The 116066-nt window shown below is 55.4% G+C and overlaps 10 protein-coding genes across 13 annotated transcripts; 4 read left to right on the top strand and 6 right to left on the bottom strand.

Moving 5' to 3' along the window:
* Positions 1 to 1525: 1525 nt before the first annotated feature.
* On the bottom strand, positions 1526 to 11310 carry FBL (fibrillarin). Its single transcript, XM_083815273.1, has 9 exons — positions 11286 to 11310; positions 10181 to 10273; positions 9379 to 9531; positions 7817 to 7911; positions 6380 to 6550; positions 5447 to 5579; positions 4114 to 4226; positions 2635 to 2780; positions 1526 to 1642 (listed from the first exon to the last, which is right to left on the bottom strand). The coding sequence occupies exons 1-9, from the start codon at positions 11293 to 11295 to the stop codon at positions 1621 to 1623; spliced, it is 936 nt and encodes a 311-aa protein (XP_083671399.1). The 5' UTR covers positions 11296 to 11310; the 3' UTR covers positions 1526 to 1620.
* Positions 11311 to 13322: 2012 nt separating this feature from the next.
* On the top strand, positions 13323 to 17226 carry COX6B1 (cytochrome c oxidase subunit 6B1). The gene is made up of 4 exons (XM_083815253.1): positions 13323 to 13479; positions 14570 to 14677; positions 14779 to 14879; positions 17003 to 17226. Exons 2-4 carry the CDS (start codon positions 14572 to 14574, stop codon positions 17054 to 17056), a joined length of 261 nt encoding a protein of 86 aa, XP_083671379.1. The 5' UTR covers positions 13323 to 13479; positions 14570 to 14571; the 3' UTR covers positions 17057 to 17226.
* A 221-nt stretch (positions 17227 to 17447) lies between these two features.
* LOC310888526 (IgGFc-binding protein-like) lies at positions 17448 to 25270 on the bottom strand. The gene is made up of 6 exons (XM_083815271.1): positions 24873 to 25270; positions 23981 to 24327; positions 22478 to 22988; positions 21430 to 21821; positions 19125 to 20618; positions 17448 to 17599 (listed from the first exon to the last, which is right to left on the bottom strand). Exons 2-5 carry the CDS (start codon positions 24281 to 24283, stop codon positions 19998 to 20000), a joined length of 1827 nt encoding a protein of 608 aa, XP_083671397.1. The 5' UTR covers positions 24284 to 24327; positions 24873 to 25270; the 3' UTR covers positions 17448 to 17599; positions 19125 to 19997.
* Positions 24293 to 38260, bottom strand: LOC310888525 (uncharacterized protein). Its single transcript, XM_083815270.1, has 3 exons — positions 37624 to 38260; positions 25557 to 37048; positions 24293 to 25098 (listed from the first exon to the last, which is right to left on the bottom strand). Exons 1-3 carry the CDS (start codon positions 37751 to 37753, stop codon positions 24763 to 24765), a joined length of 11958 nt encoding a protein of 3985 aa, XP_083671396.1. The 5' UTR covers positions 37754 to 38260; the 3' UTR covers positions 24293 to 24762.
* Positions 38261 to 48313: 10053 nt separating this feature from the next.
* Positions 48314 to 63395, bottom strand: LOC310888523 (IgGFc-binding protein-like). Of its 2 annotated transcripts, XM_083815267.1 has the most exons (14): positions 63257 to 63395; positions 62349 to 62425; positions 60316 to 61563; positions 59466 to 59782; positions 58540 to 58870; positions 57547 to 58142; positions 55793 to 56357; positions 54647 to 55239; positions 53108 to 53681; positions 52341 to 52540; positions 51376 to 51756; positions 50567 to 50853; positions 50378 to 50410; positions 48314 to 48881 (listed from the first exon to the last, which is right to left on the bottom strand). In XM_083815267.1, exons 2-13 carry the CDS (start codon positions 62413 to 62415, stop codon positions 50404 to 50406), a joined length of 5166 nt encoding a protein of 1721 aa, XP_083671393.1. In that variant the 5' UTR covers positions 62416 to 62425; positions 63257 to 63395; the 3' UTR covers positions 48314 to 48881; positions 50378 to 50403. The 2 variants fall into 2 exon arrangements, with proteins under 2 accessions (XP_083671393.1, XP_083671392.1); XM_083815266.1 differs by lacking the exon at positions 50378 to 50410.
* A 1482-nt stretch (positions 63396 to 64877) lies between these two features.
* LOC310888524 (sushi, nidogen and EGF-like domain-containing protein 1) lies at positions 64878 to 69168 on the bottom strand. Of its 2 annotated transcripts, none has more exons than XM_083815268.1 (8): positions 69130 to 69168; positions 68881 to 69024; positions 68210 to 68254; positions 68086 to 68118; positions 67694 to 67824; positions 66947 to 67228; positions 65721 to 65858; positions 64878 to 65312 (listed from the first exon to the last, which is right to left on the bottom strand). In XM_083815268.1, the coding sequence occupies exons 3-8, from the start codon at positions 68244 to 68246 to the stop codon at positions 65118 to 65120; spliced, it is 816 nt and encodes a 271-aa protein (XP_083671394.1). In that variant the 5' UTR covers positions 68247 to 68254; positions 68881 to 69024; positions 69130 to 69168; the 3' UTR covers positions 64878 to 65117. The 2 variants fall into 2 exon arrangements, with proteins under 2 accessions (XP_083671394.1, XP_083671395.1); XM_083815269.1 differs by having other exon boundaries at positions 68086 to 68115; positions 69130 to 69167.
* Positions 69169 to 69891: 723 nt separating this feature from the next.
* Positions 69892 to 93893, top strand: FCGBP (Fc gamma binding protein). The gene is made up of 21 exons (XM_083815265.1): positions 69892 to 69995; positions 71089 to 71142; positions 73247 to 74467; positions 74982 to 75325; positions 75720 to 76290; positions 76801 to 77402; positions 77871 to 78435; positions 79075 to 79664; positions 80126 to 80693; positions 81174 to 81373; positions 82158 to 82299; positions 82850 to 83181; positions 83621 to 84194; positions 84764 to 85362; positions 85815 to 86379; positions 87682 to 88283; positions 88839 to 89352; positions 90267 to 90469; positions 91089 to 91463; positions 92479 to 92760; positions 93707 to 93893. The coding sequence occupies exons 2-21, from the start codon at positions 71091 to 71093 to the stop codon at positions 93707 to 93709; spliced, it is 8904 nt and encodes a 2967-aa protein (XP_083671391.1). The 5' UTR covers positions 69892 to 69995; positions 71089 to 71090; the 3' UTR covers positions 93710 to 93893.
* A 1383-nt stretch (positions 93894 to 95276) lies between these two features.
* LOC310888521 (sushi, nidogen and EGF-like domain-containing protein 1) lies at positions 95277 to 103725 on the top strand. Of its 2 annotated transcripts, XM_083815264.1 has the most exons (7): positions 95277 to 95352; positions 97218 to 97276; positions 98046 to 98191; positions 99378 to 99665; positions 100430 to 100567; positions 102002 to 102282; positions 103673 to 103725. In XM_083815264.1, exons 1-6 carry the CDS (start codon positions 95342 to 95344, stop codon positions 102278 to 102280), a joined length of 921 nt encoding a protein of 306 aa, XP_083671390.1. In that variant the 5' UTR covers positions 95277 to 95341; the 3' UTR covers positions 102281 to 102282; positions 103673 to 103725. The 2 variants fall into 2 exon arrangements, with proteins under 2 accessions (XP_083671390.1, XP_083671389.1); XM_083815263.1 differs by lacking the exon at positions 95277 to 95352 and having other exon boundaries at positions 97120 to 97276.
* Positions 103726 to 106167: 2442 nt separating this feature from the next.
* On the top strand, positions 106168 to 111118 carry FXYD3 (FXYD domain containing ion transport regulator 3). Its single transcript, XM_083815274.1, has 8 exons — positions 106168 to 106269; positions 107358 to 107415; positions 108132 to 108167; positions 109236 to 109259; positions 109496 to 109570; positions 110285 to 110315; positions 110805 to 110848; positions 110966 to 111118. The coding sequence occupies exons 2-8, from the start codon at positions 107373 to 107375 to the stop codon at positions 110983 to 110985; spliced, it is 273 nt and encodes a 90-aa protein (XP_083671400.1). The 5' UTR covers positions 106168 to 106269; positions 107358 to 107372; the 3' UTR covers positions 110986 to 111118.
* Positions 111027 to 116011, bottom strand: LOC310888512 (leucine-rich repeat LGI family member 4-like; the record flags this gene model as incomplete). Its single annotated transcript, XM_083815252.1, has 4 exons — positions 111027 to 112688; positions 113420 to 113928; positions 114941 to 115105; positions 115825 to 116011. Coding segments are annotated over 4 exons (1164 nt in total), but the record flags the coding sequence as incomplete, so codon positions are not given.
* Between the last annotated feature and the right edge of the window lie 55 nt (positions 116012 to 116066).

The following is a 116066-nucleotide window of genomic DNA, read 5'->3' as shown; positions in this document are numbered from 1 at the left end:
GCCAGGCCACACAAAATGGCGGCCACAACAAACCGCCGCCGCCGCCACCGCCGCGCACGCGCGGCCACGCCCCCCGGCCGGGCCCCTTAGCCAATCGGCGGGGAGGACGCCCGCAAGCCACGCCCAGCCGGGGGAAGGACCCGCCCCCCCGCGCGCAGGGCGCGTGCGCGGCACCGCCTCTCACCCGCCCGACGGGGGTAACCGCCTCCTGTTCGATGTGCGCATGCGCGTCACCGCCCCCTCCCCCTGAGGTAACCGCCCCCTTGTTCAATCTGCGCATGCGCCTCGTCCCCCCTACTCCCCCCTCCCACCAGAGATAGCCGCCCCGTTTTCGATCTGCGCATGCGCACCGCTCCTCCCTCCCTCTCCTCCCCCCTCCCACCGGGGGTAACCGCCCCCCTTTTCAATCTGCGCATGCGCACCACTTTCCCCCTCCAGCTCCTCCCCCTCCCTCCCCTAAACTCCCGCCCTTTCTACTCTGCGCATGCGCACCCCTTTCCCCCTCTCTCCCCCCTCCCACCCCGAAACTCCCGCCCCTTTCCCAGGCCCCGCCCCTTTCCCACCCCCCCGCTAACTGCGCATGCGCCATGCGCTGGTGGAGGAAGCCACGCCCTACTCGAGGAAGGGGGCGTGGTTACGGTAGACCACGCCCCCTTCTGGCTGCAATTGCCCCCCCCATAGGGTTAATTACCCCCCCCAGCTAATTAATCTGCCCCCCCCGGGGTTAATTACCCCCCCCAGCTAATTAATTCCCCCCCCCATGGGCTAATTACCCCCCCATTGGGGTTAATTAACCCCCAACTAATTAATCTCTCCCCCATAGGGTTAATTACCCCCCAGCTAATTAATCTGCCCCCCCCAATAGATTAATTACGCCCCCCAGCTAATTAATCTCCCACCCCATAGTATTAATTATCCCCCCAGCTAATTAATCTACCCCTCCCAGGGTTAATTACCCCCCCAAGTAATTAATTAGCCCCTCCCTGTTAATTAATCTGCCCCCCATAGTGTTAATTACCCCCCAGCTAATTAATTTGTCCCCCATAAGGTTAATTACTCCCCTAAGTAATTAATTACCCCCCCAGCTAATTAACTTGCCCCCCCAGGGGTTAATTACCCCCTCCCCAGCTAATTAATCTACCCCTCCCAGGGGTTAATTCCCTCCCCCATAGGGTTAATTACCCCCCAGCTAATTAATCTGCCCCTCATGGGGTTAATTACCCCAAGTAATTAATTAGCCTCTCCAGTTAATTAGTCTGCCCCCCATAGGGTTAATTACCCCCCAGCTAATTAATTCGCTCCTCCCCCGGGTTAATTACCCCCCAGCTAATTAATTTGCCCCCCCATAAGGTTAATTACCCCCCAAGTAATTAATTACCCCCCCAGCTAATTAATTTGCCCCCCTAAGGTTAATTACCCCCCCAAGTAATTAATTACCCCCCCAGCTAATTAACTTGCCCCCCTAAGGTTAATTACCCCCCCAACTAATTAATCCCCCCCCCGGGGGTTAATTAACGAGCCCGCCTCCTTTTTGCCTCTCTTTTAATAAAAACCCATCCCCGAAAACCCAAAACCGCGAGAATTTGCCCCGAAACGCGGGGCGGGGGCGACGTCCCGGGGTCACTTCTGCTTGGGGGGGGGCCTGGGGACAGAGGGGACAGGGTCAGCCCCCCTCACCTCCCAGTCTCCCAGTCCTCCCAGTCCCTCCCAGTCCTCCCAGTCTCCTCCCAGTAACTCCCAGTCCCCTCCCAGTAACTCCCAGTACCCTCCCAGTGGCTCCCAGTCCCCTCCCAGTAATTCCCAGTCGACACCAGTCCCCTCCCAGTAACTCCCAGTCCCCTCTCAATCCTTCCCAGTTGCTCCCAGTCCCCTCCCAGTAACACCCAGTCCCTCCCCGTTGCTCCCAGTCTCCTCCCAGTAACACCCAGTCCCTCCCCGTTGCTCCCAGTCTCCTCCCAGTAACACCCAGTCCCTCCCCGTTGCTCCCAGTCTCCTCCCAGTAACACCCAGTCCCTCCCCGTTGCTCCCAGTCTCCTCCCAGTAACACCCAGTCCCTCCCCGTTGCTCCCAGTCTCCTCCCAGTAACACCCAGTCCCTCCCAGTTGCTCCCAGTCTCCTCCCAGTTGCTCCCAGTCGACTCCAGTCCCCTCCAGTTGCTCCCAGCCCCCTCTCAATCCTTCCCAGTTGCTCCTAGCCACTCCCAGTTGCTCCCAAGTCCCCTCTCAATCCTTCCCAGTTGCTCCCAGTCTCCTCCCAATCCTTCCCAGTCCCCTCCCAGCCTGCTCTCAATCTCTCCCAGTTGCTCCCAGTCCCCCCCAATCCCCTCCCAGCCCCCTCTCAATCCTTCCTAGTTGCTCCTAGCCACTCCCAGTTGCTCCCAGTCCCCTCTCAATCCTTCCCAGTTGCTCCCAGTCCACTCCCAGTTGCTCCAAGTCCCCCCAATCCCCTCCCAGTCCCCTCTCAATCCTTCCCAGTCACTCCCAGTCCCCTCTTAATCCTTCCCAGTCACTCCCAGTCCACTCCCAGTTGCTCCCAGTCCCCCCCAATCCCCTCTGAATCCTTCCCAGTTGCTCCTAGTCCCCTTCCATCCCTCCCCAGTCCCTCCCAGTGCCTCCCAGTGCCTCCCAGTCCCACCTGTAGACGCCCACCACCACGGCGTGGTCGCGCTCGTAGGGCTCGAGCGTGAGCTGCTCCTGGGGCCGCAGCTTCTCCTGCTGCAGCTTCTTCACCTCCGAGGCGAACACGGCCTCGGGCGCCGCCGTCGAGTCGATGCAGTTGGCCTGGGGGGGGCCAAAAATTTGGGGGGGGGGCCCAAAAATATTGGGGGGGGGCCAAGACCCCCCCCGACCCCCCTAAGGGGGGAATAATGGGGTGGAAGGGGGGGATTTGGGGAAAAAGGGGGGGGAAAGGGGGTGGGAGGGGGGAGAATGGGGGGAGAAAAGACATGGGGGGGGGGCAAAAATTGGGGGGGGGGGGCAAAAATATTGGGGGGTCCCCAAAAATATTGGGGGGGGCAAAGACACGCCCCTGACCCCCCTAAGGGGGGAATAATGGGGTGGAAGGGGGGGATTTAGGGAAAAAGGGGGGGGGGAATGGGGAAGGGGGGGTAAAAAAAATGGGGGGAGGGGCCCAAAAATATGGGGGGAGGGGCAAAATTTTGGGGGGGGTCCCAAAAATTTGGGGGGGGGGGCAAAGACCCCCCCGGGGGAATAAGGGGGTGGAGAGGGGGTGATTTGGGGAAAAATGGGGGGGATTTGGGGCTAAAGGGGGGGGAAAAAGGGGTGGGAGGGGGGATTTGCCCCAGGAGGGCTCCCAGTAGCTCCCAGTAACCCATCCCGGGCTCCCAGTAACCCGTCCCGGGCTCCCAGTAACCCGTCCCGGGCTCCCAGCGGCCCTCAGTAGCTCCCAGCGGCCCCCAGTAACCAGTCCCAGGCTCCCAGTGGCTCCCAGTAACCTGTTCCGGGCTCCCAGTGGCTCCCAATAGCCCATCCCAGGCTCCCAGTAACCCATCCTGGGCTCCCATTGTCCCCCAGCAACCCTTCCTGGGCTCCCAGTAGCCCATCCTGGGCTCCCAGTAGCCCCCAGTAACCCGTCCTGGGCTCCCAGTAACCCGTCCTGGGCTCCCAGTGGCTCCCAGTAACCCATCCCAGGCTCCCAGTGGCTCCCAATAGTCCATCCCAGGCTCCCAGTAACCCATGCCTGGCTCCCAGTAGCTCCCAGTAACCCATCCTGGGCTCCCAGTAACCCATCCTGGGCTCCCAGTGGCCCCCAGTAACCCATCCCGGGCTCCCAGTGGCTCCCAATAGTCCATCCCGGGCTCCCAGTAACCCATCCCAGGCTCCCAGTAGCTCAACCCGGGCTCCCAGTAGCTCCCAGTAGCCCATTACTGGCTTCCAGTGGCCCCTAGTAACCCGTCCTGGGCTCCCAGTGGCCCCCAGTAACCCGTCCCGGGCTCCCAGTAACCCGTCCCAGGCTCCCAGTAACCCCCAGTGGCCCATTACTGGCCCCCAGTGGCCCGTTCCTGGCTCCCAGTGGCCACCAGTGGCCCGTTCGAGGTGACCCCAAGCTCCCAGCAACCCCTTACTGGTGCGTACTGGTGCGGGGGCTCGTTACCTTGATGGAGATCACGAAGTGGCCGCCGTTGCGCAGGAAGTTGTGGGCGTTGAGCGCGACGATGCGCGACTGGTCGGGCTGCGCCACGTCGGCGAAGATGACGTCCACCATCCCTGGGGACACCCCAAAAATGACCCCCAAAGCCCACCCCAAAAGGTCCCCGAGCTCCTCGGGACCCTAAAACGTCCCCAAAATCTCCAGGAACCCAAAAAAAATGACTCCAAATTCCCCAGAACCCCCCAAAAAATGACCCCAAATGGTCCCAATCCTTGGCCAAGGCCTACAAAGACCACCCCAAAAGAGCCAAGAACTCCTTGCGGGTGACCCCAAATCCCATCCAACCCCACCAAGGCACCCCAAAAACCATCCTGTGTGTCCTAGGACCCCAAAACACCTCTCCAGGACCCCCCAGAAATACCCCAAGAACCCCAAAACGCTCCTAGAACCAGCTCCTAAACACCTTGAAGGACCTCCAGACCTTCTCCCATACCTCCAAAACACCCCAAAATCCTACAAAATCCACCCAAATCTTCTTCCAAACCCCCTTGAGACCCCAAAACTTCCTCTAGGACCCCAAAACCTTTCCTAGAACCCCCTAAAGACTTCCCTAGGACCCCCCAAAACTCCCCAGGACCCACCTCACACCTTCTCGACACCCAAAACACCCCCACGAACCTCTCCCAGATGCCCCCAGATGTCCCCAAAACCCATCCCACCGCATCAAGTCATCCCAAAACCCATCCTCCATCTCCTAGGACCCCAATAAATACCCCAAAATACCCCAAGACCCCCAAAACACCCCCACAACCAGCTCCCAAACACCTTGAGGAACCTCCAGACCTTCTCCCATACCTCCAAAACACCCCAAAACCCCACGAAATCCCCCCAAATCTTCTCCCAACCCCTCCCGAGACCCCAAAGCTTCCTCTAGGATCCCAAAACCTTCCCTAGGACCCCCTAAAGACTTCCCAAAGACCCCCCAAAACTCCCCAGGACCCACCTCACACCTTCTCGACACCCAAAACACCCCAGAAAACCTCTCCCAGATGCCCTCAGATGTCCCCAAAACCCATCCCACCGCATCAAGTCATCCCAAAACCCATCCTCCATCTCCTAGGACCCCAATAAATACCCCAAAACACCCCAAGACCCCCAAAACACCCCCACAACCAGCTCCCAAACACCTTGAGGAACCTCCAGACCTTCTCCCACACCTCCCAAACACCCCAAAACCCTACGAAACCCCCCAAATCTTCTCCCAACCCCCCCTTGAGACCCCAAAACTTCCTCTGGGATCCCCCCAGATCGCCCCGGCACCCCAAAAGGGGCTCACCTATCAGCATCCGGTACTTATGGGGGTGCCGGGCGTCCTCGATGACGGGGATGACGTTGGTGCGCTTCTTGGCCACGTTGATGAGGTCGCGTCCCGAACGATGCGAGAACTCCACGGCGTAGACCAGGCCCTCCTGGGGACGGGGACACGGGGGTCACCCACCCTCCCCGGGGACATTTTTGGGGTCCCCACGGGTGGGGATGTCCCCGGGGTCCCCCAAAGTTGGGGGAAGATCTCGGGATGGGGATCTGCCAAGCTTGGGGTGTCCAAGGTTGGGGATGGCGCTGGGGACATAAGTTGGTCAACGTCCCCAAGGAACCCGGTGTCACCTCCATGTCCCCTTGACCCAAAACCCTAAAGATACATCCCCAAAAGTGCCACCTCCGTGTCCCTTGACCCAAAACCAACATCCCCAAAGGTGCCACCTCCACAATATCCCCAACCCATGTCCCCTGGACCCAAAACCCTATAAAAATGTCCCCAGAAGTGCCACCTCCATGTCCCATTGACCCTAAATCCTATAACAACATCCCCAAAAGTGTCACCTCCATGTCCCCTTGACCCAAAACCAACGTCCCCAAAAGGTGCCACCTCCACAATATCCCCAACCCATGTCCCCTGGACCCAAAACCCTATAAAAATGTCCCCAAAAATGCCACCTCCGTGCCCCTTGACCCAAAACCAACATCCCCAAAGGTGCCACCTCCACAATATCCCCAACCCATGTCCCCTGGACCCAAAACCCTATAAAAATGTCCCCAGAAGTGTCACCTCCATGTCCCCTTGACCCAAAACCAATGTCCCCAAAAGGTGCCACCTCCACAATATCCCCAACCCATGTCCCCTGGACCCAAAACCCTACAAAAACATCCCCAAAAGCGCCCCCCTCCGCGACATCCCCGCGTCCCCCACAATGTCCCCGCGTCCCCTCACCGGTCCCACGATGTCGGAGACATGGGACACCGTTGTCCCCGAGGCGGCGCCCAGGTAGAGGACCTTGGTCCCCGGGCGGATGTGGATCTGGTCGATGCCCCCGAGGATGGCGGCGGCCAGCTTGGAGCGGAACGGGTTCCAGGCGCGGTACTCCACCTTGGTGTCACCGTCCTGGGGACGCGCGCGGGTCAGCGGCGCCCAACGGGCCTCCCAGTTGACCAACGGGGCCTCCCAGTTGACTCCAGTTGACCAACGGGACCTCCCAGTTGACCAACGGGGCCTCCCAGTTGAACCCAGGAGCTTTCCAGTTAACCCCAGCTGATCCAAAGAGCCTCCCAGTTGACCAACGGGGCCTCCCAGTTGATCCCAATTGACCCAAGGGGCCTCCCAGTTGACCGCAGGACCTTCCCAGTTAACCCCAGCTGATCCAAGGAGCCTCCCAGTTGACCGATGGGGCCTCCCAGTTGACCAATGGGGCCTCCCCCAGTAAATCCTAGTTGCCCAAAGGGGCCACCCAGTTGACCCAAAGGGTCTCCCAGTTGACCAAAGCGACCGCCCAGCTGACCACATGGCTCTCCCAGTAAATCCCAGTTCCCCAACGGGGCCTCCCAGTTGACCCCAGTTGATCAAAGGGGGCTCCCAGTTGACCACAGTTGCCCAAAAGGGCCTCCCAGTTGACCATTGGGGCCTCCCAGTAAATCCCAGTTGCCCAAAGGGGCCACCCAGTTGACTAAAGTAGCCTCCCAGTTGACCCCGGTTGCCCAACAGGGCCTCCCAGTTGACCAAAGCGGCCTCCCAGTTGACCCCAGTTGATCAAAGGGGGCTCCCAGTTGACCCCAGTTGACCAAAAGGCCCCCCCAGTTGACCAAAGCGGCCTCCCAGTTCATTCTAGTTGATCGACGGGGCCTCCCGGTTGACCAACGGGCTCTCCCATTAAATCCCAGTTGCCCAAAGGGGCCACCCAGTTGACCCCAGTAGCCAAAAAGGGCCTCCCAGTTGACCAACAGGGCTTCCCACTTGACACAAAGGGCCTCCCAGTTGACCCCAGTTGCCCAAAAGGGCCTCCCAGTTGACCCCAGGGCTTTCCCAGTTGACCCCAGCTGCTCAGAGGGGCTGCCCAGTTAATCCCAGTTGCCCAAAGGGGCCTCCCAGTTGAACCCAGGGCTCTCCCAATTAATCCCAGTTGACCCAAGGGGCTCCCGGTTGCCCCTAACATCCTCCAGTTGCCCTCAGGGCCCTCCCAGTCAACCCCCAGCCCCCCTCCCAGTTTCCTCCCAGTCCCCTCCCAACTCCCCCTAGCTCCCTCCCAGTTCCCCTCAGCCCCCTCCCAGTGCCTCCTACCCCCTCCCAGCACCCCCCAGCCCCAATTCCCCCCAGCCCCCTCCCAGCACCCCCCAGCCCCCTCCCAGTATCTCCCAGTGCCTCCCAGTTCCCTACCTCGACCGAGATCCTCTTCTCGCCGTACACCGACTCCCCCGGCACCATGTTGCGGGTGACCAGCGCGTCCTCCTTCCCCCGGCAGATGAACACCCCTGGGGGGGGGGCAAAATTTGGGGGGGGCCACCCCATGGGACCCCCAACTGCCCCCCCAGACCCCCATCTGCCCCCCCAGACCCCCAAATTGCCCCCCAAAACCCCCAAACTGCCCCATATGCTCCCTGTAGCCCCGTATATCGCCCCCCTGCCCCTATATATCGCCCCCCAAATCCCATATATCGCCCCCTGGCCCATATATTGCCCCCCCACCCTATATATCGCCCCCCCACCCTATATATCGCCCCCAAAACCCCATATATCTCCCCCGAAATCCCATATATCGGCCCCCAACCCCCACATATCATCCTCAAAACCCCTTATATCGCCCCCCATACCCCACATATCGCCCCCCAGCCCCTATATAGCGCCCCCAAGACCCCACATATCGCCCCAAAACCCCCATATATCGCTCCCCAAATCTCATATACAGCCCCCCAGACCCCACATATCACCCCCAAAACCCCTATATTGCCCCCCAAAGCCCCACATATCACCCCCCCACACTATATATCACCCCCGTGGCCCCATATATCGCCCCCCAAGAGCCCACATATCGCCCCCCCAAATCTCATATACAGCCCCCCACCCCTATATATCGCCCCCCAACTCCATATATCACCCCAAAAACCCCTATATTGCCTCCCGAAGCCCCACATTTCATGCCCCCCACACTATATATCACCCCCTTGGCCCCATATATCAACCCCCAGCCCTGATATATCGCTCCCCAAGAACCCATATATCACCCCCCCAGCCCCTATATATCGCCCCTCCACCTCATATATCGCCCCCCAAGACCCCACATATCACCCTCAAAACCCCCTATATTGCCCCCCCACCCTATATATCATGCCCCAAACCCCACATATCACCCCCCTCCACCACATATCGCCCCCCAACTCCATATATCGCCCCGAAAACCCCACATATTGCCCCCCCAGCCCCTATATATCGCCCCCCAAAACCTCACATATTGCCCCACGACTCCATATATCACCCCCAAAACCCCCATATATTGCCCCCCAAATCTCACATACAGCCCCCCTACCCCTATATATCGCCCCCCCTATATATCGCCCCCCGCCCCTACATATCGCCCCACAACTCTATATATCCTCCCAAAACCCCTGTATCGCCCCCAGAACCCCACAAATTGCCCCCCCAAATCTCATATACAGCCCCCCAGCCCCTATATATCGCCCCACACGTCCCATATATCGCCCCCAATACCCCACATGTCGCCCCACAACTCCATATATCACCCCAAAACCCCACATATCACCCCCCAAATCTCATATACGGCCCCCCACGCCCCAAATATCGCCCCCAATACCCCACATATCGCCCCCCTGCCCCTACATATCGCCCCACAACTCCATATATCCCCCCAAAACCCCCATATATCGCCCCCCAAATCTCACATACGGCCCCCCAGCCCCTATATATCGCCCCCCTCCCCTTACCTTCATGCCGATGGGGCTCCACCGTCACCTTCTTGCCCCCCTTGAAGCCCCCCCGGCCTCCGCGTCCCCCCCGGCCCCCCCGGCCGGGGCCTCCTCGTCCTCGGCCCCCAAAACTGCCGCCGCGGCCCCCCCCGGGGGACTTGAAACCGCCGCCTGCGGGAAGAGGAGGGGGTGGGCGCTGGGGGGAACTGGGAGCACTGGGAGGGATCTGGGGGGGCCGGGAAGGGAACTGGGAGCACTGGGAGAGGGTATGGGAGGGGCTGGGAGGGAACTGGAAGCACTGGGAGGGGAGATGGGGGGGCTGGGAGGGAACAGGGCTTACTGGGAGCACTGGGAGGGGAAATGGGCGGCACTGGGAAGGCAACTGGGTTTACTGGGGGCACTAGGGAGGGAACTGGGCTTACTGGGAGGGGAGATGGGGGCACTGGGAGGGAAACTGGGCTTACTGGGGTCAGTGAAAAGGGAAACGTGGCTTACTGGGAGTACTGGGGACACTGGGAAGGAAACTGGGCTTACTGGGGGCACTAAGAAGGGAACTGGGCCTACTGGGGGTACTGGGAAGGGAAACGAGGGTACTGGGAGCACTGGAAGGGGAGATGGGGGGACTAGGAAGAGAACTGGGAGCACTGGGGTAGGAGATGGTGGTGCTGGGAAGGGAACTGGGCTTACTGGGAGCACTGGGAGGAGAATTGGGGGGGCTGGGAAGGGAACTGGGCTTACTGGGAGGGGATATGGGGGTACTGGGAAGGGAACTGGGCTTACTGGGAGCACTGGGAGGGGAACTGGGACGGGGGGCACTCACCTCGCCCCCCCCGGAAGCCCCCGCGGCCCCCCCGGTCGCCCCCGCGGCCCCCCCGGTCGCCGAAGCCTCCGCGCCCCCCCCGGGGGCTGAAACCTGCGGGACAGAGAAGTGTTACTGGGCAAACTGGGAGCACTGGGACAGCTGCGGGGGGCTCCCGGTTCCCAGTTCCCCCCAGTCCCTTCCAGTTCCCCCCAGTGCTCCTCCAGTTACATCCCAGTTCCCCTCAGCGCCGCTCCAAACCCTCCCAGTGCCCCCCAGTCCCTCACAGTCACATCCCAGTTCCCCTCCCAGTGCCCCTCAGCCTCTCCCAGTGCCTCCCAATCCTTTCCCAGTGCCCCCCAGCTACATCCTAGTTCTCCACAGTCCCTCCCAGCACCTCCCAGTTCCCCCCAGTCCATTCCAGTTAACCCCAGTGCCCCTCCAGTCCCTCCCAGTCCCCCCCAGTTATTCCCCAGTCCCTCCCAGTTACATCCTAGTTCCCTCCCAGTTACCCTCCCAGTCCCATCCCAGTGCCCCTCATCCCCTCCCAGTCCTTCCCAATCCCCCCCCAGTGCCTCCCAGTCACTCCCAGCACCTCCCAGTCCCTTCCCAGTGCCTCCCAGTTACCTCCCAGTTCCCCCCAGTCCCTTCCAGTTACCCCCAGTGCCCCTCCAGTCCCCCTCAGTCACCCCCAGTTACATCCCAGTTCCCCCCAGTGTCTCCCAGTTACCTTCCCACTGCCTCCCAACCCCTTCCCAGCGACTCCCAGCCCCCCCAGTCCCTTCCCAGTGCCTCCCAGTTACCTCCCAGTTCCCCCCAGTCCCTTCCAGTTACCCCCAGTGCCCCTCCAGTCCCCCTCAGTCACCCCCAGTTACATCCCAGTTCCCCCCAGTGTCTCCCAGTTACCTTCCCACTGCCTCCCAACCCCTTCCCAGTGACTCCCAGCCCCCCCAGTCCCTTCCCAGTGCCTCCCAGTTACCCCCAGTTACCCTCCCAGTCCCATCCCAGTGCCCTTCAGCCCCTCCCAGTCCCCTCCCAATGGTCCTCAGCCTCTCCCAGTCCCTTCCCAGACCTTCCCAGTCCCTCCCAGTTCCCCCCAGTCCCTCCCAGTGCTCCCAGTGCCCACCGGGCCTCATCCCGCCGCTGCTCCACGCGGGGCCTCACGCGCCGCGCGCTCTCTCCCACTGCCGGAAGTTGCCGTGCGTCACCCGCTAGGCCCCGCCCCGTTCCGGGCAGCGCGCATGCGCCACAGCCTTCCCGACGCCAAGCCGGGCGGAAGTAACCGAGCAGGGCCGGGCTCTCGCTGGGTCCTAGCGCCCGGCCGTGCCCTAATAGTGTCCCCCCCCCCCCGCCCACGGGGAGACCTCTGGAATAGGGCGGGGGGGGGGGGTTGAGGGCAGAAATGGGGGATTTGGGGGGGCTTTGGGAGGATTCCGGGGCAGGAATGGGGGATTTGGGGTCGTGGAGGGGATTTGGGGAAAGGGATGGAGAATATGGGGGTGTTTGGGGGGGATTTGGGGACAGGAATGGGGAATTTGGGGGTCCTGGAGGGGATTTGGGGGCAGAAATGGAGGATATGGGGGCAGAAATGGGGGAATTTGGGGTCCTGGGGGGTATTTAAGGAAAGGGATAGAGGATATCGGGGTGTTTTGCAGGGGATTTGGGGGTAAGAATGGGGGATTTGGGGGTCCTGGAGAGTATCTGGGGAAAGGGATGGGGCATTTGAGGGGGATTTGTGGACATGAATGGGGGATTTGGGGTCCTGGAGGGTGTCTGGGGAAAGGAATGGAGAGTATGGGGGTGTTTGGGGGAGATTTTGGGTGGTCTGGGGGGGGGGGATTTGGGGTCCGGAATGGGGGATTTGGGGTCCTGGAGGATATTTAGGGAAAGGGATGGAGAATATGGGGGTGTGTCGGAGGGATTTGGGGGTAAGAATGGGGGATCTGGGGGTCCTGGAGGGGATTTGGGGAAAGAGATGGAGAATATGGGGGATTTGGGGTGGGATTTGGGGGTCCTGGAGGGTAAATGGGGAAAGGGGTGGGGAATATGGGGGTGTTTGGGGGAGGATTTGGGGACAGGAAAGGGGCATTTGGGGGGTCCTGAGTGTGACTGAAAACATTTGAAGGGGGGGGGTCCTGAGAGTATTTAGGGGATCCTGAGAATATTTAGGGACAGGTTTTGGGGCATTTAGGGGTCCTGGGGATATTTTGGAGATAGATATTAATATTTGGAGAATTCGAGAGGTTACTTTGAGGTAAAAATGGGGCATTTGAGGGCGAGCTGAGTGGATTTATATATAGGAATGGGGCTTTGGGGGTCTTGAAATGTATTTGAGGACAAAAATTAGATATTTAGGGGATCCTGGGGGCACCTTGGAAATAGGTAGCTCGCACTGGAAGGATTTGTGGGGTTATTTAGAGGTAAAAAGTGTATTTGAGGGGGGAGCTGTGTGGATTTATGTATGGGAATTGGGCTTTTGGGGTCTTGAAGAGTATTTGAGGACAAAAACGAGATATTTGGGGGATTCTGGGGGTGACTGGGACATCAAGGGGGGATTTAGGGACCGAAAGAGGGCATTAGGAACTTCTGGGGGGATTTAGAGACACGGATGTGGCATTTCGGGGGTTTTTGGGTGTATTTGGGGTCAGGGATGTGGCATTTGGTGGCCTGAGGGGAAATATGGGGACAGAAACAAACATTTTGGGGGTGATATTTAGGGGCAAGTGGGGGGGGATTTGGAGTGAGGGATGAAGGGATGGGGCATTTAGGGGTCGCAGAGAGAGTATGGGGACGTTCATGGGGCATTTAGGGGGGTCTGGGGATATTTGGGGACAAAAATGGGGATTTGGGGGGCTTTATTTAGGGACCTGTGTGGGAGAAAAGCACAAATTCGGGCCAATTTGAGGCATTTGAGGAAAATTTGGGGGCTCTATGAGGGATTTGGGGGACATTCGGGCTATTTGGGGGCGCTACGAGGGGTTCTGAGCGCGTTTTGGAACGTTTCGAAGCCGTTTTGGGGCGTTTTCAGGCGAATCGGGGAGCGCCCGGGCCTCCCCGCCGCCATTTTCCCTCCCACCCGTCCGTGGGGACGCTCTGTCCTCCCGCCTCCTCTCTATGGTCTCCGCAGTCCTCCCCGCTCCCGCCCCGCCCTCGGCGGAGGCCGCTCTACCCGCCGCGTCTCGACGGCTCCTCCCCTTCTGCGCGCTGAGCAGGGGCCGCTACTTCCGGCGGCGCTCTGCGCTTCCTGTCGCGTCTCGGTGGTTCCGGCGCGAGGGCAGCGGCGGCGGTGAAAGTCACTTTGACGGGAACGGAGGCGGCTGGTGCGGGGGGGGGAACTGGGGGCTACTGGGAGTTACTGAGAGGGCACTGGGGGGCTACTGGGAGCACTGGGAGGGCACTGGGGGGGCTCAGTTTTAGTGGAGGCACTGGGGGTGCCGCTGGGCCTTACTGGGAGAGGCTTGTGGGCTTTACTGGGAGCACTGGGTGGACTGGGGTGGTGACTGGAGCTTACTGGGAGCATTGGGAGGGATTGTTGGGCTTTACTGGGAGCACTGGGGCAACTGGGAGGGGTCGCTGGGCTTTACTGGGGGGGCTGGGAGGGGTCGCTGGGCTTTACTGGGAGCGCTGGGAGGGGTCGCTGGGCTTTATTGGGAGCACTGGGAAGGATAGCTGGGTTCTACTGGGAGAACTGGGAAGGGTCACATGGTTCTACTGGGAGCACTGGGAGGGATCAGTGGGCTTTACTGGGAGTATTGGGTGTATGGGGGTGGTGACTGGGCCTTACTGGGAGTCCTGGGAGGCATTGCAGGGACTTACTGGGAGCACTGGGAGGGATCATTGGGCCTCAGTGGGAGCACTGGGAGCATTGCTGAGCCTTACTGGGTATACTGGAGTGGTGACTTAGCTTTACTGGGAGCACTAGGCGCTCGCTGGGGCTTACTGGGAAGGCTCGCAGGGCCTTACTGGGAGCCCTGGGAAGGATAGCTGGGCTTTGCTGGGAGCACTGGGGCAACTGGGAGTGATCAATGGGCCTTACTGGGAGGGCTTGTAGGGCCTCGTAGGGCCTTACTGGGAGGGCTCCCAGGGCCTGACTGGGAGCGATCACTGGGCCTTACTGGGAGGGCTCCCAGGGCCTGACTGGGAGCGATCACTGGGCCTTACTGGGAGCACTAAGAGGGATCCCTGCAGCCTTACTGGGAGCACTGCGAGGGCTCCCAGCGCCTTACTGGGAGCAGCGTTCCATCACCGCTTCCTGGGGCCGCCGTCAACGTCCCCAAACCTCCCCAACCCCTTCCCCACCCCCCTCCTCCCCCCAGCCCGTTAACGAGCCGTTAACTAACGCCGCTAATTAAGCGACCAATTAGCTAATTAACTAATTAATTAACTAATTAATCCCCCCCCCCCGGGCAGCCATGGCGGAGGACATCCGGGCCAAGCTGGACCGCTACAAGACGGCGCCCTTCGACAGCCGCTTCCCCAACCAGAACCAGACCAGGAACTGCTGGCAGAACTACCTGGGTACGCCCCTCCCCCCCCCTCCCCGTGTCCCCGGGGACCCCCCGTGTCCCCTCCCCGGTGACACCCGTGTCCCCTTTTGTCCCCTCCCCTCCCCCCTCCAGATTTCCACCGCTGCGAGAAGGCGATGGCGGCCAAGGGGGCGGACGCCACCCCCTGCCAGTGGTACTACCGCGTCTACAAGTCCATCTGCCCAACCTCCTGGGTGAGTGGCCCCGGCGCGGTGACGTCCACCCCACCCCAGGGTGGCCCTTGGGTCCCCTGGGTGGCCTTGGGTCCTCCAGGTGGCCCCTGTGGCCTTTGTGGTGGCCTCGCGGCCCTTGGGTGCCCCGGGGTGTTTCCACATCGTTTCCATGTCACTTGGGTTCCTTGTTTCTTCCCCGTGGCCAGCATGGCCTTCATGGTGGCCCTCGTGGCTCTTGGGTGTCCCGTGGTGGCCTCATGGCCCCTTGGTGTCCCGGGGTGGCCTCGTGGCCCTTGGGTGCCCCGGGGTGTTTCCACGTCGTTTCAACGTCGTTTGGGTTCCTTGTTTCGCCCTCGTGGCCCTCAAGGTGGCCTTCGTGGCGGCCTCGTGGCCCCTGGGTGGCCCTCGGGTCCCCTGGGGTGGCCTCGTGGGCCTCGGGTCCTCCAGGTGGCCCCTGTGGCCTTCGTGGTGGCCTCGTGGCCCTTGGGTGCCCCGGGGTGTTTCCACGTCGTTTCGATGTCACTTGGGTTCCTTGTTTCTTCCCCGTGGTCCTCGTGGTGGCCATCGTGGCCTTCATGGTGGCCCTTGGGTGCCCCGGGGTGGCCTCGTGGCCCTTGGGTGCCCCGGGGTGGCCTCGTGGCCCTTGGGTGCCCCGGGGTCTTTCCACGTCACCTCGACGTCGCTTGGGTTCCTCATTTCTTCCCCGTGGTCCTCGTGGTGGCCACCGTGGCCTTCATGGTGGCCCTCGTGGCCCCTGGGTGTCCTGTGGTGGCCTCATGGCCCCTGGGTATCCCATGCTGGCCTCGTGGCCCTTGGGTGCCCCGGGGCGTTTCCACGTCGTTTCGATGTTGCTTGGGTTCCTCGTTTCGCCCTCGTGGCCCTCAAGGTGGCCTTCGTGGTGGCCTCATGGCCCTTGGGTGTCCCATGGTGGCCTCGTGGCCCTGAGGTGGCCCTTGGGTGCCCCGGGGTGGCCTCGTGACCCTTGGGTGCCCCGGGATGTTTCCACATCGTTTCGGTGTCACTCAAGTCCCTTTTTTCATCCCTGTGGCCTTCGTGGTGGCCCCATGTCCATCAGGTCCCCCGTGGTGGCCCCCGTGGTGGCCTCGTGGTCCTCATGTCCCACAGGTGGCCCTTGGGTCCCCCGGGGTGGCCTCGTGGCCCTTGGGTGCCCCGGGGTGCTTCCATGTCGTTTCGATGTCACTTGGGTCCCTGTTTTCTTCCCCGTGGCCCTCGTGGTGGCCACTGTGGCCTTCATGGTGGCCCTTGGGTGCCCTGTGGTGGCCTCGTGGCCCTTGGGTGCCCCGGGGTGGCCTCGTGGCCCTTGGGTGCCCCATGGTGTTTCCACGTCGTTTGTATGCCACTTAGGACCCTTGTTACATCCTGGTGGCCCTTGTGGTGGCCCTCATGGTGGCCTCATGGGCCTCGGGTCCCACAGGTGGCCCTTGGGTGACCCGGGGGGGGGGTCCTCAGGTCCCCCAGGTGGCCCTTGGGTGCCCCGTGGTGGTTCTACGTCACCTCGACGTCGCTTGGGTTCCTTGATTCTTCCTCGTGGTGGCCCTCGTGGCCTTCACGGTGACCCTCGTGGCCCTTGGGTCCCCCGTGGTGGCCTCGTGGCCCTTGGGTGCCGCGCTTCATCCCCGTGTCCCCCCGCGGTGTCCCTGTGGTGGTGTCCCCGCGTCCTTCAGGACCTCCGTGGTGTCCCCACGGCCCCCCCCCCCCCCCCTCGGTGTCCCTCTGGTGTCCCCACGTCCTTCAGGTCCCCCGCAACGTCACCGTGGGGTCCCCGGGCCCCCCGTGGTGTCCCCACCAGCACGAGGTCCTCGTGTCCCCCCCGTCCCCCCCCAACGTCCCCAGGGGGCCACCACGTCCCACGTGTCCCCTTTTTGGGGTCACCACGTCCCTTTTTGGGGTCACCACGTCCCTTTTTGGGGTCACCACGTCCCCTTGGTGGCATCATCACACTCCTGGCCCCCGTGGCGTCCCCAAGTCCACCCAGGCGTCCCCAAGTCCACCCAGGCGTCCTCCCCCCACCCCGTGGTGTCCTCCCCCCACCCCATGGTGTCCCCCCCCACCCCGTGGCGTCCCCACGTTCTCCCCAACAGCCACCGTGTCCCTCACGAGGCCACCGTGTCCCCCCCCCGCAGGTGACAACGTGGGACGAGTACCGCGAGGAGGGGACCTTCCCCGGCAAGATCTGAGCTTCTCCAACCCCGGGGGGTACGGGGAGGGGGGGGTTGGGTCCCAATTGTCACCGCTCGGGGGGGGCGGTGACAGGGCCACCACCGCCACCACCAGGAGGTGACGCGGATGCCACCAGGGAGGGGACGCCGCTGTCACGGAGGCGGTGGACAATAAAGGGTTGAACTGGCCCGTTTTGGGGTTTTTTTTTTTGGGGTGGGGGACGCACGCGGTGAGGGGGGGCGGGACAGGGGACACGGGGGACGGGTCCTGGCCCCCCAGGTTCTCGTGGTGGGGACGTGGGGATGGAGAAAACGGGGCGAGGAGCATCGGAGTGGAAGGCGGAATTTTATTAATTAACAAAATTTACGAGGTGGGGGGGGGGTGGTGGGGGAGGGGGACAACCCCAGCTCAGTCACCCTGGGGGGGTCCCCGAGGGCGCTACGGGACCAGGGGACCGAGCCGGGGGGGCTGGAGGTCCAGGGGCAGGTCCAGGGGCACGACCCCGGGGAGAAGCGGCGTCAAGCCCAGGCCACGCAGCGGCAGCGCTCCCAGGAGGGCGCCTGGGGGGAGATAGGGGGGGACGCGGGGTCAGGACACCTCCAGCGATGGTTTCTCCACCCTTCCACCCACCCATCATCGATGGTTTCTTCATCCATCCACCCTTCCATCCATCTGTCTTCAATGGTTCCTCCACCCACCCATCATCAATAGTTCCTCCACCCATCCATCATCCACGGTTCCTCCACCCACCCATCATCCATGCTTCCTCCACCCTTCCATCCATCATCAACGGTTTCTCCACCCCATCTCCCCATCCCTCATCAAAGGTTTCTCCATCCACTCATCGTCAACAGCTTCTCCATCTGTTCTTCCGTCCCTCATCAACAGTTTCTCCATCCAACCACCCTTCCATCCATCCATCTTCAGAGGTTTCTCCATCCGTCCGTCTTCAGAGGTTTCTCCATCCTTCCATCCATCATCAACGGTTTCTCCACCTCATCCACCCACCCATTATCAATGGTTTCTCCATCCATCCATCCATCCATCCATCCATCCATCCATCCATCCATCCATCCAACCATCTTCAGAGGTTTCTCCACCCACCCATCATCAACAGTTTCTCCATCCAACCACCCTTCCATCCATCCATCCATCTTCAGAGGTTTCTCCACCTCATCCATCCATCCGTCATCAACGGTTTCTCCATCCAACCACCCTTCCATCCATTTCTCCATCCAACCACCCTTCCATCCATCCATCCATCTTCAGAGGTTTCTCCACCCACCCATTGTCAAGGGTTTCTCCATCCAACCACCCTTCCATCCATCCATCCATCTTCAGAGGTTCCTCCACCCACCCATCATCAACGGTGTCTCCATCATCAACGGTTTCTCCACCTCATCCACCCATCCATCGTCAATGGTTTGTCCGTCCAACCACCCTTCCATCCATCCATCCATCCATCCATCCATCCATCCATCCATCCATCTTCAGAGGTTTCTCCACCCACCCATCGTCAAGGGTTTCTCCACCCACCCACCCACCCATCCATCCATCCATCCATCCATCCATCCATCCATCCATCTTCAGAGGTTTCTCCACCGGAGGTTTCTCCACCTCCACCTAGCTTTCCTGAACGGCTTTGTTCTCCGTCCGTTCCTTAATGCTTTCTTCCTCCATTTCTCCATCTTCAAGGGTTTCTCCACCCGTATTTCCAGGAACAGATAGACGGGGAAGCCATCAAAGAAGTTCAAGGGTTTCTTCATCCGTCCACTCATCCTTCTTCTGTGGTTTCTCCATCTGTTCACCCAACCACTCATCCTTCTTCCATGGTTCCTTCTTCCATGGTTCCTTCTTCCATGGTTCCTTCTTCCATGGTTCCTTCTTCCGTTTACGCAACCACCCACTCATCCTTTCGTGGTTTCTCCATCCACCCATCCGTCCACCCAACCATCCATCCTTCTTCCACGGTCTCTCCTTCCACCCATCTCCCATCCCCCTCCTCCTCCACTAATGGTTCCTCCGTCTGGTGGTCCCCCATCCCCTCTCCCCACCGCGTTCCCCCCCCCCCCTCGTCCCCCTCACCTGGAGACAGGTCCCGCCGCAGCAGCGCTCGGTGGGGAACACAGGTGACACCAGGGCGGCAGCCGGAGCCCTCGACGCACCACGGAGCTGTAGGAGATACGAGAATTAGGTGGGAACGTGGCCTGGAGGAGGGACACATCGGGGGTAGGACACGTGGAGGGACACGTGAGGAGGTCATGGATGGGCAGGGAGATGGAGGACATCACGGATGCATCGGGGACATCACGGACATGGGATGTCACAGGTGGGCAGAGAGGTGGAGAACGTCATGGAAGGACAGACGGGGGCGTCACAGTTGGACAAGCACGGGGGACGCCGCAGTTGAACGTCGTGAAGGGACGGAGGTGGTTGATGTCGTGGAGGGACAGACAGAAGATACGGTGAGCACGCTGAGGTCATTGTAGGCACATGGATGGAGGAACACCGAGAGATGGAGAACATCATGGTGGGACACCAGGAGACAGAGGACATCGTGGAGGAACACCGAGAGATGGAGAGAGGGACACCGAGAGGTGGAGAACGTCGTGGAGGAACACCGAGAGGTGGAGAACGTCGTGGAGGAACACCAAGAGGTGGAGAACGTCGATGGCGGATGTTTTGGAGGGACGTATAGAGGACAATGTGGTCACGTAGGCACGTCACGGTTGGTCAGACAGTTGTAGGACACCACGGATGGACAGACACAAAGGGGACATCACGAAGGGCCACAAAGGGGTGTCGTGGTTGGACAGAGAGCTGGAGAACATCACGGATGGACACACGTGGGGACGTCGAGGGTGGACAGACACGTAGGGGATACTGGGGTGGGGGGAAACGGGGACGTCGTGGATGGACCCAGACGTAGGTGACACCGTGGATGGCTCCATGTGGATGTCATGGCCACGGGGGAGTCCCACACAAGAACCTCCCCAAGGTGAGCACCCAAAATACCCGTGGCCACCTCCCACTCCGTGTCCCCGCGGTCCCCAACTCACGGCAGACGCTGGGGACACGCCAGGGTCCCACGCGGACCTTGGCCTGGCGGCAGGCGGCTTCGTAAGCGCCCAGGACCTCGCTGAGGACCTCCTTGTCCTCGGGGGCTTCGCAGAGCTCCCAGAGGCAGACGTCGAAGAAGACCCTGGGGTGGACCGCGGCGTGACAGCCCCCGAAGGGCCCCTGGGGGTCCCGCAGGACGCCGCAGAGCTCGGTGTGGACGAAGGCTTTCTTGGGGGGCTGCCGGCACGGGGGACATGCGGGGCCGGGGCAGGGACGATGACACGTGGCCGTGGTGGCCTGGTGGAGGTGGTCGTTGTAGGGGTGGCCGTCGAAGTTGCCGCAGAGGCCGCAGGTGACGTTGCGGAAGCTCGGGGACACGGTGACGGCCACTGCCGCCCCGGGGCCGGCGGTGACGCGGAGGCCGAAGTCGGCGACCAGGAGGGTGGTGGCACCCCGGGGTGCCAGGCACACGGCCTGGCCTTGCAGGCAGAAGGGCAGCGACGCCTTGGAGCCGTCCACCTGCGTGGGGTGGAGTGGGGTGGGTTGGAGGCACCCAGTAGGTGCCCACTCCTCCTCCCTGGTCCTCATAGCAGACATTTGTCGTTCTACCATCTGTCCAACCTCCTTCATCCACCCAACTTTGTTCCTCCAACCCTTTTCGTCTTTATCTGTCCATCCATCCATTCATCCATCCTCTTCTCTGTCCATCCCTCTACCTCTGCTCTTCACCCATCCCTTTTTCCAGGTTCTTCACCCATCCCTTTTTGCAGGTTCTTCACCCATCCATCCACCCATCCTATTCTTTATCTACCCCTTCTCCATCCCTGTTCCCATGTTCTTCATCTATCCACCCATCTTCTTCTCTGTCCATACACCTACCTCTGCCCTTCTCCATCCCTTTTTCCACGTTCTTCACCCATCCATCCATCTTCTTCCCTATCCATCCCTTCTCCATCCCTTTTTCCATGTTCTTCATCCATCCATCCATCCATCCATCCATCCATCCATCCTCTTTATCTATTCCTCCATCTCTGCTCTTCTCCAGCCCTTTTTCCATGTTCTTCATCCATCTACCCATCCTCTTCTGTGTCTATATCTCTACCTCATCCCTTCTCCATCCCTTTTTTCCACGTTCTTCATCATCCATCCATCCTCCACCCAACCATCCTCTTCTCTTTCCAGGTTCTTCATCCATCCATCCCTCCCCCCTCAGCCTTGTCCATCTCCTCTGTCCATCCCCCTACCCATTTTTCCTCCACCCCCACCTCGTTCTCCACCCCCTCCACCCTTGCCCATCCCCACCGCTCTCCCCTTTCCTCCTCCTCCTCACCTCCACCATGCTGGGGTGCCCACCCCGTAGCACAAAGCGGTGCTGGTGCACGGTGACGGTGACGCTGCGGGGGCCGGGGCCACCCCGGGGTGGGTCGGTGACGGTCACATCAAAGGCAGGGTGGGCGCCGGGGGGGCCGCAGCTCCGGGCCACCACGTAGGAGCAGTTGTCCGCCACGGCCATGGCCACCCCATCGAAGCTCAAGTAGTGCTGTGTCCCCACGGCCCGGCAGGTCCCCGGGGTGCCCACGGTAGCCGGTGCTGCCACTGGTTCTGCTGAGCACCTCTGGGTGCCCCCGTGGGAGTCGTCAGGGGACACGCAACCTTCACGGCACCCCGGGGTGCAGCCTGGGGCGCAGATGGCGTAGCGGGTGCCCGTGGGGCACTGGGGGGCTGTGGGGAGAGGGCGGTGTTGGGGGAAGGGCCTCGGTCCCCTCTGGGGGGCCAGGGTCCCACCCGGATGCTTGGCTTCTCCTGGGTGCTCTATGGGGTTGTGTCCCCATCCCACTAGTACTTTGAGGGTCCTGGGGTGCTCTATGGGGCCATGTCCCCTTCCCGTCAGGATTTATGGGGTACTGGGGTGCTCTATGGGGTTATGTCCCCATCCCACCAGATTTATGGGTTCCCGGGGTGCTCTGTGGGGCCATGTCCCCATCCCATCGTGATTTATGGGGTCCTGGGGTGCTCTATGGGGTTGCATTCCCTTCCCACCAAAACTTTTGGGGTCCTGGGGTGCTCTGTGGTGTTATATCCCCATCCCACCAAGACTTTTGGGGTCCTGGGGTGTTCTGTGGGGCCGTGTCCCCTTCCCATCAGGATTTATGGGGTACTGGGATGCTCTGTGGCGTTGTGTCCCCATCCCACCAAGATTTTTGGGGTCCTGGGGTGCTCTATGGGGCTGTGTCCCAATCCTACCAGGACTTCTGGATTTCCAGGGTGTTCTATGGGGCCATGTCACCATCCCACCAGGACTTGTAGTTTCCTGGGGTGCTCTATGGGGCCGTGTCCCCCTCCAACCCTTATCCCCGGGTCCCCCATGAGCCACTTACAGCAGAACCCCTTGGAACGCCACTCCAGAACCTTCCTCCCGGCCTCCTGGCAGGCAGCGACGTAGGCGGCGAGGACGCGGCAGACCCCCTCGCGGTGACACCGGTCGGCGACGCAGTCCCGGAAGTAGGTTTCGGGGTGAACAGCCTCGTGGCAGAGCCGGAAGGGCCCCTCCTTGTTCAGCAGCACCCCACACTCCCTCCCCACATCTTGTTGCCCCTTCCCCCCGACGTCCCCGCACCCCGCCGCGTCCCTGCAGCCCGATGTGTCCCCCACCCGCCAGCCCCCCGCCGGCGCCAGGTCGTTGCGGGGGTCCCCGTCGAAGTCCCCGCAGAGCCCGCAGAGGTGGCCGCTGTAGGCGCCCGGCACGCGGATGCTCACCCGCCCGTGGTGCCCTTCGAAGGCCACCCGCAGCCCCCGGGGGGTCCGCACCTCCACCTCCCAGCCCCGGGGCTCCAGGGTCACCGCCGAGGCCTTCGCCACGTGGGGCAGGAGGGTTGGTACGCCGTTCACCTGTTTGGGGGGAGCGCAGGGCACAAAGAGAACCCCCGGAGGGGTCAGAATCAGCGTTCAGCCCTTCTGGAGCCCATTTCATCACTACTCATAGTTTACTCAATCACTACTCTGGGTTTGCTCGGTCATTACTCGTGGTTTACTCACTGGGTCATTCACAAGCTACAGACTTGCTGCTCACCATCTGGCTACCAGTCCTCCAAGGCCACTACTAGCGGGAATCAGACAGGACTGAGCACTCTTACTGACTTCTCATGGTTTACTCCCTTGCTACTCACTCCCTGCTCGCCACTTTCCCTCTGGTCCTCCCAAGCAGCTTGTGGCAGGGTCTGGACTGGCCCAAACCCACCTAGTCTCTAGTTGTGCTTTACTCTTGCTACTCAGCACTTCCATCCAGCTAATAAATCTCCCTACTTACAACCTTCTCACCCATTATTTACACACTTGCTACTCATTCACTACTCACTCTTCACTATGTCACCCCCCAGCACCTCCCAGCCAGCTAATATGTCCCTGCTTTCTCTTTTACTGACTCACTGCTCATGCTTACTCTTTACTCGCTATGCATCCTGTGACAACACTGAGCCAGCTCCTACATACAGGCTTGCTCTTTTAGTAACTCACTACTCATTCAATGCTCATGCTTTACTTCCTACACATCCTTGGGCAACTCTGAGCTGGCTAACATCTTCTGCTTCCCAGATTTCTTGTCTACTCATGTGTTACTTATTACTCATTTGTTACTCCCCTTGCAAAATCTGGATTTACTTGGTCTTTACTCTTTATGCACCAATCGCCTGCTACTCCCTCTTTGCTCATCCCTTGGTCAGTCAACACATCCCTACTTAATCCCAGTTTGGGCAGAAAGTGCTACTCAGCATCCAGCCCTCTCCTCCCGGTTTACTCCATCCTCACAACTCCCTCCTTGCGGTCCTTACTCACTCCCCAGCTTCACACCGCCATTCCCGTGCTCCTACTCCTCCCTTACTCACCGTGACCCGCCCGGGCTCCAGCTCCACACGCGTGCGGCGCACGAGGACCTCGGCACCGGTGATGCCACCCAGGCCGCCCCGCACCAGGACGCGGAAGGGCTCTGGGCCCTGGGTGCCGGGGCAGAGTCCGGCCAGGAGGTAGACGCAGGAGCCGGAGAAGTCGTGGTGGAGCCGGTCGAAGGTGCGGACGTGGCCCATGCCCAGGGCTGAGCAGGTGGCGGGGTTGGGGACGGGGTTAGGGACCAGGTTGGAGACGGGTTTGGGGACGGGGACGGGGATGGGGTTGGGGATGGGGTTGGGCATGGTGGCACAGGGCTCCTGGGGGTGTTTGGATGAGCAGGAGGAGGCTGCGGGAAGAGGAGAAGCAGCGGTTAGTCGGGTTGTCCTTCAGAACGGTTCCTCAGTCCTCCTCCATCCCCTCTCCATCCAGTTATCCTTCTTTCTTCACCCTTTTTCCTGTCCCTTCAACCTCCTTAACCTATTTCTCCAGCCTTTCACCCATTTCCCCGTCCCTTCAACCTTCACCCACCCCTTCAACCTTCTTCACCCGTTTCCTCATCCCTCCAACCTCCTCCACCCGTTTCCTCATCCCTCCAACCTCCTCCACCCGTTTCCTCATCCCTCCAACCTCCTCCACCCATTTCCTCATCCCTCCAACCTCCTCCACCCATTTCCTCATCCCTTCATCCTTCTTCACCCATTTCCTCATCTCTTCAACCTCCTTCACCCATTTCTCCATCCCTTCAACCTCCTTCACGCATTTCTCCATCCCCATTCCCAACTCAAAGCCCATCCCCAACCCATTGGCTGTCCCCATCCCAGCCCCCCAACTCCCTCCAGACCCTATAACTGGGGTCCCTGTCCCTAATTAATATCCCCATGCCCCACTCACAGCACTGTGTCCCCTGTCCCTCGCCGACCCGATCCTCAGGATGGGCACAGAGCCCACAGAGCTGTCCCCGTAGCGTCGCTGGTGCCGTCACCGTCACGGCGCCGTCCCCACCAACGGCCACCCGCACGCCTATGGTTGTGACCACCCGCCGCTGTCCCCCTCTTCTCTCCAGGCGCACCCGGCCCCCTGCCAGCGAGAGGGGCAGGGGGACCCGGGTCCCGGCCACCTGTAAGGGAGGACATTGGATGGGCAACCGCAGTGTGGGCACCTGGGTCCCTTCCTCAGTCTTAGAAATGGGATTGAGTGAACCTAGACCCCAAGTTGTGGGGTCTGGGGGTTGGAAATAGGATGGGGAGAGGCTGGACACCTGGGTCCATCGCTTGGTTATGGGGTCTGGGGGTTAGAAATGGGATGGGGAGATCCTGGATGCCTGGGTCCACCACTTGGTTATGGGACCTTGGGGCTGGAAATGGGATGGGGAGGAGCTGGACACCTGGGTCCACCACCAAGCTATGGGGTCTTGGGGATGGAAATGGGATGGGGAGATCCTGGACATCTGGGCCCACCACCCATCTTGGAGTTCTGGGGGTTGGGAGACCCCAGACGCCTGGCTCCCTGCTCCCTCCCAGGGAATATGGGACACCCCCCTCACACCCCTTGTGCCACCCACTGTCGAATACTCACCCTCGCCATCGTCTCCTCGCCTCGGAGCAGGACAACCTCGAAGCCATCACCGTGGAGTGTGACATGACTGAAGGAGGCGCCCGGCCCCACGCCAAACTGGCCGCCCGCCGTGACATGGATGGTGGGCAGTTGGGTGCCGCAGGTGCTCACCAACGTCTGGGTGCAAGCCCCCGCCAAGCCGTAGCTCTTCCCATCAAAGGCCCGGTAACGCCAGCGCCCCAAAATGTGGCAAACGAGTGGGGGCTGCGAGACAGGGAGGCATCTGGGTGAGGTTTCCACCATCTTGCACGTTGTCCCCTTCGGGCAATGCACATCGTTGCAAGATGTCTTGTCGGGGACGCATTTGGGTGAGTTTTCCACCATCTGGCACGTCGTTCCGGATGGGCAATGCACGTCGTTGCAAGATGGCTCGCTGGGGACGCATTTGGGCCAGTCGTCCACCATCTTGCACGTGCTCCCAGATGGGCAACGCACTTCTTTGCAAGACATCTTGTTGGGCACACATTTGGGCCAGTCCTCCACCACCCTACACGTCGTTCCGGCTGGACAATGCATGTCGTTGCAGGATGGCTTGTTGGGCACACATTTGGGCCAATCCTCCACCACCCTACACGTCGTTCCGGCAGGACAATGCATGTCATTGCAAGTTGGCTTGTTGGGCACGCATTTGGGCCAATCCTCCACTATCTGGCACGTCGTCCCCACTGGGCAATGCACCTCTTTGCAGGTTGGTTTGTTGGGCACGCATTTGGGCCAATCTTCCACCATCTGGCACGTGGTCCCGGCCGGGCAGCGGACGGTGCTGCAGGAGGGCTTGTTGGGCACGCACGTTGGCCAACCACCCTCCATTTGGCACGTGGTGCCCTCGGGGCAGCGGACGGCGCTGCAGGTGGGTTGGTTGGGCATGCATTTGGGCCAGCCCTCCACCATGTGGCACGTGGTCCCCTCCAAGCAATGCACAGTGTCACACGTGGGCTTTGGGGGCACGCAGCGGGGGACGCCCTCCACCACTTGGCACGTGGTGCCGGACTTGCAGGAGATGCCGGTACAAGACGCCGCAGGCGCGCTCCTCACCATCCGCACGCACTTGGGCCAGCCTCGCACCACCCGGCACGCCATCTCGCTCGGGCACTGCAGGTCACCGCACGAGGGGATGCGGACACAGCGGGGCCACCCGTTGAGAAGCTTGCAGCCCATTCCTGCTTGGCAGTGGAGGTTCTTGCACGAAGGCCGGGAGACACAGGTGGGGTGGCCATGCACCACCATGCAAACGGTGCCGGGCTTGCAGGCAAAGTTCTGGCAGGACCCAGGGGTAGCAGCACAGTGAGCACCATTGCAGGATGAGGGGATGGAGGAGACCCCAGTGGAAATTTGGGGGACAGAAGCAGGGTGACCCCACGATGCAGATCGGAAGAGGGGATGGCTGGGAAGACACTGGGGCCAACCCTCTGTCATCGTGCAGGCCGTGCCCTTGGGACACTGGATGTCATTGCAGGAGGGTTGGTTGTAGACACACTGCGGCCACCCATCTGTCATCTTGCACGTGGTCCCCTTTGGACACTGGATGTCCCTGCAAGACGGTCTACGAATGGAGGTCTTGGGTTGCACACATTGGGGCCAACCATCAACCATCTGGCAAGCTGATCCCTTCTGACATTGGATGTCACTGCAGGAGGGACGGTTTTGCACACACTGGGGCCAACCGTTGACAATATTGCACGTGGTCCCCTTGGGACAGTGGACATCACTGCAGGAGGGTTGGCTGTGGACACACTGGGGCCACCCCTGCAGCATTTTGCATGAGGTCCCTTTGGGACACTGGACGTTGTTGCAGGATGGTAGCCTCACGGTGGTCTTTGTTTGCACACATCGGGGCCAACCATCAACCATCTGGCACACAGTTCCCTTCTGGCATTGGATGTCACTGCAGGAGGGACGATTTTGGATGCATTGTGGCCAACCATTGACAATGTTGCATGTGGTCCCCTTGGGACATTGGATGTCACTGCAGGAGGGACGATTCTGGACACATTGGGGCCAACCGTTGATAATATTGCATGTAGTCCCTTTAGGACATTGGATGTCACTGCAGGAAGGTTGGCTGTGGACACACTGTGGCCACCCATCTGTCATCTTGCACGTGGTCCCTTTGGGACACTGCACATTGTTGCAAGAAGGACGTCCTGGGGAGGTCTTGCTTTGGACACACTGGGGCCAACCATCAACCATCTGGCACGTGGTTCCCTTCTGGCATTGGATGTCGCTGCAGGAGGGTTGTCTATGGATACACTGAGGCCACCCGTGTAGCATCTTGCATGTGATCCCTTTGGGACACTGAATATCCCTGCAGGAAGGTCCCCTAATGGAGGTCTTGGTTTGGACACACTGGGGCCAACCATCAACCATCTGGCACGTGGTTCCCTTCTGGCACTGGATGTCACTGCAGGAGGGACGATTTTGGACGCACTGGGGCCATCCGTTGACCATATTACACGCGGTCCCTTTGGGACACTGGACATCGTGACAGGAGGGCTGTGAGTGGACACACTGCGGCCACCCATGTAGCATTTTGCACATGGATCCCTTGGAACACTGGACGTCCCTACAAGTCGGTCTCCTGATGGAAGTCTTGACTTGCACACACCGTGGCCAACCATCGACCATCTGGCACATAGTTCCCTTCTGACACTGAATGTTACTGCAGGAGGGTGGGTTCTGGACGCAGTGGGGCCACCCATTCGTCATCTTGCACGTGGTCCCTTTGGAACAGTGGAGGTCCGCGCAAGTAGGTCGCCTTGGTGAGACCTTGATTTGAACACATCGGGGCCAACCATCAACCATCTGACACATGGATCCCTTCTGACATTGGACGTCATTGCAAGAGGGTTGGGTGTAGACGCACTGCGGCCAGCTGTCTGTTATCTTGCAGATGCTCCCTTTGGGACATTGGAGGTCATTGCAAGTAGGTCTGCGAATGGAGGTCTTGATTTGCACACACCTGGGCCAACCGTCAACCATCTGGCATGTGGTTCCCTTCTGGCATTGGATGTTGCTGCAAGAAGGCTGGTTTGGGACGCATTGGGGCCAACCGTTGACAATATTGCACGTGGTCCCCTTGGGACAGTGGACATCACTGCAGGAGGGCTGGCTGTGGACGCACTGGGGCCACCCCTGCAGCATCTTGCATGAGGTCCCTTTGGGACACTGGACGTTGTTGCAGGATGGTAGCCTCACGGTGGTCTTTGTTTGCACACATTGGGGCCAACCATCAACCATCTGGCACGCAGTTCCCTTCTGGCACTGGATGTCACTGCAGGAGGGACGATTTTGGATGCACTGAGGCCAACCGTTGATAATATTGCACGTGGTTCCTTTGGGACACTGGACGTCACTGCATGAAGGTTGCCTTGAGGACATCTTGGTTTGGATACACCTGGGCCAACTGTCCACCATCTGGCACGTGGTTCCCTTCTGGCATTGGATGTCACTGCAGGAAGGTTGGTTGTGGACACACTGTGGCCATCCATTGAACATAGAGCACGTAGTCCCTTTAGGACACTGGATGTCCTTACAAGTAGGTTGTCTCTGAACACATCGTGGCCAACCATCTACAATCTGACATACGCTTCCCTTCTGGCACTGGATGTCGTTGCAGGACGGTTGTCTGTGGACACACTGAGGCCACCCAAGTAGCACCTTGCACGTGGTCCCTTTGGGGCACTGGATGTCCCTGCAAGAAGGTTGCCTTAGGGAGATCTTGGTTTGGACGCACCGGGGCCAACCATCGACCATCTGGCACGTGGTTCCCTTCTGGCACTGGATGTCCTGGCAGGAGGGCTGCCTGTGGACACATTGGGGCAACCCATGTAGCATCTTGCACACCGTCCCTTTGGGACACTGGAGATCCTTGCAAGAAGGTTTCCTAGGAGCCATCTTGACTTGGACACACCGGGGCCAACCATCGATCATCTGGCACCTGGTTCCCTTTTGACACTGGACGTCATGGCAGGAAGGCTGGTTCTGGACACACTGGGGCCAACCGTCTGCCATCTTGCATGAGGTCCCTGTAGGACACTGGAGGTCGTTGCAAGTTGGCTGATGCTGAACACACCTTGGCCAACCATCCATGATCTGACACACACTTCCTTTTTGACACTGGATGTCATTGCAAGATGGTTGGCTGTGGACACACTGAGGCCAACCATATAGTATCTTGCACGTGGTTCCTTTGGGACACTGCACATTGTTGCAAGAAGGCCGTCTTGGGGAGATCTTGCTTTGGACACACCGGGGCCAACCATCGACCATCTGGCACACAGTTCCTTTCTGGCATTGAATATCACTACAAGAAGGTCGGTTATGGATGCACTGCGGCCAACCATCCACCATCTTACACGTGGTCCCTTTGGGACACTGGGTGTCACTGCAGGAAGGTCTCCTTGGGGGAATTTTGGTTTGGACACACCGGGGCCAACCATCAACCATCTGGCACACAGTTCCCTTCTGGCATTGGATGTCACTGCAGGAGGGTGCGTTGTGGACACATTGTGGCTGGCCATTAATCATGTTACACGTGGTCTCTTTAGGACATTGGATGTCACTGCAGGAAGGTCGCCTTGGTGAGACCTTGGTCTGAACACACCGGGGCCAACCATCAACCATCTGGCAAGCTGATCCCTTCTGACATTGGATGTCACTGCAGGAGGGACGGTTTTGCACACACTGGGGCCAACCGTTGACAATATTGCACGTGGTCCCCTTGGGACAGTGGACATCACTGCAGGAGGGCTGGCTGTGGACGCACTGGGGCCACCCCTGCAGCATTTTGCATGAGGTCCCTTTGGGACACTGGACGTTGTTGCAGGATGGTTGTCTCAGCACGGTCTTTGTTTGCACACACCGGGGCCAACCATCAACCATCTGGCACGCGGATCCCTTCTGGCACTGGACATCGTGGCAGGAAGGCTGCGTGTGGACACACCTGGCCCACCCATCTGTGATCCTACACGTGGTCCCCTTTGGACATTGGATAGCCTTGCAGGAGGGTTTGTTGTGAACACATTGAGGCCACTCATCTCTCAACCTGCACGTGGTCTCTTTGGGGCACTGGACATCCCTGCAGGAAGGTTTCCTAATGGAGGTCTTGACTTGGACACACTGGGGCCAACCATCGACCATCTGGCACGTGGTTCCCTTCTGGCACTGGACATCATGGCAAGATGGTCGGTTTTGGATGCAGAGTGGCCAACCATCATCCATCTTACACGTGGTCCCTCTGGGACAGTGGATGTCACCACAAGTAGGTTGCACTGAGGGCATCTTGGTTTGGACGCACCGGGGCCAACCATCTACCATGTGGCACGTGGTTCCCTTCTGGCATTGGATCTCATTGCAAGAGGGCACGCTGTGGACACAGTGGGGTTGCCCATCTGCCATCTTACACGTGGTCCCTTTGGGACACTGGATGTCTCCGCAGGACGGCTGCCTCACGGAGGTCTTGGTTTGGATGCACCGGGGCCAACCATCAAGCATCTGGCACGCAGTTCCCTTTTGGCATTGGATGTCGCTACAGGTGGGTGCGTTGTGGATGCATCGTGGTTGACCATCAATCAAGTTGCACGTGGTCTCTTTAGGACATTGGATGTCACTGCAGGAAGGTCGCCTTGGTGAGACCTTGGTTTGAAGACACCGGGGCCAACCATCAACCATGTGGCACGTGGATCCCTTCTGGCATTGGATGTCACTGCAGGAGGGTCCATCGTGGACACAGTGGGGTTGCCCATCCGCCATCTTACACGTGGTCCCTTTGGGACACTGGATGTCCCTGCAAGATGGCTGCCTCACAGACGTCTTGGCTTGGATGCACCGAGGCCAACCATCCACCATCTGACATGTGGTTCCCTTCTGGCACTGGACATCACTGCAGGAGGGTGCGTTGTGGACACATCGTGGTTGGCCATCAATCATATTACATGCAGTCCCTTTGGGACAGTGGACATCATTGCAAGAAGGCCGTCTTGGGGAGATCTTGATTTGGACACACCGGGGCCAACCATCAACTATCTGGCAAGTGGTTCCTTTCTGGCATTGGATCTCACTGCAGGAAGGTGGGTTATGGACACATCGTGGTTGGCCATCAATCAAGTTGCAAGTGGTCTCTTTGGGACAGTGGACATCATTGCAAGAAGGTTGCCTGATGGCCATCTTGGTTTGGATGCACCGGGGCCAACCATCCACCATCTGACATGTGGTTCCCTTCTGGCACTGGACGTCACTGCAGGAGGGTGTGTTGTGGACACAGTGGGGTTGTCCATCTGCCATCTTACATGTGGTCCCTTTGGGACACTGGATGTCCTTGCAAAACGGCTGCCTCACAGAGGTTTTGACTTGGATACACCGTGGCCAACCATCAACCATCTGGCAAGTGGTTCCCTTCTGGCATTGGATCTCACTGCAGGAAGGTGGGTTATGGACACATCGTGGTTGACCATCAATCAAGTTGCAAGTGGTCCCTTTGGGACAGTGGACATCATTGCAAGACGGTCGCCTGACGGATATCTTGGTTTGGATGCACTGGGGCCAACCATCAACCATCTGGCACACGGTTCCCTTCTGGCATTGGATCTCACTGCAGGAGGGTGTGCTGTGGACACAGTGGGGTTGCCCATCTGCCATCCTACACGTGGTCCCTTTGGGACACTGGATGTCCCTGCAAGACGGCTGCCTCACGGGCGTCTTGGCTTGGATGCACCGAGGCCAACCGTCCACCATCTGACACGTGGTTCCCTTCTGGCACTGGACATCACTGCAGGAGGGCGCGTTGTGGACGCATCTTGGTTGGCCATCAATCATATTACATGCAGTCCCTTTGGGACAGTGGACATCATTGCAAGAAGGCCGTCTTGGGGAGATCTTGATTTGGACACACCGGGGCCAACCATCAACTATCTGGCAAGTGGATCCTTTCTGGCATTGGATCTCACTGCAGGAAGGTGGGTTATGGACACATCGTGGTTGGCCATCAATCAAGTTGCAAGTGGTCCCTTTGGGACAGTGGACATCATTGCAAGAAGGTCGCCTGATGGATATCTTGGTTTGGATGCACTGGGGCCAACCATCAACCATCTGGCATGCGGTTCCCTTCTGGCACTGGACATCACTGCAGGAGGGTGTGTTGTGGACACAGTGGGGTTGCCCATCTGCCATCTTACACGTGGTCCCTTTGGGACATTGGATGTCCCTGCAGGACGGCTGCCTCACGGAGGTTTTGGTTTGGATGCAACGGGGCCAACCATCCACCATCTGACACGTGGTTCCCTTCTGGCACTCGATGTCACTGCAAGAGGGATGATTTTGGACACATCGTGGTTGGCCATCAATCAAGTTGCACGTAGTCCCTTTGGGACAGTGGACGTCATTGCAAGAAGGCCGTCTTGGGGACATCTTGGTTTGGATGCACCGAGGCCAACCATCTACCATCTGGCAAGTGGTTCCCTTCTGGCATTGGATGTCACTGCATGAGGGTGCATTGTGGACACAGTGGGGTTGCCCATCTGCCATCCTACACGTGGTCCCTTTGGGACACTGGATGTCTCTGCAGGACGGCTGCCTCACGGAGGTCTTGGTTTGCACACATCGGGGCCAACCATCAACCATCTGGCACGTGGTTCCCTTCTGGCATTGGATCTCACTGCAGGAGGGTGGATTATGGACACATCGTGGTTGACCATCAATCAAGTTGCAAGTGGTCTCTTTGGGACAGTGGACATCATTGCAAGAAGGTTGCCTGATGGGCATCTTGGTTTGGATGCACCGGGGCCAACCATCAACCATCTGGCACGTGGTTCCCTTCTGGCACTGGACATCACTGCAGGAGGGTGTGTTGTGGACGCATCGTGGTTGGCCATCTATCATATTACATGCAGTCCCTTTGGGACAGTGGACATCATTGCAAGAAGGCTGTCTTGGGGAGATCTTGATTTGGATGCACCGGGGCCAACCATCAACTATCTGGCACATGGTTCCCTTCTGGCACTGGATATCACTGCAGGAGGGCACGTTGTGGACACATTGGGGTTGTCCATCCGCCATCTTACACGTGGTCCCTTTGGGACACTGGATATCACTGCAGGAACGATGTTGGGCAACGCATTTGGGTCCACCTTCCACTATGTTGCAGACGGTTCCTTTTGCACACTGCATGTCCTCACACGTCCTTTTTTTCTGGGTTGGCTGTGTATGGGATATCTTGGTTTGAACACACCGGGGCCAACCATCAACCATCTGGCACGTGGCTCCCTTCTGGCACTGGACATCGCTGCATGAAGGTGGGTTGTGGATGCATCGTGGTTGGCCATTAATCATGTTGCATGTGGTCTCTTTAGGACACTGTATGTCACTGCAGGAAGGTTGCCTTGGTGAGACTTTGGTTTGAACACACCGGGGCCAACCATCAACCATCTGACACATGGTTCCCTTCTGGCACTGGACATCGCTGCAGGAAGGTGGGTTAGGGACACACCGAGGTTGGTTGTCCGTCATCTTACATGAGGTCCCTCGGTGACACCACACATTGGCACAAGATGGCTGCGCACTGGGTAGCTGTTTCGGGATGGGATGGGAGTAGAAATATCTCCTGGTGCCTGCCCAGTTGGGAGAAGCCAGTTGCTGGTGGAAGGGTCCACTCTGCACGCAGCGGGGCCAACCCTGTGCCATGAGGCACCTGGTCCCCTTCGGGCACTGGATGTTGCTGCAGGAGGGTGGGTTGTGGATACACTTGGGCCAACCTTTGATCATCTTGCACACGGTGCCTTGGGAACATCGGATGTCGTTGCATGATGGCAGGGGACCGACGCATTTGGGCCACCCGTCTACTATTTTGCACACCGTCCCCATTTGGCAACGGATGTCCTCGCACGATGGTGTTTTATGGATGGCTTGCGAGTAGGAGGTCTTGGTTGGCCCGCACCAAGGCCAGCCATCGACCATGTGGCACACGGTTCCCTTCTGGCATTGGATGTCATCACAGGAGGGCGGGTTGTGGACACACTGCGCTTGGCCGTCAGTCACCTTGCATGAGGTTCCTTTGGGACACTGGATGTCCCGACAAGGTTGTCTTGGGGACGTCTTGCTTTGGACACACCGTGGCCAACCATCGACGATCTGGCATGAGGTTCCCTTCTCGCATTTGATGTCACTGCAGGAGGGGCGGTTCTGGACGCAGTGGGGCCACCCATCCGTTATCTTGCACGTGGTCCTTTTGGGACAGTGGATGTCACTGCAGGAAGGTCGTCTTGGGGACGTCTTGGTGGGGACACACTGGGGCCAACCATCCACCACCTTGCACGTGGTCCCTTTCGTACAGGGAACGTTTTGGCACGAGGGGGGTGCCTGGAGGGCTGGCGGTGGTGGCACTTCCCTCTGGAAGACCTGCTTGCGCACGCATTTGGGCCACCCGTCCACCATTTTGCAGTGGGTCCCCTTCAAACACTGAATGTCCCGGCAGGACGGCAGGAGGTGGACACACCTGGGCCATCCGTCCACCATCTTGCACCGCATGCCCTCGCCGCACTTGGTGTTGTGGCACGAAGGCACGGGGACGCACTTGGGTCTCCCGGCCACCATCTGGCACCGCGTCCCACCCTTGCAGGGGAAGTTCCGACACGAGGGCACGGGGACACACTTGGGCCACCCATCCACCATCTTGCATCGCGTTCCTGCCCCACAACGGAAGTTGTTGCACGACGGCAACGGGACGCATTTGGGCAATCCGTCCACCATCTGGCACCGAGTTCCAGCTCCACATCGGGTGTTCTTGCATGATGGTAAGGGGACACACCTGGGCCACCCGTCCACCATCTTGCACTGAGTTCCTGCTCCACAATGGAAGTTCTTACATGAGGGCAATGGGACACATTTGGGCCATCCGTCCACCATCTGGCACCGAGTTCCGGCTCCACAGCGGGTGTTCTTGCACGATGGCAACGGGACACATTTTGGCCACCCGTCCACCATCTGGCACTGAGTTCCTGCTCCACACTGGAAGTTCTTGCACGATGGCAATGGGACACACTTGGGCCATCCATCAACCATCTTGCATTCTGTTCCAGCTCCACAACGGGTGTTCTTGCACGATGGTAATGGGATGCATTTTGGCCACCCGTCCACCATTTTGCATTCTGTTCCAGCTTCACAATGGAAGTTCTTACATGAGGGCAATGGGACACATTTGGGCAACCCATCCACCATCTTGCATTGCGTTCCTTCTTCACAACGGGTGTTCTTGCACGAAGGCAATGGGACACATTTGGGCCATCCATCCACCATTTTGCACTGCATTCCTGCTTCACAACGGGTGTTTTTACATGAGGGTAGTGGGATGCATTTTGGCCATCCATCAACCATCTTGCATTCTGTTCCAGCTCCACAACGGGTGTTCTTACATGAGGGCAAGGGGACGCATTTCGGCCATCCATCAACCATCTTGCATTCTGTTCCTGCTTGGCAGTGGAAGTTCTTACATGAGGGCAATGGAACACATTTGGGTAATCCATCAACCATCTTGCATTCTGTTCCAGCTCCACAACGGGTGTTCTTGCATGAAGGCAACGGGACACATTTTGGCCACCCATCCACCATCTTGCATTCTGTTCCTGCTTCACAACGAGTGTTTTTACACGAGGGTAATGGGATGCATTTTGGCCACCCGTCCACCATCTTGCATTCTGTTCCTGCTTGGCAGTGGAAGTTCTTGCACGAGGGCAATGGGATGCATTTGGGCAATCCATCAACCATCTTGCATTCTGTTCCAGCTCCACAACGGGTGTTCTTGCACGACGGCAATGGGATGCATTTGGGCAATCCATCAATCATCTTGCATTCTGTTCCAGCTTCACAACGGGTGTTCTTGCACGAGGGCAATGGGATGCATTTGGGCAATCCATCAATCATCTTGCATTCTGTTCCTGCTTCACAACGGGTGTTTTTACATGAGGGTAATGGGATGCATTTTGGCCATCCATCAACCATCTTGCATTCTGTTCCAGCTCCACAACGGGTGTTTTTACATGAGGGTAATGGGACACACTTGGGCCACCCATCAACCATCTTGCATTCTGTTCCTGCTTCACAACGGGTGTTCTTGCAGGAGGGCAACGGGACACATTTAGGCCACCCATCCACCATCTTGCATTCTGTTCCAGCTCCACAACGGGTGTTCTTGCATGATGGCAATGGGACACATTTTGGCCACCCATCCACCATCTTGCATTCTGTTCCTGCTTCACAGCGGGTGTTCTTGCACGATGGCAGTGGGACGCATTGGGGCCACCCGTCCACCATCTGGCACTGTGTCCCTTCTTTGCACGGGTAGTTTTTGCAGGAGGGCGAGGGGACACACTTGGGCCTGCCGTCCAACACTCTGCAAGTGGTCCCCAGCCCACATTGTACCCCAGAGCAGAGCTTGGCACTGCTGTGGGCTTGTGGATCAGCACCTGGGGAATAAAACCAGGAGACCGGTGAGCAACACCCCAACCCCTTATCAGACAGCAGAGAATCCACTGCTCAACAATCAGCTTACTTTTGTGACAAATAAGGCAGATTTTCCCACCTTTTCCTCTCCTCCTGCTAAAACCATCTCTTCCTTCCTTTTGGGTGCATATTCATGGGAGGATTTAAGGGTGAGTATTCTCTAAGGGCTTGTATATGGGTTGAGCGCTCACTGCTGCCCATTCCCAGGGAAGGGGATGGTGCAGTTATGGGGTTGCATGGATGTTGGGCTAGAAACACCAAATCTGGGCATTGGGGATGCAAAAGGAGAAGCGCAATGAAAGGGTGTATCGGTTTGGGGGCTAGAAATGCCAGATTTGGGGTGGGAGATGCAAAGCAAGAGGTGCAATGAAAGGATGCGTAGATTTGGGGACAGGAAGTGCAAAATTTGGCAGGTTGGAGATGCAAAGGGAAAGGAGGGATGAGGTGGAAAAGGAGGAGCCATTTCAGAGACTGGTGGGGAGAGGGGTAGGGTGGCATTTGGGTGCAGAAATGGGGGTTTTGGCCAAACTGGACTCACCACACTGGAGCACGAACCAGGCCCAGAGAAGCAACGTCTGACGAGGCCCCATCTGCACCACACGCCGCAGAGAGGACGGTAAGAAGTGGTGTGGGGGGACCCAGGCATCCAGGGACACACCCTGCCCCATAGACCCCACAATCCCCCATAATGGAAGGGGGACTCATATTTCCAGGACCCACCTTGACCCTGCTCTTCCCCATCGACCCCATTCCCACCTAAAATGGGGCAGGGGACCCAGGCATTTGGGAACTCACCCTGCCACACTGCACCCCATAAATCCCCACAGCTGGGCAATGGAACCAGCTATCCGAGATCCACCCCACCTCACTGCACCCCACAGAACCCATTCCCACCTAAAACGGGGCAGGGGACCCCAGACGTCAAGGACCCATCTTGCCCCACCATACCCCACAGCCCCATATCCCACTAAAATGGGGCAGGGGACCACGGTATCCAGGATCTGTCCTGCCCCACTCCACCCCATAGACCCCACGATGCCCCAGAAAAGGACAGGAGACCCAGGTGCCCATCTTGCCCCACTCCACCCCATAGACCCCATAACACCCCAGAATGAGGAAGGGGATGCAGGTGTCTGGGACCCACCCTGCCCCATTCTGCCCCATAGACCCCATAACCCTCCCCACCCTGCCCCATTCTGCCCCATAGACCCCATAACCCTCCCCACCCCCCTCAAATGGAAAGGGGACCCAAGTGTCCAGGACTCACCATGCCAGGGCCACGGGGCTGTGACTCCTCCAAGGGCTCTGGGTTTTTGTAGGGGCCAAAGGGGTGGCAGCAGCCAATGGCGTGCTGGCTCCACCCCCCTCAGTGCCACCCCCACTGGTCCCCGTGGAGGGGGTGGGGTCTGGGGGCACCCTGGCCCCGGGGGCAGAGATAAGATCTGGGGCTGGACGGATTCAGGCCGGTGCTGGCGCCAGCAGGGCGGCGGGGGGGGAGGCATGGTGGTGGCTCCTCTGCGGTCTTTCCATCCGTCTGCCCATCCAATGATGCGTCTGTCCATCTGTCCTTCCATCTCTCCTTCCATCTCGCCATCCACTCCTTCATTTATCCATACATTCATGCAATGATCCGTCTGTCCGTCCGTCCGTCCATCCACCCATCTGTCCATTCAATGCTTCTTCCAACCGTCCCTTCTTCCAGCCAATGATCCCTCCGTCCGTTCATCCATCCCTCTGTCCATCCCTCCGTCTGTCTGTCCATCTATTCGTCCATCCTATGATTCCTCCTTCTGTTGATCCCTCTGTCTGTCCATCTGTCCTTCCACCCATCCATCCATCCAAGGATCCCTCAATCCACTCTTTCATCCATCCCTCTATCCGTTCAACAATTCCTTCCTCGGTTGATCCCGCCGTCTATCTGTTCCTCCATCCATCCTTCCATCCAACGATCCCTCAATCCATTCTTCCATTAGTCCCTCCATCTGTCCATCCATCCCTCCATCCGTCTGCCCATCCCTCCAAGAATTCCTTTCTCAGTTGGTCCCTCCATCCATCCATTCCTCCATCCGTCCTTGAATGCAACGATCCCTCCATCCCTCTCTCTACCCATCCAATGATCCCTCCATGAATTATTCCATTAATCCATCCATCCACGCATCCCTCCAACAATTCCTTCCTCAGCTGATCTCTCCATCCATCCGTTCCTCCATCCATACAATGATCCCTCAGTCCATTCTTCCATTAGTCCATCCATCCATCCATCCACCCATCCCTCCAACAATTTCTTCCTCGGTTGATCCCTCCATCCATCTGTTCCTCCATCCATCTGCCCACCCAATGATCCCTCCATCCACCCAATTGTTCTTCTATCTCTCCATCCACCATCCCTCCATCCATCCTTCCGTCCCTCATCCTTCCATCCCTCCTTCCTTCCATCCCTTCATCCTTCCTCCATCCCCATAATCTCGTCATCCATCTCTCCACCCATCCATGCCTTCATCCATCCATCTGGGCACGGTCCCTCCTTCCCTTCCCCTTCCTCCTTCCCATCCTTCCCTCCCTTTCCCATGTCTTGTGCCCCCCAGCCCCCTTTTTGCCACCCCCCAACCCCCAGGACCCAGGCGGCCGGGTCCGACGTGGGGCAGGGCCGTGTTTGGGGACGCTCGGGTCCCTCTGCTCTCCTGCTCCGGATAATTGGGGCTGCGACGGGGCAGGAGCCTTTTGTTCTTGGGAACAATAGGCACGGCCGAGGCGGGGTGGCAGGGGGGGGAAACGGGGGTGGCACCCAGGGTCGCAGGTGGGTCTGGTGTTGGGGGGGTCCAAAGCTCCATGGAGCACCCATAGACCTACCAGAATAGGTGGGGGTGGCACCCAGATGCATGCAGGAGGGACCCCCCCTAAATACCGCCAAGGACCCCCTCATCACCCCCATAATGACCCAAGTGCCTGGACACCCCCTCTTGCCCCCCCTTCTTATCCTGAGGGTCCCTGAGCACCTTCCCCACCCTGCAAAGCACCCAATTCCCCCCCCCCCCCAATCAGCGTGCCCTGGGGGATCCCAAGCATCTGCGGACCCCCACCCCAAACCCCATCTAACTTGGGGGACCCAGGTTTGGGGACCTCCTCCCCACCCCCATAGGGACTTCAGGGGTTCATCCCCACCCCACAGAGGATCCCAGGCATTTGGGGGCCCCCTCCTCAGACCCCACCACCATCACCCTGTGGGACATAGGGGTGTGAGGGGACTGCCCCCAATTCCCCCCCCCCCCAAGGGACCCAGGCATCCGAGGCGGCTGTGGGTCAGCCCCACCTTCGTCGCCGCTAATTGTTGAGCAAATGAACAGGCGGCACCAGGGCATCACGGCCCGGAGAGCCACTAACGAGGGGCCCGGACGCTGTAGGGTCCCCCTCCCCACCAGCCATACGGGGGGCTTGGGTGTTCCCTGGGCAGGTTTGGGGGGTAGCTGGGGAAATTTGGGGGGCTTGGGCTGGTTTAGGGGGGCCCTGGGGTAGGTTGGAGGGTGCTTGGGGAGGGTTGGAGGGTCCATGGGGTGGTTTGGGGGGTCCATGGGGTGGTTTGGGGGGCCCATGGGGTGGTTTGAGGGGTCTACGGGGTGGTTTTGGGGGATATCTGAAGGGGTTTGGGGTCCCCATGTTGGATACAGGGGGCTTCCTGGTGTGATTTGGGTGGTGTCCCTGTGGTGGGGTTTGGAGGGGTTCTGGGGGGGGTTGAAGGGGTCTCTGGGGTGGTGTTGGGGGTCCATGGAAGGTTTGGGTACACCCTGGGGTGGTTTAGGATGGTTCTTGGAGGGGTTTGGGGATCCCAGGAGGGATTTAGTGTGTCCCTGAGGTGATTATGGGGATGTCCTTGGGGTGGTTTGAGAGGGTCCCTGGAAAGATTTGGGGCATCTCTGGGGTGGATTTGGGGATCCACAGAGGGTCTGGAGGGTCCTTGAGTGGTTTGGGGGGGACACTGGAGCAGTTTGGGGGTCCCAGGGGGGATTTAGGGGATTCCTACGCTGATTTGAGGAGACCCTGGAGGGATTTGGGTGTTCTGGGGGGCCTGAAGGGGTCCCTGAGGAGGTCTGGGGTTCTATGGAGGGTTTGGGAGCACTCTGGGATGGTTTATGGGGGTCCCTGCTGGGATTTGGGGTGGTCCTGGAGCAGCTTGGGCGTCCTAATGGGGTATTTAAGGGGTCCCTGGGGTGTTCTGAGGGGTCTCTGGAGCATTTTGGGGATCTCAGTGGGATTTAGGAGATCCCTAGGGTGATCTGAGTGGGTCTCTGGGGCCATTTTTGGGGTCTCTGGAGGAGTTTGGGGCTTGCAGGGGGGCTGAGGGGGGTCCCTGTGGAAGTCTGTGGTGTCTCTGGGGTGGTTTTGGGGGTCCATGGAGGGTTTTGGAGGACCCCAGATTGGGTTAGGTTAGGGGGGTCCCTGTAGAAATTTAGGGGTCTCAGGGTGGTTAGGGAGTCCCAGGGGGTACTTAGGGTGTCCATGGGGTAACAGGAGGGTGCTCGCAGTGGTTTTGTGGTCCCTGGAGCAGTCTCTGGAAGGTTTAGGGGGTCCCAGAGAGGTTGCCCAGAGTGTTTTGGGTGATTCCTCCACCATCCCCAAGGCCAAGGCCTACCCCAACACCCAGGTCAACCCCAACATAAAGGCCAACCCTCCAAGTCCTCCACCCCTCGCCCCCCACCCCTCAGCACCCCACCATGCTCCCATCACCCTTCAAAACCCCTGAAGGCCCCATGTTGGGGCCACAAGGCCTACCCCAACACCAAGGCCTACCCCAACACCAAGACCAACCCCAACACCAACACCAAGGCCAACCCCAACCCTCCAAGTCCCCAACTGCTCTCCTCCCACCCCTCAGCATCTCATCATGCTCCCATCACCACCCAAAACCCCTGAAGGTCCCATGTTGGGGCCACAAGGCCTACCCCAACACCAAGGCCTACCCCAACACCAAGGCCTATCCCAACCCTCCAAGTCCCCCACCTCTCTCCCCACACCCCTCAGCACCCCATAATGCTCTCATCACCCCCAAAACCCCTGAAGGCCCCATGTTAGGGCCACAAGGCCTACCCCTACACCAACCCCAATCCCAAGGCCTACCCCAACCCCCAGGCCAAGGCCAAGGCCTACCCCAAAGCCAAGGCCTACCCCAAACCCAACTCCAAGGCCAACCCCGACCTTTCAAGTCTCTCACCCCTTTCCTCCCACCCCTCAGCACCCCACCATGCTCCCAGCACCCCCCAAAACCCCTGAAGGCCCATGTTGGGGCCACAAGGCCTACCCCAATGCCAACCCCAAGGCCAAGGCCAAGACCAAGGCCTACCCCAACACCAAGGCCAGCCCCAACACCAAGGCCAAGGCCAACCTCAACCCTCCAAGTCCCCCACCCTGCTCCCCACACCCCTCAGCACTCCATAATGTTTTCATCACCCCCCCAAAACCTCCTGAAGGCCTTGTGTTGGGGCCGCCCTCTCCATGCCTTCCTTGGGAAGTCCTGGCTGAAGGTGAAGTTGTACCCATAGACGATGACCCACGCCAAGCATGTGAAGGAGACCAGCCCCCGAGCCTCATCCTGCACCAACACCTGGAAGCCCACCAGCTTCCTGCTCACCTCACACGTCCCAGTGAATTCGTAGAAGCAACCGCTCCCATAATCACAGCAGTTCCCATCGAAGGTGACATAATGTAGGTCCCCACCATGCAGGTGCCATTGCAGAGGACCAAGCCCTGGGTGTTCTGGCAGGGTGCTGAGCAGTTTTGTGGGGTGCACGGTGCAAGCAGGCAGAGCTGCAGGCATTGTAGTGGCTGCTTTCCAGGCATGGCAGTGCTGTGGGTAGGAAGGAGAGGTGAGTGCTGAGAGGGTGTGTTGTAAACCCCAAATCTCTGTGAAATGTGTGCGTTGCAAACCCCAAATCCCCGTGCAATGTGTGCATTGCAAACCTCAAATCCCAGTGCAGTGTGTGCATTGCAAACCCCAAATCCCTGTGCAACCTGTGCATTTCAAGCCCCAAATCCCAGTGCAACTTGTGCATGCAACACTAAATTTGCACCACAAGGAGCGTGCAACACTGAATTTGCACTCTGAGGAGCATGCAGCACTGAATTTACACCCCAAGGAGTGTGCAACACTGAATTTGCACCCTGAGGAGCATGCAACACTACCATTGCATCCTCAGCAGCATGCAACACCAAACTGATTCTGGGTGGGCAATAGGAGCTGTAATATTTCTTGATGGGTGCAACTGGCAGCAAGAAGAGCTTGGGGCTGGTGCAAAGGTAGGAGATGGCCACAGTGGCACTTGCAATGATGGTTTGCAGTGGTCGGACAGCGATGGGAAGCATGGAGACAGCTCACAGCATCGCCCCGGTGCTAAAAAAGGATGCAAGAGGTCGGTGCAAAAATGCAGTGCAACAGGAAATGCAAAAGGGAAGCAAGAGGAGGGGTGCAAGAGGAGATGCAAAAAGGAAGCAAGACGAGGTGCAAAAGGAGGCATGGAAGAAGTGAGTGCAAAAGGAGATGCAAAAAGGGCTGCAAAAATGCAATGCAAAAGGCGATGTAAAAATAAAATGCAAAAGGTGATGGAAAAAGGGAGTGCAAGAAAGGTATAAATGGGATTATTAAAGGCAGTGCAAAAGCGGGTACAAAAACGTGATGCAACAGGAGGGTGCAAGGAGGGGGAGCAAAAGCAAATGCAAAAAATGTGATGCAAGAGGAGGGTGCGAAAAAGGTGATGCAAACGGTGGTGCAAAAGGTGATGCAAGAAGTGGGTGCAAAAATGCAATGCAAAAGGCGGGGGGGGGGGGAGGGGGTGCGGCCAAGTGCAAGAGCACGCATTAGTGTTCCTTAGCATGGCCTCCCGCAGGCCCGAGGCCGGGCAGTAGATGGCAGCAGCGACACGGGAGTGTGAGCAAGGGGCCCGGGTGTCCCAGAGCCACCCCACGGGGACGCCAGCACCCGAGTCCCCGCCCCCAGCACTCACCTCCCAGTAAGACCAGTGCAACGCCCTCATGGGCGTCCCCACCATGGCTGGGAAATAAGGAAGGGGTCAAGGGGGGCCCAGACACTTGGGTCGCATTGCACGGAGAAGTGTCCGCAAATTCGTGGGTCCCTGGAGGGTCTGGGGTCCCCCAAAACCCTTGGGACCCCCTTGGTCACCTTCATGGAGAGGTGTCCCCAAATTCATGGGTCCCTGGAGGGTTTGGGGTCCCCCAAAACCTTTGGGACCCCCTTGGTCATCTTCGTAGAGGGGAGTCCCAAAATTTATGGGTCTTTTTTAGGGTTTGGGCCCAACCCCTCCAGCTTCAGCAGCCTGCAAACCTCCGTCATTTTTTTAAAAAAAGGCATTTTCTAGGGAAAAAAAAAAATTAAATCCCTAATGTTTATCCCTAAGGCAATGATTTCCCCTTCCCACCCCTATCCCCCAATAATTCTCCCCAAAACACCACAGCCCCTCGTGTTTTTATCACACCCCGCCATCCCATCATGCCCCACAGATTTGCAACACTGAGAGGTTTTTTTGCAAGATTTTCTCCCTCTTTTTTTTTTTAATCCGCATTGAGTTAAATTTATTTTTATTTTTTTTTTTTTTATGGGGGGCGGGGGGAGGGTTGCGTTTGCACCAGCTTTAATCCTTGCACTTTTTGCATTTCCTCCTGGCCCAAATAGTTTCTCCTCATTTTCTGCATTTGCACCACCTTAAATCCTTGCACTGTTCACATTTATGTCAAGACTAAATTACTTCTCCCTTTGCTAAATTAATGTACTTTTCGCATTTGCACCTGGGGCACACCATTTCTTTTTCTTTTTGCATTTGTATCGGGTTAAATCATTGCCCTTTCTGCATTCACACCCAGATTATTTCTCCCCATTTTTGTATTTACATTGGGTTAAATCATTACAGTCTGTGCGTTTGCACCTGAGCTGGACTATTTCTCGCCCTTTTATCACTTGGTACTGTTTGCATTTGCACCCAGGCTAAATTATCTCTCCACCTGTTTGCATTTGCATCAGGTTCTCTTGCTCTTTCTGCATTTGCACCAGGCTGAAGCATTGCACTGCTTGCATTCGCACCTGACCTGAATTATTTCTCCCTCTTTTTTGCATCTGCATCAGGTTAAATCTTTGCAATTTTTGCATTTGCACCTGACACAAATTATTTCTGCCCCTTTTTTAGTTTGCTTCAGGTTAGATTACTGCTCTTTTTGCATTTGCTCCCTGTATGGGATTATATCTCCTTTTTTATTTATTTATTTGTTTTTCCTCTGCTCTCTGACCTGCTGCATTACCTTCTCTCCCCACCTCTGCTTTTCTTCCACCTCCACAATCTCACAGAGACGAATTTTAAACAAAACGCTCTGAAACCTCTTGGATCCGGATTCCTTTTTGGGGTGAAAATAAATAAATAAATTTGCTTTTCACAGGCGGGATTGTGAAATCGCTGGTTTACACAGTGGTTATGAGGGGATTAACCCCCAGGGAAGCGTGTTGCTCCTTGCTAAAGATCCGTTTCGTTTTGCAGAGCAATAATCCGGGTGTTGCACAAGGGAAAGAAAAAAAGCCCCTTGGTGTTTGCATGCTTCCCTCCCCTTTGCCTGAAAACTGCAACCAAAATCTGGTTGGAGTTGGGAGTTTTGCGAAGGGGGTTGCAAAAACAAAACAAAACAAAACGCAAAGAAACAACAAAAAAATAACGTGTGCACTGGGTTCCTTGCTGCTCCTTGCTTGTGAGCACAGAGCGGACGGCTTGGACAAACACGGCTCAGGTTGCAAAAGCAGCTGGGCGTCCCGCCAGCTCCTCTCCGGTTTCTGGGAAATTTGGGTCTCCCGCTGCCAAAGCCGCCTTCGCCTCCCGCTTGCGTCTTTGCTTTTGCAATGGGATAGCTGAGACAGGGCCCCAGGGGAGGGGGGACACACCTGATATTTCTGCTCCCTGGAGGTAAATAAAGAGCAGTGACGGCCTTGCACAATGGGGGCTGGGAGGGTGCAAAGCATGGTGGCCTGGCAGGATTTTGATTTCAGTGTCTGTGGCTTTGGGGTTGCAAAGTGCATCATTTTGCATTGCAGTGTCCCTTGTTTTGCATTGCAGTGCCCCTTGTTTTGCATTGCAGTGCCCCTTCTTTTGCATTGCAGTGCACCTTGTTTTGGGTTGCAATGCCCCTTCTTGGGGGTTGAAATGCCCCTTGCTTTGGGTTGCAAAGTCTCTTGCTGGGGGTTGTAATGCCCCTTGCTTTAGGTTGCAATGCCCCTCGCTGAGGGTTGCAATGCCCCTTGCTTTGGATTTCAACGTGTCTTGCTCTGGTTTGCAATCGGCTTTGCTGTGGGGTTGCAATGCATTTTTTGTAGGGTCACTGTACGTTGTTTTGAACCACAGCGTGCTTTGCACTGATTGCCACGTGCCCCTTGTTCTGGGGGTTGCACCCTGTTTTGACATTGCATGACCCGGCTTGGAAAGGGTTGATCACATGTGGTCACCTCCATTTATTTATTTTTGTTTTGAGGGGAAAAAAATGCTTTTTTTTTTCACTGCTGGGTTTTAATTCCCAGATGAATGCCCTTCGCTAGAATTGACATCCTCCAGTTTATCAACGATACAAGAGAAAACATTTTTCCAGGGAAATTGTCGAGCTCCGACTCCACACAAATATTTGGGCTCAAAAGTAGTAGATTAAGTCCTGTGCCTGGGGAGGACATCCAAAACCAGGCAGTGATTAATCACCTTCAATTTATCACAGGTTTTGCATGATATCTGGTAAATTTGATGTTCTGGGGAAGATCATCACTTGCTAAATTTTTCAAGGGCAGGTTGTGAATGGCCAAAATTGGGTGATTTATGACGGTCTGAGGATGTTTTTAGAATCTCTTTGGGTTTGCTAGAATTCCTCCTTTTGTAATAAATTTTGAGATGTTGTTAGAATTGCTTTGGGATTTGATTTAATTGGTTGGGGATGCATTATAAATGCTTTGAACTAATTTAGGGATACTTGACTTTTTTTTTCTTTTTAATGACTTTAGGGTTTGTTACAAATAGTTTGGGGTTTGTTATCATGCTTTGGGATGGTTTTATAATTAATTGCTTGGGAATTTTTTGTCATTAACCACTTTAGGATAATTCCCCCTCTCTCCAGTTATGAGGGATTGCACAAAACTTGTTATTATTGTGGGATTCTTGCTTGAAGTGAAAAGCTCCAGAAGTCAAGCAGCTGCTGATGGCAATAATTTCCTGCTGAGCTGATGAAAATAAAGATTTTGGTGGACTTGAAGTGACCTTGCATGGATTTCATAGGAAACAATTTATTTCTCTTTTTTTATCTTTTCAAAATACTGATAGTCAAGTCAAGTATTACATAAAAAAGAACCTCCCAGGGAGAAGATTCATGTCTGTACATGTCTGCTGTCAATTTGAGAAGGCTGCACGCTACAACGAGCCCAATAATTCATTTATTTAGCAGCAAATTCTCTTTTTTTTAAAAAAAAAAACCTTTCTTTGCTTTAATTTAAATTTATCATTTATTTATCATTTCATTTTAATTTATTATTCCTTCTTTGATTTAATTTCTCAGTCTGTTGTGTCTCTAAACACAAGAGCTGAGCTTGTGTTTGTGTCGTTTCCACAATAATTTGGCTGTGCTCTCGAGTGGAAATGTGTCAGGTAGTTTCACGATGGGAAATGAGTTGGATTGATTTCACAGCAGGAAACATGATAGGTTATTTTATGGGGGGAAGCACGTTGTGTTCTTTCAAAATGGAAAATAAATCTGGTTGTTTCCCTTTGAGAGTTATGCCAGGTTATTTCCCTTTGAGAATTATGTTGGGTTGTTTCAACATAGAAAATAAACATGGTTGTTTCCCTTTGGGAAATATGTCGGGTTATTTCCCTTTGAGAAATATGTTGGGTTGTTTCTCTTTGAGAATTACGGCGGTTATTTTTCTTTGAGAATTATGTTGGTTTATTTTTCTTTGAGAATAACATTGGGTTATTTCCCTTTGAGAGTTATGCTGGGTTATTCCAACATGGAAAATAAATCTGGATATTTCCCTTTGAGAAATACGTTGGGTTGTTTCACTGTGAGCAAAACTTTGAGGTGTTTCCCCAAAAACAATGGAAGCAGAGAAGACAATTCCCATTTTTCCCCTCACCCCAGGAACTGCAGAGCAAAATAAATGAATAAATAAATAAATAAACTCCAAAAACCACCCCAAACAATGAGAAAAAAAAAACATTGTAAAAAAGGTTTATTTTTAACCCAACAGCAGGCAGCATTATACTGAAAACAGTCAACAGGAACAGTGCATTTCTAGGGAAAAATGGCAGGGATTTGGGTCTGCCACCCTCCATTTTGTGCTCGTTGTGGATTAGGGTATTTATTGTGCTTTCCTTCAGGCCGCTCCGGTGTGGATGGGTTATCTCGGCATTGGGCTCTACCTGAATATATCAGGTCATTAAAACACCTTTTTTTTTTTTTTTTTTTTTTTTCTCACCAATTTGAGGCCAGATCAAGCTTTTGCCCTTTTTTTTTGTGTGTGTATTTGAGGCCGAGTGACTTCCTACCGTAGACGTCCGTCATAGCTCAGTGCTGGTTTTCCCTCTGCACTTGCAGAAACTCAACCCGAGACGTCGCTTGGTGCCTCTATATGCATGAAAACCTCTGCAGGACTATTTACAAGAAGTGCATGAGCTGGTGTGCGTGAAAATTGTCCTCTTGCCTCTGCCCCCTCGTGGTTTCGTCTACTGCACGGGGTAGACGGGGGCTTCCACTTCCATCCGCACGATGTTGGAGGCGCGGCTGGAAGAGACGAAACACGGGCAGCCATCAGGGTCCCCCTTGGAAGAGGAACCACTAGACCTTCCTCTTCCTCATCGCATCCCCACCAGGAGGTAGAAACGTTGCATCTTCCCCTTCCCAAAAGGTGAGTTTTGCTCAATACAATCTTGTTTTTACTGGGCTAATCCCATCCCAATGCAACCATGTTTTTATGGGGCTAATCCCATCCCAAAGCAGGGGATTGGGGAAAAAGCTTCCAAGCCTGGCTACCACCTTCAAGTGTTGTTGCCTTCATCCTCCACATCATGGAAGTCGCCCCAAAAAATTGAAGTTCCCTCCCCGTCCACCACCCCCTTGATGCAACCTTGTCTGATGTCCTGCAGGAGCATCCTCGTAGCCCACAGCGGAAGGAGAGCAGGGGTTAAAACGTTGCGTGAGGACATGTTGGGGTGTCATGCGTTGGTGTGGAGGTGCTTTGCAGGACAAGCAGCGTGGTGGGAGGGCTGGGGAAGGCGGTGGAGTGAGGGCAAGCTAGTGGGCACACAAGGGCAAGGCGTGCGGGCAAGCAAGCGGGAGGTGGAGATGGAACAGCCCTTGGAGGCATCTTCATTGCCCTTCACCAATGATTTCAGGATTGCCCTGAAGTTGGCAAAATGTCTACAGTTGGCAAAAGGGCTCTATGTTGGGCAAGACTGCTCATTAACTGGAAAAATCACCCTATATTCAACAAGTTTCCTTTGTATTTTGCAAAATCAATCTGTATTTGTCAAGATCGTAGTATATTCAAGAAGATTGCTCTGTTTGCTAAGCGCGCTCTATATTGGGCAAGACTGCACTATACTTGAAAAAATTGCTCTACATTTAGTGAAAACACTTTATATTCAGCAAGATTGATTACCCTATTTTCCACTGAATTGCTGTACATTTGTCAAATGACAATACTCAGAAAGATTGATCTGTATTTGGCAAGATGGCCCTATATTCAAAAAATCACAGTGTATTCAGCAAGATCACTCTGTATTTGGCAGGATCGCTCTGGCTAAATCGTTCTGTGTTTAGCAAAATCACCCTATTTTTAGCAAGTTTGTTCTTTATTCACTGAAATCGCTATTCAGCCAAATTGCCCCGTATTTCTCTCTTTCCTCTTTGCTTCTCACGGGGAGAAAATGTTGGGCTGAGGAGCATAGTGGAGCAAAAGACATCCCATGAGATGCTGGAGTACCACTTTTCAGCTTCATCTTTGCAGTTTTTTCTTTTTACAAATAAATCTTTACTGATCATCATGATTATGGCCAAAAAAGCATTTCATCCAGGATGTCCTACATCAAACCTAGTGCACTGGAAGTTTACTCTTTGTACGCATGCCTCTAACACCAGTCCATGCCGAGGCACCAGAAAACCCCAATTATTCAAGGAATTCATTAGGGAGTGTCGATCACATTAAGCCTCATCCAACCATGGGGCCGAAGGGGTGTTTGTAGCGTGAGACGTGACAGCAAAGGAGCAGAGTCACTTACCAGAATAATTTCCTTGGGTTTGTGTGTCAGTCGCTGTGGATGAAACCAAAGAAGATGGAGAAGTCCTTTCCAGATGCCTCCTTGCCCAACCCTTTGATGCCCCACGGAGGTTGTTCCCTACCCTCTTGCTTGCCCAGGCTTAAAAAATACCAACCCACATTTTGGAAGGGGTCTTTGGGGGTTACTTACCATCCCGCAAAATCCTTGGCTTTCCAGGCATCAATGACATCCGCGATGTTCCTCACGGTGCGGCCGTCGGGCAGCTTCAGGTCATCGCTGGCGTCCCCGTTGAAGTTGCCGCAGGGGGCACAGAGACGGTTGACCAAGGCGGCCCTTGCGGTCAATGTCACCTCCCCGCTGGGGCTGAAGAGCACGTCCAACCCTGATGTGTGGGAGATGGTGACGTTCCCTGACGCTGTGCTCAAGGAAATGGCTTCAGACAACTCCGCCGGCAGGCGGGTGAAGAGACCGTTCACCTGCAGGGATGAAAAATGCCAGAAATGGGTTAGAAATGCCCAACAACCCCATAAAGTGATGCAGCACAAGTCAATGATCTTGGTGTTGAAGGCTCCGTGGACAATGGGACCACATATTGCACCAGAGCAATAATCCCTTTAAAACTTCATCAAGGAGATGAAGTCATTTAGTCATTTAGTCACTGAGTCATTGAGTCATTTAGTCATGCTTAAGACTCTTGGGCAATATTTTGTCTCTAAACTGCAGTTGGTAAATGTCTTTCTTTAGGCAAGACTACCCAGCTCAACATAAATGTCTCAGTGTCTATCCCAAAAGGAGACCTTCAACCTCATCCTGAAGTGGTAATTTAAAATGGGCCAAAAATCTCAGGTTTTGCACCCAGAAGATAAACTAACTTTAGTGATCATCTTGAATTTAGGACTGAAAGGAAGAGCAGGAAAACCCCACCCAAATTCTGCCTCTTAATTTAATTTCCCATCTTCTTTGGCTGCAAGGATCGTCCATGGCCCGCTCCAGCTTACCCACACCTCCATGTTGTTATTCACGGTGATGAAAGCGTCACGGAAGAACACGAAGATAGCCACGGCAGCCGGGATGCCATCATCCCGACACTCGCTGACCTCCACCACCACCTTGAACCAGTTGGGCGACCGCTCGTCGCAGAGGGCGGCGATTTTGTAGGTGCCGCTGAAGGGAAGCCTCCCTCCAGCACCGTCGAACGTGGTCAAGGAGGCCCCCGGGGAGATCCGGCACCAGCCTTCCTGCTTGATGCACCTCTGCACCCCTTCCCGCGTGGCACAGACCTTGTCTGGGGGACACCGGGTGGCCTCGCAGATGAGTCCCCGGGATGGGTGGCAGTTGCATTTCGTGGAGCAGTTGTTGGAGACGACGGTCTCGCCCGCCTCAAAAGGAAAGGCTCAGAGGTTAGTCCACATGGATGCCACCTCCAAACTACCCCCCAAACCTCTCCGCTTCAAAGAACGGAGATGTCCCACAAAGAGGTAGAAAAACCATGAGGTCCATTTGGTGAAATTTGTGCAACTCAACAAATTAATCACCCTCCAGTCCAGTGGAGCAAAATAGGCACTTTAAGATGCTATTAACTGCATGATTTTGGACATGTGTCCCTAAAATGAAGTGGCCACCCCCTACATTGAAGACTGAGTCCCAAAGCAAGTTGTGTTGACTAGATGGGACAACCAACTTCCTCAAAGATTGAGCCCCCACATCCTTTGCATCACCTAGATGGGACAACCCAGCTCATTAAAGACTGAGACCCCAAACCAGTTGCATCATCTAGTTGGGACAACCCATCTCATCAAAGATTGAGTCCCCAAACCTGCTGCATTGACACCATGGGACAATCTACCCCACCGATGATCAAACCCCCAAACCAGTCCCATCAAGTAGATGGGACAACCCACCCCACAATCCTTCCTCAACCTGATTTCCACTAAAAGCACCAAGCCTCGAGGGCCAACCTCACCTTAAAATACCGTCCCTGGTGCACGCAGCCACATTGCTCCAAGGACACGCAGGCTTCTCCGTCGAAGAGGTACCCATCGTCACACTGGCATCCCTCGAAGCACGTCCAGCTGCATGGTGCCGGCACGGAGAGGCTGGCGCAGGTGAAGTCGCAGGTACGGGTGCAGAGCTCATAGTGGCTGTGGGGTGGGCAGGAGAGGGCTGGGAAAAAAGGAAAAATACCATTATTGCCCCCAAAAAGTCACTGCTTTTGCTTGAGCCAATGGGGGGTGGAAGACCCATGCACAACTGATGGTCTTGGGCATCTCTGGCAGCTCCAAAACATGCTGAAGCCATCAGACCCTGCTTTTAGCATCCAAATTAAAGCATCTGCATGCCACTAATCACCTCTGAAGCAAATTAGAGGGACTCCTGTTTCAAAATCTTTTGACATAAATATCGGAGTTTTGGAGGTAGTGAGCAGAAATTTCTTTCTTTCAGGGTGTTTTGAGTGGGAAACAGGCAATTGAAGCCCTCAAATGAACTTTTTGGGTGAGGTTTGAAAGCATTTCTAGGCTGTCTCATGGATTTGGGGTGGCTTTAAGCAAAAAGCAGCATTGCATGATTTTATGCAGGTCATTCATACATAGTCTTGGTCCGGATGGCAAAGGTTTGCCTCAAAAGCAGGGACACAATAACAAAATTGGAGGGTTTTGATGCGGGGAAATGTGGCTCAGAGGGAAAAATAGGGCTCAAAGTGTTTCCATGCAGATAATTTGGAGTACTTACGGCAAAAAGTCACCGTTCTCCATCCTCCAATCTCAGCCCCGGCAGCTTGGCAAGCAGCAGCGTAGGCTTGGAGGCTGTGGCACAGGGCATCCTGGGCACCATCAGCAACACAGACATCATGGAGGCAGTGGTGGAAATACTCTACCGGGCTCACCCGGTGGTGGCACATCCCGAAAGGTCCCATCGGGTCCCGAATGAGCCCGCAGGAGTCACTGGCGCCGTAGGGAGCAGTGGCGGAGGCATCACATATGGGGCAAGCATTGCCGTTGCAACCGTCGGTGCACGCTCCGTCTTCTGCCGGCATCTTCCAGGAGGTGACAAATTCCTCGGTGCTCTTCGCCAAGGACCCCCCGGGCAGCTGGAAGTCATCACCGGGGTCCCCGTTGAAGTTGCCACCCAACCCGCAGACGCGGCCCCGGTAGGCGTCGGGGATGGTGATGAGGAGGTAGGTGGCCGCGTTGTAGAGGAGCCGGAGGCCGGCGGCAGTCTGGAGGACGATGTTGTTCCCTTCTTGGCCAATCCGTAGCTTCTTGTCCTCCGTCACCAGTGGCAGCGTGAAGTGCTCCCCGTCCACCTGAGGTATGAACAGAGCACGAGGGGCAGGTTTGCATTTGCACACCCAGCAGGTGATTTTGCACACATATGTGCACCAGAGGATTTTGTATGCATGCAAGCATGCACCTACAAGTTTCTTCCTGCACACGTGCACCATCTTTGGCATGATTTTACATGCACAAGGGGCTTTTGCATGCTCTTGTGCACCTTGTGCATGAAACAGACTTTGTGTGCACACATGCTCCACAGGGTTTTGGTGTGATTCTGAATGCACATGTGCAGCACTGGATTTTTCATGCATGCATTTAGCAGGGGATTTGGTGTGCATACATGCACCAGGGGATTTTTTGTTTCCATGTGCATGTGCACCAGGGGATATTGCACACACATGTGCACCAAGGGATGGGGACATCCCAGCTTCCTAAGGAGGGGTTTAGCATGCACATGTGCACCAGGGGGTTGGATAAACATGTGCACTGGCAGACAGGGACATCCCAACTTCACAGCCAGGGGATTTTGCCTTTACACGTGCACCAGGGCATTTTGCATGCACCAAGATTTTGCACAGACGTGTGCACCAAGAGCTGGGGGATGTCCTGACACCAGTGGGGAGATTTTGCATGCAGGAAGACTTTGAACGCATGAAGGGATTTTTGCACGCATGCACGGAGGGTTTTTTGCACGCGTGCATGCATGCACCAAGGGGTTTTTGCATGGATCCATGGATGCACTGAGTGGAAGGGTGCATTCATGCATGCAATGAGGTTTTTTTTTTGCATTCATGCATGTGCTGAGGTTTTTTTTGCATGCATACATGAATGCACTGAGGGTTTTTTGCATGCATGCATGCACCAAGGGGATTTTGGCGTGCATGCATGGATGCACCAAGGTTTTGTGTTTTTTTTTTCTTTTACATGCATGGATGCATCAAGGTGTGTTGTTGCATGCCTGCATGCACCGAGGCACATAGCCCTTCCAACTTACCGTCACCTCCCACTTCCGACCCCTCTCCATGCTGACCGTATACCCGTGGATGGAGACGGCCACCTTCTTCGTCAGGGCCACGTTGCCCCGTCCGCTGACATCGTGCTCCAGCAGCACCGAGAAGTTAGCCAGTCGCTGATCTGGCTTGCAGACCCGTGCCAGGACGTAGTTGCAGGACCCCTGGAGGTCAAAAGCTCTCCCGTCGAACGTCACGTAGTGCGGGTCGCCCGACACCACCAGCCGCCCGTAGCCGGCAGGGTGGCACCCCAGCACCCCATCCTCCACTCGGCACTCCTCGTGGGCACCGCAGGTGGCTTCCTTGCACTCCACCACCCCGTTGGCTTTGCAGATGCACCTCTCCCGGCACGAGGCATAGAAATCCTCGCCCTTCTTGTAATAGCGGCCCCGGTGCTCGCAGCCACACTCGCTCGCCGGCACGCACTCAGCGCCGCTGAGGACGAAACCTTCGTCGCAGAAGCAGCCTTCGGTGCACGGAGCTGATGCGCAGCCCTCGGGGCTGGCTCGGCCCCGGCACGTGGTCGGGCAGCCATTCCCACACAGCTCATAGTGGGAATGGCGAGGGCAGACAGGGGCTGCAAAAAGAAGGGGAGAAAATTCAAAGCCCTGCTCAGATTTGCAGCCAAAAATGTCAGGGAGAGGATTTCTCTCATTGCACTGAGGCTTGAGGAGCAAATCCAAGCAAGTCTTTGGTGGTGGAGCACCATTACAGCTCCGGAGAGCAATACAAGCTTATTTTGCATTTCTCTCCCATGCATTGTGTAAGAATTTGGAGGGAAATTGGGATTTATTTTTCATTTTCCTTCCTTGCATGGAAGAACATGGAGGGCAGTATGGATTTATTTTGCAGCAATGCATGAAGGAAGATGAGTTTTGCTTTGGCAATGAGTTTGAGGGACTTTTCCCACATCTGTGATTGCATCTTAACTCATCATCTGGCCTTGGAGACATGGAGGGAGACGATACTGTAGTTGCACTGGAAAATGTTGAGAGTGGGGCAAACAAACCCAATTTTAGAGGCATTTTGTATTCCCTTTGGCTCTAAGCAAAGCCAAGAGCACGCAGTTGGGCTTGAACTCTTATTTTCTGGCCAAACAGGGGGAGAAACCTCCCTTCATCCCCACTCACCGCAGAAGGACGGCGTCCTCCACTGCTCCACGCCGACGCCGTTGCTCTGGCACTCTGTCATGTAGGCAGCGATGGCTTTGCACAAGATGTCCCGGCGTCCCTTGTACTGACAAGCATCAAAGGCACAATCCTCCAGGAAGGTCCCGGGGTTGATGGCCCGGTGACAGTTTCGGAAGGGTCCCCCAGCCCTGGCGATCACCCCACAATAGTCATCACCACGGTAGAGTCGTTTCTGCTCTTCGTTGCACACCGGGCAATCCCCCACGCAACCAGCCGAGCAACCAGGGACATCTCCAACCTTCCAGCTATCGGCCAACTGGATTTCATCCTTGGCACGTTTGCCATCACGAGCGATGAAGTCATCATCGGGGTTGCCGTTGGCGTTGCCGCAGAGGCCGCAGACGGCGCCGGCGTAGGCATCGGGGAGGATGACGCGCGCGTAGCTGTACCAATCGAAGCTCACCCGCAAGCCAAATTTAGTGCGGACAAAACCATGGACGCCGCTGTGGTAGAGCTCGAACTGGTCCTTCTGGGTGAACGGGAGCTCCACGAAGGCACCGTTGAGCTGGGGAAGGAGGTAAAGAGGGGCATGGTGGTGTTGGGTTCATGCAACGCGCTCAAGATTGGGGTGCTTTTGCAAAACATTTTGCATGGGGAGGATTTCTGGGGCTTTTCTGCAAAAACGGGGAGGATTTCTGGGCAAGTGCAAATCAGCCAAGATCTGAGTGTTCTTGCAAAGCACTTTGCAGAAGAAGGATCGCTGGCAAAGGCAGTGTGGGGGGATTTTTGCAAACCCTTTGCACAGGGAGGGTTTTGTGGCCAAATGCAAATCACTCAAGATTTGGGTGCTTCCACACAATGTTTTGCAAGAGGGAGGATTTTCAGGCAAAGGCAAATTGATCCGGATTTGGGTGTTTCTTCAAACTTGGGATCTGTGGGGCTTTTGTTAATTTATTTGTTCACGAAACCTTTTGCATGAGGAAGATTTCCTGGAAGATGCAAATATGTCAAATATGGGATGTTTGGGGCAAACCCTTTGTGTGGGAAGTATAATCAGACAGGTGAAAGTCACTCAAGATTTGCATAAAGAGCTTTGCAAGGGGAAGGATTCCCAGGCAAAGACAAATTGCTCACGATGTGGGTGTTTCTTCAAAACCCTTTGAAGAGGGAGGACTTGCAGGGAAAGGGCTCTCTCTTACACTGAAAACATGATTACTCAGAAAAATAAAGGCATGGTCACAGCACAGCCTTTTGTGCAACACTTCAGCAAAAAACAAGGCGGGAATTGAATCTTTCCCAAACTGATTATGTCAGTTTGCAGGTGCCAGGGTAGAGAGGAATTTTTAACTCAGAAAGCCACATGGGACCAGAAAAAAGGAAGCCAAAGACGTCAACCAAAGTGGATGCTTTTGAATGTGGAAGTATTTGTCTTATTATTCATGGATATTTGTTACTTCCTCAGCTCACCAGAGCACAAACAGCCCATCTCCAGCACATCAAAACCAAGCTGTGTGGGTTGTGTTTTGTTTTGTTTTGTTTTTCTTTTTCTTTTCCTAATTTTTTAGAAGAACTCTAAGTTTTAAAAATAAAGCGTTGAAATCCAAACTAGCTGCTCAGGGCTCCCTCTGGAGACGGCAGACAGAAATTGATGCTTCCATCGAAGCGTGAATGAATTAAAAAAGAGGATTTGAGGGACAATGTAGTTAATAAGTAGTTTGGATGCAGGTTGCAAGAGGTCCTTGGTGGCCACCTACCTTGACTTTGCGTGGATGCTCCTGGCTCATGCTGATGGTGTTGCCGTAGACCTCCAGCGTGACGGTTTTGGTGAAGGACACGGCTTTGCTGCCCCTGTTGTTGTTCTCCACCTTGACGGTGAAGGGGACCAGTGCAGGGTCCTGGGAGCAGAGGGCAGCAAACTGGTAGATGCACGTCCCTTGGAAGTCATATTTCAACCCGTCAAAGGTGGTGTAGTGAGGATCTCCCGTCCCGATGCAGGTGAAGTACTTGTTTGCCTGGCAGCTGGGGACGCCATCAACCATGGTGCATTTCTCGTGGGCCTTGCACCCAGACTTCTTGCAAGCCACCTTGCCCCCTGCCTCGCATCGACACCGGCTCTGGCAGCTCCCATCCTCCCAAAACTCTTCTTGGACCTTGTAGGAGCGGTTGTTGTAGGAGCAACCGCAGGACTCTGCCGGGACGCATGCGTCGTCATGGAGGACGAAGCCCTCGTCGCACTGGCAGCTCGCTGTGCATGGTTTGCTGCAGGACGTGGGGGCTTTGGGGTGGGTGCAGGTGGCAGGACACGCTGTCCCGCAGGTCTCGAAGTGGCTGTTTTGGGGGCATTTCTGAGCTAAGGGGAAGATATTTGAGAAGATCTTAAAAAAGGATGAGATGAGCAGTTTCCTGAGACAGAGAGACATTGGGCTCCTGCACTGGAGGCTGTCTCAGTTGATGCTACAAGCAATTTGGGGTCCCCAAGATACCCCATGAGGACAGCTCTTGAAAAAAACATTATTCTGCATGTTATGGACATCTGAAGTCAGATAAGACAGGTTTTGGGGTGGTTTGGCATGAAAAGACCAACACAACCCTTCTCCAGTGCTGGAAATGTTGGCCAAGTTGATGCCTACAAGCATCAGCTTAGTGACTTGGGCAGCAATTCCCAGGCACCCAGCACCAGAACCATGCATAGATCTCCCTTTTTTCTCCCCCAAAATGCTTTGGAACCCCCCCCCATCCAAGCTCACCACAGCCCTCCGTGTCCTGCAGTGTCCCTTGACCTCCACAATCATCCTGGCAGGAGGGATCTTGCCAGCTCTCAGCCCAATCCTCCACACTGGCAGCCTGAGTGCCGTCGGCGAGTTTCATTTCATCCTCTGCATCCTCGTTGAAGTTCCCGCAGAGCCCACAGGTAGCCCCAAAATAGCTGCTGGGTACTGCCACCATTACGGCCCAGTCTTCGTCATAGGTCACCTGCATCCCAAAATCTGTTTGCAGGATGACCCTGCCCTCGTTTTGGGAAATTTGGATTTTCCCGTCCTTCAGGGTGGCCGGTAGTCTGGTGAGTTGGTCGTTGACCTTGCAGGGAAGGGGAAGAAGAAGGACTAAATCTCAGTGCACATTTTATTTTCCAAGAGTTTACCACCCCCAAAATCATATAAGAAAGAGAATTTTCTTTCCAGACGAAGCAATTATCAGCCTAAACCAGAAATTTTGCCTCTTGCCCTCCAGATACTCAACAGGTTTTAGTGGCAAAAGGTAAAAACTGAAGTGTGTCATGGGAGAACCATCTCCTTTGATTTCTGAGCTTAAAATCTGGTTTATGTTAGGACCAGCTCTGTATTCCCAAACTTTATGGGTAGGAGAAACCTCATCTAATCTTGAAAAATAGATTTATATCTCACCTAGGCTGCCTTTCTGGGGTAGAAACCTGTGGTTGGTGGATCACTTGGATAAAACTGACTTCACCCTGGAGTAGATGCCCACACTTGGAGGCGTGGATTACATCTTAAAATTGCCCTTGTCTTGATTTGTAATGCAAAATTGCCCAGCTGTGTTTTTGGTGGTTCTCCTCATTTTTTTTTTTTTTTGTTTTCAGCTTCACCCACCACACTTCTACTTTCCACAAAAGGCTTTATCCAGAATAACGTTGCCACGGCCCAGAAAAACCCACCTGGATTTTGCCACCTTCTCCCTTGTGGATGGAGATGTTGTAGCCGTACACGAGGACATTGGTCAGCCACTCCTTGAAATTGCCTTCGCTCTTCTTCTCCTCCACAACGAAAGGCACCAGGGTGGGATCCTTGCCGCAATATTTGGCGACGGTGTAGGTACAGCCCCCCTGGATGTCCACAGTCATCCCGTCGAAGGTGTGGTATTGCAGGGATTGCGACCCCATGCAGGTTCCCATGTAGTCATGCACGCACACAGCCTCCCCCTTCTCCATTTTGCACGTCTCCTTCGTGCGGCATTTCATGGCCCTGCAAGGATCTAGAAGAAATTGCACACAATTAATCGTGGGACCAACTTTTACTGATATATATATGTGGCCTCAGGAGCCACACAAATGTCACTGTCACTGTAGATGGTCAACCTGATTACGTTCTGTTAAAGCATGAATTCATCCCGGCTAGGTTTGACCACCCAAAACTTAGACTTGAACATCTGGGGTGATTGCTCAAGGCTCCTTTTATAGGCAATATATTTACTCATAGAAGAAATATCCCCTCCCAAAATGATACAAAGACATGTTGGTTGAATTACCACTTTTCAGAGCTTCCTGTCTTTGTGCTACAAGAGAAACAACAAGTTTCAGCTCAAAGAGCCAATTTTTAAATACTTTTCTCGACATGAGCTTAGCATCTATTAGCTACAGAGGTTCAAAGGAAACATTAGAAACACCCAACTCAGAGGAATAAATTCAGATGTGGTTTGGCCTTGTATTGCAACCACACTTTCGATACAGTGGAGGAGGGAAGTGAAAAGGGAGCAAGGAGAGGTGAAGGTGGCAAAAGGACACTCACCACTATCGCACACAGCCACCAACCCATAGGATTTCTGTTCCCGGATCCCCATGCTGAGCAACCCGAAGGGGGACGTCTTGTGCTCCACCGTATGGACAGCAAATTGACCACCCAAGCTCTGCCTGACCCAGGAGTAGTCGGTGCCTGGGACAGGCTTCCATGCGACATTTCCCAGCGGCGTTTTGTTGAACAGTATTCCAGCCTTCTCCGAGTTCTTGGCAATCAATATGGCGTAATTATTGTACCCTTCCAGAGCAAAGATGTTGTAGGAGTGGCAGTAGCTGGAGACATCGGGGATGGTCATAAAAAATGGGTCGTAAGTGATAGAATCTTTATTACCCCCATCAGCAAAAAAAATGACCTGGATGCCGTTGTTGGCAGAGAGGTACAAAGGATTTGGGGCCTGGAGTCCGTAGAGCGTCGACCGGCCGGGCCGTAGCTCCCGAGAAGTTTTGCTCGCCCCGTGTTGAGACTCCACGCGCGTCACTTGGGAGGTGGAGACATAGACGATGTCGGATTGAGTGTCGAAAGGCAACGGTGGCACGATGAAGGTGGTGCCCCAGCTGGAAACGGGTTGGAGCTGCTCCACCAAATGGTCGCACTGGGTAAATCTGGCCAGGCAAGTGTGGCCGGTGAAGACGGCCACGGGTTTCTGCGCCACGATACGAGTGCCGGACATATCAGCTGGGCTTTGGAGCTGGGCTGCTTGGAAGGGCTCCAGTCTGATGGGGAGCACTGAGCCCCGGGGGTAAGACTGGCCTTGGTAGTTCACCGTGGCTTTAAGGTGCACGTCAACGGTGGTGGGCTCATCCCAGGCAGCCACCACAAACTCTCCGTAGCGGTCCGTGCCCACGTTGGGTGTCACAATTTGGTACTCCGTGCCCCAGCTGTGCACGGGGTACACCACGGTTGAGTCTGCCGAGGTGGGTTTCTCGTTGATGGCCACCAAGGAGATGGCGTTGTTGGCCCTCACCACCACTGTGTTGTCAAAGATTTTGCTCCCCACCATCTCGGCTTGGGGCGGGATCTTCACCAGGACAGTTTGCCCCGTGGTCACCTGCACCGTCATCCTCAAGCCTGGCTTCTTCATGGAGATGGTTACGGCCGTGAAGGGTGAATAACCCCTGATGAGCAGCTTGAAGTCACTGTTGAGGGTCTGCTGCAAACCATTCTGCATGAAGGCCACCACAAACTCTTTCCCCAGGTGATGAGGAGCTGATGCTGCGATGCTGAGCAGGTAAAAAAGACCTAGAAAAGGAAATTTTGCCATTGGTGCCTTCATCACCCCCAAACTCAGATTTGGCAACCCAAGCTGGGGACAAAGAGTCAAGCTGGGCTTGTGGTGGCACCTGATTTAATCTCGGTGGTTAAGGAATTAAATGGACTATCAATGTGAAGGGATATAATTTTGGATAAATATCAATTTGAAGGACCAGTGATTGAAACAAATATCGATTTGAAGACAACAATTTGATGGACTTGATTTGATGGACTATCGATTTGAAGGGATATCAAGTGGGAGAACTGCCAGTTTGAAGGTCTATCAATTGGAACAAATGTTGATTTAAAGGGATATGGGTTTAGAGGACTCTCATTTGGAAAAAAAAAAATCTTTGGAGAAAAAACAACTAATTCTTTGGGCAAAAAGTGAAATTTTTGGATGGGTTTCATGCTGGATGGAGGAATCGTGAAGAGTATTTGGGCTTTTTAAAGTATTCCTTTTCCTCTCAGAAAGGCCACAGGGGTGGAAATATGGATGGCCACACATGGAGACAATCCTGGCCAGGGTTGGGTTGCAATGAGAAGGAAAATTGCCCTATTTTAAACCAAACCACCCCAAAACATGTCTTGGGTGGGGTCTTTGTCCCTTGGTTTCCCTTCTACATATTTTGGAGGGGTAATTTTGTCTCTTCTCAACTGTGGCACAGGATGAGGGTGCAAGATGTGTCCCTTTGAACTGAAAAATCATATTTTGAGGTGATTTTGGAGGGGATTTTACAGGTTATGATGCATCCAAACCCACTTGAACTCACCCCATAACACGGCGGTCCAGCCTCGCAGCGGTACATCGGCTTTCCTCCGTCCTGGGCTGCCATCCATGGCACTTCAGCTGCAGAAGGTGAGAAATCATTGAAAACGAGCAAATTCTCTGAATTTTGTTATTGCACTCATGTTTCTACGCAGACCAAAAGTCTGGGCTTTATTTCACTTGTACTTGTCCTAAAATTCAACATTTTATTGCACGTCCATTCAAACGTGTCCCAAACAAACAGACCAAAAAAAAATTGAGTTTTTCTTTTCACTTGCACACATCCCATAAGTTTCCAAGTTTGTTGCATTCACACCTGTCCCTCAAATCTCCTTTTTTATCACACCTACACCTGTCCCCAGAATCTGCTTTTTTTTGGCATTTATATGTGCCTCCCTCATCCAAGATCCCCCCATTGCTTCACATGGACCTGGTTCCCCCCAGATTTTTACAAAATTCAAGCCCTCCTCTAAGCATATTTGCTTTTTTCTCCCTTTTTTCTCTTTCCTTTTTCCCTTTTTCATCTTCTTCTCCCCTTTTCCCTCTTTTTCCTTTCCCCCCTTATTTCCCTTTTATCTCTTTTTTCCCTTTTCCCCCTTTTTTCATTTTTCCACCTTTTCCCCCTTTCCCCCTTTTTTCATTTTTCCACCTTTTCCCCCTTTCCCCCTTTTTTCTCCTTTTCCCCTCCTTTTCTCCCATTTCTTCCTCTTTCCTCTTTTTCTTCCTTTCCCTTTTTCCCCACAAAATCATCCTGGAAACAATTGAATTCAATTGCAGCCAGGATCAAACCCAAGGGTGGTAGCAGGGAGCGGGGATATCTGGGGAATTTCCAGCCAAATTTTCACACTTGGGGCTTTTTACAGCAAATGTATATATAATCATATATTTAACTATATTGCAGGAGAGCCTTACCTGCCTCTGATTTTTATCCAGCCCCAAAGTGTTCCTTTCTGTCCTCAAATCCTTTCTTGCAGTGAATGATGAGAGTAACCCCAGGGCAGCTCCTCCCTTTATTACTTTTTGCAGAAAAGGGGAGAATATAAGACGAATGCAGACGACGCTGGGGGACCGACCCACCCAGTGCTTTGACATCATTTTTGGCGAGAAAAGAGGTGAAAACAGGAAAGAATGCATGGTTTTGATTAAGGCCAGGCTGATTCTGATTCACTAAGAAGGTCTTGGTTAAAAAAAAAAAAAAAAAGAGTATTTTTTCTGGGGAAATTGCCTCATAATTGGAACGCAAAGGGTTTTGCAGAACTGGGATGGGGCTAAAATGCAAAAAGAAAGTTCAATCATTGCAAAAACAGGTCAAAAAAAAGAAGCTGAAATTAAAAAAGAAAAAAAGGGAGGGAGGTGGGAATTTTTGCAAGAAGGGCTCGTTTTTGTTTTTGCAAGGCATTTGGGGGAGGATGACAAATTAGGGACTCAGGTGTTTTTTGAGGGTGTTTTGTGCATGTTTGCGTGTGTTGTGTGCACACTTAGGGTGTCGCGTGCTTGTGTGTCACGTTGCATGCACGGGTTGTGTTGCACGTTGTGTGCAAACATGCGTTTTGCACATCCATGTGCTATGCACGCATCTAGCGTGTGCATGTGCATTGTGCATTCACAAACACGTGTTCACAAATGTGTGTTGTGCACATCAATGTTGTGTGCACACCTAGCGTGTATTGAGTTTTGTGTTGCATGTTGTATTGCATGTTCACATTCCCACGACCACCTTTTCTTTAGGGAAAAAATAAATAAATAAATAAAACACTTTGTCATTCTGGTGATTTTTTTCCCGTAAAATTAGGATTTTTCCCCTAAATTAGTCATTTGGGCTCTTGGCAGACTTCATGTCCCTGCATGAAAATGCCAAGAAATGGGGAAAATTTGAGGATTATAAAAAAGCATAATGAAATCAGAGCATTTGGAAAATTTGTGTGTGTTTTGAGGGTTTTATTTTTGCACCCATTGTTGCTGCTCAGAGATGCCAAATTTGGGGCTTTTCTTTTTCTTTTCTTTTTTTTTTTTTTCCAAATCCACTTGAATTTTCTTTTTTTGCAGGCAGGGAGCGCTGGAGATCATAAATGTTCCCTTGATGCTCCCAGAGGGCAAAAATCCTAAATTCGTGCAGAATGGGAGGGTGAGGCTAGAGGGTGGGGGGAATACATGCATATAATACAAGAAATCATAAATTCATGCACATGGAGTGCAAGAATCATGGATTCGTACACACAAAGTCAAAGAATAAACATTAAATTGTGCACATAGTCAAAAAAATCATAAATTCGTTCACAAAAAAAATCACAAATTTGTTAACAAAGGGCAAAAAATACCCATAAATGTGCATATACAGACTAAAAAAAAAAAAAAAACACATAAATGCACACACACTGAGGCCAAAATTAATAAATAAATAAATTCATGTACACAATGCAAAAAAAATCTAAATGCGTGCACACAAAGAGCATAAATTCATACACACAAATTCCCAAAATCCCTAAAAGAACACAGACACGTGAGAAATGGAGACAACACAGGAGCCACGATGTCTTGACTGCAATTTTATTGCTCTGGCAGAGGCTGTTGCATGGGTTTGACAGGGGGAAAATGGGGACAGGACCAGTGGGGACAGTCCTTCTGTCCCAGTTGCATTGGTTTATCTGCAGGAAGAAACCAAGATTCATGCAAGCCGGGGTATTGGGGAAGATAATACCAATTTCCAAGGCCTTACTTTTGCAATTCTATTTTTTTTTTCCCTAGATTCACACCTCAGAAAAAAACACCTGACTCACAGCCAGCAGTTGTTGCTGTCGGCGACCTTGGGCATCTCGGTGGGGACGCCCGTCACCTTGAAGTCATCCACCTGGAAGACCCAGCGCCCCGGGACATTGACGTTGGAGGTCTTGGTGATGTTTATGACGGCGTCGGTGCGGGAGCCGGGAATGTTGTAGTAGTTGGTTTCATCTCCACTGTTGAATCCAGCCTAGAAATAGGACGAAAAGGAGGATTTTGGGGCTTAAACACCAACCCCACAGGGAATTAACTCTATGGGACAACCTTCTACTGTTGGTGTTCTTGACCCCAACCTTCTACTGCTGGTGTTGGTGACCCCAAAATATGTTATGGGCCAACATCCCATCTCGGGTTTTGTCCTCCCCACAAAGTTATGGAGCTGCCCTCTATTTTTGGCAAACCCGGTGTTGGCCCACCAAAAACGGTGCAGGTCAGCCTCCTACCTCTGGTGAACCTGATGTCCTCCCCAAGAATATTATGGGCTATCCACCTGGCGAACCTAATGGTGTTCCTAAATGACATTACAGGCCAACCTCCTCCCCTCTTCCTTAATTCCCTTCATCCCATTTCCCTCTGCCTTTGATTCATCCCCACGTACGTGGGCCGGGGTCCCTCCAAGGCCTGTTTCGGTGTCACCACCACTCGCCGCCCCCGTGGTCCACTGGATGTCCTTATAGTTGAGGATGATGAAGGACGTCTCGGTGTTGGTGGTCAGGGCGGCTTGGAAGGTGTTCCCCTGAGAAAGAAGGGAGCAAATTACACCATTGGAAGAGGGACAAGAAGGTATGGATGGGACCCTGACATGTGTAAATGAGTGCAGACTCCTTGCCTAGACCCATGCAAAGAGGCCATCTTGGTCAAGCCATGGTTATCCAAGCTGTTTTTTTCACATCTACCTTCAGAGAAATACTTTTGGTGCTCTACCAGAGCCTCTTTCTCTGCACGGGGTGCCCAGAGAGATGGTGTGGTGGAAAAGCTGACATTCCACACAGGAAAAAAACTGTAAATTAATCATGGAGTAAAGGTTTGGATACGACACCTGCATGTCAGCACTTTGGGGTGGTTGGGGAGCTCTGTGGGGTTTTGTGTGGATGTCCAGGGTTGGCGGGTAGAACAGAGGCACTGGGGGACACGTGTTCACCTCAGATGGCACGAAGGCAAATGAGTGGGTGGCAAAGGCCAATGGATGGGTCATAAGGCCAACAGGTGGTTCATGAAGGCCAACAGATGGGTTGTGGAGGCCAATAAAAGCATTGTAGGGCAAACAAATGGGTCATGAGGTCCAATGAGTGGGTCATAAAGCCAATGCATGAGTTGTGAAGGCCAAGAAATGGGTCATACAGACAACGAAAGAGTTATAGGGCCAACAAGGGGGGGTCTGAAGGCCAATGAATGGGCCAACAAATAGGTTGGAAAGGCCAATGAGTGGACTTTCAGGCCAATGAGTGGATTTTAAGGCCAATGAGTGGATTTTAAGGCCAATGAGTGGATCTTAAGGCCAATGAGTGGATCTTAAGGCCAATGAGTGGATCTTAAGGCCAATATAAGGTCCATGGGGCCAACAAATGGGACATGAAGACCAACATATGAAGCATGAAGGCCAGTACACAGGTCATAAGACCAATAAATGGGTTGCAAAGGCCAATGGTTTAGGCTTGTCTTTAGTTTAGGATGTCTTTGATCCTGATGACCAGTCTGAGGGCCTAATTCATTCTCCTTCCACAACACTTTTGCCCGTGTCCACGTGTTTCTCTGTATGGAGCTAGGTAGAATAAATTAATTTTTGCATGTGGGACCTCATTTGGCCTTAGCCTTGCACCTTACCTTGTTGGAGGTGGAGCCGTAATAGGCCACGTGGTCCCAGGTGGCCACGAAAGCCCACGTGGCAGTGAAGGGGATTTTGGGGAAATACTGGTTGATCTGCTTGGTGATGAGCCCCAGCAGCGTCGGGTCCGTGGTCTCGCGGTAGAAGACGTCCCCTCCCAGCACGTTGTCCACATCCCCCCAGTACGGTGCCACAAAGGAACGCCCGTCGGCCAGGGGGAAGGGATCGGGGGTGTATTGGTTGACCCGGCTGCCGAAGGAAATCACACCGTTGTTGTTCACCTGCAAAAGAAACTGGATTAACGCTGGTGGGGCAGCAACGGGAGCCTGCATTGGAGCCCTGATATGGGGTCAACTCCTTGATGTGCTTGCAGGCTTCTTGAGATGGATGCAGGATCTGGATATGCTCTCACCAGCAACTTTTATATCTCTAGGACCATACTGGAGATATTTAGGTCACTATTGTCTCTAGAGCTCTATCAAAACCAAGGGGAAGATGGGATGTAGCACAAGTCAACTTGGCCATACCCAAGGGTGTAGGGCTCCTCCAAGACCCACTAACCCTATGAGGATGCTTTGATGCACCAGAAAAACTCATATTAAGTCTTCTGTGGGTCACTCCCACGGAAGGGTTGACTTAAGGATGGGCCCGTGACAAAATGGATTGAAAAGGGGAGCAAAAAAAATGAGGGAAAGATGGAAAATGGAGAGACATGCAAGGAGAACACAACATTTCGGCTCACATACATAAAGGGTTTGGTACTTTTTGCCATAGAAGGTGAAGGGCACGGAGAGGGACAGCTTCTTCGATGAACCGTCATCAAGTTTGGGGTTTTTCTGGTCTTTCTGGTCCAAACCGTAGGGGTAGAACAGGGATGCTGCAGGAAGGCAGAGGTAGAGGTATTGCAGGACCAACCCCCCCGTCCACCTTGTCCACCCCCACCCCAGCCCCTCCTAGCCTCATGCATTTTGGGGTGAAGCCCATCAGGTTTGGGATTCCTGAAAAAAAAAAAATTGCATTTCCATATATCCATGAGGAAACCCCACTTCCTTTCACCTTCCCAAACCAAAGCAGAAACAGCCCCATTTTGGGTGGGAATATCATCTATTAATGTAAATCCCATGGCCCAAAAACCCACCTTCTTGCACTGGTCGGACATTCACCACAGCTTCTGGAAAGGAGAGGGGGAAAATATTAACCACCACGTTTCCATCTAAGAGCATCCCTGGAAGAAATCCCATCTCCTTTTTTTCCCCACATACCCAACAGCAGGAGCAGGAAAGTGAAGGAGGACTTCATCCCGGCCCCTGCAAAATTGTAAAAATTCTGTAAATTTTTAATTATAATCATTAAGCAGCCTGATGATGCTCTGTAGGTGAAAGGTTTCTCATTAAAATCACAGCCGGGCTTTTTTCACAGCAATTTTGACCCACAACATGATGAGTTATTTTGGTTGGTTCTCAAAGCATTGCCTGGCCAAGAAGGTTTTTATTTTTATTGTTGAGGCAGTTGAGAAAAAGCAGATTTCACCTGCGCATTTCAGCCATTTAATTACCCCTTTTTGCCCCAACCTGGGGACTGAACCCATGGGAATCACTCCCTGGAGCAAAACTAGCCATAAATCGGTGGGATTTTGGTGAAAACACACACACATATTAAATAATAATAATAATAATAATAATAATAATAATAATAATAATAATAATAATAATAAAAGTTGTTTTCTTGGATGGATGGAAAAAGAGAAACTGAGGCAGGGCAGAGGGTGTATGATGTCATTAGGATGATTTGATGAGCATTTTGCAAAACAAGCAGAACAATCCATTTTTGCACCAAAACTGGTGCTTTCTCAGGAGCATTTTGGACTGCTCTATTTATGCAATTTTAAGCAATTTGGAGAGGATTTAAGGGGGAGAAAAAATAATTCTCTTACCTCAATATCTCGTTGTGTCCCAGTTTCACAGAGGAAAGGCAAGGAGGGCAGAAAAGAGGCACTGACACGAGCGTGGCCACCAAGAAATGAGTTTTCCAGCAGATCCTGACCCTTCTTTTAACACGCAGCCCTCACGGCCTCCCTCTGCCATAAAAAAAAGCAAAAACACAGTGGAATCTGCCAAATTTCTGCCCATCAAGGCAGCGTGGAGCTGCAATCCCCTGGGATCTCAGGGGAAGATTTCGGGACCTGGGAGACAGTTGGCTCCTCCTGCTGTTTTTCTGGATCCTACGTGGGGTTTTGGCAAGGAGGTGGAGCAGATGTGGGGAGCGGTGGTCGTTCCTGAGGATTCCCAGATGGGATTTTTCCAACGAAAGACAGAAAAAACACCATTTCAAAGGGTGCCGGGCTGCAGCTCGGGATGTTGTGCACTCAGCAGGGTTTATTGGCCAGAAGGCATTTGCAATAGCCAAAAAACAATTAAATAATGCTAATGGGGTTGGCTGCAGGTCATACAATCAATGTAATGTTCTCCAGGGGTCTTGCACCCATTGCAATGTCCCATGTGGATCCTGCACCCATTGCAAGGTTCCCCATGGATCCTGCACCCGTTGTAAGGTCACCTGCAGATCCTGCACCAGTTGCAAGGTCACCTGCAGATCTGCACCCTTTGCAAAACCACCCTGAGGATCCTGCACCCATCACAAGGTTCCCCTGCAAACTTTTTTTGCAAGGGAAGCATTGCAGGGTGAGGGAAACCAGCTGCATATCTTCACATCCTGGCTCACCATGTGCCCCAGATAGTCTCGTTTTCAGGAAACCCAGGGCTGTTTTGCAACTTGACCTCCTCGAGCCACGTGAGAACTCGGCAGCTCCTGCCCTATCCCCCTCCACAAGATTCTCTTGAATCAGCCAAAATCTGTCTTTTTCAGAGCCAATTCCTTCACCCCCCCCCGTCCCAAGTGAGTTCTGCAAGGAGATTCTCAGGAAACTACAGATTGGCTCCATCTGATTATAAAAAGGGTGGACTTGGGACCAACCCTGCACTTTTTTCCCCTCCATCCTCACATTTCCATGGGCTTCGGGGAGAGCAAAGAGCTACGCTGAGCCTATCAGTAAGTGGCTCCATTTTTAAGTGACTTTCTGCTCTTTTTCTTACATTTACGTTTCTCCTCATTCCCGTCTTCATCTCCATCCCCATCCCCATTGTTATCTTCATCGTCAACCCCATCCCCATTGTTTTCTTCTTCGTCATCCTCATTCTCATCCCTGTCCTCATCCCCATCCCAGTCTTCATCCCCATCCCCATCTCCATCCCCATCCCCATCTTCATCCCCATCCCCAACCTCATCTTCATCCCCAACCTCATCTTCATCCCCAACCTCATCTTCATCCCCAACCTCATCTTCATCCCCAACTTCATCTTCATCCCCAACCTCATCTCCATCCCCATCTTCATCCCCATCCCAATCCCCAACCTCATCTTCATCTTCATCTCCATCCTCATCTCCATCCTCATCTCCATCTCCATCTCCATCTCCATCTCCATCCCCACCCTCTTCTCCATCCTCTTCTCCATCCTCATCCTCATCCTCATCCTCATCCCGGGTTCTACTGGGAGCCCCTAATACATCCCACGTAAGCAAAATAAAGTGTCGGTGATACCTTCACCCAACCAGCAGAGGTCCCAGCTGGGTTAAATCAACCACAAATTAATTAAAAGGGGATTTTTTTCCCCCAACCCAAGCCCAGCCAGAGCACCCAGTCCCTGTTGGTGCTATCAGTTGGGTGCTAAAACCAACGGACATTGGGTGATGGAGAGGAACCCGCACCTCCGAGAGCATCTGGAGGTGGGCAGGAGGCTTGCCCCTGCACTTTGGCCCCTTTTTGTCTCAAATTTCAGTGATTTGGGGGTGGATTCATCCATAGGAGGCTCGGTGGAAGGTAATCGGGTGGGGGGAGTGGATGGAAATAAGGGGAAGGACGAGGTTTTGGAGGTGGCATCAAGAGGGGCTTCAGGAGTTGGGTTGGACGTGGTGGCAATTGGGTGAGGGTGGAGTTCATCCCCCTAAAAAATTAAAAAACAACATCACTTTGGGGTAGTTTTGAGCTAAGATGGGACATCGAGGTCCCCACCAGGCTCCTGCTCAACCCTAAGCTCAATTTTTTGCATTTTTTTTCACTTTTTCTTGGCATTTTTTTATCCAGCAATGGTGACGGGCAGGATGTGGTGGCTCCCAGCCTGGCTGTCCCTGATGTGTGGTGAGTGATGATACGACCTTGTTCATCCAAAAAATGTCATTTTTCTGGGGATGGGGCTTGTTTTGGGGGGAAATTGGTACATTTCTGCAGTAAGAAATCCTTGTTCCCCCTTTTTTTGGGGAAAAAAAACCCAACACAGTTTGCTGATGTTTTTTCTTTTTTTCCTCAGCAAAACTCTCTATTTTGTGTCTTCATCAACAAAAATCCCTTGTCACCTATTTATTCATTTTTTTAAAAAAACAAAACTACCCTTATTATCTGCTCCTGTCTTCCAAGAAAAAATCTTTACTCCCTATTTTTTAGGAGAAAAAAAATTCCTTATCACCTGTCTTTCTTTTTTTTTGCCAAAAAGCCCTTATCACCTGTTTTTTTCCACAATAAATAAATAAGCTGTCATCACCTGTGATTTTATTTTTTTTTAAACTAAGAGTCCTTATAATATGTTTTTTACTAGGAAAAAAAACCCTTAACATCCTATTTTTCACTAAACAGCATGATCATATTTTGGGTAAAAAGCCCTTGTTTCCCTAATTTTTATTTTTTTAAGAAATAAGTTTTATTCCCTGTTTTGTGTTTCAGTTGTTGGAAAACACCTATTATCATCCATTTAGTGGTTTGGGGTTTGTTTGTTTGTTTGTTTTTCAGAAAAAAAAAGTCTTTGTTACCTGTTTGTCTTCATAAGGAAAAAAAAAAATCTGATACCCAATTTTTTTTTTGAGGAGAAAAATGCCCTATAAACTCTTTTTTTAACCACAACACCTTTATAACCTGCTTTTTTTTTTTTTTTTCCAGAGCATTCCCCTATCACTTGTCCCATTTTTCAGAAAGAAAGAAGTTTTTTTTTACAATTTGAATTCTTTTTTGTTTAGAAAAATGCCCTAAATTCCTTTTTTCCCACCCAACAGCCCTTTTTACTTCTTTGGCTTGCGTTAAAAAATAAAAAATAAATAAAAAACTTATTCCCTGGGATTTTTCTTTCTTGGTTTAAAAATGTCCTGTTTGCCTTTTTATTCTATTAAAAAAAAAAAGTGTTTTCTCCTCCTTTTCTTTTCCAGGAAAAAAAATATATATATAATATATGTGTGTGTATATATATATATATATATATTACTATTTATTTGGAGGGGGGAAAGGTCAGGAAAAAAACGTATTACTTTTCACCTAAAAGTCCCTTAAAGCCTGTTTGATTTTCATCAAAAATCATTTATTATTTGTTTTTGTTCTCAGCTAAGGGGTCTTTTTAATGTAAAAGGATCCTTTTCACCTATTTGGAGGGGGGGAAATAGCTATTACTAACTGCGTTAATAGGAATTTCTACGGCAAGTTTCTGCTGACAATTTTTATTTTTGTTTTTCTTGTGCTTCCCCCTTGACTTTTCTGCTGCAATCACTGTATTCAGGCAGACCTTATCCTCCTTGCCCTGAACTTTTTACTTCAGTTTTCTTCAGCAAAATGTCCCTATTCTTGGTATTTTGGTTCTCAGGACTTTGCGCTATAATTTATGTGGAAAAACCCGTTTACTGCATGTTTTAAAAGCTATGAGGAAAAATAAAGACAAAAATAAACCTCAAAACTTTCTACTGCAATTTCTGCATCAAACGCTTTTGTTTTTTTTAGTTTTTCTGAACTTCCTAACTGTATATTTCTGCAACAACAACAAAAAACTTTATTTCCTACTTCCCTACTTTCAGTTGCCCCAACTTTCAGAAATTTCAGTTGCAATTTCTGCAACAACAACAAGAACATTTATTTCCTATTTTTCATTTTTCAGAACTTTCTCCTGCAAGATTCTACTGGGGGAAAAACACTTTTTTTCTTTTTTTTTCCCCCAGAAATTTCTATTGCAATTTCTGAGGCTGAAAAACCTTCTTTAGTATTTTTCAGAAGCTTCTACCTCAATTTCCGCAGCTGAAAAGCCTTCTTTTCCTGGTTTTGGGTGTTTGGGTTCTTTTTGTAGTTTTCTTGGTTGTCTTTTTTTTTTTTTTTTCAGAGCTTCCTACTGCAAGTTTCTGCAACCAAAAAAAAAAAAAAAAGGATTTTTTCTGCAGAATTCTCTACTTTAATTCCTGCAGCCAAACCCACCCTTTTCCCCCGTTTTTTCCAGGCCTTTCAACCGCAACTTTTCGTGGCAAGGAATTCTTTGTCGCCTTCCCGCAGAACAACCAGGAAGCCACCCGCCCCAACATCAAGCTCCTCTTCACCTCCTACTTCGACGCCACCCAAGTGACGGTGACAACGAACGATGACACCTTCAGCAACACCATCACCCTCAGGAAAGACCAGACGGTTTCCTTCCACGTCCCCGGTACCCTGGAGCTCATCAGGAGCCGGATTTCACAAAAAAGCATCTTGATCAAGTCCACCAAGGACATCTCCGTGGTCTTCACCAGCTCCAAGCCCTACAGCATCGGTGCCACCGCTGTTTTGCCCATCGAAAAGCTGGGCACCGAGTACTATGTGGTGACGCCAGACGACAGCTCAAAAGATGGCTTGAAAGAATTCGTGGTGGTGGCCGGGAAGACCACGACCTTCATCTCCATCACCTTCAAGGGCAGTGTTTATTTCAGAGGGACGACTTACTCTGCCGGCTCGCTTCTCCGCATCTCCTTGGACCCGTACCAGAGCTTGCAGCTGCAAAGCGACGATGATCTGTCGGGCACCAAGATCACATCGGACAACGTCGTGGCCGTCCTCAGCGGACACACCTGCGTGAAGATACGCACAGACTGTGACTACGTGGTGGAGCAGCTCCTGCCAGTCACCGCGTGGGGGTACACCTACATCGTCCCCCCCAACCCCCTGCAGAAGGTCCACGATTATGTCTATGTTGTGGCGGCTGAGAGGACCTCCATTTCCTACCACTTGGATCATTCACCTTCCAGAAAGGACATCTTGGCCGGCGAGGTCTACAAATTTGAGACGAGTCAAAATTCACCATTCTACGTGAGCTCTTCGGCTGCAATTCAGGTGGTTTTCTTCTTCACCGGTGCCAGAAAAGGCTCACTGAGGCAAGACCCTTTCCTACTCAACATCCCACCCATCGTCAGCTATTGCCCGTCCTACTGGGTCAACAGCCTGAACGACTACAAGAACTATGCGCTCATCATCGCCAGGAACACGGACACACGCTCCATCACTGTCAACCAGAAGACATTGAAGAGCTCGTGGCAAGAAGTTCCCGGCTCGGACTTCTCCTGGACCATGCTCAGCATCAGCAAGACATCCGAGATCCAGAGCACCGAGCACCACCCTGCAACCTTTGGGCTACTGGTCTTTGGCTTCCACAGTTACAGAGGCTTTGGCTTCACCGGCCTTTGTGCCACGCGTAAGTAGGGCTCAACGCATGGTTATGTGGCCGTGAGATGGTGGCTTCTTGCTCTGTGGAACCACAGAGTGGTTGAGGTTGACCTCTGGAGGCCAACTGGTCCAACCCACGCTCAAGCAGGTCACCCAGGATCACATCCAGGTGGCTGTTGAAGATCCTCCAAGGAGGAGACTCCACCACCTTACTGGGTTGGAGCCAGTGCTCCATCACCTGCACAATGATGTTCTTCCTGATGTTCACCTAGAACCCGTTGTGTTCCTGTGCCTGGGGGATGCTCTGTCCCATCCTCCAGGTGTAATGATTCATATCTTCATTAATATTATTAATATCTTCATATTAATATGAAGATATTAAACAGGACTGGACCTGGTATTAACCCTTGGGGTATTGCACTAATTACTGGCCTCCAACCTACTGACCCTTCCGTGCTTTGTTCCTGCCGTTGTACCTTGCAGACCACTGGCTTTTCTCATGGATGCTGCTGCTTTTCCTTACAATCTATTTTCTTTCTCAGCAACTTATTCCATGCTTTCCTGTGCCGACATCGTCTGCAGTGAGCAGCAGAGGTGCAAGATGGTGGAAGGAGTGCCCACGTGCATCCAGGAAACATTCTCAACCTGCTGGGCCACCGGCGATCCTCACTACCTTACCTTTGATGGGAAAACCTTTGATTTCATGGGAACGTGCACCTACACCATGACCAAGAGCTGCGATGAAGACCCGGACCTGCCCATCTTCAGCGTCGAGGCCAAAAACGAGCACAGGGGTAACCCAAAAGTCTCCTATGTCAGTGTCGTGATCGTCCACGTCTACAACATTACCATTACTGTGGTCAGGTCCGAGGACGGGTTTGTGAGGGTACGTATGGAAAAAATTAAGAAATCCAAAGAAATATCTTGGTGTTTCACTAGAATAACATATTTCCTGTGTAGGTGATGCTACCATGCGGGCATTTCCTGCGTGGCAGGAAAATTGCCTTTGCCACCTTGGCCCTAGTGTGGGTGGAACCAATGTCATTTTCACATCTCTTGAAGGAAAAGGTGTTGCCTTGATCCCACCTGGGTTTTGTTGTCCTTGGCTGATCACCAAATTTCTGCACAAGGAGAGGGGAAAATTGGGGATGGTGAAGTGGAGGGGAAATGCTCTTTTTTCATATTTTATGCTGAATTTGAGGCTCACAACTTGCAAGAAAACACCTCGAAATTCAACATATCTCATTTCTCACCTTGCATCTGATTTATTTCCCTTCCAGGTGAACAACCACTACTCCCGCCTCCCCATCTCCCTCGCCCAAGGGAAGCTCCAGCTGCAGCAGAAGGGCAGGTCCGTCCTGATTAAAACCGGCTTCCTGCTGAAGGTCCTGTACGACTGGGATGACCACTTGGTGGTGAAGATCCCCAGTGTGCTGGCCAACAAAGTGTGCGGGATGTGTGGCAACAGCAATGGCAACCCCCAAGACGATGTTCTCCTGCCCAACGGGGATGCAGCTCAGAACACCGTGGATCTGGGCCAGGGCTGGAAGGTGTTCGATGAGAGCAGCCACTGTTTCGACAGCTGCATCGGCGACTGCAAGCAGTGCCCACAGGATGAGGCGAAGAAGTACAAGGTGGAGGGATTGTGCGGGTTGCTCAGCCAAAGCCCGGGGCCCTTCCAGCGCTGCCACGCTGCCATCAACCCCAAGAATTACCTGGACAACTGCGTCTATGACCTCTGTGTCAACAACGGGCTCCATACCATGCTGTGCCAAGCCCTGAAAGCCTATGCAGATGACTGCCGGGAAGAGGGAATCATTGTGGATGACTGGAGGACGCCAGCGCATTGTCGTGAGTAGCTCCTGGTTGGCAGAAAATCCTCCCTTTGGGCGAGCAAGGTGCCATGGTGCTAATTAGGGTGGGCGGAATTAAGGTGAGATGGGGCTGGAATGGGCACAGAAGGGGTATGAAAGGGAAATTGCACCAATGGGGATGGTTGACCCTCTGAAGTGGGTCACTTTGAATTAGGCTGCATGATATTGTGCCTGAAAAAGCTGTGAGCTCCATGAAAAGAGGGCTAGAAAAAGTTATTAAGGCAAGTCCCCATAGAGGCTCCCAGAAGACCAGGCAGAAAGCCCATAAAGTCCACAGGGGCTCCCAAAAATCCCCACAAAAAGCCCATAAATTCCATGTGGGCTCCCAAAAGTCCATGCAGAAAGCCCATAAAGTCCACGGGGGCTCCAGGAAGCCCATGGGAGGCTACCAAAAGTCCACGTAGATACTCTTAGCATTCTGCTTCACTTCCTTACTGCCAAGGAGCAACCCCCCCATTGCAACCACGGTGTCCTGTCCCTTCAACAGCTCTGTCCTGCCCTGAGAACAGCAACTACAGGTCTTGTGGCAGCGCCTGCCCCGCTACCTGCAACAATGCTGCAATGCCGGCCGACTGCGGTGCCTCGACCTGCGTGGAGACCTGCGAGTGCCAGGAGGGCTTCGTGTTGGACGCTGGCAAGTGCATCCCCCAGGCCGAGTGTGGCTGCGTCTTCGAGGGCCGCCTGCACGGCCTTGGCGAGGAGTTTTGGGGCGACAGCACCTGCACGAAACGTTGCGTTTGCGATGTGGCCACGCGGACGGCCGTATGCCGCAAGGCCAGCTGCCATGCCCAGAAAGAGTGCCGGGTGGAGCAGGGCATCCAGGATTGCTACCCCACGAGCTATGGGAACTGCACGGCGTATGGCACCACTCACTACAAGGACTTTGACGGCGGGAGGTTCATCTTCCAGGGCACGTGCGTCTACCAGTTCACCGGGTTGTGCAAGAAGAGCCAAGACCTGGTGGATTTCCAGGTGCTGGTGCAGAACGGCCACCAGGATGACCAACTTCTGTCCTCCATCGCTCTCGTGAAGATCAAAGTCTATGGGAAAAGCATTGTGATCAGCCAGAAGGACCCCAACAAAATCACTGTGAGTTTAACAAACTTGATTCTGTTTCTACATTCACTTCTTGCTCCTCATCCCAGCCTCCTTTTCCCATTTTTACTCTTCCACCTTCATGCCTCATTTTTTCCCCCCATATTGGATAATGCTGAATATTCTTCTCCAACCATGCTGCTGATATCCAGAGCTACCAGGTCTGCTTGCCCTGCATTAATCAAGATTTAATTGCCTAAATATTAGGCCTTCATTGAAAGGTCTTCACCTGAACCAGGAGGTCAGTATGTGATAAGCCAAGGCACTGTTTATCTCAAAGATGGTGGGCATCTCTGTTTGGGGCAGATGATTAAATCTGGAAAGTCTTCTAAATTACTTGAGTGCTTTAGATGGAGACCAAATTGCAGGCATCTGGGGTGGCATGAAAACACAACTTGTCTTTACAGATGGATGTAGATTTTTTTTAATTTTTTATTTATTTTTTTTTGCTTTTGCCCCCAGGTCAACAACCAATTGGCCAACTTACCATACCACCACAAGAGGAAGATCTCTGTCTACAGAGGTGGGCAGGACGCGGTGGTGGAGACCGACTTCGGCCTCACTGTCACCTACGACTGGCAGAGCCAAATCACCGTGGTGGTGCCTGGCACTTATGCAGATGCCCTATGTGGCCTCTGCGGGAACTACAACGGGGACACGAGTGACGACATGATGATGAAGAACGGTCAAACGACACTAAACCCTGATGACCTTGGGCAGAGCTGGAAGGTGGCTGACGTCCCAGGTTGCATGGAGCTGTCGCAGGAGCAATGCCCCACCCTGATGGAGGCCATGAGGCAGCAGGAGGTCGCAGAGAACGGTTGTGGGCTCATCTCGAAAGTGGACGGGCCCTTCACAGCCTGCCATGCTCTGGTGGACCCCTTCAATTACGTCCAAAACTGCGTGCACGATTTTTGCCTCTTCCCAGACCAGGAAGCTGTGGTGTGCCAGCAGATCAGCCACTACGCCGCCACCTGCCAAGCCGCCGGCGTCACCATTGGGAGTTGGAGGACGGACGATTTCTGCAGTAAGCTGGGACAATTGGAGGGTTTTTTCTTTTGTTTTGTTTCACAAAGGGTTGTGAGCATCAGAGGGAGCCCCAGTCCTGGGAAAAAACCTATATGGGGATGAACCAGAGGTCTCACTTGGTGTTTTATCCCACCCAAAGTCTAGCTTGGACCCATTGTCACTGTCTACAGCCAATGCACACCCTCATCCAGCTATGGTGGGCAAATGATTTGGTCCCAATAAGCACCAATTCTTGGCTAAAATGAGAGTTGAGGCTAATTGCCTGGGTTGCTTAGAGGTCAAATCTTTATAAAATGCACCAAAAATCTCTGTATTAAGGGAGAGGAACTGGTGTTGAAACCCAATTAGGAACCTAACGTGGTAGCAATTGTGTTGCTTGAGGGAATAATGGGGGAAAAAATGGACAGTTCAGGGGTTTAAAACACCACCTAAAAGGGTTGAGACCTCCCTTATGGTCATCTCTTCCCTCATGTCCACAGCAAGCAAGAGATGAGATTTAACCATGAAGCAATTGGATGAAAAAAGCCTGCTTCTGGCAAACCTCATCTCTGGGCCCAACTCTCTCCAGTTAGAGGAAACCTCTTGGATCTGGCCCGTAGTTTCCTTGCTCCTAACGATCCCCCTTGTCTTGTGGCAGGTATTTCGTGTCCTGCAAACAGCCACTACGAGCTCTGCTCCCAGACCTGTAGCCAGATGTGCAGCAGCATTTACACCTCGGTGAAGTGCTCCGAGCACTGCAAGGAGGACTGCGTGTGCAACGAGGGCTTCGCGCTCAGTGGCGATGAGTGCGTCCCCATGGCCCAGTGCGGATGCCTCTACCAGGACTTCTACTACAAGCTGGGGGAGACTTTCCACCCCACCAAGCAGGAGAAATGCCGGTGCCAGGACAACGGCTCTGTGCTCTGCGAAGAAGTTCCTGACACCGATGAGACCGAATGCAAAGTTGTCAACGGTGTCACCCAGTGCCAATCTGCCACCCTTGGGACCTGTGTGGTCACCGGCGACCGCAGCTATGTGTCCTTCGATGGGTTGGCCTTCGAAATCCCTGGCACCTGCTCCTACATCCTCACCGAGACCTGTGCCGGCGACGACAACGTCAAGTCCTTTGTTGTGAAAATCGAGAAGGATGCCCGGCAGAAAAGGAAGGTCTCCACCATCCAAGCATTGTCCGTTGAAGTCTACGGACTCACATTGACCATGGCACGAGGCAAGACAGGAACAGTCATGGTAAGGAGGTAGTTGGTGGCCCAACATGGGTGCAAACATGCTGGTGACAAAGTCTACAGCCTAACATTGACTTTGGCATCAAGATAGAGGGGACGCCCTGGTATAGTTGTGCTTCATGCTCAGCCTCTTCTTGGTTGCAAGCTGGTGTCAAAGTCTACAGGCTGGTGTTGACTTTGCCATGAAGCAAGAACTGAATGGTCCAAGTAAGGCCATATTTTGGGGTTCACCACTTTTTGGGTGCGAACACAAGAGATCCAAACATTTTTCCTTGATGGAGAGAAGAACTTACATTTATGTCCAACAGAAAGCCATTTTCATCCCCACTTCCCCTTCCAGTTGCAAACTGGGAGCCATAAATTCATAAAAACATTGGTTGGAAGGTGCCTCCCCCAATGTTTTTTGCTCCTACCCCCGTGTCCTCCTCCCTGAGGCTCACCATGGGATTTCTCTCTCTGTCCCAGGTGGACTCAATATTCTACAACCTCCCGGCCATCCTGAGCGAGGGACGGGTCCAGGTGCACCAACATGGGATGGGCGTCCTTCTTCAGACCGACTTTGGCCTCGTTGTACACTACGACCTCCTCCACCACGTGTTGGTCACAGCTCCCCAGAGCTACAAGGGCCACCTCTGTGGGCTCTGCGGCAACAACAACGGGCAACAAGATGATGATCATCTCCTCCCCGATGGCCACAACGCCCCCGATGTGACCGCCTTTGGCTCTGCCTGGAAAACACCCGAGGTAGCTTGCAGTGACGACTGCTCCAAAGACGACTGCCCGGTCTGCACGGAGGAGAAGGAGGAGGTCTTCCAGAAACCCAACTACTGTGGTGTCCTCGTGGTCCCTGAGGGCCCCTTTTCCTCCTGCTACAACACCATCAGCCCAGCCCCGTATTTCCACGCCTGCATCCATGACCTCTGCCTCACCGAAGGCAACACCAACGTCCTCTGCCAGAGCATCCAGAGCTACGTATCCACCTGCCAAGATGCTGGCGTCACCATCGAGGCATGGAGGAAACCTTCCTTCTGCCGTAAGTGGGGGTCACAGGTGGGAAACTTCCTCCCCGGTCCAGAATCCATGCCCTGTTGGGATGAATTGAAAAATAAATTCAGAGGGACAACGTCTTGAGAGCTGAAGCACCATCAAAGAGTGGGGAGATGCAAACGGTGGTGTTGGGGTGGAATGATGATGGCGACATGAAAATTCTGGGGGGAAAAAAACAATGTGATGGGGCCTGTTTTTGATCGGTGCTTTGAGTAAGTGGGAATAGACTTTGCAATGCCAATAAGATTGATTTTTTTTTTTTTAATTGGTATTGATGCTTGTGTTGGCTTTTTTCATTCACCCTCAATGGGGTGGATTTTGGCTCCCCTTGGGAACAAATAGGAAAAGCAAACACAAGCATCAAAGGGGTGGATTTTCATTAATGTTGGGGCTCCACCGTCTCCCTCGGGTGCAATTGTGGGCTGCCCAACCTTCAGTTTGGGGACAATCATCCTTTTCCTTCCAGCCTTGAGTTGCCCGGCCAACAGCAGCTACTCCCTGTGCGCCAACCTCTGCAGCAAAAGCTGCGTGGGGCTCGTGGATGCCTCCAAATGCCCCAAAAAATGCACCGAAGGCTGCCGCTGCGACGAAGGGTACACCTTTGATGGGAACGCCTGTGTCCCCAAGGACAAATGTGGATGTTTTGTGGACGGGATATATTACAAGGTAGTCATGTCTTGAGGCTGGGAGACTTTGGGTTTTCTTAATCAATTTTATTTGGGTTTTATTCTTCCCACTTGTGTAACAACCTAGTGCAAGCAAGGACCTTCAAAGGCAATGTGTGCATGACACAAAGAACCTTGCAAAAAGAAAAAGACAAAATCTTCCATCTGCCAAGTGATTCTGCTCTTTGTTATGAAGAAATCTGAGGCATTTTCACATCTTTTCATCACTTGGCATAAAAGTGCTAGCACAGCCGTGGATGCCTGTAGATAGATGCGATGCATTCCACAGCTGAAGGTGCTAAATAATATATTTTTCCTTTAGGGAAGGTGAAAGAAGGCAGATGGTTTTTTGCTTCTTTCCCAGACCCCTTCCTTGCAACAAAAACAAGACATCCTTCAGCAATTTTGCCTTTTGCAAGCTGCGTATTTGCTCCAGTAGATCTCAATGCATTTTTCCCCCTTTTGAGCACATTAAGACCAAAAAAAGAGCACACTTCCATGCCTCAGATGACCTGATTTTTCTCTCTGCAGGAGAACGTGGAAGAAACATTGAGTTCCTGCACTTTCCACATTTTTCTAAATATCTTAATCACCCAAAATCAGCTCCTTTTGGAGCAAAAATAAACGGATAAATAGAACAGAGGTTTTTTCTAAGACGGAGGCGGTTTTTCTAATAATGGGTGGATTAAGGATCTGGTCCCTGGGTTTTATTTCCACATTTTTATGCATTTACTCCTAATGGTTTGTGCTTCTCATCTCAACGTTTGCAACCTCTCGCCCTGCAGCCCCATGAGTTGGTCGTGAACGAGAACTGCCAGTCGCGTTGCACGTGCATCCCTGGGAAGGGTTTGACCTGCGAGAGCCACGGATGCAGTGATGATGAAACCTGTGAAATTCGGGATGGGGTCTTGGGTTGCATCAACCAAAGTAAGGAAAAACGGGGTTGTATGAGCTGGGGAGAAAGGGATCTCTGAGCCAGAGAAGATCCTGGGGCTGGCTGGGATGTGTGGATGAAGGTGCAGGCTGAGGTGGGAACCCTACAGCAAGGGGAGATGGAGGACACAGATCCCATCTCAACACTGAGATGGTCAGGAAAGTGGTGGAATGATTCTGGAGAAATAAAAGGCTCCAGCAAAGCAACCTCTTTGCTTTGGGTCTACCCAAATGTCCAATTCTAACCATGGTGGTGGCACCTTCTTGAAGGGCAGGAGGGATCTTGGGTAAGGATGAACCCAATCTTGATCCTTTTCCTCGTGAAATGGGGGGAGAGACAGCTGAAAAGGGGGGGACTTGGGCTCAGGGGCGGATTATTGTGCTCTGATTTGCATCTCAGAGCTGCTGAGCCCCTCTTAAAGCCCAAGGGGGAGCAGAGGATGCTTGGTGGACCTCAAGGCCAGTGAAGACGCTTTGTCTGCGTGATGACATGGGATGTGCTCCTCACCAGAACATCCCCCATGGACATTTCTTCTCCTTCTAGACCCCTGCAAAGCCCTTCAGTGCCGGCCCAAGGAGACGTGCAAATTTGAGGATGGCCAGGCCAAGTGTGTCCCATCCCTGGTGGCCACCTGCTGGGGTTGGGGTGACCCCCACTACCACACCTTCGACGGGCGCGATTTCGACTTCCAAGGCACCTGCACCTACACCATGGCTGAATCCTGTGGGAACGACTCCAAGTTGGTGCCCTTCAAGGTGGAGGCCAAGAACAACATCCGAGGCGGGGTGAAATCTGTCTCCTACATCAACTTGGCCAACATTGAGGTCTATGGCCAACAAATCTCCATCCGTCAGAAGGAAGTGGGCAAAATTAGGGTGAGTTGGCTTAAAACAGGCAGGATTGGCCTTTCTCCATCTCCTTTCCCACCTATCTCATCCCCACCTCCTTTCCCACCCATCTCTTCTTCCATCATGGCTAACATCTCCATGTGTTCCATCAAGGCCACCGTTATTTTTGGCTGAATCTGTCAAGCCAAAATGTGAAGTTTTGAAACGTTGGGGTAGAAGGGGAATGCGCTGCCCCACATGGGGCAATGTGGGGTGGTTTTCTGCCCCCTGGGGAAGCCAAAAGGTGTGCAAGAAACCTCAAAGCACATGGGACACCTCCAGGAGGTTTGCGATAGCAGCTGGTGTGTGTAAATTGGGTAAGGCAAAGCTCAACAGAAGTAATTGCATGTGGATGCAAAATAATTGCATGCCCCAGGAGCACGCAGATCCATGCACCACGCTCACATGTAATGCTCCCCATCCCTAGGTGAACGGGGTGCTGACCCTGCTCCCGGTGAGCCTGGAGGACGGCAGGCTGGAGCTCTTCCAGAGCGGGCTCAATGCCGTGCTGGAGACCAATTTCGGCCTCCGGGTGACGTACGACTGGAACTGGTACCTGCTCGTCGAGCTCCCCAGCAGCTATTACAAGCACACCTGCGGCCTCTGTGGCAACTTCAACCTCAAGCCGGAGGACGACATCCCCCAGCAGAGCGGCGACCTCATCGCCTCCATCGTGGATTGGGCCAAGGGCTGGAAAGTCCCCGACGACGACCCGTTTTGCTGGGATTTCTGTGAAGGCGACTGCCCCGTGTGCGAGGAGGAGAAGAAGGAGTTGTATAGTGGCAACCAGTATTGTGGCCTGATCAAAAAAAGCTTCCAGGGGCCCTTCAAGGCTTGCCACGATGTTGTCAAACCCAGGGATTTCTTCCGCAACTGCCTCTATGACGTGTGCATGAACGATGGGGCAAAAAGCATCCTCTGCAAGACACTGGAAGCTTATGCATCCACCTGCAAAAAGCAAGGGGCCGTGGTGCACGACTGGAGGACACCATCAGGCTGCTGTGAGCAATGGGCTTCCTCCTTGCCAATGTGGTTTTGCAAACTAGGGGGAATATCTGGCATGGGATGATGCATGTAAGGTGCTTGGCGAGTTTGCAGAGGGGAATATTTAGCTTTGGGGTGGCGTGTGCAAAATAATTGGTGCATTTGCAGAAGTTAGCCATCCAGGGAGGGTTGCATGCGAAGCATGCTCACACAATGCAATATCAATCCCCAGGAGACCGCGTGCAAAGTAGTCAAGGTGCTTGCATGCAGCATCCCCGAATGGGTATTGCACCATGCAAATGCAGTGAGCATTTTGCAATATCCTCAGGACACTGCCTGCAAACTGCTCATTGCATTTGCACGGAGCAATATCCATCTGCAGGATGCTGCGTGCAAAGTGCTGCATGCATTTACGTGCTGCAACATCTGCAGGATGTTGCATGCAAAATGCTTGGTGCATTCGCAAGGTGCAATGTTCATCCTTGGGATGTTGCATGCAAAATGGTGCACATAACACTTTGCAATGCATGCAACCCTGCTGCATTCCCACCCGCTCATCAGCTAATTGCCCCCCTTCCTCCTGCAGCGTTACCCTGCCCAGAAAACAGCCACTATGAAGCTTGTGGCAACGCCTGCCCGGCCACCTGCACCAACCGGGACGCACCCGCCTCTTGCACCCAGCCCTGCGTGGAGACCTGTGCTTGCAACCAGGGCTACGTCCTCAGCGGTGGCCAGTGCGTGGCAGTGGCCGACTGCGGTTGCACCCGCGATGGTCGCTACTACCAACCCGGCGAGGAGTTTTGGGACGACGAGACCTGCCATTCCCAGTGCAGGTGCGACCCGGGTTTGGGCATGGTGGTGTGCAAGGAGGCCAGCTGCAAGGCGGGCGAGCAGTGCACCGTGGTGAAGGGCGTGCGGCGGTGCGTGGCCAAGGGTCGCTCTGTCTGCGTGGCCACCGGGGACCCCCATTACACCACCTTCGACGGGCGCCGCTACGACTTCATGGGCACCTGCGTCTACCAGTTTGCTGCCCTCTGCTCCGAAGACCCCACCCTTGTCCCCTTCATGGTCACCGTGGAGAACAACAACCGGGGCAGCCGTGTGGTCTCCTACACCAAGGAGGTCATCTTGAAGGTCTACAACATGACCCTCAGCCTCAGCCAAGCAGACCCCCAGAAGCTCAAGGTAGGGGGGGGGGGAGGCATCCAGTTGTAGCAAGGCATCTGGTTGGGTTGCAAACTCCTTGCATGGCACCTGGGCAGCTTGCAGGCTCCTTGTGTGGGTTGCAAGGTCATAGAAATCCAACTAGACATCATACAAGCCTGGTGCATGGCATCCGGTTGGGTTGCAAGCTCGTTGTATGGCGTGAGGGTGTTGGGAGGCGTCCGGTTGGGTTTCAAGCTCGTTGTATGGCGTGAGGGTGTTGGGAGGCGTCCAGTTGGGTGCTGAGGGCATCGGGAGGCGTCCAGTTGGGTGCCGAGGGCGTCAGGAGACAACTGGCCACGGTTGCACAGTGTCCAATTGAACTGCAAGGTCATCGTGAGACATCCAGTTGGATCTCAAGCTCGTTGCATGACATCTGGGCAGGTTGCACGCCCATCGCATGGCGTCCTGCTGCCCCTCCGCTCCCCTTCCAGGTCAACGGGATCCTGGTGGATCTGCCCTTCACCCACGGCAACCAGCTCCGTGCCTACATCAGCGGCGTCCACGGCTTCATCAAGACCGACTTTGATGTCATCGCCACCTTCGACTGGCACAGCTACGCCAGGGTCATCCTCCCCAGCACCTACTCACGGTCCGTCTGCGGCCTCTGCGGCAACGCTGACGGAAACCCCGAGGACGACTTCGCTTTGCCCGACGGCAGCTCGGCCACGGACGAAATCCAATTCGCCGACTCCTGGAAGGTGGCCGATGTCCCCGGCTGCTCTGCCGGTTGCACCAAGGATTGCCAAGTTTGCACCGAAGCGGAGAAGCGTGCCTACCGCGGCGACAAGCACTGCGGGGTCCTGGTGAAGAAGCAAGGACCCTTCGCCGCCTGTCACAGCACCATCGACCCGGCCCCATACTTTGACGATTGCCTCTTTGACACTTGTTTCTACAAGGGGCACCAGGAAGCTGTCTGCAGTGCCATCAGTGCCTACGTCACCGCCTGCCAGAGCCAGGGGATTCGTGTCGAGCAGTGGCGCACGGCCGCCTTCTGCAGTACGTGGGGCTCGGTGCGGGGAGATCCACTGGGGTTGCATTGGGGGGTTGCAAGGAGGCTTTTGGGGTGTGCATGCATGGAGGGTGTTGGGTTTGCATGGAGAAATTGGGGCGTGCATGCATGGAGGGGTTTGGGTTTGCATGGAGAAATTGGGGTGTGCATGCACGGAGGCAGCTGGGTTTGCATGCACAAAGGGAGTTGGGGTCTACATGAAAAGCCTGGGGTTTGCATGCATGATTTGGGCTCACATTTCTGCAGGATTTGGGAACTGCAGGAAGAAATTTGGGCTCACAATTCTGCAGGGTTTTAGAATTGCAGGAAGGGATTTGGGTTTGCATTTCTGCAAGGTTTGGGGATTGCAGGAGGGCTTTGGGGCTTGCATTTCTGGAATGTTTTGGAATTGCAAGAAGGGATTTGGGGCTCACATTTCTGCAGCGATTTGGAATTGCATGAAGGAATTTGGGTTTGCATTCCTGTAGGGTTTTAGAATTGCAGGAAGGGATTTGGGTTTGCATTTCTGCAGGCGTTTGGAATTGCAGGGAGGGATTTGGGGCTTGCATTTCAGCAGGGTCTTGGAATTGCATGAAGGAATTTGGGCTTACATTTCTGCAGGGATGTGGAACTGCAGTAAGGGAGTTGGGCTCACATTTCTGCAGGGTTTGGGAATTGTAGAAAGGGATTCGGGCTCATTTCTGGAGTGTTTTGGAATTGCATGAAGGAATTTGGGGTCACATGTCTGCAAGGTTTGGGGATTGCAGGAAGGAATTTGGGTTTGCATTTCTGCAGGGGTTTGGAACTGCAGGAAGGGATTTGGGTTTACATTTCTGCAGGCTTCAGGGATTGCAGGGAGGGATTTGGGCTTGCATTTCTGGAGTGTTTTGGAATTGCAAGAAGGGATTTGGGGTCCCATTTCTGCAAGGTTTGGGGATTGCAGGAAGGGATTTGGGGCTTGCATTTTTGCAGGGGTTTGGAATTGCAGGGAGGGATTTGGGCTCACACTTCTGGAGGCTTCGGGGATTGCAGGGGGGGATTTGGGCTTGCATTTCTGGAGTGTTTTGGAATTGCAGGAAGGGATTTGGGGTCACATTTCTGCAAAGTTTGGGGATTGCAGGAAGGGATTTGGGGCTTTCATTATTGCAGGGGGTTGGAATTGCAGGGAGGGATTTGGGCTCACACTTCTGGAGGGTTTTGGAATTGCAGGAAGGGATTTGGGATCGCATTTCTGCAGGGATTTGGAATTGCATGGAGGGATTTGGGCACAGACAGAGGTAGGACCCTGCACCCATCTCACCCTCCTGCAGGCCCCGTCTGCCCCCCGAACCAGCACTACGAGCTCTGCGGCTCGGCCTGCCCAGCCACGTGCCACGGCCAGGCGGAGGTTGAAGGCTGCGACGAATCGGCCCCGTGCACCGAGGGCTGCTTCTGCGATGCTGGCTTCCTGCAGAGCGGCGACCGCTGCGTCCCCCTGGCCCGCTGCGGCTGCTTGCACGACGGCCGCTACTACCAGCGGGGCGAGGAGTTCTTCTCCTGCCCGCGGTGCAGCGAGCGTTGCACCTGCAAAGAGAACGGGGAGGTGGAGTGCAAAGAGGCGAGCTGCGGCGAGGGAGAAACGTGCACGGTGCAGGACGGCGTGCGGGGCTGCTATCCCAGCACCTGCGGGCGCTGCGAGGTGCTGGGTGCCACTTCTTTCCGCACCTTCGACGGGCACATGCTGCGTTTTGCTGGCTCCTGCACCTACACGCTGGCGGCGGCCGAAGCTGCCGGCCCCGAGGTGGAGCTGGTGCCCTTCATAGTGCGGGTGCAGAAGGACCACAGAGGGCCGGAGCCGCTCACCCAGCAGCTGCTGATCACCGTGCACGGCATCACCATCAGCATGAGCCAGGGGAAGCAGTGGGAGGTGAAGGTGAGGGGCCGGAGTTGCTGCAAGGGGTCCTCGTTGTGCAAGTGGCATGCGTGCACCCGAGGGTGCTGGTTTGGCTCCTGCACCCTGTCCTGATCGTGCGTGCACCCAAAGGTGTTGCTTGGAGGTGGAGAACTCGTGCATCATGTCCCCACTGTGCGTGCACCCGAGGGTGCTGCTTGGGCTTGCAGTGCTCTTGCAGCCCTGTTCTGGGTGCAACCCCATTTCAGGCTGCAGAGCATGCACACCCCGTTTTAAATGCAAACTCCCTTTTAAATGCAAACCTATTTTAAATGCAAACCCCGTTTTAGGTTGCAGAGAAGAGGATGTAATCCCCACTTTAGCTGCAACCCCATTTTAGGTTGCAGAGCATGGAAACCCTGTTTTAAATGCAAACCCTATTTTACCTGCAACCCCATTTCAGGTTGCAGAAGATGCAACCCCCACTTTATCTGCACCCCACCCTTACCGGCAACCCCATTTCAAGCTGCAGACCACCCCAAACCCCTTCATTCCTCTGGGTGCTCACCCTGACACCCCTTTTCTCCCCCCCTGCAGGTGGATGGCGAGCGTCACCTCCTGCCCCTGACGCTGGCGGGGGGCGCGGTGACGGTGATGCAGGAGGGCGCCCACCAGGTGCTGCGGGCGCAGGGGGGCCTCAAGCTGCTCTACGACAGCATCTCCTACGTGCTGCTCACCCTCCCCGCCTCCTACCGGCACCACACCGGCGGCCTCTGCGGCAACTTCGACGGCGACACAGCCAACGACGCCGCCAGCCCGGAGCAGCTGGGGGACAGCTGGGGCATCCCCGTCAGGGGTTGCACGCACGGCTCGCAGCTGGAACCCTGTCCCCAAAGCAAACCCGAGCTCTGCGGGTTGCTGGAGGACGAGACGGGGCCTTTCGGGGGGTGCCACAAGGCGGTGGCGCCCTGGGAGCACGCGGCGAGCTGCGCGCAGGAAGGGTGCGGCAAGGCGGAAGGCGCGGAGCTGTGCAGGATCTTGCAGGCCTACGCCGCCGCCTGCCAGGCCGCCGGCGGGGAGCTGCAGGAGTGGAGGGAAGCAGCCAAGTGCCGTGAGTGGACGGAGGGGAGGCTGCAGGAAGCGGGGAGGCGGTTCTGTAAGGGGGGGGAGCCGTTGCATGCAGCAGCAGTTTAGTTTCGTGGTTTGCACGTGATTGCATGCACTTTTTCTGCAGAGATTGCACACGATTGCGTACACTTGTTCTGCAGCGTGCAGTTGCATGCAGCAGTTTTGCAGAGTTTGCACATGGCTGCATGCAGTGGTGCTTGCATTTCTGAGTGCCAGCAGTTGCATGCACCAGCAGTTTAATTCCACGGTTTGCACGCAGCTGCGTGCGGCAGTTCTGCGGAGTTTGTGCACTGTTGTTTGCAGAGGTGCTTGCACTTTTCTAAGAATGTGAGCAGTTGCATGCAGCAGCAGTTTAGTTCCCTGTTTTGCACATGGTTACATGCACCAGTTCTGCAGAGTTTGCAAGAATGAAATCACTTGCATGCAGCAGTTTAGTACTGCAGAGTTTGCAAGCAGTTGCATGCAGCAGTGACTGCATTTTTGCAAGAGTGGAAGCCGTTGCAGGGGTTCCTGTTTGCATGCAGCAATGTAAATTTACTTTTGCTGTTTTTTGCATGGGGAAAGCAATCGCATGCAGCAATTTTAAATCCCTACAAGCAGTCGAGCAGTTGCATGCAGCAGTTCTTCAGGCCTGCAAACTTTTGCAAGGGGGAGGGGGAAGTGGTTGCATCAATATTTTTTTGGTATTTAGAAAAATTTGCAAAGGGAAAACACCTTGCATGGAATTTGGGGGAAGCTTTTGCTAGGGAGAAGCAGTCCGCATGCAGCCCCATCTTTTGGACACTATTCTTGCAACAACTTTTGCAACACATTTGGGTATTTTTGTGGGGAGAGAAGGAGAAAATAAGCAAGAAATAGCAAACTTGGTGCTTTTCTTTCTGTTTTTCTATCCGCCAGCGCTCTCCTGCCCTCCTGACAGCCACTACGAGCTCTGCGCCCGCACTTGTGACCGGACGTGCGCCAGCCTCTCCACCGGCAGCAGATGCACCACTAACAAGTGCTTCGAGGGCTGCCAGTGCGATGAGGGTTTCGTCTTCAACGGGGGCGAGTGCGTCCCCATGGAGTCCTGCGGGTGCATGCACCGCGGCCGCTTCTTCGAGGTGGGTGCTGCTGGGTGCTTGCACGGGCGGCTTTGCACCGTTGCACGTGCTGAGGGTGTTTGCATCCTTGCAAAGGGAGAGTTTGCAGAATTGCACACCCGGTGGGTGCTTGCATTTTGCAGGAGCAGCTTGGCACCATTGCACACGCCGCGGGTGTTTGCATCCTTTGCAAGGCAGAACCCTACTACATGCTGTGTTTCTTTCATTTTCCCTGCAACCTTTGGAAGACAGAACCCTGTTGCATGCAGCTTTTTTCCCTTTTTCCCTTTTTGCACCCTTTGCAAGGGAAAAAAATTGCTTGCATGCAGCTTTCTCCCATTTTTGCACCCTTAGAAAGTCAGAACCCTGTTGCATGCAACTTTCCTCCATTTTTACACCCTTTGCAAGGCAGAACCCCATTGTGAACTGCATTTTTCCTTTTCTCTGCACCCTTAGCAAGTCAGAACCCTGTTGCATGCACCTTTTTTCCCTTTTTTCAACCTTTGCAAGGGGAAAAGCTGCTTGCATGCATCTTTCTCCCACTTTTACACCCTTAGCAAGGCAGAACCCCGCTGCACGCTGCATTTTTAATCCCCCCAAAGGATTTTACCACCCTAACCACCCCTCTCCCGCCCCGCAGATCGCCGAGACCATCCTCTCCGCAGACTGCAGCGAGAGCTGCACGTGCCGGGCGGCGGGCGGCATGCTGTGCCAGCCGGCCGGCTGCCCCTTTGGCCAAGTCTGCGGCACGCGCAACGGCATCCGTGGGTGCGTGGAGCAGCCCGGCCGCTGCACCCTGGTCCCTGCCACCCGCTTCGCTTCCTTCGATGGTGCCACCAGTGCCACCATGGCCACTGGCAGCTACGTGGTGACATCTCTTTGCAACCCCGGCCATGCCCACTGGTTCCGGCTCTTGGCTGACGTCAGGGAGGATGAGGACCGGCCGGTCGTGGTGGCCCTCCACTTCTTCGGCGGCTCATCTTTCATCACCATCAAGAGGGACAAGAAGATTTGGGTAGGTTGAATCCACCATAAAAATCCCCCGGTGTCAGCCCAGCCCTTCTTTGGAACCAAATTTGGTGGGTTTTCCATCGATATTTTGCAAGGGGCATCGGCTTCGTGCAAGGCTTCAGCACACCATCATCAGGAGATCTTCATCCTTCAGCTCATCCCTTCATTTTAACCCAAATTTCCTTCTTTCCACTCATTTATTCCAGAAGAATCACCCATGGGTGCCATCCTTCATCACAAGATGCCCATGCATTGGTTTGTCTCTCCATTTTAACCAAATCAATGTCTTTTTCCACCAATATTACAAGAGAAGGACCGCCACATGTTGCCCTTCATCCCACTACCAAGAGATGTCCACGCAGCTGCCCAGCCCTTTATATGGACCAAAAATGCCTTTTTTTCCACCAATTTGGGGGGTCCTGGACTCCATCCTGGCCAAAATCTCCAACCAGTTGACCACCTATGATGCCGACAACACCACATGGCTCAACTAAAAGCCCTCAAATTGAGGGATTTTACCCTATTTTAGGCTCCCCCACTATAATAGAGTGGAAGAACCAATTCCCCACCTGTTTCTTCCCAAATTTGGAGACCAACTCATTGCCTACAAGGCCAAGAACACCACATAGCTTAACCAAAAACCCTCAGATTGAGGGATTTCACCCTATTTTGGGCTCTACCACTATGATAGAGGGGAAGAACCAATTCCCCAACTATTTCTACCCAAATTTGGAGGCCAACTCATCGCAGCGTTGTGTTCTACCCACTTCTCTCTCCTTCAGGTCAACAGAACGGGGTCCCGGCCTCCATCCTGGCCAAAATCTCCAACTGGTTGACCAGCTTTGAGGCCAAGAACACCACATGGCTCAACTAAAATACCTCAAATATAAGGGATTTCACCCTATTTTAGGCTCCCCAAGAATGGTGGGGAGGGAAAACCAATTCCCCATCTATTTCTCCCCGAAATTTGAGGCTAACTCATTGAGGCGTTGTGTTTTACCCACTTCTCTCTCCTTCAGGTCAACGGGGTCCCAGCCTCCATCCCAGCTGAAATCTCCAACCAGCTGACCGTCTACGAGGCTGAGAACACCGTGTGGCTCTCCCAAAACTCCGTCCGCATCGGCCTCAGCCCTGCCGGTGAGGTGACGGTGATGGTCCCCAAGGAGCTGAGCAAGCTCCTCTGCGGCCTGTGCGGCAACTACGACGCCGACGCGGCCAATGACCTCCGGGGCCCCGATGGGGGTTTGGTGGCCAACATGGCGGCGGCGATGAAGGCCTGGAGAGCACCTGACTTCACCCATGTGAGCGTCCCTGAGCGGTGACAGCGCGGGGAGTCTTTTTTGGGGGCGATTCGGGGGGAATATTTGTAGTGTTTTGCGGCCTGGTTGTGGCCTTGTAGGCCTCAGTGCCGCCATCTTGGAGAAGCGTCCATCAGTTGGTCAAAAACTTTCAGATTAACCAAAGTTGTCCCTTTTTCTACAAATTTTTGTAGAAGGAAGTAGCAACATGAGTTGTCCTTCATCCCACCATCAGCCCAAGCCTTCAGACTAACCAAAACTGCCTTTTCTCCCCCAGTTTGCTGCAAGGGAAGTCCCCACAGCTGCCATCCTCCACATCCCTATCACCAAAAGATATCCATGTGAAATTAAGCAAAATTGCCTTTTCTTTTTTTTTTTCCACCATTTTCAAGCACCCAGGTGGGCTGCCATCACCAAGAGGTGTCAACCCCTTCATTTTAACCAAAATTCTTTGGTTTTCCCCCAGTTTCACACAAGGCAGATCTCCAGGGGTGTTGTCAGCAGCCTGCTGTTCATCAGCCCATCCCTTCACATTTACCAAAATCACCTTTTTTCCACCAGTTTCACACAAAAAGAGGCAGTTGTCATTCATCCTACTAACAGTACTAGATCCTCGTCCATCAGTTCATCAGTTCACCCCTTCACATTAACCAAAAATCACCTTTTACTCCCCATAAATTTAATGCGAGGAAAACCCCCACAGGGTGTAGACCATATTAACAAAAATCCCCTTTTCTCCCCTCAGAATCAGGCCCTACAGGGCTTACAATGAATGGCTAAGTTCATCAGCACCAAAAGGGGGAAAAATGACGGGAAAGAGCCTAGAAGGAGGGGGAAAGCAATAAAGAGGAGAAAAAAAAGAGAAAAGGGGGTAAAAAAAAATGAAAATGGGCAAAACAACTGAAAAAAGGGTTAATTAATGTGGATTTTTCTCCTTTTTTTCACCCAGTGACGCAGAAAAAGAGAAATGTCACGCCTCGTCCCCGAGGCCGCCGAGGCCAGAGGCCACCGCAGCCCAGACAAAACATAACAAAAAGCTGGCTTTTAACCCCTTTTTTCTCCCCCAAACTACAGGGTTTTGTTTTGCAATAAAATGGCTGAAATTAAGGGGAAAAAAAAAAAGAAAAAGGAAAAAAGCATCAGGCTCGGGGAAGGGGGGTTGGGCGGAGGGGGGGACCCGGATGCATGGGTCCCCTGCCAGCCCTGCGGTGCCCCAGGCACCTCCTGTCACCCCCGAGGTGTCCCCGTCCCCCCCCTCAGTCAATATTTCCCGTCACGGCCACGTCATTGTCACCTCCCGTCATTGTCACCTCCCTGCCCATGGCCCCGGGGCACCCCCCCTTGGGGGGGTGGGGGGTGGCACCCGGACATCTGGGTCCCCTTGGAGGGGGGTGGCACGTGGGTCCCCTGGGGGCGTGACAACTTTGTCCCTTGGGGTGGTGGCACCTGCATCCCCCTGGGAGGGGGGTGGCACCTGGGTCCCCTGGGGGGTGACAATTTGGTCCCCTGGGGGGGTGACACCCAGACATGTGGATCCCCTGAGGGGGGGGGGGACGAGGGTGGCACCTGGGTCCCCTGGGGGGGGGGGGTGGCCACGTGTCCCTGTCCCCCCCCCCCATCCCGGATGCGTTCCCCCGTGCCAGGAGGGACACTGGGAACCGCCGCTGGCATCGCCCCGGGCCACCGCTGTCCCTCCCAGTATGTCCCAGTTGGCTCCGGTTCCCACCTCCCCCCTCCAAAGGCGTCGCGGTTCCCAAACCCAGTTAACCCCAGGATGTCCTAGCTACGTCCCAGTTATCCTCCAGTTTGTCCCAGTCGACTCCCAGTGGCCCCAGTTATTCCCCAGATTGTCCCAGTTCATTCCCAGTGTCCCCAGTTATCTCCCAGTTTGTCCCAGTCCACACCCAGTGTTCTCCCCCCCAGTAACCCATCCTCTTTCATTATGTCCCAGTCCTTTCAGTACATCCCAGTGATCCTCAGTAGCCCCAGTATGTCCCAGTTCCCCCCACCCCCCCATGTCCCCAGTGCCTCCCAGTACATCTCAGTGTCCCCCAGCCCTCCCAATATGTGCCAGTTTGGCCCTCCAGTGTCACCCCCAGTGTCCCCAGTCCCTCCCAGTATGTCCCAGTCCCCCATAGCACCCCCTTCAGTCCTCCCAGTCCACCCCAGTATGTCCCAGTTCCACTCCCCCCCCCCATGTCCCCAGTGCCTCCCAGTACATCCCAGTGTCCCCCAGACCTCCCAATATGCCCCAATTCGGCCCTCCAGTGTCACCCACAGTGTCCCCAATCCCTCCCAGTATGTCCCAGTCCCCCATAGCATCCCCTTCAGTCCTCCCAGTCCCTCACAGTTCCCCCCCCACCCAGTGTCCCCAATACACCCTAGTGTCCCCCCCCCCGCCCCTTTTGGCTCCCCCAGTCCCTCCCAGTACATCCCAGTGTCCCCAGTGGCCGTGGGAACGGAGGCGGAACCGCCCCGGGGCTCTGGGAGGTGCCCCCCCCGTCCCCCCCCCTTGTCCCCGTCCCTGTCCCCGTCCCAGGGGATAAAGCGGCTCCGGGCCACCCCCGTGGGCACCAGAGACACCATGGCACCCAGGTGAGTGGGGACACGGGGGGTGGGGAAATGGGGGGTTGGGGACAGGGACACCCATGGGAACACCTGTGGGGATGGGGACACCTATGGGGACACCCACGGGGACGGGGACACCCTTAGGGTTGCCCATGGGAACAGGGACACCCATGGGGATGGGGACACCCATGGGACAGGGACACCCTTGGGGACACCCATGGGGACAAGGACACCCTTGGGGACAGGGACACCCCTAGGGACAAGGACAACCGTGGGGATGGGGGTCACCTTGGGGATGGGGACACCCATGGGGACGGGGACACCCACTAGGATGGGGACACCTGTGGGGACGAGGACACCCTTGGGGACAAGGACACCCTTAGGGACAAGGACAACTGTGGGGATGGGGGTCACCTTGGGGATGGGGACACCCATGGGGACAGGGACACCCTTGGGAACAGGGACACCCTTAGGGACAAGGACAACCAAGGGGATGGGGACACCTATGGGGACAGGGACACCCATGGGGACGGGGACACCCATGTGGACAGGGACACCCTTGGGGACAGGGACACCCTTAGGGACAAGGACAACTGTGGGGATGGGGTCACCTTGGGGACGGGGACAGCCACTAGGACGGGGACACCCATGGGGACGAGGACAACCATGGGGATGGGGTCACCTTGGGGATGGGGACACCCATGGGGACAGGGACACCCTTGGGGACAGGGACACCCTTAGGGACAAGGACAACCAAGGGGATGGGGACACCTATGGGGACGGGGACACCCACTAGGACGGGGACACCCGTGGGGACAAGGACACCCTTGGGGACAAGGACACCCTTAGGGACAAGGACAACCGTGGGGATGGGGGTCACCTTGGGGATGGGGACACCCATGGGGACAGGGACACCCTTGGGGACAGGGACACCCTTAGGGACAAGGACAACCAAGGGGATGGGGACACCTATGGGGACAGGGACACCCATGGGGACGGGGACACCCATGTGGACAGGGACACCCTTGGGGACAGGGACACCCTTAGGGACAAGGACAACCGTGGGGATGGGGTCACCTTGGGGACGGGGACAGCCACTAGGACGGGGACACCCATGGGGACGAGGACAACCATGGGGATGGGGTCACCTTGGGGATGGGGACACCCATGGGGACAGGGACACCCTTGGGGACAGGGACACCCTTAGGGACAAGGACAACCAAGGGGATGGGGACACCTATGGGGACGGGGACACCCACTAGGACGGGGACACCCGTGGGGACAAGGACACCCTTGGGGACAAGGACACCCTTAGGGACAAGGACAACCGTGGGGATGGGGGTCACCTTGGGGATGGGGACACCCATGGGGACAGGGTCACCCACTAGGATGGGGACACCCATGGGGACGAGGACACCCTTGGGGACAGGGACACCCTTAGGGACAAGGACAACCAAGGGGATGGGGTCACCTTGGGGATGAGGACACCCACTAGGACGGGGACACCCGTGGGGATGAGGACACCCTTGGGGACAGGGACACCCTTAGGGACAAGGACACCCGTGGGGATGGGGTCACCTTGGGGATGGGAACACCCACGGGGACGGGGACACCCATGGGGACAGGGACACCCTTGGGGACAGGGACACCCTTAGGGACAAGGACAACCGTGGGGATGGGGTCACCTTGGGGATGGGGACACCCATGGGGACACCCATGTGGACAGGGACACCCTTGGGGACAGGGACACCCATGGGGATGGGGACACCCATAAGGATGGGGTCACCTGTTGGAACAGGGACACCCATGGGGACAGGGACACCTACGGGGACAGGGACACCTGTGGGGACAGGGACACCCTGGGGTGACCCAGTGGAACCGCCCCCACCCAGGTCCACACAGATGAAGGCTGCCCCCGTCCTCCTCCTCCTCTTCCTCCTCGGCCACACGGGTGAGTGCGTGGGGACCCTGGGGACATGGGGGGCACCCTGAGGACATGGGGGGCACCCATGGGGTGAGGGGGGGTCCCAGACCCATCTGGAGGGATAATGGGAGGTCCCAGTGTCATACTGGGAGGTCCCAGAGCCATACTGGGAGGTCTCAGAGCCATACTGGGAGGTGCCGAGGTAACACTGGAGGTCCCAGAGCCATATTGGGAGGTGCCAGGGTGACACTGGGGGTCCCAACCCTGTACTGCAATGGTCCTTGGGTGGCACTGGGGGTCCCAAACCCATATTGGGTGGTCCCGGGGTGACCCTGGGGGTCCAAACCCATAATGGGATGGTCCCAAGGTGACACCGGGGTTCCCAAACCCATACTGGGATGGTCCAGGGGTGGCACAGGGGGTCCCAAACCCATACTGGGTGGGTCCCGAAATGGCACTGGGGTCCCAAACCCATACTGGGATGGTCCCAAGGTGACACCAGGGTTCCCAAACCCATACTGGGATGGTCCTTGGGTGGCACTGGGGTCCCAAACCCATACTGGGATGGTCCAGAGGTGGCACTGGTGGTCCCAAACCCATACTGGGATGGTCCAGGGGTGGCACTGGGGGTCCCAAACCCATACTGGGATGGTCCTTGGGTGGCACTGGGGTCCCAAACCCATACTGGGATGGTCCAGAGGTGGCACTGGTGGTCCCAATTCCATACTGGGATGGTCCCAAGGTGACACTGGGGGTCCTGGGCCACCTCACGGACCACATTTTGGGGGTCCCCCAGGTGGGCGCCCCGTAAGCGAGCTGCTCTACCCCTTCGGGCCGGAGGAGGGGGACATGGCCACCCCCCGCGAGGACGACGGCATGAGCCCGGAGATCCTGCTGTGGGAGACCTTCTCCTTCTACGGGGTGCCCCACCGCTCCCTCTACGTGAGTCCTCGGCCCCAGGGCATTGTGGGAAGGTGGGTGGGGTGCTCAAGATGTCAGGGGTTGGGGACACCGCGGGTGAGGACAGCATTGGGGTCACCATGGGTGGGACACCGTGAGTTTGGGCCATCATGGTTGATGACTTGAGTTGGAGATGCCATGGGTTGGGGACACCATGGTTGGGGACACCATGGTTGGGGACACCGTTGTTGGGGACATCGTGGTTGAGGACACCATGGTTGGGGACACCATGGTTGGGGACACCATGGTTGGGGACATCATGGCTGGGGACACCATGGTTGGGGACACCATGAGTTTGGGCCATCACGGTTGACAACACCATGGGTTGGCGCCACCGTGGGTTGGGGACACCATGAGTTGGAGCCACCATAAGTTGGGGGACACCATGGTTGGGACGCCATGAGCTTGGGCCACCATGGTTGATGACACCGTGAGTTTGGGTCATCATGGTTGATGACATCATGAGTTGGAGCCACCATGGGTTGGGGACACCATGGTTAGGAACACCATGGGTTAGGGACACCACAAATTTGGGCCGTCATGGTTGATGACACCATGAGTTGGAGCCACTATGGGTTGGGGACACCATGATTGGGTGCCACCATGGTTGGAGCCACCACAGTTGGGTGCCACCATGGTTGGGGCCACCACAGTTGGGGCCACCACAGCTGGGGCCACGTTGGTTGAGGGCCACCACGGTTGGAGATACCCTGGTTGGGGACCACCATGGTTGAGGCCACTGTGGTTGGGGCCACCATGGTTGGGTGCCACCATGGTTGGGGGCCACCATGCTTGGGGCCACCACAGTTGGGGGCCACGTTGGTTGAGGGCCACCACGGTTGGAGATACCACAGTTGGGGGCCACCACAGTTGGAGATACCCTGGTTGGGGACCACCATGGTTGAGACCACTGTGGTTGGGGCCACCATGGTTGGGTGCCACCATGGTTGGGGGCCACCATGGTTGGGTGCCACCATGGTTGGGGGCCACCATGGTTGGGGCCACCATGGTTGGGGTCACCACAGTTGGGTCCACGTTGGTTGAGGGCCACCACGGTTGGAGATACCACCACTGGTGGCCTCCACGGATAAAACCACCGTGGCCAAGGGTCACCATGGGTGGTGGTCACCCACCGTGGGTGCCACCAGGTGACGGTCGCCTCCCGCAGGTGAACAACAACGGGGTGGTTTCCTTCAGGACGGGGGTCTCCGAGTTCACCCCCAACCCCTTCCCGTTGCCCGGTCACCGTCCCTTCGTGGCCCCGTACTGGGCCGACGTGGACACCAGACTGGGAGGGGACGTCTTCTACCGGCAAACCCGGTCACCGGAGCTGCTGGCCCGCCTGACCCGCGAGCTGGCCCCCGCCGTGTCCCCCCCCGAGCAAGCCCCCCAACCCACCTGGGCCTTCGTGGCCACCTGGGACCGCGTGTCCTTCTTCGGAGCCGCCTCTGACAAGGTGGGACCTGGGGGAGAAGGGGACACGGAGCGGACAAGGAGAGTGGGACGCGAGGGGACGCGGGGATGGGGTGTGGGGATACGGGGGGACATCGGGAGGGGGCATGGGGACATGGGGATGAGATATGGGGACATGAAGGGACATTGGGATGGGGCATGGGGACATGGGGATGAGATATGGGGACATGGAGGGACATGGGGATGGGGCGTGGGGACTTGGGGATGAGATATGGGGACATGAAGGGACATCGGGATGGGGCATGGGGACTTAGGGATGAGATATGGGGACATTGAGGGACATTGGGATGGGGCTTGGGGACAAGAGGGGACATCAGGATGGGTCACGGGGACATGGGGATGGGGTATGGGGACAGGAGGCGACATGGGGATGGGGCACGGGGATATCGGGACGGGGCATGGGGACGTGGGGATGAGATATGGGGACATGGAGGGACATGGGGATGGGGTGAGGGGACATGGGATGGACATGAGGCTGGATGTGGGACACGGGGACATGGGGACAATGAGTGGGGACATGGGGACAATGAGTGGGGACATGGGGACAACACGGGGCTATGGGACCAAAGCGTGGCCCCGTCAAGGAGGACGCACGTGTGGGGACACGGGGACAAAATGAGACACGGGGACACGGGTGAACAACGGGGACAAGACGGAGACACGGAACCAGGGACCACGGTGACACGGTGACACGGTGGCACGATGGCACGGTGGCACGGTGACATGTCCCTGTCCCCCCCTCCGTAGGTGAACACCTTCCAGGCCGTGCTGGCCACCGACGGCGTCACCTCCTTCATCATGCTCAACTACGGGGACATCCAGTGGACCACGGGCATCGCCAACCAGGGGGACCCCCACACCGGCCTGGGGGGCGTCCCGGCCCAGGTGGGGACAGGGGACAAGGGGGGGGGGGACACCGGGGTCACCCCAACCCGCTGGGACGAGTGCGGGGGGGTTGGGGTGGAGTTAAGGGGGTTTGGGGTGGAGTTAAGGGGATTTGGGGGGAGTTAAGGGGATTTGGGGGGAGTTAAGGGGATTTGGGGTGGAGTTAAGGGGATTTGGGGGGAGTTAAGGGGATTTCGGAAGAGTTAAGGGGATTTTGGTGAAGTTGAGGGGATTTGGGAAGAGTTAAGGGGATTTTGGAGGAGTTAACGAGATTTGGGAAGAGTTAAGGGGATTTGGGCAAAGTTAAGGGGATTTGGGGAAAGTTAAGGGGAGTTGGGGGGAGTTAATGGGAACTGGGAAGAGGAAAGGGGATTTTGGGGCAGAGTTAAGGGGATTTGGGGGGAGTTAAGGGGATTTGGGAAGAGTTAAGGGGAATTGGGAAGAGGAAAGGGGATTTTGGGGCAGAGTTAAGGGGATTTGGGAAGAGTTAAGGGGGGTTGGGGCAGAGTTAAGGGGATTTGGGAAGAGTTAAGGGGATTTGGGCAAAGTTAAGGGGATTTTGGTGGAGTTAAGGGGATTTGGGAAGAGTTAAGGGGATTTTGGAGAAGCTAAGGGGATTTGGGAAGATTAAGGGGATTTTGGTGAAGTTAAGGGGATTTGGGCAGAGTTCAGGGGATTTGGGCAAAGTTAAGGGGATTTTGGTGGAGTTAAGGGGATTTTGGTGGAGTTAAGGGGATTTGGGCAGAGTTAAGGGGATTCTGGTGAAGTTATGGGGATTTGGGTAGAGTTAAGGGGATTTTGGTGGAGTTAAGGCGATTTGGGCAAAGTTAAGGGGATTTGGGCAAAGTTAAGGAGATTTTGGTGGAGTTAAGGGGATTTGGGCAGAGTTAAGGGGATTTGGGGCAGAGTTAAGGGGATTTAGGAAGAGTTAAGGGGATTTGGGAAGAGTTAAGGGGATTTTGGTGAAGTTAAGGGGATTTGGGAAGAGTTAAGGAGATTTGAGAAGAGTTAAGGGGGTTTGGGACACAATTAATAGGATTTGGAGCACAAATAAGGGGATTTGGGGCAGAGTTAAGGGGACTGGGGCAGAATCAATGGGATTTGGGGCAGAATTAATAGGATTTGGTGCACAAATAAGGGGATTTGGGGCAGAGTTAAGGGGACTGGGGCAGAATCAATGGGATTTGGGGCAGAATTAATAGGATTTGGTGCACAAATAAGGGGATTTGGGGCAGAGTTAAAGGGATTGGGGCAGAATCAACGGGATTTGGGGCAGAATTAATGGGATTTGGGACAAAATTAATAGGATTTGGGGCCCAACTGATAGGATTTAGGCCAGAATTAACCATCCTCAGCCCCATGTGACCCCCATCCCACCCCCGGGCCCCCCCGCTCACCCTCCCCGTCCCATGTCCCCCCCGTCCCCGTCCCCAGGCCGGGTTCAACAGCGGGGACGACGTCCACTACTACAACATCCCGGGCTCGCGCTCGCCGGCGGTGCTCAACATCGGCCGCACCAGCAACGTGGGGGTCCCGGGGCGCTGGATTTTCCGCGTCGACGTCTTCACGGCCACCGAGGGTCCCCCCATCCCCTCCGAGGTCCCCAGCACCCCCCCGCCGCCACCCCCTGCCACCACCCCCCCGCCACCCCCGCCCACCACCACCCGCCGCCGCCGCCACACCACGGAAGAGGAGAGGGTGTACCTCTGCTAGGGGTGAGTGGGGGTCTTTGGGGTCGGGGGCGTCCGGGGGGCATTTGGGGACATCGGGGGTTGGGGATACCTGGGTCCTCTTGGGGGGCACCTGGGGACCTGGGGTGGGGGACATCTGGGGACCTGGGTCCTCTTGGGGGGACACTTGGGAACCTGGGGACCTGGGGTTGGGGACATCTGGGTTGTCTTGGGGGGCATCTGGGGACCTGGGGTCTTTGGGGTCGGGGGCATCTGGGGGGCATTTGGGGACTCTAGGGGGTGGGGACACCTGGGTCCTCTTGGGGGGCATCTGGGGACCTGGGGTGGTGGACATCTGGGGACCTGGGTCCTCTTGGGGGACATCTGGGTCATCTTGGGGGGCATTTGGGGACATGGGGACATGGGGTTGGGGGACATCTGGGTCGTCTTGGGGGCACCTGGGGACCTGGGGTCTTTGGGGTCGGGGGCGTCTGGGGGGCATTTGGGGACATCGGGGGTTGGGGACACCTGGGTCCTCTTGGGGGGCACCTGGGGACCTGGGGTGGGGGACATCTGGGGACCTGGGTCCTCTTGGGGGGCACCTGGGGACCTGGGGACCTGGGGTTGGGGATATCTGGGTTGTCTTGGGGGGCATCTGGGGACCTGGGGTCTCTGGGGTCGGGGGCGTCTGGGGGGCATTTGGGGACTCTGGGGGGTGGGGACACCTGGGTCCTCTTGGGGGGCACCTGGGGAGCTGGGGTGGGGGACATCTGGGGACCTGGGTCCTCCTGGGGGACATCTGGGTCATCTTGGGGGGCATTTGGGGACCTGGGGACCTGGGGTTGGGGACATCTGGGTCCTTTTGGGGACCACCTGGCTCCGGGGCCACCCGTGTCCTCCTGAAATTTAGGGCCACCCTGACACCCCAATGTCCCCTGGGATTTGGGGACACCCTGACGCCCCGATGTCCCCTGGGGCTTGGGGACACCCCGACACCCCGATGTCCCCCAGGACTTGGGGACATCCCAGTGTCCCTTAGAACTTGGGGACACCCTGACACCCCGATGTCCCCTGGGATTTGGGGACACCCTGACATCCCGATGTCCCCTGGGATTTGGGGACACCCCGACACCCCGATGTCCCTTAAGGCTTGGGGACACCCCCGACACCCCGATGTCCCCTGGGATTTGGGGCCACCCTGACACCCCAATGTCCCCTGGGGCCTGGGGACACCCCGACCCCCGATGTCCCCCAGGACTTGGGGACATCCCAGTGTCCCTTAGAGCTTGGGGACACCCTGACACCCCGATGTCCCCCAAGACTTGGGGCCACCCCAGTGTCCCTTAGGGCTTGGGGACACCCCGCCGTCGCCCGGGGACACCCCGACCCCCCCGCTGTCCCCTGGGGACACCGTGACACCCCGATGTCCCCACAGGAGGCCACCGGGGACGTGTCACCGCGGCAGCACCAATAAAGCCCCGCCGAGCACCCCCTGTGCCCGTGTGACTTTGGGGGGGGGGGAGGTGACAATGGGGGGGGTGGAGGGGACACGGGGCACATGCGTGTGACACCCGCATGCCCTCGGGGGGGGGGGAGGGGATGGCAACGGGGGGGGGGGAGGTGACACCGCCCCCGGCGCCGGGTGGCACCGCCGGAGGGTGACGCGGTGACAGGCGCGGGGCCAGGAGGAGGCGGCGGGGCCGCAAGGAGCGGGTGCCTTGCTCTACAATGGGTTTACACCTTGCGCTACAACTGGTTTACACCTTGTGCTACAACTGGTTTACACATTGCACTACGACTGGTTTACACCTTGTACTATGAGTGGTTTACACCTTGCACTACAACTAGTGAGTATCTGGTACTACCACTGGTTTATGCCTTGCACTACAACTAGTTTATGTCTTGTGCTACAAGTAGTTTACATCTTGCACTACAACTGGTTTACACCTAGCACTACAACTAGTTTACACCTTGCACTATGACTAGTTTATGTCTTGCACTACAACTGGTTTACACCTTGCACTACAACCAGTTTATGTCTTGCACTACTAGTGAGTCTTGCACTACAACTAGTGTGTGTCTCGCACTACAACTAGTTTACGTCTTGCACTACAACTAGTGTCTCGCACTACAACTAGTTTATGTCTTGCGCTACTAGTGAGTATTTTGCACTACAGCTAGTGTGTGCTTGTACTACAATCAGTTTACATCTTGCACTACTAGTGATTGTCTTGCACTACAATTAGTGTGCGTCTTGTACTGCAACTAGTATCTTCCACTACTAGTGTTTTTCACTGCTAGTAGCGTGTATCTTGCACTACAACTAGTGAGTCTTGCACTACAACTAGTTTATGTCTTGCACTATAACTATTGTCTTGCACTACTAGTGTCTTGCACTACAAGTAGTGAAAGCACACCTTGCTCTACAACTAGTTTACATCTTGCACTACAACTAGTGAGAGCACACCTTGTACTACAGCTAGTGAGTGTCTTGTACTACAGCTAGTGAGTGCCTTGCACTACAACTAGTTTATGTCTTGCACTACTAGTGAGCATTTTGCACTACAACTAGTGTGTGCTTGCACTGCAATTAGTTTACATCTTGCACTACTAGTGTGCGTCTTGCACTACAATTAGTGTGCGTCTTGTACTGTAACTAGTATCTTCCACTACAACTAGTGTTTTTCACTGCTAGTAGCGTGTATCTTGCACTACAACTAGTGAGTCTTGCACTACAACTAGTTTGTCTTGCACTATAACTATTGTCTTGCACTACTAGTGTCTTGCACTACAAGTAGTGAAAGCACACCTTGCACTACAACTAGTTTACATCTTGCACTACAACTGGTGTGTGCGTCTTGCACTACAACTAGTGAGAGCACACCTTGTACTACAGCTAGTGAGTGTCTTGTACTACAACTAGTGAGTGCCTTGCACTACAACTAGTTTGTCTTGCACTGTAACTAGTAAGCTCACACCTTGCACTACAACTAGTTTACATCTTGCACCACAACTAGTGAGAGCACACCTTGCACTACAACTAGTGTGCATCTTGCACTACAACTAGTGTGTATCTTGCACTACAACTCGTGAGTATCTTGCACTACAACTAGTTTACACCTTGCACTACAACTAGCGAGTGCCTTGCACTACAACTAGTTTACATCTTGCACTACGCTACACCTAGTTTACGTCTTGTACTACAACTAGTTTATGTCTGCACTACAACTAGTTTGTCTTGCCCTACAACTAGTGTCTTGCCCTACAACTAGTTTACACCTTGCACTACAACTAGTTTACATCTTGCACTACACTACACCTAGTTTACGTCTTGTACTACAACTAGTTTATGTCTGCACTACAACTACTTTATGTCTTGCCCTACAACTAGTGTCTTGCCCTACAACTAGTTTACACCTTGCCCTACAACTAGTTTACACCTTGCACTACAACTGGCGTGTGCCTCATCCTACAGCTCCTTTACACCTTGCACTACAACTAGCATCTTGCGCTACAACTCGTTTACGTCTAGCGCTACAAGCCCCCCACCCCCACCCCCATCTCCCCCCCTTCTTTCCCCCTCCCTCCCCCTCCCCCCGTCCCCACTCCTCCCCCACCCTCGGGGGGGGGGGTCCTGCAGCCCCTCCCCCTCCTGGTGGCCTCTCCGGAATGTCCCCAACTCCCCCCTCCCCCCCCCAAGGGACCTCAAAGGGACCCTTGTAGGGGACAGGGAGGGGTCAAAGGTCACGGACGGTGGCATCCGGGGGGGGGAGGGGGAGGGCAAGGAGCCCCTCCCCCCCCCGTGGGAAAACAAGGCTCCATTCATAAACACTTGGGGGGGGGGGGCACAGAAATCCCCCCCAACCCCCTCCCCGGGGGGGGCGGGGGGGGGGGCTGGGAGGTGTGGCCACGCCCCCTGAGCCTAGCCACGCCCCCTCGCGTGGCCACGCCCCCCTTTGTCTGGCCACGCCCCCCCTCCGCGTGAGGCCACGCCCCCTCCAGGTGCGGCTGTTGTGGTGGTGGTGCGGGAAGGTGAGCGGGGGGGGGGGGGCACCCTTGGGTGGGGGGGGGCACCTGGGGGGGGGGTTCCTTTGGGTGGGGGTCCTTTGGGTGGGGGTCAATTGGGGGGGGGTATTTTGGGGAGGGTATTTGGGGGGAGCACTGTAGCGCGGGGGGGAACTGGGTGCTATGGGGGGGGGCTGGGGGGGGGCACCCTTGGGTGGGGGTCCTTTGGGGGGGGGTCAATTGGGGGGGGCGTCCTTAGGGGGGGTTATTTTGGGTGGGGTATTTGGGGGGGGCACTGTAGCAGGGGGGAACTGGGTGCTATGGGGGGGGGCTGTGGGGGGCACCCTTGGGACCGGGGGGGGGGGGGGGGGGCACCCTGAGGGGGGGGCACCTTTGGGTGGGGGTCCTTTGGGGGGGGTCAATTGGGGGGAGCGTCCTTTAGGGGGGGTTATTTTGGGGGGAGGTATTTTGGGGGGGGCTCTTTAGCGGGGGGGGAACTGGGTGCTATGGGGAGAGGCTGGGGGGGCACCCTTGGGTGGGGGTACCCTGGGGGGGGCTCCCTTGGGTGGGGGTCTTTGGGGGGGGTTATTTGGGGGGGGGCACCTTTGGGGGGGCTCTTTAGCGGGGGGGGAGGGAACTGGGTGTTATGGGGGGGGGCTGGGGGGGCACCCTTGGGTGGGGGCACTCTGGGTGGGGGCACCCGGGGAGGGGGCACCCTTGGGTGGGGGTCTTTTGGGGGGGGGTTATTTTGGGGGGAGGCACCTTTGGGTGGGGGCTTTTGGGTGGGGGAGGGGCAGCTGGGTGCTATTTTGGGGGGGGGGGGAGGACACTTTTGGGGGGGGGCACCCGGGTCCCATGGGGGGGGGGGGCACCCCGGGGGGGGTCATTTTGAGGGGGGAGGGGGGAAGAGGGAGGGCGCCCCCCTCCTTCCCATTCCTCCCAGTTCCCTCCCAGTAACGCCCCAGTAAGGAATCCGCCGCGGGGCGGGTGACTCACCGCCCCTCCCCCACCCAAGGGTGCCTTTTTTTGGGAGGGGAGGGGGGGAGGGGCGCGTCGGGTGCTGGGGGGGGGGAGGGGCACTGGGTGCTCAGGGGGTGCCCCTCCCCCCCCCCCAGGGGTCAGAGGTCACCATGGGGGGGGGCAGCGCGGGGGTGCTGGCGCTGCTGGCAGCAGGTACTGGGGGGACTGGGAGGGGACTGGGAGGGGTGGGGGGGGACTGGGAGGGACTGGGAGGGAACTGGGAGGGATTGGGGGGGGACTGGGGGAACTGGGAGGGACTGGGGAGGGATTGGGGGGGGACTGGGAGGAACTGGGAGGGAACTGGGGGGGGACTGGGGAGGGACTGGGGAGGGATTGGGGGAACTGGGAGGGAACTGGGGAGGGATTGGGGGAACTGGGAGGGAACTGGGGGGAACTAGTGGGGGATTAGGGTAACTGGGAGGGGATCAGGGGGGAACTGGGAGGGACTGGGGAGGGATTGGGGGAACTGGGAGGGACTGGGGGGGGATTGGGGGGACTGGGAGGGAACTGGGGGAGGATTGGGGGGGACTGGGAGGGACTGGGAGGGAACTGGGGGGGGATTAGGGGAACTGGGAGGGACTGGGGAGGGATTGGGGGGACTGGGAGGGAACTGGGAGGGAACTGGGGGGGGATTGGGGGAACTGGGAGGGACTGGGGAGGGATTGGAGGGGGATTGGGGGAACTGGGGGGGACTGGGGAGGTATTGGGAGGACTGGGAGGGAACTGGGGTGAACTGGGAGGGACTGGGGGGAACTGGGAAGGGATTGGGGGTGACTAGGGGGAACTGGGAGTAACTGGGGGGGAACTGGGGGGCACTGGGTTTTTGCCCCCCCCAACTGGTTTTTGCCCCCCCCCCCCCCCCCCCCCAGTTCTGCCCCTGGCAAGAGGCAGCTCGGAGTCCCTGGGTGAGTTACTGGGATGAACTGGGACGAACTGGGACGGACTGGGAAGTGGGGAGGGGCTGTACTGGGATGGGGGGGGTGCATACCGGGAATGGGGGGGTCGTACTGGGAATAGGGGTCACTGGGAATGGGGGGGTACTGGGAATGGGGGGGCATACTGGGAATTGGGGGGCTGTACTGGGAAGGGAGGGATCATACTGGGAATGGGGGGGGTCATACTGGGATTGGGGGGGGTCATACTGGGAACAGGGGGGTCATACTGGGAATGGGAGGGCATACTGGGAATGGGGGGTCATACTGGGATTAGGAGGGTCATACTGGGAATGGGGGGGACATACTGGGAGTGGGGTGGGTCATACTGGGAAGGGGGGGGTCAAACTGGGAATTGGGGGATCATACTGGGAATTGGGGGGGGTCATACTGGGAACAGGGGGGTCATACTGGGAATGGGAGGGCATACTGGGAATGGGGGGGTACTGAGAATTGGGGTCATACTGGGAATGGGGGGGGTCATACTGGGAACAGGGGGGTCATACTGGGAATGGGAGGGCATACTGGGATTAAGAGGGTCATACTGGGAATGGGGGGGTCATACTGGGAGTGTGGGGGGGTCAAACTGGGAATTGGGGGATCATACTGGGAATGGGGGACATACTGGGAATGGGGGGGGTCATACTGGGATTAGGAGGGTCAAACTGGGAATGGGGGGGTCATACTGGGAGTGGGGGGGGTTGTACTGGGAGTGGGGGGGGGGTCATACTGGGAAGGGGGGGACATACTGGGAATGGGGGTCATACTGGGATTAGGAGGGTCATACTGGGAATGGGGAGGTCATACTGGGAGTGGGGGGGGTCATACTGGGAGTGGGGGGTGTCAAACTGGGAGTGGGGGGATCATACTGGGAAGAGGGGGTCAAACTGGAAATGGGGGGGGGATCATACTGGGAAGGGAGGGCTCAAACTGGGAATGGGTGGGGGGTTATACTGGTATTGGGGGGCCATACTGGGAAAGGGGGGGGGTCTTACTGGTGCCAGCGACCCTCTGACCCCTTTTCCCCCTCCCCCCCCCCAGATGCCACCAGTCCCTTCTATTACGGTGAGTGGGGGGACACTGGTGTCCCCAAGGGGGGGGGTGACAGCGGTGTCCCCAAGGGGGGGGGTGACAAAGGGGTCCCGGGGGGGGTGACAGCACAGTCCCCAAGGGGGGGGGGGGACACAGGAGGGTCCCCAGGGTGGTGGCACGGTGTCCCCAAGGGTGGTGGCATCGTGTCCCCAAGGGGGGGGGGTGGCACGATGTCCCCCCCCCTTGTCACCGTGTGTCCCCCCCCCCAGACTGGCACCAGTTGCGGGTGGGGGGCCTGGTGGTGGCGGCTGTCCTGTGCGTCACCGGCATCGTCGTCCTGCTCAGTGAGTGTCCCCAGGGTGTCCCCGAGGGGTCCCCGAGGGGTCCCCAAGGGGTCCCCGAGGTGTCCCCAAGGGGTCCCCAAGGTGTCCCCAGGGGGTCCCCATGTCACCGGGGGGGGTCCCTGTGTTTCCAGGGGGTTCCCGTGTCCCCAGAGTGTCCCCAGGGTGTCCCCAGAGTGTCCCCAAGGTGTCCCCAAGGTGTCCCCAAGGTGTCCCCAGGGGGTCCCCGTGTCACTAGGGGGGGTCCCCGTGTCCCCAAGGTGTCCCCAAAGTGTCCCCAAGGTATTGGGGGGGTCCCTGTGTCCCCAAAGTGTCCCCAAGGTGTCCCCAGGGGGTCCTCCTGTCACCGGGGGGTGGGGGTCCCGTGTCAGTAGGGGGGGTCCCCGTGTCCCCAAGGTGTCCCCAGGGGGTCCCCGTGTCACTATGGGGGGGTTCCTGTGTCCCCAGGGGGTCCCTGTGTCCCCAGGGTGTCCCCAAGGGGTCCCCAGGGAGTCCTCCTGTCACTGGGGGGGGGTCCTCATGTCACTGGGGGGGGGTCCCCGTGTCCCCAGGGTGTCCCCATGCCACTGAGAGGGGTCCCCAGGGTGTCACCAGGGGGGGTCTCTGTCTCACCTGGGGGGTCCTGGTGTCACCCAGGATTCCCCAAGGGGAGGGACACCCATGGGTGACATCGTGCTCCCCCCCAATGTCTGTCACCTCTGTTGTGTCCCCCCCCAGGTGGGAAGTGCAAGTGCCGGAGTAAAGGAAGGTGGGACATGGGGGGGACATTGGGGACATGGGGGGGACATTGGGGACATGGGGGGGGACATTGGGGACATGGGGGGGGACACTGGGGACATGGGGGGGACATAGGGGCATGGGGACATGGGGGGGGACTTGGGGGGACAAGGGGGGACGTGGGGGGGCACAGGTGGATATGGGGGGGGACATTGGGGAGATATGGAGACATGGGGGGACATTGGGGACATGGGGGAGACATGGGGGGGACATGGGGACATGGGGGGGACATTGGGGTGATATGGGGGACATGGGGACATGGGGGGGACATTGGGGACATGGGGACATGCAGGGACATGGGGGGGACATGGGGACAAGGGGGGGACACGGGGAGGACATTGGGACATGGGGGGGACATGGGGACAAGGGGGGGACATTGGGGGACATGGGAACAAGGGGGGGGGGACATGGGGACACACGGGGACGTCCCAACCCCCACTGTCCCCCCCTCCCCCCACAGCCGCCACCACCCCGCTCCGGAGACGTCCCACCTCGTCGGCCCCGGTACGTGTCCCCCCCCCCAAAAGGGACCCAGGTGACCTGGGGGGGGGGGGACACCCCAAATTCCAGGGGGGGGGGTCCCAGGTTTCGGGGCGCCCCCTGACCCCCGTTTCTCCCCAGGAGCCGCCAGCTCGTGCTGAGGTGTCCCCAGATGTCCCCAACCCCAGGAGGGACGCGTGGAAGGGGTGCGGGGAGAGGTTTATTTTGGGTTGAAACCCCCCAAAAAAAATCCAGGAAAAGGGGAAATTAATAAAAAAAATGTTAAAAAAAAAAGGAAATTTGGTTATTTTGAGGGAAATCCCTGCAGTGGCACCAGGGGGACAATGAGACAAAGGGACACGAGGACGGGGGGGTGTTGGGGACATTGGGTAGGTGGTGACAAGGTGGCGCGGGGCTCGTGGTGGCCTTGGGGGCACAGGTGACATGGGGCCAGCGGTGACAGCGAGGACAACGATGTCACGGGGCATTGGGTGGCGTTGGGGACAGCGTTGGGTGGGTGGGGACACCAGGAGGGGACAAGGTGACATGGGGCCTTGGGGACAATGTTGGGTGGATGGGGACACCAGGAGGGGACGAGGTGACACCCCAACGTCCCTCGAGTGCCTAACCCAACGGTGACGTGGTGGCCACCAGGGCCATGAAGACATGGTGGCCGTCAACCCATGTCCCTCAGGTCCCCAAGTTCGTGATGACGTGATGACCGATGTCCCCATGTCCCTCAGGTCCTGAGGTTCTTGATGACATGGTGACCAATGTCCCCATGTCCTGAGGTTCTTGATGACATGATGACCAACGTCCTCAGGTCCTGAGGTTCTTGATGACATGATGACCGATGTCCCCAGGTCCTGAGGTTCTTGATGACATAACGACAAATGTCCCCATGTCCTGAGGTTCTTGATGACATGATGGCCAATGTCCCATGTCCCTCAGGTCCTGAGGTTCTTGATGACATAATGGCCAATGTCCCCATGTCCTGAGGTTCTTGATGACATGATGACCAATGTCCCATGTCCCTCAGGTCCTGAGGTTCTTGATGACATGATGATCAATGTCCTATGTCCCTCAAGTCCTGAGGTTCTTGATGACATGGTGACCAATGTCCCCATGTCCTGAGGTTCTTGATGACATAATGGCCAATGTCCCCAGGTCCCTCAGGTCCCCAGGTTCTTGATGACATGATGATCAATGTCCCATGTCCCTCAGGTCCTGAGGTTCTTGATGACACGACGACCAATGTCCCATGTCCCTTAGGTCCTGAGGTTCTTGATGACATGATGGCCAACGTCCTCAGGTCCTGAGGTTCTTGATGACATGATGACCAATGTCCCATGTCCCTTAGGTCCTGAGGTTCTTGATGACATGATGACAGATGTCCCCATGTCCTGAGGTTCTTGATGACATGATGATCAATGTCCCGCGTCCCTTGGGCACCCAGGTCCATGGTGACATCATGGCCGACATCCCCAAGTCCACCACGCTCCCAAGCCCATGACAACGTCACGTCTCCTGTCCCCACAACAGCGGGACGTCCCCACGTCCCTCAAGCCCCCAAGTCCACGGTGACGTGCCGGTAGATCTGGGTGGCCCCCTTGAAGCTGGCGGCCACCAAGAAGTGACGGTGACCCAAGGAGATGGGGGCGAAGGCACGGGGGGCGGGGGCCAGGAGCTCCTGGGTGGGCTCCAGGTGGCCACCGGGTCCCAGGCGGTAGACGCGGCTCGGGGCGTAGTCGTTGCCCAAGATGACGTAGCGCTGGCCGGCCAAGGACAAGGGTTGGAAGACCATCGAGCCCCGCGCCGGCACCTGCTGGACCTCGCGGAACATGGACCCCTCCCACCGCATCACCTGGGAACAAAGGACCATGGGAAAGGTTTGTATGGGTTGGGGGCGTCGTGAAGCAGGGGTGGAGGTGGGCCACCATGAGACCATGATGGTGGTGGGACACCACAATGGTGGTAGACCCCCAGGAACACATGATAGAGGTGGTAGACCCCCCCCATAAACCCATGACGATGGTGGCACCTCATTAACCCATGATGGTGGTGGACCCCCATGATTGCGGTGGGACCCTATAAACCCAAGATGATGGTGGGACCCCATAAACCCATGATGATGGAACCTCATCAACCCATGGTGGTGGAACCCCATGAGCCCATGGTGGTGGTGGGACCCCCATGACCCCATGATAGAGGTGGTGGGACCCCAAAAACCCATGATGGTGGTGGGACCCCATCAAACCCTGATGGTGGTAGACTCCCATGAGCCCATGATGATGGTGGGACCCCATAAACCATGATGGTGGTAGACCCCCCCATGAACCCATGATGGTGGTGGGACCCCATGATGGTGGTGGGACCCCATAATGGTGGTAGAGCCCCATGAACCCATGGTAGAGGTTGTGGAACCCCAAAAACCCATGATGACGGTGGAACCTCATCAACCCATGGTGGTAGAACCCCATGAACACATGCTGGTGTCAGACCCCAACAGACCCCATGAAGCTGATGAAATCCCACAACCTCACACTGCTGGTGGCCCCCCATGGACACGTAACACCGTGAGAACCCCGTTCTCACCTTGGCGTCCCCCAGGAAGCGCGTGAGGCAGAGGAAGACGTGACCCCGCAGGCGGAAGTGCTTGGCCGCGTAGACGTCGGGGACGTGGGGGATGTCCGTGTGGGGGGCAAAGGCCGCCCCGCTCCACCGGTAGACCAGCGGCCTCCTCGTCCCGCTGCAGACCACCAAGGCCGGCCGCCCCCCCAGCTCCAGGAACTCCAGGTGGGTGTCACGGTGCCATGGCCTCAAGGCCTGGTGGGGGTAGAAGCCCCGTCCCCCCCAGCGGAAGAGGGTGCTGGTGCCCCCCTTGGAGCTGTCGGCCACCCCCAGGTACCAGTGGCCACCGAGACGGGCGCTGGCCACCGCGTGGGGACGCCGCAGTCGCCCGTTCCCCAAGGCCTGAAGCCGGACGAAGCGGCTACCGGGGCCACCAGCCCGGCGCCAGACGGCCGAACCCCCCCCAAGTTGGGCCACCACCACCACCAGCGCCCCCCCCAGCTGGAGGGGGTGGCAGGCCACCGGAGACGAACCTGCAGAGACAAGGACATGGGTGGCGTTAGGGATGGGAGTGACCCCGTGGAGGTTTTGGGGTCAAGGTGATGGAGAAAAACCTACAGGGACCTCAAGGTTGGGGTGACGGTGATGACCCTATGGGGACATTGGGGTGGTGGGGACAACCCTGTGGATATGTTGGGGTCAAAGGGGTGGAGAAAACCCTACAGGGATATTGGGGACATCGGGGTGGTGGGGACATTGGGGTTGTGGGGACAACCCTGTGGAGATGTTGGGGTCAAGGTGATGGAGAAATCCCCATGGGGACCTTAGGGTTGGGGTGACGGTGACGACCCTGTGGGGACATTGAGGACATCGGGGTGGTGGGGACAACTCCATGGAGACATGGGAGAGCCTTGGGTTGATTCTGTAGGACGCACAAGGGTACTTTTGGGGTTCCATCATTCTTTCAGGGATTCTGGGATGCGGTGTTGGTTTTGGAGCTGTAGGGGATTCTTGAGGCCCTCCAAGGCCAATTTTTGGGGTTCTCCAGGCCATTTTGGGGGGCCCCAGGCCATTTTGGGGGTGCCAAAGGCCATTTGGGGGATCCTGGTGTTGATTTTGAGGTCCCCGAGTCCATTTTTCAGGACCTCGAGGCCATTTTGGGGTGCCTAAGGCCATTCTTGGGATGCGGTGTAGGTTTTGGAGCTGTAGGGAATTTTTGAGGCCGTCCCAAGGCCATTTTGGGGGTCTCCAGGCCATTTTTGAGATCCCCCCCAACCATTTTTAACCCTGTTCCGCACCACTTCCAGCTTCCCCCCCCAGGTCGTTTTGGGGTTCCCCCAACCCCAGGTCCATTTTCGGGGCCCCGAGGCCCTCCGAGGCCATTTTTTGAGGTTCTCCAGGCCATTTTGGGGTCACCAGCCCATTTTTTGAGACCCCCGCACCCAACCATTTTTAACCCCATTCCGTGCCACTTCTAGCTTCCCCCCCCCGGACTTTTTGGGGTTCCCCCAACCCCAGGTCCATTTCTGGGGTGCCGTCACTCACCGTTGATGATGGTGGGGGCCCGAAAGCGCCCGGCCAACTGGTCCCATTCCAGGAGGGCGCAGGCACCGGCGAAGGGTTGGGCCAGGGCCACCCCTGGGTGCCCCCCCAGGGCGAAGGGCTCGGCCGCCAGCGAGGCGAAGGGCAGCGACTGGAAGGGCCGCAGCTCTGCGGGACCCCCGTTAGCCCCCCCGACACCTGGGTCACCCCCCGCCTCGAGACCCTCCCCACCCTGGGGTCCCCCCTCGTGTCACCACAGGGAGGGGACACCGGTGTTTGTGTCCTGTCCCCGCCCCCCCCCCCAACCCAGGGTGAGGGGACAAAGCTGTCCTGGTTGGGGGGGACCCAAGTGTCAAGGGTGGGGGGACCCACATGTCCGGGATGGTGGGGGACAGGTTTTAGGGACACAGAATTTGGGGACAGAGGGGACACAGATGTTGGGGACAAGGGGGACCGAGATACTGGGGACAAGATGACCCAGAAATCAGGGACATAAGGGACCGAGATGTTGGGGACAAGGCCAACCCAAGTATTGGGGACAGCAGGGACAAGGATTTTGGGGGGCAAGAGGAACCCAAGAGTTGGCAACATATGGGACCAAGACGTTGGGGACAAGAGAACCCAGAAATTGGGGACACTTGGGACCAAGGTGTTGGGGACAAGGTCAACCCAAGCGCTGGGGACATGGAACCGAGATGCTGGGGACAAGAAGACCCAGAAATTGGGGTCATATAGGACCAAGGTGTTGGGGACAAGGGGGACCAAGATACTGGGGACAAGAGGACCCAGAAACTGGGGACATATGGGACCGAGACGTTGGGGACAAGGCTAACCCAAGCATCGGGGACAGCGGGGACCCGAATTTTGGGGTCACGGGGACGCCGTACCGGACACGAGGCAGTCGAAGTCGCGGGGCTGCAGCTGGGCCAGGGGGGTGCCGGCGCGAGTGGGGGGTCCCCGGCAGCGCCCGGCTTCGGCGGCGGGGGCGGCGCTGCTCAGCCAGGCCACCAGCCAGCGCAGGCGGCAGTCGCACTGGAAGGGGTTCCCCCGCAGGTCCCTGGCACCGGCACCCCCGTGTCACCTCCTGTGTCCCCGTGTCACCTCCTGTGTCCCCGTGTCACCCCCCCCC

The sequence above is a fragment of the Anser anser genome (genome assembly GCF_964211835.1).
Source record: "Anser anser genome assembly, chromosome: 37".
In the NCBI taxonomy this organism is placed as follows: domain Eukaryota; kingdom Metazoa; phylum Chordata; class Aves; order Anseriformes; family Anatidae; genus Anser; species Anser anser.
The sequence above is the reverse complement of the archived record's forward strand: the minus strand, read 5'-3'. Positions and strand labels throughout refer to the sequence as shown.

Excerpts from the sequence above, each read along its gene's own strand:
- FBL (XM_083815273.1), bottom strand. Across the intron at positions 9,532-10,180 it reads GGGCTTCCGGGGGGGGCGAG|GCGGCGGTTTCAAGTCCCCC; the intron begins GTGAGTGCCCCC and ends CTCTTCCCGCAG. Across the intron at positions 5,580-6,379 it reads TCTCCGACATCGTGGGACCG|GAGGGCCTGGTCTACGCCGT; the intron begins GTGAGGGGACGC and ends CCCCGTCCCCAG.
- COX6B1 (XM_083815253.1), top strand. The coding sequence starts at position 14,572 with ATGGCGGAGGACATCCGGGCCAAGCTGGACCGCTACAAGACGGCGCCC. Across the intron at positions 14,678-14,778 it reads CTGCTGGCAGAACTACCTGG|ATTTCCACCGCTGCGAGAAG; the intron begins GTACGCCCCTCC and ends TCCCCCCTCCAG. Across the intron at positions 14,880-17,002 it reads CCATCTGCCCAACCTCCTGG|GTGACAACGTGGGACGAGTA; the intron begins GTGAGTGGCCCC and ends CCCCCCCCGCAG.
- LOC310888526 (XM_083815271.1), bottom strand. The coding sequence starts at position 24,283 with ATGCCCAACCCCATCCCCAACCCCATCCCCGTCCCCGTCCCCAAACCC. Across the intron at positions 21,822-22,477 it reads GCGTTCCAAGGGGTTCTGCT|CCCCCCAGTGCCCCACGGGC; the intron begins GTAAGTGGCTCA and ends CTCTCCCCACAG. Across the intron at positions 20,619-21,429 it reads GGCACCCCAGCATGGTGGAG|GTGGACGGCTCCAAGGCGTC; the intron begins GTGAGGAGGAGG and ends CACCCCACGCAG.
- LOC310888525 (XM_083815270.1), bottom strand. The coding sequence starts at position 37,753 with ATGGGGCAGGGTGTGTCCCTGGATGCCTGGGTCCCCCCACACCACTTC. Across the intron at positions 37,049-37,623 it reads CTGGTTCGTGCTCCAGTGTG|GTGCTGATCCACAAGCCCAC; the intron begins GTGAGTCCAGTT and ends TTTATTCCCCAG. Across the intron at positions 25,099-25,556 it reads GCGAGGAGACGATGGCGAGG|GTGGCCGGGACCCGGGTCCC; the intron begins GTGAGTATTCGA and ends CCTCCCTTACAG.
- LOC310888523 (XM_083815266.1), bottom strand. The coding sequence starts at position 62,415 with ATGGATGGCAGCCCAGGACGGAGGAAAGCCGATGTACCGCTGCGAGGC. Across the intron at positions 52,541-53,107 it reads GAGAACGGTGACTTTTTGCC|CCCTCTCCTGCCCACCCCAC; the intron begins GTAAGTACTCCA and ends CTTTTTTCCCAG. Across the intron at positions 48,882-50,566 it reads GCCAAGGATTTTGCGGGATG|CCGCGCCTCCAACATCGTGC; the intron begins GTAAGTAACCCC and ends CGTCTCTTCCAG.
- LOC310888524 (XM_083815268.1), bottom strand. The coding sequence starts at position 68,246 with ATGAAGTCCTCCTTCACTTTCCTGCTCCTGCTGTTGG. Across the intron at positions 65,859-66,946 it reads ACGGCTCCACCTCCAACAAG|GGGAACACCTTCCAAGCCGC; the intron begins GTAAGGTGCAAG and ends CTTCTTTCTCAG. Across the intron at positions 65,313-65,720 it reads TTGGAGGGACCCCGGCCCAC|GCTGGATTCAACAGTGGAGA; the intron begins GTACGTGGGGAT and ends TCCTATTTCTAG.
- FCGBP (XM_083815265.1), top strand. The coding sequence starts at position 71,091 with ATGGTGACGGGCAGGATGTGGTGGCTCCCAGCCTGGCTGTCCCTGATG. Across the intron at positions 82,300-82,849 it reads CTTGGGTTGCATCAACCAAA|ACCCCTGCAAAGCCCTTCAG; the intron begins GTAAGGAAAAAC and ends TTCTCCTTCTAG. Across the intron at positions 91,464-92,478 it reads AGAGGGACAAGAAGATTTGG|GTCAACGGGGTCCCAGCCTC; the intron begins GTAGGTTGAATC and ends TCTCTCCTTCAG.
- LOC310888521 (XM_083815263.1), top strand. The coding sequence starts at position 97,132 with ATGGGGACAGGGACACCTACGGGGACAGGGACACCTGTGGGGACAGGG. Across the intron at positions 97,277-98,045 it reads CTTCCTCCTCGGCCACACGG|GTGGGCGCCCCGTAAGCGAG; the intron begins GTGAGTGCGTGG and ends GGGGTCCCCCAG. Across the intron at positions 99,666-100,429 it reads TCGGAGCCGCCTCTGACAAG|GTGAACACCTTCCAGGCCGT; the intron begins GTGGGACCTGGG and ends CCCCCTCCGTAG.
- FXYD3 (XM_083815274.1), top strand. The coding sequence starts at position 107,373 with ATGGGGGGGGGCAGCGCGGGGGTGCTGGCGCTGCTGGCAGCAG. Across the intron at positions 108,168-109,235 it reads AGGCAGCTCGGAGTCCCTGG|ATGCCACCAGTCCCTTCTAT; the intron begins GTGAGTTACTGG and ends CCCCCCCCCCAG. Across the intron at positions 109,571-110,284 it reads CGGCATCGTCGTCCTGCTCA|GTGGGAAGTGCAAGTGCCGG; the intron begins GTGAGTGTCCCC and ends GTCCCCCCCCAG.